Source organism: Perna viridis, chromosome 14 (assembly GCF_037379345.1).
Source record: "Perna viridis isolate PV_CMFRI_1.1 ecotype Kerala chromosome 14, ASM3737934v1, whole genome shotgun sequence".
In the NCBI taxonomy this organism is placed as follows: domain Eukaryota; kingdom Metazoa; phylum Mollusca; class Bivalvia; order Mytilida; family Mytilidae; genus Perna; species Perna viridis.
The window spans coordinates 34,538,023-34,659,918 of record NC_142458.1 but is presented as its reverse complement, the minus strand read 5'-3'; the positions used below and the strand labels follow the sequence as shown (position 1 = coordinate 34,659,918).

Sequence of the window (121,896 nt, the reverse complement as noted above, 5' to 3'; positions counted from 1 at the left end):
GCATATGCATAATTCTATTAAATATGCAATCGCATAATTATTTCTACATATGCGTAATTCTGTTTATGCAATCGCATAATTATTTCTACATATGCGTAATTCTGTTTATGCAATCGCGTAATTAATTCTGCATATGCATAAATCTATTCATGAAATCGGGTAATTAATTCTGCATATGAATTCATAAATAGAATTACGCATATGCACAATTAATGAATTGCATACATGTATCACTGGGCGCCGATTAACCACTTGCGATTAGCAGCAATCACCCTGAAAATTCCGTTAAATAGTAATCGATTCTGACGTTTTTTTGTATAATTTGAATATATCAGAATATATTGTCATACTAAAATGTGGATCTGTGTACAAAAAGTTGGATTAATTTCTCCATAGACTATCTGAACTTAACTGGACTACTTTTACTTTGCGTATTGCGTTTGGCTATTTAACCCATGACAGACACGGTCACGTGCATCTGTATGTCATTGGCTGTCTGTCAGAAAAAACAACGAAAACGGAAGAAATTATAAAATCGTAACTAGAGGCTCTAAAGAGCATGAATTCACTCCAGTAGTTTCTGAGGAGAAAATTAAGTAATAGCAAAAATACGTCGAAGAAGGGCAATAACTCCATCGATCATGGCTTGACAGATAAACACGAAAATTTTACCATAGATAGATCTCATCACGCTGAACACATTTCCCTGTCAGAATTAGTAAATGTTCTAAGTATTCCAAATTTTGGAGAAAAATTTCACTTTTTACATTTAAGAAAAAAAAATTCTATTTAACCCATGAAACAAGGCAGATTTTCCAATAAAAATATTGATTTCGGTTGCTACTGGAATAAAAAAATAGCCCTTGCTCGGGAAACTAGAGGCTCTAGAAAGCCTGCATCGATCACCTGCTCAGTAATATGCTTTTTAGTCTTCACAATGTGGTTATCTAATTATTTAAACCATAGAGAGCAACTTAGTTATCCACCTGGTTTTCGTATGATTTATACTCTTCAAGGGCAACAACTCCAATTTCTATCAACAGACCTTTATGAAAATTTTGTACTCATTTAAGTCCAAATTAGATAAGCCTACCCAATACAAATTTTCAAAACAGAATTTCAAAAAGAATTTGATTTTACTAATATTTTCGTAGATGAAACTTTAGTTAACGGACCGGGACGCCACTGGTGGCAAAGGCGACAGGGTGATATCATTATACGACGGAAACTCCATTTTATCATTATTTTTCCACGTACGGGCTGGTCAAGTGAAAAGTGTCGTATTTATCCCCCCGCTATCGTTCGGGGTAAAACAATGCCACATATATGGCTAGCCCGTGGTAAAACAATGGTAAAATAGAGTTTCCGTGATTTATTTCGATTCTATAATAGGACTAGTTTCTTCGTTGCAAGAATGATAGTCATGTGTTCATCACTTTTTTTCCGTGGCTGTGGTCTAAAAAAAGCACGTCACATTAGAATAACCATAAACATATATGATGCCTAATCCGTCTATAAAATTATATTGAGTGAGAGTGCTTACAAGATATGTGGATAGACATATGAATTTTACTTTCGGGGAGACAACGACAGGATGATACCATTATACGACCGAAAAACAAATGCGGTCGTACATGTATAACAACCATTAACATACATGATGCCTATTCCTTCTTTAAAATTTTATCATAATTTATGGAGTGAGAATGTTTACAAGATATGTGGATAGACATATGAACTTTATTTTCGGGGAGACAACGACAGGGTGATACCATTATACGACTGGAAAAAATTGCGGTTGTACATGTATAACAACGATTAACATATCATGCTTATAATTTTTCTATAGAATTTTATCGTAATTTATTGAGTATAGTGCTTACAACGCAAGATATTTGGATAGACATACGATCTTTATTTCCAGGGAGACATTTGATATCAGAATGCAATACTAATACTGGATTAATTACTAAAGTTTAAAAGTGTTATAGAATTTAGATGTTTTGGGTTCCAGTTAAAGAACAGTTGGACTCCAACATGCAATGCTCATGTATATATAATAAGCTATTTTCTGAATAGGTGCCATCCATTGGAGTATGGAGGGGTGGTCCCACCGGAGTAGATAGGACAGCTGGATAAAATAAGCTCTTTAATTATATAAATCTGCAGGCGATCTGTGACAGATATAATGATCTAGTTACTATGATGCAAGAGAAGACTACCCAAGTTATATACCATGCACGTGAACCTCCATTTTCTCACATCGTCCCCCTTCACATTTTGATATTATACAAACTTAGGTAAATCTGATTACTTTGAAGCTAATTAACAAGTTTACTGTTTTTTTATTACCTTTTAACATTTGTTCGGTATGCTAATGACGACAAGGGTGATTGAAAAACTAAGATAATTAAGAAAGTTGAATATTGCTACCAAACCCTAGCCCTTTGGCACAGAAAATATGTCGATTTATAACCTCCTTTTATGAATTCAAAACTCCCGACCCAAATTTCCAAATCTCCTGGTCAGTTATGATGTTTGTCACACGTATGATGTACAAATGAAATTGCTACATAATAAATCAAGTTAGGAAACCTAAGTTTATCAGTTCATGAATTTGTTTCAATTTTCTTTTAAAATATTTTGAATGGGTTTTGTTGTGAAAAATGTGTTTTATTTTTATTTATGTATTGTTATCAGAAGTCTATAAGAACTATAACTCCCAAGCATGCGCATTTGCTTTCCTTTCAATCTAGGGTGTCTTCATATTAGGTCAGGTATATACTCACTGTCTATTTGGTTACAAGGAAACAATAACAAATTTATGTCGAGCGCAGCATGATACGATCTCAGCCAGTTAAGCTCTGTTCACTGGAGGCAAGTGTGGACACAATATTAGTTTTTGACACACTAAACATAGGGCATACAGTTCGCTATGGACACAATATTGCATATTTTCAAATTCATTTTAAGTATAAAGGACTGATTCACGAAGCATTCATGGATCACTTTGTAAATGATAGGGTTAATTTGGAAAGCATGCTTCTTTGAGTGTGGCATTTTCATATGGAATCCAATATATTTTTTTTTCAAAATCACACCAAAAATTAAAAAGCCAAAATTTTGGGGACATGGTGTCCTTTGGCCCTTTTAAACTCTAACACGGTAAGAAATATCTGAAATTTGATTGAAAAATGCAGACTCCCAGGACCACTACAAGAAGTAGACAGAAATGGATCAGATTGTTCACAGGGATCACTATAGGCCCTCTACAAAGAAGTGGACAGATATGGATCAGACATAAGGATCACTATAGGGCCTTTACAAGAAGTGGAAGGATATGGATCAGACATAAGGATCACTATAGAGCCTCTACAAGAAGTGGAAGGATATGGATCATATCGTTCATGGACAATGGGTTCTCATTATAAGATCTTAAAATACAAAGATCAACCTTACAAAAATACCCTTGCTTCAAATAAAGCAATAATGTTAAATATAAAACCCTTAAGTTAAATGATCTCCCTCTGGAGTCTTTCAACAATAAACATATAGTTGGACTTTCTCCCTTTGGATTTTTATGAATATAATTATATTCCTCAGTACACATATACGTATGATGCATGGTTGTCTTATGAAATTTCAGTGGGTCAAGAGAAGTTGGACTAACAAGGAATGGGGACAGAAGAAAGAACAAACAGATGGACCAACAGACAGACCTAAACTTTGTTTTTTTTTTTTTTGAGGGGGGGTATAATAACAACATAACATTACAATGAAGGACAGATTTAATACAAAGATACAGACTATACTATTAAGGCTTATTTACAAAAATGTAAAATGAAAAGTTAAAAATTTGATGTTAAAAAATTGACATGATTCTTGTTCTGAGACAAAAAGCACTTAATATATTGATTTTATTGTCACGATTATCTCCCCATGGTACACTTCCAGTTTCTGTTTAAAATATATCTGAGTCATCAGGAGCATCCAAATCTCTGTATTCAATTACTCTTCTAGGATCTGACCTGAAAAATTCAGAGAAATAGTTGTGATGAAAAGAGAAATATAATTTATGGTACATTTTAAATATGTATTAATGACTCTTTTAGTTGCAATGGATCACAGCAAAATCACTATTTAAAATGAGATCTGCATTACATGCTTGTTACAAAAAACTTAATGGTTCAGAGCCTAAAAGGCAACTAATTGAAAAATATTAAATGATAAGACAAGGGTCAATAATTTTGTTTTGAGGTACTACCCGGTAAACTCATACATTAAAAGAGTAAACTAATTCTTGGTTAACTATGTGATTTGTATAACATCAGAGAAATGATATACTGTTTGTAACATCAAACTTATATCCTTCACTTTTCTTTCCATTTTTAAATTCTGCTTTGGATATTAACTTGCCACACGAAGCATTTAAATGGGACCAATTGATTCTCCTAGATTTCATAAAAAAACAATTTAGACCCTCCCTCAACTGTTGTGTGACTAGAGAGAGGAGATATTCATCAGGGAGAAAAATATTGACAATTCAGTTACCTTATATTTCATTTACTCCTCATATCACATCAATCTATCTTAATCATCACACTGCTAGACAAATATATATATGACCATTCGTTTTTTTTATAACTGATACAGAAACAAACTGTCTCAAGAAATGTTTTATCTGCTTATGAGAAATATGTTTTGTCTACCACAACCATAAAAAGCACTGTACGCCAGTCATTTTGGTCAATCTTAACAATTAATGTGTTTAGTTGGACAATAATTGGCTATATCAACACTTTTTAGTTGAGTAAGTAAACAAATGTCCATTACAACATTATTCATGTTGAAGAATACAAAATGTGTCTATCTAAACATTTTATTTGGCCATATTTTGTTCACCTCAATGCAAAACAATGCTGGTTTAGACATTTAATGTCCACGTCAACACTAGATATGCTTTGTTTAGAAATGCATTTTTAATCAGCTTTAAAGAAACAGAGTACTGGTAGTAAGATTTCAGTTCATATTTTCAAAGAAAAAAACTAGTAATGAAGAAAAAAATGAAAACCATAATCCTATACTGTCATTCTATTGTAGATAAACTCTTTTGAACTGGGGTGATAAAAACTTATAAAAAAATAACTTTCACAAGTGTTATTCATAATCTTATACCAGAATAACTGTAATGGGAGTGTTTAAACAATAGATTGTTAATGATTGGTGTTATATACTATCTTACCCATATCTTTATATATGAATGGAATTTTAATGCTAACCAAATATTTATGAGACCAAGTGAGTGAACATTGAGCTTTGCCTACATAAATATTGGAAAATAAAAATAATTCTTTTCTTTTTTTCTTTATTGTTACATGTAAATATAGGTAATAATAATTCCAAATCAAATGTCAAGGTCATATTAAGAACAGTGGAAAATAAATTTCAATACAGTAATGAGCATTTTGCAAAATTTTGCACAGTTCTGTCAATTATTATTTTTTGCCCAATTTTAGATTTCACTTTTTATGTAAAACTCAGATGTTATCAACTGTGACTCATAAAGCCATCAAAATGATACTACATTTATTTATGACCACCAAACTACAGTTTCACAGTAGACCAAGTTTACCTGTCAACTAGTGTTATGGTGCTTGAAAGTCTGAGAATATTCTTAACCAAAATTACAGCTCTATTTATAGATAAGATTTGATGATGTCACTACAGAATATGATTAGACTTGATATATGTGCTGGGACAGTTAAATGTGCAACAGATGATAAAATTTAACAAACAAAAAAATGAACTTCATTTCACCACCGGTCTTGCACAGAACCAAGTTTTTATGTCATAAAATTTTATTTTTGCCTATAGGCTATAACACATATATTGAATTAACCAAGCTAAAAGAATTAAAAAAAAAACATTTTTCCTTGATGTTGGAGATGAAGAATTTTTGATGTAGGTGAACATTGCAGATTTTACACAACAAGAAATCATCACTCATCTGGATAGTGACAGAAACAACTACATGTAGGATAGAAAATAAAACATCCCATCAATTCCTGATATAGATTACAAAATATCCCGCTAATCCCTGGGATAGAAATAAAAATGTCCCTCCAATCCAATCCCTGGGATAGAAATAAAAATATCCTTCCAATCCCACACTGGGATGGAAATGAAAGTATCCTGTCAATCGCATCAAGAGATGAAAATAAAATATCCTTCCAATTGCACCCTGAAATAGTAAAAACATCCCTTTAAACAAACTCTGGAAAGAATTCAAAACATCCCTCTGATTCCCATATTCAAATCAAAATACCAAAAATAATCCAAATATTCCCCCTTATCTAACATACTTTTATATCATTCAAATGTGAAAATATGCAGTATAATATAAAGGGGAGATAACCTAAAGCAAGCGACAATGACTGAGCTCTGACAGGAAAGCAGTACATCATCAATGATGCTACAGTCATTTGTAATTAATAATTTCTATGAAAAGGGACCAAGACAGTCTGCCTTTCCAAATGGGAAAAAGGGTCTCACCTAATCATCCCTATGAAAAGATCCATGTATTTTTAAAGAATGGCTGCAACTTGCAACACGGGGAAACAACAGACTTTGATTGTATTTGTTGTTGTTAGTAACAAAAATAAGAATCCCACCTTAGTCAATCTGAGAATACAACAAAGAAAGCCACAATTTCATTAGTTTTAAATTGTTTTGAAATGTAGAATAAATTATTAAAAAGTTGTATCAATCACTTCTAGCACTATCCAGATTATCACAAAGTTTTACTCAACTGATTTCGGCCAGGTCTGTTGGATCTACAAAGAATTAACAGGAGTTAATTCCCTTTATTATCCAACGATTCAATGATTTTTTTGGGTTTTTTTTAGATCCAAAAGTACAGAATTAACTCCCTTCATATTTTTAGAAATACAGTATTTTACCTGTATTATCAAAAGATATAATTTTTGGTATTAGCCAAATGAGTCTTTGTAAATAACAAATTCTTATGAACAAAATTAAGTAGCATTACACCACCAACATTTGTGGAGTAAAGAAAATAGAACTCAACTAAACTCTTCCTAACACATGTTTTGTAGAAGTGTTTCACAATTTGTTCATTGCTCAATGCAATTTCAATCTTTTGTAGAAAAAATTGTTTCATCACATGTGAATAATTTTGCTCAAGATTTGAAAAATTAATAGTCTTGAATGCTGAAATGCAATAATTATCTTCTCAAAAGACAGATCCCATAAAAATATTTAAAGCTACAATAATTTGTTTTGTAGTTGTAACTAAGTGTTCCATGTTTCCAGTATTATTTTTTTCAGAAGCATTTTAAATTGAAACCATATCAAATCAATTTCAAGATGTACGGCCCATCAGTTAAAGTTTAAGTTTAAGTGGTCAGTCAAATTTTCATTAGTTCATGTAATTTGTGAATTTTATCATAGAATTAAAGATCTGGTAAAAAATTAAAAGTCTGTTGTCATTCAGAGTTTTCCCATGGAAACCTATTATTTTAAAATATCCTAGAACACTGAACAATTCTTCCACAAGAGTATGTTATCCACTTGATTTGATATGGTCTCTACCATCTGTTAACCATTTGTTTCTGAGATAAGTTACCTGTATCTATTATATCCAGATCTGCCATATGGCCCTCGGTATGGCTCTCGTCCATGATACGATGGAGAGTGATATGACTGTGGTCCACCACCCCCTACAATTATATATTGCTACACTGTCAAAATAATAGAAGTATTATGAGATATTGCAGTGCCTTTTTTAACGTTTATTTTTTTCGTAAGTTTAATCACATCCTCAGGGTAATAAGAAATTTCTAAAAAACAAACAACGAAACCAGCTGGGTATCAAAAATATTTTTCAATACCCTAAGGACTTTTTAAAATATAAATCATATATTATGAGAAATTTCGACATTTTTTTTCACCAGTTTCATTCGGTTGTGGTCCTCCAGTGGATTTCACAAAAAAATGGTAAAATTTAAACATTCTTATTTCACTAAATCAGTGAACCTAGTATAAAACAGAAGGCCTCACTATTATATAATATGAGGACCACCTCTATAGAACCTCAAGCCTCATTAACACATAACATGAGGACCACCTCTATAAAACCTACCACCTCTTGAGTACATAACATGAGGACCTCCTCTATCAGAGTAACCCATGTGTGGCATACTCTGGTATCCACTTGGACTAGTGAACTGGTCCCCTCCACCTGTACTGGTTCTATTACTGGTTCCCTGTTTGTTACCAGGATGTTCCGGCAAGGCTGGTCTTTTAGAGTCCATCAGATAATTGTTAAAAAATGACACCTGACAAAAATGTAATAGAAAACCATTTAAAATGTATGTTAATATTCAAACAGAAAGACGCACAAAGCTATTTCTTACCACCTTTAAACTTTTTAAATTCTGGAGGAAATATCTGGTTAAAAACCTCGAAAAAGTAGTGGGATAGCTAACACATAAAACACTAAAATGATTGAAATAAATCAATCACTGTACCAAGACGGTATACAGTTTTCCTTCTGATCTATATAAACCCTGGAACTTTGAACTTTAACTTACCTCCATTTTAACCTCTTCAACTTTCTCGCCATGTTTGTTAAAGATATGTTTGCGTACAAACTCAGGACCTTTGAACTTTTTTCCACTAATAGGACACAACCATTTGTCTTTAGCTAACTCCTGTGTGTTGGCTGTCACAAACTTCTCCACTTCAGTAAACAGTAGTTAAGGACAATAAAGTGTCATTTGTCAACATCAACCAATCAATTAATGGCATTTGATACTAGATTTAAAGAACAAATTTATGATTTGAAAAAATCTAAAATTTAAGATTTGTATCAACCATTAATATGTTTAATTATTTCTAGTCCATACAGGACTTGTTTCTTTATGCCTATGAGTTGTGGGAAATGGTATCCACTGTGGAGCAAAATTCTACCATGACATTGGCAAAACTAGATAGAACTTGTTGATGACTTCGGAAATAAGACCTTCATACATCTGTGATGTTGCTATATGATTATCACTGTTTTACCATGGCTGTAGTTTAAAGACATTTGAAGCATGTCACATAAGAAATGACAATTCATTTTTGTTTTACCCAGATAGCACTTTATGGACACTTTGTTAAGTCACACCAGTAAAATGTTATAAAGGATATGCCTCAGGATCTTTCTTGCCCAGTTTAACAACTTCATCATCTGGTAAAGGATCATGGTGTTCTGTTAATGTCTTTATCTTGTTCTCAAAATTCTTTATCCATTCATTTACTACAATAAAACAAGTACATAAGTCAGTGGAGAGAAATACAAATAATATCCAAGACTTGTTAAGTAAACAATAAGGAACATATCAATTCCTTCTTTCTTAGTGTCTTATATCACTGTAGAGTCTTTGTAAGTATCATGCAAACTCTGTAATATGTGAAAAAAAAAGCTACACATTTTCATTTTCATTCAGTCACTGCATGTATAGGAGTTAACAACAATCAATTCTACTTTCTGTTCTGATGACCTTTCTGATCAACCAATAAGATTTCATATTTCAAGATTTTGAAAGCATCATTCAAAGGAAAAACCTGAGGATTGTGTAATGGTCATCACAATAGAAAGTAGAATGGTGTTGTTAGATCCTACATGTAGTGACTAAATGTGACAATTGATAGGTCTAATTTCAATTAGATTGTGGGGCCACAGCAAAAGTGTGTATGTGCTATTATTTTTTAAAATGAATTATCTATCTAATTATCAAATTAAACTGGAAATACTGTGTGCAAACTCAGAAATACCCCTCACCTCACTTGGACTTTAATCATGAAAATCACTAAAATATAAGATTAAGTTTCCTTATGAAAATCCATAATGTGTTTAAGGAGGAATTGTGCTTACAAGATATGAAAATGTAATGCCTTCAAGTTGAATTTACACCCAGTAAAGAATCTCCCATAAAATTTCATCAAAATCTCTCAAGGCATTTAGCAGGAGTTGTGCTTACAAGAGATGTCGATAGACAGATGGAATACAAACAAGCAGACAGACGGGCGAGTCCTTTATACCCCAAAACATGTTGGAGGGAGAGGTTAAAAAAATATAGGAAATTCATATGTGCATTGGTGAGGGGACACTTAAATAACCATTCAATGGTGTGGGGATACATAAATAACCATTCAATGATGAGGTGACACGTAAATAACCATTTAATGGTGAGGGAACACTTAAATAACCATTCAATGGTGAGGGAACACTTAAATAACCATTCAATGGTGAGGGAACACTTAAATAACCATTCAATGGTGAGGGGATACTTTAATAACCATTCAATGGTGAGAGAACACTTAAATAACCATTCAATGGTGAGGGGATACTTAAATAACCATTCAATGGTGAGGGAACACTTAAATAACCATTCAATGGTGAGGGGGATACTTTAATAACCATTCAATGGTGAGGGAACACTTAAATAACCATTCAATGGTGTTTTAAAATCCTCTATGTATAGTAACAGTTCATTAAATGTAATGGAAGCAGGAGGTTAAGTGAACTTATAAAACCTGATTTAATCAGAAATACCTGTACCAAGGACCATTACCATGGTTTCAAACTTTCCAGTTTTTGGCCTCGATATGGACTTTAATTTGGACAATATTTTTTATGAATGCCTGGAGTTTTTTCCAACACTTCACTCAGAGACATTTGTTTCTCTAACACTCAAGTCCTTTCTGAGTGAAACTCAGTGTTACACAGACATATTGAGTGTTTACCACCTAGATTCTACCTAACCAACACTTACTGTTTGTATATTGTAATAGTTGTAAAATTCAATGAGGCATAACCGGGGAATTCATTGTAAGATACTAGGTTTATTCAGTTTCTGGGGTAATTCGGAGACCTCCAGTTAAGATAAAAATTTAGTCATGTCATTAAAAGTTAAATTTTTTTTTTTATTTGAGCATGTCTATCATCTGTTGGTGTGTTATTTTTTAATTACAGCTATGTGCTATGAGTGGGAAATATGTATAAATATTACTTCGTATTTTTATCAAGTAATAATGCCATCTTTTGATATTTCAATTTTGCACTTTTAAATTGAAAACACTTTGAAAGTATTGATTGTTGTAATTTGATTTGAATGATGGACTTGTAAAAACAGTCTGGTGACTCTTTTAGTTTCTGATAATTGAATATTATATTGAATTTTAATAATTGAACAGTTTTTCCTAAAATAAAAGAAACTAATTACAAGTCCTACGACATCTGTATAATGTGTACATAAGAATTGTAAAGTAGAATCCCTTAATCAGGACTGCGAACAGTCAGTAATAATTATAAGTTACAATATGTTGTCCAAATGAGGACGAGATGGCAACCTCAGTCAGTCGTTTTCTACCGCTAAAAATGCTTCAAATTAACTCTGAGACATTCTTATTCAAAGCAAGTTTCAACACAACCTAAATATTTCTTTATTTTAATGATAGGTTTTGTTAAAGGATTCCAAACTTTCATTGATACCGACCAATGTTTACTCCCGTATTAAAATAATCCATTGACAAACCTCACACATATAAGAATTGTCTATTTTTAGAAATTAAATGAACACATTGTTTAGAATGTCTCCAGTGTGTGTCTGGTCATCACATGGACTGCAATTAATTATAACTTAATACAGGACAGTTATGAAGTATGTATCAATGATAAATGTCTTTTTTTTTTTTTTACGATTTTCACGTTATTTTTGTCAATCGTTAATACCATGGGCTAATCCTCTCAACCGCTGTTTTATTGTGCTGACGGCTTGGATTAAAACCGGACAAATCAACTACTGACTTGTGTTACTAGTATAGATTTCAGCGATTAGTGTAGATCATTTTGGTAATTTTGTTTATACCCTGTATTAACTAGTATCTAAACTTACTGTCATTTTGTGTGACTTTGGTAGTTGGAGGAACACATCTGGCATGCATGATACCACATCGATGGGGCATCTCATCTTCATTGGGATACTCATTACAACTATAGAAATCTATAGAATGTACAATCCTCAGATACAAGACCATACTGTCTAATGCCTGTTAAATAAAGAGAGATGAACAGAAATAAACAGCTGTCACACAATGCCTACTGTGTATAGCCCACACTTTTAGCTTGAAAGAGATGCAGATTATACACTAATATACATGTAATTCTGATAATAAGTGAAGATTTACCTTGAAATTAATAATTTCAAGTCTAGCTAAATTGGACAACAAATTCAGATCAGTCTGACCATGTATTAATGATCTGTCCACATAATTTTATTTAAAAGTAACACTCTTTTTTATTGGAAAAAGAAATTCCGTCCATCATCTCATGAAACAAATTTATTATGTAACTGTGTCATCATCAACCTTTATGATGATCCACTCCTTAAATTTTGATATTAAAATTAAGTTATAAAGAATGGTTTTTATATTTTTTTCATGCATTATAAATAACCTTGAAACCTGTGATGCACATCCTTAAAAACTTGTAGTCATCCCTTGAGTACATAAATATATCATATAAATGTACAGCGATTCAATTACTCAGCTTAGAACATAACTTATTTACTTTTATTAGTTTATTTATTACACAAAGAAACCAAAACAAACACAAACCCAAAAACACAACAAACATTACAAATATATAAAATATTTAAGGAAACAGAGATATCAAGATATGTTATAACATTTAGGAAAGCCAGCCGACCATGTAAAGAGAGATAACTCTATATATGTATAATTTAGATAATGATGTGTGTTTGTATTTCACCATGTAATGAAGTTTATATGGAGATGTTTTCTTACAACTGGCCAACAACTTGAATATATATATTTACCTTGATCATATTTTCATCCCTGTCCATCTTTATTTCATCTGTTTTGGTGTCCCCCTCTCCATCTTTCATTGACTGGCCTGTAAACAATGAGTAAAGCAGAATCTTGGAAATGATAGAATGATAAGTACAAAGGTGAAATTATTATTAATTTCATTATTACATGTATTAGAAAGTGCAATATAGCTTCATTCTAGCTGAATTGGACAACAAATTCACTTCCTCAAAAACTCCCAGATGAGGTGTTACCTAACTACTCCTCTCAAAGTCTCCCTCATCTTACCTAACTACTCCTCAACCTCAATCTCCCTCATCTTACATAATATCTCTTCTTCCTCAAAGTCTCCCTCATCTTACCTAATAACTCTTCTTCCTAAAAGTCTCCCTCATCTTACCTAATAACTCTTCTTCCTCAAAGTCTCCCTCATCTTACCTAATAACTCTTCTTCCTCAAAGTCTCCCTCGTCTATTAGAAAATCAGTAACATTCTTCAGAATTGGATTCTTCATCACAGATTCAAACCCTGTTTCCTTTTGTTCATCTTTCTTTTCATCACTGTCTTCCTCCCACATTCTCCATTTTACGTCAAGGTTCTGAATAATTTTGGCTGCTAGTTTGATGTCAGCTTTGACAATCTGTTTGTGGGCTGTGATGCCATTCACTGGTCGTATTCTTTGTTTTAGTTCCCTGTTAAGTGTGGCACCAAGTTCACAATCCCTTAACTAGATGAAATTAATATAAAAATAATAATAAAAATTGTATTTGTTGGCTAGAAAAAAATATTGTAAATTGGGAAATTTCCACACCTTCATGTGCAGTTTTGGTGATCAATTTAATTTTCCACAAGTTTGAATTCACAATCATTCCTCAGATAAAGTAATAATATTGAAGGAGGAAACCATTTATCACTGTTTGATTTTCCTATTATAGGTATTAATGAGAAAATGTCAAAAATTAAAATGCTACAAATATTTCATACCAAATTAAGAATCACATCAGGACCCACTTTCATAAAAAATCTTGACGTTCTTCTCAAATACACTCAAATTTTGACCAATCAGATTGTTTGAAAATGAATATTTGAGAATAACTCAAAAGAGTTTTTTTATAAATCCAGGCTAGTGTTGTTAATGCTCTCTGGCCAGATCTTCAGATCTAATGTTACGTTAATGCTCTCTGGCCAGATCTTCAGATCTAATGTTACGTTAATGCTCTCTGGCCAGATCTTCAGATCTAGTGTTGTTATGTTAATGCTCTCTGGCCAGATCTTCAGATCTAGTGTCGTTATGTTAATGCTCTCTGGCCAGATCTTCAGATCTAGTGTTGTTATGTTAATGCTCTCTGGCCAGATCTTCAGATCTAGTGTCGTTATGTTAATGCTCTCTGGCCAGATCTTCAGATCTAGTGTTATGTTAATGCTCTCTGGCTAGATCTTCAGATCTAGTGTCGTTATGTTAATGCTCTCTGGCCAGATCTTCAGATCTAGTGTTGTTATGTTAATGCTCTCTGGCCAGATCTTTAGATCTACTGTTGTTATGATAATGCTCTCTGGCCAGATCTTCAGATCTAGTGTTATGTTAATGCTCTCTGGCCAGATCTTTAGATCTAGTGTCGTTATATTTACTGAGTACTTGAAGTCAGTATATTGTTTTCAATGGAAGTCAATGGAAATGCTTAATAAAATGAAACCAATATCAGTGGTTAATATCACAAAAAGTGTAAATTGATGACAAATTCAGAAAAGCACCTTCTGCTGTGTCAGTATGATAAACTTTACCCTAATATTATTGAGATTCCAGCAGATTTCTTTAATATTGACATCTCTCTCAAATGTGACCCAACCTCGTCTGAAAAAACGTCTCTCTGGTTGTGGATCTTGTAATGCAACTCTAACAAATCCAGGGTATCTCTTACACATCTAAAAATAGAAAAAAAACAGGGAATTCCTCATCGATCTAAATACAGACAAATCCACTGGAAAAAATATTACACTGTTTGATACAATAATGATAGACAGAATATCAATTACAAACCATAAAAAAATAATCTTAACAATTTAATAAGAGCAACATTTATAATGTTATATATACAATGTTTGCTAAATTTCTTGTTCTGCAAGGCAAATTAGTGAAAATGAGCAAACAATAAGGATTGGTTGTCTCAAACAAGTTCTTCTCGTGTACTCACTGCTTCTACTTCCTGTTTGGTGATAGATGGTGCTAAGTTCCGTAGAAATATAGAACATGTTTTATGAAGGGCCCTGGGTTTAGGACTGTCCTGGGTTGTATCTATTTCTTTTTCATCCATTGCTTGATCTTCTTCCTTGGGTTTGGCTACAATGTACAGTCAATAAAAATCTTAAATTCTTCTTATATCGGTCAAATTTTTCTGTCTTGGATGGTTCCAAATAATATACGATATACATACGTGATGAAGGATATTAATATTTTATAAAAAAACTGAAGTTGTATATATTAACATGCTAGGTATATACCCACTTATACGGTAGTTTTATATAGGACACCACCCAAATTGCTTACAACGTGTGCCCCAACTATGTAAAGCCAAATACCAAATTTTAAATCAATCCATCCATTTGGAGCCAAGATTCTTGTGACAAAGATTTTCTTTCTCATTTCATATCATGAAAATGGCAAAGTCCCACAAAACAAGGAGATGATATTGGAGAGCATCCAAAATAGCTTACAATGCATGACTCATCCATATAAATCAACAACCCCATGTCAGAATTTAGTTAAACCTAATGATTTTGGAGTTATACATGTAAAAAACTGTTGTCTGACAGCTATGTTCTATTTTAAGTAAAGGCGGCCATGTTTTTTAACAAATCAAAAATCCAAACAGTTATTTTGTGCAGGAACAATCATATTTTAATAAAAGTTACATCCAAATCCATCCATTAGTTTCAGAGGAGAAGATTTTGAAGAATTGTTGATGACGACGGACACCAAGTGATGGCAATAGCACACATGGCCTACAGCCAGGTGAGCTAAAGAATATGTTATAGCCTAGCTGGCCGAGTGGTCTAGGTTGCTGGACTTAGTGCAGGCGGTGTTGCCATAGATGTCACAGTGGTACGAGTTCGAGTCCCGCGGAGGAAACGACCACAAATTTGCTTTGCAAATTTTTAGTAGTTTTTTGTCCACTGCAAAAATAGTGATAATTAGTACACCGTTAAAATTGATACATTTACAGTATAAAGAAATGAAATGTAGTGGAAATCAGAGAAATCACAAACACCTGAGGTAAAGATTTCAAGTTCTGTAACAATGAAATTTACCTGAAGGTGTCTGAAATATTTAGTTTTAATCAGCATTTGGCAGTTATATGATACAACTCAAATGATACCTGTGACATCATCAGTTGAGGAAACTCCAGGGATATTATCCTCCGATGCTTCTGTTCCTGGAGGAGGGGGCTCATCCTCCAGGCCTGGTGGGGCTGGTTCTGAGTCAGAGTCTGATCCTGATTCACTCTCAGAGTCTGACCCACTCTCATAGCTGTATTCTGTTTTATCTCTGTTTCTTTTCTTCTTTTTGCTCTTCTTTCCTTCCTGAAAAGAAAAAAAAAACAGAACAAATAAATACATGAATTGCCACTTAAGACCAATGTCCTGCAGTGAGATTATCGTTTGTGATAACAAATGTACTGACTAGCATTAATACTTACCACGAAATTAACTCGACCATCAGTGATACTACAATTATCTTCATTCATATGATGCCTAGCCTTCCTATAAAATTTCATTAAAAACCCCCAGTGAAAATTCAACATGTAAAAAATTAGGTATATTGTTCCTTTATGTAAAAATAGGACGATTATTACCTCTTTTCAAATTTCATAAAAATCCATTGTGCATTAAGGAGGAGATATTTGACAATAAAAGGCTTAAACATGTAAAACCATTTCCCTTCACAGGCATAGAGGAGTAATAATCTCCCTTCATGCATATCTACATCTATATAATGTCTGTGACATATCTTCAAAATATGATGAGTGGTATTTGAAGAGGTGCTAAATATTGTTTCTGTTTTATCAGCACTATGCAGCAGACAGCATGATTCTGAAGGAGGAGTGTTTATTCATAGTTAACCTAAAGCAAAAAATAGATTCAGAACACTAAATCAGACCAGGAAGTTGATTAATCATTAAGTTTACAATATGGCTGCCTCAAAGTCAGTCAGTCTGCCAAGAACCACAGGATAAAGGATATTAAAGAGGTAACAACTATGTTTACCTGGAAAATGACTGGATTTCAATTTCATAACTCATAAAACTTGACTATCACAAAAACATTGACTCGCTCTATTTAATTTTAACATCATAAACTCCCTGAGGGTAGCTTGTTAGTTGAAATTAATATTTTGCAATATTCAACTTTCACTCATTATAAAACCTACAAATATGTCCCATCTAGAAAGACAGGCATATGTACAAAATAGGAACAAATGGGAGACAAGACAATGTAAGAACGAGTACCAGTATATAAATAACATATAGCTAAGAGGGTGACAGAGCAGTTTGTTACCCCGAGAAAATAATTGTCACCCTGAAGCATAGCCGAGGTTGACCATGTATTTTCAAGGAGAAACCAACTCTCTAAATTATATGTTATTTATTTTATTACATTGAATGTTTCTTTGTCATTCTTTTTCAAAGGAAGCCCTGACAATCAGCTTTGTATGTTTGCCTTTTGTCTTTATTTTCTTCACTTAAATTGTTTTATTTTCTTTCAAGTTTGCATTCATTTGAAACTATAAACATCAACTGTGGATCACACTCCTTTTTGTGACTTTTATTCAATGTATCAGTGATGGACCTTTTCCCTGCTTACAAACAGAAATGTCATCAAGATGTTTTTTTTTCACTTTTTAATTTGAGAATACAATAAGAAATGTTTGGGTACATATTCATAGTAGATTTGGTGTTATAAGTTAACAAAATGTCTATTAATTGATGTTATATCAGTTATTGGTATGGATGTTGTGCATATTGATTCCTTCAAATGCAAGAACTGGTACTATATATATACTATATATATATATAAGTTTAGCTTTGCACAAGAGGGTAATAGACAAAACAACTATCATCCTCTGAGACATGTGATAGAGCAGAATATTACCCTTGTATTGAACAAATAAAATTCAGCAAATTGACATGAAGTATAACTAAAGGTTCAAAGAGCCTGAATCGCTCACTTGAATAACAATTTGTTTATTTGAAAAACTTGAGGAATGAAACAGGCTAAGTTAAAATTAACTGAACTGTCAAAGGAAATGCTTTGAATAGCATTTCTGGCCTAAATCAGAATTTTGCTAAAGGCAACAGTTTTTGAACTATTTTCAAAAAACTGTCTTCTGACCCCTATGTTCCATTTTTAGTATAGGCAGTCACAAGATTTTCAAAGTTGTATATGTGAAAAAAAAGTCCACAAAAATTGTCTCAGGGGCTGTAACTCCAACATCAGTCAACAAAAGGTTTTGAAAATTTCGACATTGGTCAGTCTTGTGATGCTGAATTATATAATCCCCGCCAGAATTGTGCTAAAGGCAATGGTTTTTGAGTTATTTGCAAAAAACTGCCTTTAGATCCCTATGTTCTATTTTTAGTAACGGTGGCCATGTTTTTTCACAGATCAAAAGTCCCAATGGTCTTTTAATGTGGGATACCCTAAGGAACAAATATGCCAACTTTCATTGAATTCTGTGCGATGGTTTCTGAGAAGATTTTCAGTTGTAGATGTGATAAATGCAAAAAAAATAAAAACTGTTTCAGGGGCCGTAACTTTTGAAAATTACGTCTTGGTCTGTCTCATGATGCTGAACAATATCACCCTCTACCAGAATTTTGCTTAAGGCAACGGTTTTTGAGTTATTTTTAAAAAACTGCCTTCAGACTCCTGTGTTCTATTTTTAGTAAAGGCGGCCATGTTTTTTAGGGAACAAAAATACCAACCATCATTTTGTGCAGAACACCCTAAGGAATAATCATGCCAAATTTGATGTGTGGTCTAGTAATTTTAGAGGAGAAGATTTTTGAAAATTTGCCCATGACAATGACAACGATGGACGCCAAGTGATGGCATAACCTGACTTGGCCTATGGCCAGGTCAGCTAATAATACGTACTATGCATATGTATAATTGTTCTTTTCTTTTTTAGGTTGGAGTTATTGATGCACCAAAAGGGCAGGAGATAGACTTTACCAACATCAAATGTAAGAAACACCCTTCTCAGGCCTGTTGTATATACTGTAACAAATGTGAAGAACTTCTCTGTCCGAGCTGTTTGTCTAAAGGTCATTCATTGAAATTAAAGACTGCTATGAAAGAAAAGTCAAAGACCTCCAAATGGGACTAGAGGAGGTAAATCTGGCTGGAGACTTGGATCAAATGGTGGCAACAGTAGAAGAAATGAAAACTAGAGAAAGCAAGAACTTTAAGCAGGTTTTGAAGGAGACAATTATGCTGAAATTATGAGGGCAAAGGCAAAAGTACACATGCATTCAATTTTGTTTTACTTATCAGTAGAAAGAAAGAAAATCACTGAAGCTAAACAGATGTCTGCAGCAAAACAACTTCTGACCACAAGAAATGGAAGTGATTTATTTGCTGGTGTAAATGAAGCCATGCAAGCACTGCAAAACAAAGGCAAATGGTCAAAGAACTAAAAGCCATCTACAATGACAAGATTTAACCCTATAGACTTGTCACCCAAAATGTTTGGGACTCTAGAAGTCAAAGCAGCACCGACTTCAGACTAGACTTGAGTTGAAGGTCAAACATCAACTTGAAACTCAAATTGGCCCCTGACATGACATCGAAAATAGCTCCGATAGAACCTTTTTCATCGCAACAAATAATAACAACAATTTAGAACTTCAAAAAGTAGGGAAACAAATTGAAAACAATCTTGTTTATAGGATGAAGGTTTTTCAAAACAGAGATATTTTGATTGTTGATAGAACATCTAATCTAAAAAATAATCAACGCAAAAAATAGATCAGTTTTAGAATCTAAATTCAATGTGGATCCGTTACTAATTCTAGGGTTACATATCAATATCTATCAAGAAATAATAATTTGTACACGCAGTATCACGAATGAAGTTCCACCATGAAAAAGTGAAGTCATAGAGCATGACAGTAACGGGCACCAAAAGGAGGTTTGGGATTGTAATAATCTTCAGACAGTATGTTACACAAACAAGTAACAAAAATTTCTTTCTTGGAGATAGTCTACTTTGAAACGAGAGATTTTTTGCTGAGCAACCTTGTTGTCTCTGTTTTAAGGCCAGCAAAAACATGTACATTGGATGCACAAGTAATGACTCAGGCAAACATGCAAAAGTATATGAACTGCTTTTCTCTAAGACACCATGAAGATATTCAAAGACAGGTCTCTAGCCATTAAAAACAAATGTACACACAGACAGCAGTGAATGTTTTAAATGCCATATAGTTAACCATAACATAATTGATATACTATTCAGCATTTATTTTCTTAGTACAATATGATCGGCAAAACTTCTTTCAAAAAAAATATTTTCCACTTTTCATACCACCAACTTGAGGCTCTAAAGAGCCTGACTCACTCACCTGAAGAATTTGAAATGTTGTTGTATCATAAACATTATAAAAGGGCAATTATTACAACACAGAATATGATTCTTAAACAGTTTAAGTCCCAACCCCTAAATAAATCACAGGCTTCTTTTTTGTGGTATGGCACCTTGTGGTATAATTTCATAAAAATATATATTTTTAATATCAACAGACATGAAGTGTCTACATACGATGACAGGAACAGATAGGGTGAAACATAAATGTATCAGTGTATAATCCAGATCGTCAACAACAGTGTATAACCCAAATCACCAACAACAGTGTATAACCCAAATCCAGATCACCAAAAACGGTGTATAACCCAAATCCAGATCACCAACAACGGTGTATAACCCAAATCCAGATCACCAACAATAGTGTATAACCCAAATCCAGATCACCAACAACAGTGTATCACCCAAATCACTAACAACAGTGTATAACCCAAATCCAGATCACCAACAACAGTGTATAACCCAAATCCAAATCACCAAAAACGGTGTATAACCCGAATCCAGATCACCAACAACAGTGTATAACCCAAATCACCAACAACAGTGTATAACCCAAAACCAGATTACCAACAGTGTATAACACAGATCCAGTTCACCAACTACAGTGTATAACCCAAATCCAGATCACCAACAACAGTGTATAACCCAAAGCCAGATCACCAACAAGCAGGGGTTTCATTCTTTTTATACAATGTAGGTACCTTTGGTTTTGTAGAAGGTACTTTTCATCATTTTGTTAAATAAAAATGTAAGAAATTTTTAAATTCTTTAGAAGGGTAAAGGTACCTGGTACTGCCTCTTAATGATAGGTCTGATCAAGTCTAGTAAGCCATAGAAGTAACTAGAAAAACTACAGCATTGTTCACTAACTAGATAACCCCCACTCCCCCATTTTGATAACATGTGCCTTTTAACCTCCACATTGATTCAGATCAAAATCTAATTTACATTTTTTACCCCCATATAATCCTGATATAATTGATTACGCTTGAAAGTACCAACCCCAACCATGACCTGAGTAAACATTGTCTAGTCAGCAAAGTTTCCTACCAACCTGACTTCCATTTTTAGCCTGTTGTTGTTTAGAGAATTCCTGTGCCTTCTTCATCAGTTCTTTCTGCTCAGCAGTGATGGGCAGCTTCAGTGGTTCCTGAAGATATAATGAGGCTTGTTAAAACAAAAAATCTGTGAGCAATGGCTCACTAGTGATAACCCCACTTTTAATCAAAATAAAAGGAAAATAAACAAAGTCCTTGGTAAACAGGAAGTCATTGTCAAATTTTCCCAAAAATAAATCCTACTATATGGAATACATACAGGAGGAATGTGTTAAAATTTCAAGCCACTGTGATGAATTGTTGTTGATAAAAATTTTGTCACAGGAGCCCCCCGTCATTTGTTAGTAGTGATTTTTTTTAGTAAATCAAAATGTGTCTGTAAGACACTAATGATGCCCCTGCTGGCAGGATTTGCAAAATTAAGAACATGTTTATTTTTGCATGAAGACATGGTTTGGAGATTCATAAATCCTTCCAAGACTTGCAATGACAAACTGTACCAGTACCATAACTCGAAAAATTTGGGGATCAACTTGGAGATCAAAATTTCCCAAATGTATACATATCTACATATTGTATCCTGGCCATATAATGTCATGAAATTCTTTTCAGTAGTGTCAGACTAGTTGTGATAAGAAAAGAGGACTGATGGATGGACTGAAGGACGCATAAAAATAACAAATCCCTATTTTTGCTGCTTGGGGTATACTTCTGACAAAAATTACTAAGTCCAATTATCACCCAGTTCCATAATATTCCAAAGTCCAACTTTCACACAGCTCCCTAATATTCCACAAAAATCAAGAGACTATGACATGCACACCATCATTATGTGTAAAAACATCCTGCAAAAAATATCTTAGATGTAGTTCAAAAACTACAGGAGGAGATAGCAGGACAAGCTATATAGTCCTACTTCTGATGAAAATGACTAAGTGTAACTATCACCAATTTCCGTAATATTTCATGAAAATCAAAATCCTTTGACCTATGCACACCTTCATCATGTGTAAAAATATCCTGAAAATATTTTAGATGTAGTTCAAAAACTGTATGAGGAGATAGCCGGACAAGCCATGATCATGTGTAATCCGGATGGACAGACGAACGAACGGACAAGGGTAAATTAATATGCCCCCCCCCCCTCCTGACAGTTTGTCGCCGGGGCATAAAAAGTGTTACAAAAACAAGAGTAAAACAGTATACATCCCTCTCCTTAGGTGCGGGAGTATAATAATTAAATATTATGACATCTACTTGGGTCCATAACTCCTGACTAGGTAAGGCATGTGTTAATTAAACATTATGACACCTACTTAGTTTCATAATTTCTGAACAATAAATTAACTGACCATAAGAATATTATAAATGATTGTGTATAGTTTTAACTTGCTTAATTCAGATTCCACTAGCTTACATAAAGTATTTCCTAACAAGCAACTACACTAAATGAACTAACATTGTAACTGGGTTCGGTTCTCAATGTTCATGTTCAGCTTGAGTTCATATTCTGTACACTACTGATATACAGCTTATTTTAGCAAGGACAAAAAATAACTGGAAGATAGATCACTATTAATAAGTAAATCTACCATGGAATACATGTTATTGGAAGCGTTAGTCACAAAAAAATTGAATAGCAATAAATTTAATTGACATCTTTAAACACTAAAATAAGTATTGATTTACAGTACAGTGGTAAATCAACTACTTGTAAATTTACCATGGAGTGTTGAGGTTTCTCCACAGAACTTGCTCAGTTATAAACATTTTCTATGACAGGGTGTATATTGACCATCAAATGTCTAATTTACCATGGAGTGTTGAGGTTTCTCCACAGAACTTGCTCAATTATAAACATTTTCTATGACAGGGTGTATATTGACCATCAAATGTCAAAATTTACATACATCTGGTTTCTTCTCTGATTCTTCCTTTTTTCTTTTCTTCTTCTCATCTGGACTGTAAAATATGTAGGATGAATTATAGTAATAACGGGGCCATCTGGACTGTAAAATATACAGGATTCATTATAGTAATAACGGGGCCATCTGGACAGTAAAATATGTAGGATGAATTATAGTAATAACTGGGCCATCTGGACTGTAAAATATGTAGGATGAATTATAGTAATAACGGGGCCATCTGGACTGCAAAATATGCAGGATTCATTATAGTAATAACGGGTCCATCTGGACAATAAAATATGCAGAATTCATTACTGTAATAACGGGTCCATCTGGACAGTAAAATAAGCAGGATTCATTATAGTAATAACAGGTCCATCTGGACAATAAAATGTGCAGAATTCATTATAGTAACAACGGGTCCATCGGGACAGTAAAATATGCAGGATTCATTATAGTAATAACAGGTCCATCTGGACAATAAAATGTGCAGAATTCATCATAGTAAGAACGGGTCCATCTGGACAGTAAAATAGATAGGATCCATTAAAATAAGAATGGGTCCATTTGGACAGTAAAATATGTAGGATTTATCACAGTAAGAACAGGTCCATCTGGACAGTAAAATATGTAGGATTCATTATAGTAAGAACAGGTCCATCTGGGCAGTAAAATATGTAGGATTTAACAATTCTTTGTTGTACGATCAGGAGTATGTGAATACTATAAAAGAAAAAATTGATGAAATTAAAAAACAATATGCAGTACTTGTATATAATTTTGATAATTTTGACAGTATAAGTAATTCTGAAATTCAATTTACAATAGATAGTCAGTTGTTTTTAGAAATCTTATTGGTTGAATTAAGAGGAAAAACTATTTCTTATTCAAGTTATAAAAAGAAGGAAAATGAAAAAAAGGAACAGCAGTTGAAAAATGATATTGTACAATAAGAAACTAATTTGGACGAAAATTCTTTAATTAATTTGGAGAATAAGAAGCAGGAACTAGAATCTTTAAGAAAAAATAAAATAAAGGTAAAATCATTAGATCAAGAGCTAAATGGATTGAGGAGGGCGAAAAGCCTACAAATTATTTCTGTGGTCTAGAATCCAGAAATTTTACAAGTAAAATTATACCCAAGGTAGAAAGAGATGATGGTAGTGTAGTAACAAATCAATTTGAAATACTAAATGAAGTTAAATTATTTTACGAAAATCTGTATAGACAAAGAGATATAAATGCTGAGGTCAACGTTCAAAATTTAAAAAATGATTTAAGAAATAATCATTATAATGTTTTAACTGATGAGGAACAGAATATATTAGAAGGTGAAATTACTTTACTAGAAGCTGGAGTAGCGCTAAAAAATATGAAAAACAATAAAACACCAGGGTCAGATGGTTTCTCTTCTGAATTTTTTAAATTTTTTTGGAAAAACTTGCAAGTTTTTGTAGTTAAATCTTTAAATCATGCTTTTACTATAGGCCAACTTTCTATAACTCAAAAACAAGGCATAATAACATGTTTGTCAAAAGGAAATAAACCACGCCACTTTTTAAAAAACTGGCGTCCAATTTCTTTATTAAACACAAGTTATAAAATAGGTTCTGCTGCAATTGCAAATAGATTAAAAAAAGTTTTGGATAAAATTATTGACTTAGATCAAACTGGTTTTATAAGTGGGAGATACATTAGAGAAAACTTGAGACTTATATACGATATTATGAAATATACAGAAGAACATGAAATTCCAGGGCTTTTGTTATTAATAGATTTTGAGAAGGCCTTTGATTCTATTTCCTGGGATTTTTTACAGACTGTTATGAAATTTTTCAATTTTGGGGACAGTATCATAAATTGGGTCAAAGTATTTTATTGTAATATTAAGTCAGCAGTAATACAGGGGGGACACTTATCAGATTTTTTTAATATAGAGCGGGGTTGTCGACAAGGTGATCCACTGTCTCCCTATCTTTTCATTTTATGCGCTGAAATTCTGGCAATAAAAATTAGAGGTAATAAAAACATTAATGGACTTCACATTACACAAATTGAACATAAACTGTCACAATTCGCAGATGACACTTCATTAATTTTAGACGGAACTGAAAAATCTTTACAAGAATCATTGTTAGAATTAGATTGGTTTGCTGGAATCTCAGCTTTGAATATTAATTTCTCCAAAACCCAAGTAATTTGGATTGGAAGTAAAAGATATTGTGAAGATATCTTGTGCAAAAACAAGAATCTTACTTGGGGTGAAACATCATTTAAGCTCCTTGGTCTGAATTTTGATGTTGATCTAGATAGAATGATTAAACTGAACTATGACGAAAGACTTGTACAAATTAAAAACTTAATAAATCAATGGTCAAAAAGAAACCTTACAGTCATTGGTAAAATAACAGTTGTAAAAACACTTATATTGCCTGTGTTAAATCATCTTATTATTTCATTACCTAACCAAAGCAGCGATATTATCAAAAAAATTAATGACATGATTTTTACATTCATATGGAATTCTCCTATCAGTAGAGTAAAGAAAGATGTGTTGCAAAAAGAGTATCAAGATGGGGGTCTTAAAATGATTAATCTGTTTTCATTCATTACAGCTTTAAAAACTACTTGGATAAGACGAGCTTTTCAAAATAATTCAAAGTGGCTAAGTATCTTTATGTCATCTTTAGATTCTGAAAAACTGTTTAATTGTGGGGATGGATATGTACAAAATGTTCAAAAAAACTTAAAAAATAAATTTTGGAAAGATGTTCTAAATTCCTGGGCAATGGTCTTGGAGAAAGAAAAACAAGTAGATTGGGAGTTCTTTCTTGCCAATCCAGTTTGGTATAATAAATTAATTAAGATTGGTGGTGAAACTGTTTTTTACAAAGATTGGTTTGTTAATGGTGTTCATTATATAAATGATTTAATAAATGATGATGGATCATATCTTTCTTTGGAACAGTTACAACACAAATATGGAATCAATATTAATTTTTTGAAGTATAATAGTATAATGTCGGCAGTAAAACATGCTGCTAAAGCTTTCTATGTAGGAAACTGTAAATTACAGCGTCCATTTATTCCATCTTTTTTGCAAACTATTTTAAGAAGCAAAAAGGGCTCAAGAGATATGTATAAAGTACTAAACCAAAATGATTCTACTCCAAAAGGACAACTTAAGTGGACTGAAGTACTTGATAATGATTCTTTGAATTGGAAAAAGATTTTTGTGCTACCATTTACAGTCACAAATAATACAAAATTGCAATGGTTACAATACAGAATAAACCATCGTATAATAGCCACAAACAAATTTTTATTTAAAATAAATGTTATCAATGATTCTGCTTGTACATTCTGCAATGTAGAACCAGAAACTATTGAGCATTTATTTTGGAATTGTGAGTTTGTACAAAATGTTATTAGTGAAATTGATAATTGGTTTTTGATACATGGCATAAGCATACCATTAACTAAGTTAAATTTCATTTTTGGAAACACATCATATACTTCCAAGGGAGAACCATATAATATTATAATTTTAAATATCAAACAATATATTTATAACACACGCTGTTTTAAACAAATGTTATCTTTAACTGCTCTGAAAGAAAAACTTAAATACATGTATAAAATAGAAAAAATGTTATCTGTAAAAAACAAAAGAGTTGAACTATTTAACAAGAAATGGCAACAATTCCAAAATGTTTTAACATAATTGTGTCAATATTGTAAACAGGACAACAACTTATTCATTTAATTTTTTTTTTCTCTTCTTTTCTAAATCTTTTCTATATGCTATCCCTAGTTCCTTTTTTATCTTTCTGTAGCTCATTCTTTTTCTATAAATTGAAAAACACCAATTTTTGAACATTTATATATACATATTGTGTTAAAAGATGATTATGATGTATAATTGTGTAATGTATTGTATGTATATTGTATGTTGAAAATTTTGGAAAAAAATAAAAAATTATAAAAAAAAAAAAAAAAAAAAAAAAAAAAAAAAAATATGTAGTATGAATTATAGTAATAAAGGGTCCATCTGGACAGTAAAATATACCGGATTCATTATAGTAATAACGGGGCCATCTGGAAAGTAAAATATGTAGGATTCATTATAGTAAGAACGGGTCCATCTGAACAGTAAATTAAGCAGGATTCATTATAGTAAGAACGGGTCCATCTGGACAGTACAATATGCAGGATTCATTACATTTTCTAGCTGACTAGCAAACAGACGGATCAACGCTCTGACTAGCAAACAGATGGATCAACGCTCTGACTAGCTAACAGACGGATCAAAGCTCTGACTAGCAAACAGATGCATCAATCAACGCTCCAACTAGCTAACAGACAGATCGATGGATCAATGCTCTGACTAGCAAACAGACGGATCAACTCTCCAACTAGCTAACAGACGGATCAACGCTCTGACTAGCTAACAGACAGATCAACGCTCTGACTAGCTAACAGACGGATCAACACTCTGACTAGCTAAGAGACGGATCAACGCTCTGACTAGCTAAGAGACAGATCAACGCTCTGACTAGCTGACAGATAGATCAATGCTCTGACTAGCTAACAGACGGATCAACGCTCTGACTAGCTAACAGATAGATCAACGCTCTGACTAGCTAACAGACAGATCAACGCTCTGACTAGCTAACAGACAAATCAATGCTCTGACTAGCTAACAGACAGATCAATGCTCTGACTAGCTAACAGAGGGATCAACGCTCCGACTAGCTAACAGACGGATCAACGCTCCGACTAGCTAACAGACGGATCAACACTCTGACAAGCTAACAGATGGATCAATGCTCTAACTAGCTAACAGACAGATCAAGGCTATAAATTGGCAAACTTTCCAAGTTACAACTTGAAGACATGTAACCGAAAAGAATTTTGATACAGAGTTAAAGTATCTGGATGGAAGCAAAAATTTGTAAAAAGGTATAGTAGACCTGATAATTTTTTCCAGTTTCAGCAATCAGTCTACAATCACAATTGTTTTTCAAATTAAATCATAATGTTTTAAAACATCTGTTGAAAATTTCATATTTTCTTCAAATCTTTTTATTCGGTCATATTCAAGTTTCCTTCCAGATCTTTTTAAATTACGTCCCGTGCAGGTCCGGGTGTAGGATAGGCCTGCAGCAGCACTAAGCTGGTCGTAAAAGGTGACTAAATAGTGCTCAGAACCCTAGCCAGGGGCTAGGGCACTCTGCCCACAGAGCAACTGGGATGTGTGCCCCAGGTGGTGGAATGGGGTACCCCTGGCGTGTTACATGCTGGGGTTGTCAGGCTATAATACAGAAAACCTGACCGCAAACCATAGTGGTGCACCGTGTTGGGAAAGATGCCATGTTTCTCGCACGTTAAAGAACCCTACTGTGGTATTCTCCCGGAGTAGGAACGACAGGCTCTGCCACAGGAGGCTAAATTTCCCTACCCTACCCACCTCTCCCTATTTCCAGTGGCAATCAAAATTTGTCGACCCCATTGCCCTTGTGTCCCATCCCTTTTTCATTTCATCATTATTTCATGTTCATATTATCATCAATTTCATGTTCATCGTCTGAATATAGTTGAAATATTGCTGCTCAGACGTTAAACCCCAACAAACAAACAAACTTTGTAAATTAAGTCCATAGTACTGCATGCTGTACACTTATTAACTTGTAAAATGATATCATTTGTATTTATACAATGACTTCAAGAGATCCAATAGCATATCTGTTAACCTTTGTACTTTCAAGAGATCCAACAGCATACCTGAGATTCTCCCACATTGACACTGTCTCATGTGGAAGATTTTTTTTTATGTAAAAGCAAATTTTAATGTAAAAATTCAAATATATGGTATTTTTCACAGAAAATTTAGTTATTGTAACAAAAAATCTACTACTTAAATCTTACATTTTTTGTGGGAGATTGTAAATTTTTCATTGATTTTGTGGAAGTCTCCCCTTTATGTAGGAGGATTAACTGGTATGCTAATAGTATGCATTTCTCCCCATCCACTTGCCAATCAACTATCCTACATTAATCTATAATGGTCGGTCAGCCCCAAATAACAAAGATAATGGTTCAGAAGGTACTTTCCACTGAAGTTTGATATAGTACAACAAATTCTGAATTTTTTACATTACTTCTGGTTCCCTGTCTTTATATACCTCTGATCTAAGGTAACAGATTCTGAATTGTTCCTGCTTCTGGTTCCCTGTTCTTCTGAATCTGGTTGTTCTAACACCGTTAGGTCAAAGTCCGTCCCTCCTTCCAATCTAATTACAACTGTAATGAAGACAGTGAAACACAGTTAAACAAATGTTGATCACTGAACAGTTATTAACTTGAAGCTTTTAATATACAGTCAATTCATTTAACAAGCACAAAGTACTAATACCGTATTCTGGTGTGTATAATGTGCATATTTTTATACAGAAATCATTTCCAGAGCATGGGGGTTGGTATTATGCATCAACATATAAATTGTGGCCAAAAAAGGTTTTTGTAAGAGAAAAGAGATTGTCTAATATAAACAAACAAACCGTAAGTGAAATGTTACTGAAAGAAAGTTTATCTGATCATCAAATACATCTTTAAGTATTGAATTTTAAATGGAATTTTCTTCAAATCATGTCCAGATGTCTTAAAAACATGTTTCAGACATTAGTTGAACAATATTTCTTTCTAATAAAACATGGTTAGTGATTAAAATGAAACAACTAAAAACCAAAATGTAACCACATTCATTTTTGTCAAACCCTCCAAAATGAATGATTTCACAGCTGAAAATGATTATTTTGAAACTAATGTTGATTCCGTCTAACAATTTTGTTCCTTAAAAGTATGTTTTAAAATGAAAAATCACAAAATTTTAGTTAAAACCTAAACTGGAAATGTCCGAATTTCCAAACTTTTGTGTTTTATAAGCCATTTTATACATCCTGTGTCAGTTTTATCATGCTTCAACTTAAAATTATCCAATTTATGAAGTTACTGATCTTTATATGATGTTTCAGTGTGAATATAACTTCTTTCCTTCACATTTTGTATGAAAAACTGGATCAAGGTATTAAAATAAATTGACTGATCAAGTGCAATATATTGATCTTTTGTCTTACAAAATTCTACTGCAATCTAAGTCTAAAAAACTGTTTTGACCTTCAAAATTGTACTGCATACAATATATAAATGCATATTATACACACCAAAAAATGATATGCATCTGCTGCACAAATATTTTTAAGTAAGCTTCTATTTTGCAAGTTTTTTTTCTCTGAAAAAAAAATCCATTTATGCAAACTAAACATACAGAAAATTATCATTAGCTGAGGGATGAACCTACTTTTTGTCCCCAAGTTTTTGTGAAAGTTAAGTTGCCAAATTGTACATAAATTACCTGCATCTAACAGTTTTACAAGCTCTTCATTCCTTTCAATGTCACATCCTACACTCGCGACACGACCAGATTCCATAAAGTCCATAAATACCTCACATCTCTTCTTCAGAGCTTTACGTACCTCATCCTTTCTCTTAGCACACTCCTCAGGATGGTACTTAGTCTTAAACCTGATTAAATAAGCAGGATTTATTACTGTATAAGATTATATAAAAGGTGTATGAAGGCCAGATTATAAAATATTAATGTTTGCCATAGGTCAAGTGCTAAATAAAAAGACTGGGTTGGTAGGTACATGTAGGTAAATAATTTTTCCTACATAATTCTAAGTCTGAAATTTTAATTGATGTGTATTATAGTTATACTGCCATTAGTAACAATTTTTGTTGCTTCTATTGTTACACTCATCAAAGAGGTCAAAACAGCTCTTGAAATGACAGAAAGAATAACTGGTAAAAAATCTGGCAATCAAAAGATTTTCCCCCTATACAAACTGTTCAGTAGTTTTGTTTTTGGGTTGGGTTGGTTGGGATATGGCAAACAATTATTTTTATATTTTTGGCCTTATTCGTATGAAAATTGAAAAACAATTTTGCCTGTAGGTGTTTCATACTGAATTTAATCCCAGATTATTTTTAAATCATTATCATTATACAGAAGAAATTTTGTTTCCGAACTGGTGGTAAAAGTAAACCACTATTGGTAAAACAACACTGTTTGTCGTGTAATAGGGCAATGTCCTACAATATTCTAACCCTATAAAGCAAAATGGCACTTGCTCATTTTCTAAGTCTTTCTTTTTGTCTAAATGGTTTATTGTTTAATTCTTTAAACAGACAATTGCAGAAAGATTTTGTAGAATTCAAAATGAACAAATGCTATTTCTTTAAAAATTGCCCATTGCCCACAAACCTGCCCACCAACATGTAAACAGAACATTAAACTTACGCTGAGACATTACCTGAATTTTACCTCATACCTTGCCGGCAAGGTGATATAACACTCCAAACAAGTAAATCCAGTTGCTTAGTAACAAATCAGTTGCTATGCAATACATAAATATCCACCAATGAAACGCGATACATGATAAATTGCCTAATAAAGACCCTACAACTTATATGAACTGAAACACTGCATTGTGCGCAGTGACCCTAACAAAGAGAAAACGCGTTCTTTTGTTGTTACTGCAACGTTGTTAACATCTCTGCTCCTTGAGGGAAAAAATTACATTAAATCACTAATATAGTACAGAAAACCAGAACAACTTACAGCCAAACCTTTTGTAAAGGTAGTCTTTTATAAGCAATCACCAGCATTATAAGGTGAACTCCCTCATTACATACAGTGTATATTTATATATTAATTGAACCAGGTTTTAGAGGTTATATGACTTAAAAAGTCATTTCTTGTTAGTCTAAAGGGTGACCTTCATATACAGGTTTGGCTGTAAGTATCAATCAATTTCTAATTATCTAATGTTTTCATTCTTTATATTTACTTCTTATGTGAAATGTAAGAATCTTTCAAAATTATACCTAGCATAAGGAATAGGTTATATTTTTGGCTACAGTTGCATTAGAAAATATATTTGATAATATCTCTACTTACCATTACAGCATTAATTATCACATCATTTTGGGAATCAATATTCAAAATGTTTTCAAACAAATTTTGAACCCTTCTGTTTCTTAGTACACAGTATTATACATGTAAATAAGAATTTATGATTGACAGAAAATGTTCGCAAAAGATTTTAAAAAAATTACACAAATATGATAATACATGTACAATAAAAAAATGAAGTAAAAATTAAATCTAGAAAGTTGGTCTATTATAGTATATTTATAAGATCCTAAGGGAGAGATTCAATAAATCATATTGTAGGCCTTGTTTCTTAAGAATTTCATCCTTTTTCTATGGGAAAATATTCTTTGTTTAAAACTGAGAAATGACTGTAAAAAAACTTTTAAGTCAAAGTGATAAATTTTATACAGGATTCAAGAAAAAGATACTGGTACACGTAAGTCATAAATAATTTATCAGTGTAATTTGGTAGAGGCCTTGTATCCTACTCTTGGACTAGTTAATCTCATTTGGGACTATTTTGAGCCATTGATTGGACAAATTGCAAAATTTCCATCAGGGAAAACTGCCTTATTTGGAAGGTAATCCAAGGTAAAAAATATCACTGGATTTCATTTAAAATGTCCACCAATGGTTATCAATAATTGATAAAATGTGCTGGTTTTCTATACAGTTCTGGTCTACTAATCTACATGCATCAGTCTGACAACATTGAGTACATTGTAAGCATAATATCTTCAAACAGATATGGAATCAATTTTACTCAGTGATGAACTAGTATAGTACTATAAATGGGGTTTAGGCCAAAATAAAAATTCAGAATTCCCCCAAACATATGCATGCAAATACCTTGAAGAACTAAGTCAGCAGGTAAGTTATTTTTGCCATTCTCTGCCATTTTCATAATACGGACATTCTGTCGGAAGTGATGTCGGCAGTAAAGAAGTGATAGAGTGAACTTTAAACACAGACACACATCACATCCATGGGATATAACAACATACTGGTGCATTATAAACAAAGTCGAAGTTTTTTGAACAACTAGGTCCCTCATAGGCCTAAAATCATATTTAAATCCTCCAACAGTAATAAAAAGGGGTGGCAGATCTGTTTTCTGTATTTTACACTTTAAAACAGCTGGTGTTCACAGTCAAACATGTCACATATGATAATCATATGATGCTCAATTCGATTTTGGTTGTGTAGACAGGGAAAATACAATTTAATAGTTTATTAGTTTATCACCAAAGTTTAAGCTTTACAGTGACAGTGGATCGAAGTCCCAATTAACCTATGTTTTATTATTTTGTCTGACATAATGGCATTTATTTATCTTTTATTTCACCCCAAAACTGATTTCATTCCAATCTGTCGTCCTATACTTGTTCATCACATAATTTATTTCATGAAAAAAAATAAACCTTAGCAAAAGCCTTAAATTAACCTTAAAATTTCTTGTTATAAACCATATCATTGCCTATGTAAAATATTGAATGAAACAAAAACTGAGGTGAATATTTATTAACATACCATTCCTCTTCTTTGTGTTGAAGGAAGAAATCGTTTATCTGTTGTTTTTTGAAGTCCATCTTGTACTCATTAAACTTTTTAATAGCATCTTGGTCACTGATATTGTCAGGTAAGGACTGTAGGAAAGCTTTGAATGTCATCATAGGTGGCTGGGTCTGTTGATCTTCTCTACAAATAATAAATTATTACACAGATAGCAAACAATTCAATATGGCCAACAAAATTAATAGTCTTGTTTCCTGCTACCTGCCAAAAAAAAACATATAGGGTAGGTATTGATGTATTTTATTTTTCAAAAACAAAATAAATGAAGTTAATGGGGAAACAATCTTGACTTTCAATGGTACTTGAGCCAAAATGGCAATAAAATGTTTAGGGTAGGCACAAAAAGAGGAGTAGCTAAGGAAGCAGGAAACAGACATTATTTTTGGGGCCTAATGCAGTTAATGGTTTTAGTACTTTTACCATAAAATGTTGAACAATTCTTTGTTGGCAGATTTATAGGTACATACACAAGTCCATGTTAAGATCTCGGAATTCTATCATTCAAATGATTGTGAGAAATTCCAACTTTTTCAAGAGTGGAGCAAAGCGAACATGTAGAAAGTTCTGTCAGAAGCTACACAGCCAGATGTGCCATACATGATAATCATATGATAATTATATAATAATTAACATATGATAGTCATGAGATTATCATATTATTCTAATATGTTGATTGGGAAAATATGATTATCATATTATGCTCCTTTTTTACGCAGCCAAATGTGCCACACATGAAAATATGGTTTGCAACATATGATAATCATAAGAAATGAGCATGATATGATAATCATAGGTTGCAAACCATATGATTCTCATGTGTTGCACATTTGGCTGTGTAAAAGACACTGAATTTTAAATGTATAGGCAGTATACATGTAGTAAGGAAGAATACTATCATTGTATTAATACACTGTCACGTCATTGGTACTCTGGTCAAAAGTTTACTTGTAAGTGGATTTCATCTCAGTGCACAACGAAGAAAGTAACTTTTCCCACAATATTTTTGTCTTGTCTTTTCATACATGTACAACCTGTAATCAATATGACTGAAGTAACTAAACACAGAAATTGGAACTGCATTGGTCATCATCCCCTTAAAGATGGCCTCCACATAATGTTTTTAGATCTTCTACAAGATACCATTGAAGTGGGATTGATGATATTTTACCTATTCTGACCTGGTCCATGGGCCCCATCAGGATCGTTACCAGACCATCCTGGAGGGTGACCTGACCCACCTCCTCCACCACTCGGGGGACCATTAAAAACATAGGGGTAACCTCCGCCACCACTTCCTCCTCCTCCTCCACCCTCCTCCCTACAACAAAGAGGGCAGCAGTCAGAATTTGTATCTCTATTGTTCATTTTCAAATTTCAGAAATTGCTTTGATAAGTGTGACAAGGTTAATTTCACCACAATTAAGGCTTTTTTTTTATAATTAACAGAAAAAATATGATATTCCAATAACACATATAATAAAATAAATCATTTTAATTAAATGGTGGTTTGAGGTTTTAGTCAACAGCAACTGGCAATAATCAGTCCACATTAATAGGTTTCAGTTAATAGCCAAGGAACTGGCAATAATTAGTCAACACTAATTTCAACCTCACTCTAAAATGCAAGAAATTCCAAAACAGAAGTTTATATACCAAGTATCTCTTCTCATGCGTTTTGCCTGTGGTGGACTCATGTCTCGTCTTCCTGGACTATAACCGCGATCTCTACGATGTGAGTCATAGTCTCTGTAGGGGTCTCGTCGATCCCTGGATCCTCCCCAGCTGGACCTACCATTAGACCTACAAAGGGTAAAGACTCTGGAGGTAAAATTTATTGATCAAAGCTTTGTTACTGAGACAGATGATATGTGATTACAGTTATCTAGTATATTCTATTTTTGAAGACATGGAACTGGTAGATGAAAGGCTTTGTCCTTAATTTTCAGCGATACTATTCACACAAATCAGGGCTCTTGGTTGCTGGCCAAATATCTTTACAATTCAACATACATGAACATTGGATATAATGTACAAGATTATAGCCAAAATCTAACTAACTCCACTCTCTGTAACAGACTTCAACTTTTTTCCAATTTTTAATGAAACTGTAACATATATTTTCAAGCCATTCCAAGGTTCATCAGACATTGGCAAAAGTACGATGAAAATAGCTTTGGTCTGGAAGAAAATGTGCCTTGCATAGGAACCAAATATCAGGTTGATAATTTTGTTGCACTTCAGTAGCAACTAGCGACTTTGTTGATAAAAGAGTAATCAAGGGAACCAAGGTTATAGTGGTAATCAAAAGAATGCAAAGACCAGACATGGAAAACAGACATACACAACAAAGAACATAAAGTAACTCAAATCATAAATACAAAGTAACAAAAGCAAATGAGCAACACAGACTCCACTAAAAACTGGAAGCATGGACCAGGCGCACCAGTAGGGTAAGTGTCCTCTGCTTTTCTAGAAACACCCGCCGAGTTGCTCATACAAAGTTACATGTAAGTCTGGGGTAGACGAAAGAGGAAAGGAAAACTATGACACATTGAGCAAATCAGTTTTCATAGCGCTGATGGATACATTGTAACGATCCACGAGTTCACGACCATAAAACTTTTGTAGTGATGACTTCAATCTTGTAGCAACATAACCCTGCCCCAGAAGCCTATTTGTTAGAATTCTAGCGTGATACAAAAAGTCTGCATAGTCTTGGCAAGCTTCGGCATAACATATGAGTTGTGATATGAACACTCCATACGCAGGTGCTGAAGGGATATCGCCACAGATGAAAGGAAAGTTGACAATTCTGAATGAATGTCATCACATTTGTCGTAAAGTTTGGTCAATAGTTTGATTTCTAAGAGTAGGTCAAGATATGAGGCTGACTTCACAGTGTCTGTAGTATCCTTATCTCAAGTTTTTTTGGGTAGATGTGATGTATCAAATCCCCAAAATTAGATTGTTTAAAGATAATACGTCATCTATATACATGTAGAGGAAACTGAGATTAAAGGATCTAGCTAAACGATATTCTTTCTTTCGGATTGGATCAGCTATAAAATCAGCCTCATAAGAGTGAAGGAATATGTCAGCATGTAGAGGAGCACAACTTATTCCCATTGGAATGCCAACTGTTGGTTGAAAAACATGTTCACCACACAGGACAAATACATATGTATGTTGTCAATTAAAAATTTCGGCATTTTGTAAACATCAAGTCAAATATGTAACAAATTCATGTAAAGCCCCTTAGCTATTTTCAACTTTTAAATAAACAATCCGAAAATAGATTTTTCAAAGCAGGATCTCCTTTTTCTGCTATACTGGGGTTTTCTAAACATTATCATTTGGATAGCAAGGCAAAAACACATTTAGCTTCAATCCCACTCTTTAACATCATTGAATTTTAACCTTGAGAACACAAACAATGTCGAGCCTTCATTATGTAGATGAGACAATCCCAGGAAAGCATCCCAAACGCATAAAGATGGCCACAGAGGAAGAAAACAAGGAAAAAAACCAGACACTTATCCAATAAAACAAAGTTCCCTCATTTTGAACGGCACTTGTTTTAAGATTTGATTGGATAGGACAGGTTTATTATTACGATCAATTATTAAAATAAAAGTTCACAAAAATTTTTTTTGTTTTGGTAATAAATGATTTTGTCCAGTAATTCCACTATCATTCCTGGACCAAATGTCCAGTAATGTCACAAAAACCTTTGGAATGACTGTAATTTACCTATCATGATCCCATTGTCGTGGGTCACGACGCCGATCATCTCTTCTTTCATAATCATTTCGCTCACGTCTGAATTTGTCCCGTCCCTTGCGACGATCATACTCTTCATCACTGTCTGCCATTCTGTATTAATCTGGTAAAATAAATAAAAAGTATGAAAATGCACAAAACGTTCTTTTAATAATCTATACGAAGTATACAAAACATTTTTTAGTAGAGAATTAGATTTACATGTTCAGTTATCCAGCTGCAGATCCAGAGTTTTAATTCTTCAGCTACCTTGCTGGTAAATTTGGCAAGTTTAATAACTGCTGACCACAGGTTCTTAAAAAATTATTCATTACTGGTAATTTCAATCTTGAAACAATGACTGTCAAATCCAAAAACAAATTCTATCATGTGTTATGAAACATACATATATCCTTACAGTGCAATTTTAGGACATCAACTTGGCCCAAAATTATTAACACCGGATAATTGGAAATTGGGTAATGTCAATTGATCAGTAAAATCATACAATCACAATGACCTGAGGTCAATTAAAATATGCAAAAAGTGGATGCAAGCAGAAACCCTGACTCTGAAAGAACCCAGGCTCCATGGCAGTGTTGATTCCTTAAAAAAACATTTGATATTGAAAGTGATTTTCCCATTTGACCACTCAGTGGCAGCAAAATCAGAAAAAAAACATGTACCTTCAGACATTGAATCCCAACACTGAAAGAGATTATTGGCAGTGAATAAGAAAAATTGACCTATCCACCCTATTTCTTTACAGCATGTGACAGTAAACGCACATATTTTTTTTTGGCCTACTACAGGCGTGACATTTGCTGAGGCATTTATTGCAGGGTAACAGCTAAGCAAAATACAAAATTGACACCAAGAGAGCAATTATTTGGACACAGAAAGGCTAACCAAATTGGAAATTCAAAATCTCAACAAGAGGAAGGAAGAGTAGGATCAAGACAAAGCATTTGTGATGTCATGTGAATTCAGACCAGAACTATGAATGGCTAAAAAATATTCTGACAGAAGTAGAAATTTGTCAACAGAGAAGTAAATGATTGCACAAGTGTGGAAGTGCTGTTTTGTCTTTTTATATGTGGATAGAAATGATTTTATATTTATTTATTTATATTTTGTACAATAATTTGGAAATTATTGGTTTTAAATGTAGAAATGTTTTAAAGTCTCATACATTCTCCGAACCGAATATGACTTCACCCATAGCAATATGTCGTGCACATTAAAAAAGGAAAGAGCTTCGTCCATCATGGGCATAGACCCTTTTGTGCTAATTGTACTTTGTAGGATAGTAGATGAGCATGCTCAATATACACTTCCGCGAGTAAAATTCTTTTGTTCTACCCAAGTCCTATTGCGGAAGTGTACATTAAGCAAATTAAGTGTAAATAAAATTATTGTTTCAAAGCCAAAGGGCAAGGTCATGAACATGCATAAAATGAAGGTGCCCATAGTATAAATTATAATGACATTTTTCTATTATAACTTTTGACGTCATGCTTTAATATCGAGAACGGTTGATAGTTAGCAATATCAGGTGGATTATAAATATAACATCTGCAAGATCAAACTGAATATAATCGTTCACAATTCAATAAAAATTAATTTTTAGCACTCACGCTTTCCTCGCGGCTTTTGTTATGGATGCATTAATATTAAAACGATTAACGGAAAGAAGACTGTTTTATTTCCGGATATTTTGTGTAACGTTTCCTTTACAAAAGGATTTAAATATAGCATATTTAACCCCTTGCTTGACACTCTTCACATTCATTGCTATCTTGAAAATTATTTTAAACATCGAAAACACCAAAAAAAAATGTTTCCGTAAAATTATGAAAATACCGTGGCAATACATTCGATTTACTTTTATAACACGGAATAAATAAATTTTCAACCGAAGTCGGAAAGGGTAAAGTAGTTTAGAACTAAATTCTTCGAAGTTATGTCGATGCTTTTTCTTAGACGATTTGAATACGGTGTACATAAAGAAAAACTGACATTGAGCAAAACAATAATTGGCTACGTGTGATAGCGAAAAACCTTAGAAATTCGTGGTTAATTCTGCTTGTCCAAAAAGCACATGAGAAACCGAAAGGAAATGGAGTCGGAAACATCAGACGACAGAAAGTCGCCTGATCCGAATCAGGAAAATGAAAAACACGATGACATATATTTGTTTGGTTGGCGATTTAGGAGAGCTGTGTTTGTAACACACTTAAACATATTGATGTATTCAACTTGCTTTTGGATTCAAACAGGCACACTACCGGTACTTACCGTTGTACTTTTCCCCGAAATCAGTTGCTTATTATGCACACCTGATATGCATAATTACCTTGATTGGCTTGAATAATAATGTTCTAGATTTTGACTTCAGCGTAACTTAACTCTTGGATAATTAACTTTCACATGAATATGTCTAGAAGGGCTTTGTGCCTTTTCATTTGATCAAGATGTAAATCAACTCTCAAACATTTGATACTAAATAAGTTTGAATCAGATGGTTTGGACATCATGACACCATGTTTCCTACTTCTTCTGTATCTTCTTCCTACATGTACATGTATATTAGGAGCACATCACATTTCTGATTTGAGCATTTTATTATAGAAAATATCTATATGTAGAACACACTATATTATTTAAGACAATTTAAACGACGGTAGGTGTCAATAAAGTCGCAGAAAATATTTTTATTCAAATTTTAACAGTATGTTATTTATTTGAAGCCGAGTATAATAATAGTTAAAGGAGATGTGACACAAAAATTTTTTTTAAATTTTTTGGTTTATTTGATTCATTACACTTTGTAGTCACTTATGTTGTTTAATTGCAGATAAATTGATTGAAAATCGACCATGACCCAAGCCATACAAATTTTACTTAGCCATGTGGTCACGTGACTGTGTTACGTCATTCGTTCTCATTCAGAGTTTGAGTGGTTGAAATGCGTGGGACTTCAGCAATTTTAGCACACCTGGCCTTTGCCATCACTTGGCGTCCGTTGCCGTCGTTAACAATTATACAAAACTTCTCCTCTGAAACTACTTGATCAATTAGAACTTAAACTTGGTGTGAATGTTCCCTGGTGTATCCTGCATAGAACTTTTGTGGGGGTTGTTGATTTGTCGAAAAAAAACCATGGTTGCCGTTACTAAAAATAGAACATAGGGGTCGGACAGTAGTTTTTCACATATATCTCCAAAACCATTAGGTTTAGCTAAATTCTGATGTGGTTGAAAGTTTTCAGCATGATGAGATCTATCAGCTGTCAAATTCATTTCAATTTGTTAAGCCATGTTGGAGTTGTTGTCTTTTTTCAACATTTTTTGCTACTTTTAATGTTATTTCTTTCAAAAATCTTCTCCTCTGAAACAACTTGACCAATTAGAACCATACTAGGTACGAATGTTCCTAGGAGTATCCTGCATAGAACTCAGATGTGGAGATTTTTGATTCGTCAAAAAACATGGCCGCCATTACTAAAAATAGAACATAGGGGGTCAAAACAGTAGTTTTTCGCACATACAAATGTATCTCCAAAACCGTTAAGTATAGCTAAATTCTTTCTATAGCTGAAATGATCCTTATTATTAGGACTACAAAAGTCTTCAGGGATAAAAGTTGTCAGATGACTCCTTGCAAGAGTTATTGTCGTTGAAAGGGGAAAATTGACAGGTTTTTTTCAGCCAATATCTTGAAAACTATGATAGATAGAAAGAAACTTTCATTTGCTGAAATGATCATTATGATGAGTCCTACCAAAGTCTTCTTGTGTCAAAATTGTTGGATAACTTCTTGTTAAATTTATTGCCCTTGAAAGGCAAAATTCAACCAGGTGAGCAATTCAGGCTCCTAGGAGCCTCTTGGCTACATGATTTCTACAACTGAGAGTGAAAATATTGAAAGTTTTGGTTTGCCAGCGAATAAGTACTTACAGTTGTATTAAATGTAATTTAACCCACTTCAAGAAGAAAATGATAAACAATGTCAGAAATTTTAATCTATTACATGTATGAAGATTACAACGGCGGCAACGGTGTCCACAAACATGGCGTTAAGTTTTCTGACAATATCATTTTAACATTAACCCCTTATGCTAGGTCAGTGATATTTGGTGTACATACATGTATGCATTATCATCATTGCATCACAAATTCATGCCAATTTTACGCATATACCCATGCAGTTATTGTCTGTTGACTTAAAAAAAATAATGTTAAAATTTAATGATAAGTTTTCTGATAAGTTCATTTCAACTTGAACCCCTTATGCTACATTGTAAGTCAATGTTATTTGGTGTACAGATGCATTACCATCATTGCATAACAAATTCATGCCAATTTTATGCATAAACCCTGCAGCCTTGGTTTGTTGACTTTAGAAAAATTTAATGTTAAAAGTTTAACATTAAGGTTTCTTATAGTTCATGTAGACATTTTTTTAAAATTCCATCTTTACTTTAATAAATTCCTACTATCTCAATGTAATGCAATAAAAAACAATTAACTTCCAGCTACTCACATTTTTGCCATTCATAATCATGTTATTTTAAAAAGAATTTTCCACTTGAAGTATTTCACATCTTTAATTTGTCAGATATTCCATTTCCTCAGTTCCAATTCCTATTTCATAATATTATATACATTTATTCATCAAACATGTTGTAATTATGTGACCACTTTTTATACCCTGCCATACGAAGTGGCGAGGCATTTTGTAATGGCCTCCAGAAAAGTTTTGTTGAGTGCACATCATATGTTGCGTAATGCATTTTGTAGTGGTAACACAAAAATGATTATTTTGTAATTTCATATTACTATACAAAATATGAAAGCAACAGAAAAAATAATATATAACAATCACACCATTAGTTTGACAGAACAGACAAGTCTTATCTCTGTGATAACAGTTTATTTAATGGATGTTTTTCTCACATCTTTGATTTATTATTTTGTTATTTTTTTAGAGAAGGAGATTTCTCATTAAAATTAAATTATTTTATTTCAGTATCTGACTAAGAAGTTAGGAGTAGATCCAGTTATGTTTGGGTATCTCCAGACAACCTTTGCTGTAGTACAGTTAGCAGGTGGACCACTATTTGGACAGTTTGGTGACAAGATGGGAGGACAAGCAGCTATGATATTAGCTTTCTTTTCAGCTAGTTTGACTTATTTACTGCTTGGATTGGCAGGATCATTCTTTATGCTGTTTATATCAAGGCTTCCATCAGTGTTTATGCACGCTATGCAAGGTACATATTTTTTGCTTTATACTATATTCTGTTGTTATCACATTATACTCCAACAAGTGGGTGGTATATTGGAATGTCCTTGTCTGTCTGTTAGTCTGCCCGACTGAATTTTGTAACAATTATCTCAGCTCCAAATTGGATGGACTGATTTCAAAATTTGTGTGTGGCTTCATACAAATGGGACAGATGTAGTAAAAATTTTTGGTTCTGTCCCATATCAAATACATGTAGCTGTATTTTAGAACTTTGCCATAATGATATCTACAAATTTTCATAAAAAAAAATCTCGGTTCCCAGATATATGCAAAAAAAACACCAAAGCATCAGCAGATGGATGACTGAAATACATCAAAATTAAAAAAAAACATGGCCACAACATGCACTGATCAAACAAAGACAACCTACATGTATACAATGTAGCAAACTGAATAAAATAGATTATACATGAAAATTGAAGATAACAGGAGCAAGACTTCACTCAAAAAAAATTGAGCACTGACAATAAAAACTCCCACAAAAACTGGAAGTGACATCAGGTGCGCAGGTAAGGTAAGCATGCCCTGCTCTGCCAGTGGCACCTGTTACCAAGTGGGGGTATGTCTAGTACGATAACAACTTCCTGTACAAGTGGGGGTATGCCTAGTACGATAACTTCTTGTACAGATGGGGGTATGTCTTCCATGACAACACATGCAGTGTTATGTATCTTTCACATAAGCAAATGTAAATCTTACAAATCTCCATAGTCAAAGTTAGCAAAATGCTGTTAAAGAAATTAAGTTGACACAGATTCTTGTATTTCATGTTTAAAACACAATTTTCTTTCTGGAGAACTAGGAAAATAAGGTACATGTATTTTGACAAGTTTCACTGCAGATTGTTGTACATGCAGTTTATATACATGTGTAGATATACAATGTTACACTTTTTTAAAGAAAGTTAAAGTTCAAAGTGTCATAGTTTTCCTTTCCTCTTTCGTCTATCCCGGACTTGACTTTTTATGAGCAACTTGATGGGTGTTTCTAGAAAAGCAGAGGACGCGTACCCAACGGTGCACCTGGTTCATGCTCCCAGTTTTTAGTGGAGTTCCAAGTTGCTCATTTGCTTTTGTTACCTTGAATGTATTATTTTGGTTATTTTATTTTCTTTGTTGTGTGTGTCTGTTTTACATGTCTGGTCTTTGTCCCTGGATTACATTCTTTTTATTACCTTTAGAACCTTGGTTCCCTTGATTACTCTTTCACTTGTAAAAATAAGGGAGCATAACAATCACCAAATAGACAGTTATTAACATTTATATTTTCTCTTTAGCTGGACAGATGATTGTAACTGATGTTAGTAGTGAGAATGAACGAGCCAGTGCTCTGGGCATGCTCGGTTTGTCTTACGGCGTTGGTATGGTGATTGGACCATTTATTGGAGGTCTTGTTACTAAATATTTCAGGTAACTTTAAGGGGTTCATCGAAATGATATTGAATGATCTGAACTATGTACAGATGAAATTTCATTTCTTTAATACCAGTGACAAAAAAAAGGTTTGAGTCTTTAATATTCAACACCAGGGTATTTAATTTTTCAGGAGAATGGTATCAGACATTTTGATGTAATTCTTTTGCATACCTAACTATTACATGTACAGAGCACTGTCCTAATATTACAGGTACAGAGCATTCTCCTAATATTACAGGTAGAGCATTCTCCTAATATTACAGGTACAGAGCACTCTCCTAATGTTATTGCATTTTAAACAACAGATGATTTCATTGAAGTGAAGCAGTGAAATTTGCTTGCTACCTCCTGTTCAAAACCCTGTCATGGGGATCAATTTTTGTAGTATAAAAAATGATAAGCTTTATATAGGGTAAAAAATCACTTTCGCAGGGTACTATTTTTTGTGTTTTTCCATCTACCACAAAAATACAGAAAACTAGTACACCATGAAAATGAGTATGTTTTCAGTGTTACTGCATTTTGAACCTACAAATTGTCTATTTGAAGTACAATTCAATGTTTACTTTTCCATTAAGGTTACCACAAGATATCTGACATATTTTGTAATTATACGATGTACCCTTAATATCTATTATTCAGTGAACAGTCTGCAGCATTTACAGCCTGTTTAGGATCTATATTCAGTGTTTATCTCACATGGTTGTTCATTCCAAAGAAGACAAAAAGAGTTATAGTTACATCAGAAGGTATTTTCAACTTTGATGATTAATTATGTCCAATATACAAGATATTTCTTCATCAAAATATTGTTTAAGACAGTGTGAATTTATAATTTAAAAAAAATCTTTTTTGCATACTTCCAACAATTTAATTAAAAAATACTAATTTATAAACTTCAATTTTAAGAAAACCATTGAATAAGATTTGCTTAATTGATTGATTGATTGATTGATGTGGTTAAAAGTTATTTCCATATTCTCCAAGAATAATAATTTTTTTTTTGCCATAAAAGTATGATATTATATTGATGTTGACTATATTGTTAATGAGGCCATGATTCTTTATATCTACTAATTTATTTATCTATAAGTTAAATTGATGGAGAAGAGAGAAGATGAAAAATTCAGAATAACGGTGCAAAACTGTTATTGATATTTATTCAAGTTTAAATGATTTAGGTAATTGTTATGTTAAGTAAACTGCATGATTGACAAAAATATGTCTGATCATGGCTTCTTAAATATTGAAGTAAATAAACAAAACAAATTGTCTCCCTTGCTCAAAAAAGTAAAAGAATTTTTGTTAGATGTTATATTTTAATTGTGATGATGCAAAAGATTTAATGGCCTTTATAAAAAAAGAAAGCTGGTGTCCATTTTTATTTTTCATTGAAAGACCCACATAAAACAATCTGTAAAAATAATTTTAAAGTTTGCTAAGAAATATATACTGGTTTGAGACACTGGTTTGAGATACCTGTTTGAAATATCTGTTATCTACATGTATATTAATTGTAATAATTTCCCAGGTTGCTAATTTTCATGCATTCTGTCAAGTAAACATTTTTTCCTGGTATCGATTTTTGGGGTTATAAACAAATTTTGTGCAAATCAGTTTAAATACCTTTACAATACAAGATTTAACTTTTATTTTCAATTGTCCCCTTGTTATATTGATATATGCTGACATAAAGATAAGTAGTCACAAATGTAAGGCCTAAATTAAAATTGTGTTTGATTGCCATTTCACTTTCCTACAAGTAAAAAATAAGGCTGTACCCAAAACATTTTATTCTTGTTTTTGTTTTAAATAAAGTATTTTTTTATCGTTGGAAGGAAATTGAATATCTATGGTGATTGTTTATCACAAAGACCATATGTTTTCAATAAAAAAAGTAGAAGAAAATTCCAAACAACCTAGTGGCAATTTAAAATGTCAATCATGAGTGGGAAACAAACATTATTTTGATTTAAGCCTAATGTTTTAAAACAATTTACAGACTATTCAGGGAAATACAGTAAGTTATAGCTGCTAGAGATAAATGGTTAAAGGTGCCCACTGCATGCTTCTTGATTATCATAAAACAGTTGTTTAGAGACAACATAGGCCTACAATACTAAGGCATTTTGCCTTAATTATCTTGACATCATATGATTATTTACACACACTAGTCAGATAATCACATGATTATTTACACACACTAATCAGATAATCACATGATTATTTACATACACTAGTTAGATAATCATAATTATTTACATACACGAGTCAGATAATCATATAATTATTTACATACATTAGTCAGATAATCACATGATTATTTACATACACTTATCAGATAATCATATGATTATTTACACACATTAGTCAGATAATCATGTGATTATTTACTTACACTAGTCAGATGATTATATGATTAGCATATATTTGTGTGATGAATGTAGGATAAAATCATGTGACTATCATATATGAACTGAAGTATAAAAACTGCCAGAAAATATCTGTAACAATGCTCACACTTAGCCTTATACAATAGAATAAAAAAACAACCTTTATGTCCCAGCTACACCCACAATGCCATCATCCCTCCGTGAATAAATACAACCTTTATGTCCCAGCTACACTCCCAATGCCATCCCACTCTGTGAATAAAAACAACCTTTATATTCAAGCTAAACTCCCAAATGTGATCACCCCTCTGTGAATAAAAACAACCTTTATGTCCCAGCTACACTCCTAATGCCATCAACCCTCCCCAAATAAAAACTAAGACATGAAGCATTAACTATTTTATATTTTAATATATTCAAGATTTGATGTCACTTGTTAGTGTTTTTATTAACCAGACAAATAAATGAATAAACTCAAATGAAAAATATTGTAAAATCTAACATTGTGTATTCAACAAACTGTTAATTGACATAATCTGTTCCCAATGATAAGATATCTTATTCTTTATAATTATATAGATAGCAGTTAATTAACAAATGTTTCCTGTGTAAAAAAAAATCATTAGTTGACATGTAAAATAAAGTTTGTATTTTCATTCTTCAGCCTTCTCCCCCCTTTTCTCTTGTAATGTTAAGTTGATGTGACTGATCACTGATGACTTGGCATCACTTGTCACCAATGACTCACAATATCAACCTTCTGAGTTTAAAAGTTGATAAAATTTACTTTGAAGTAGCAATAAATCATTGAGAAATATATATAATAAAGTGTAATCTATAAGTTATTGTGAACAAGCAAAATATAATTGCATGTGCTAAGAACATTTGGAGATAGGAATTGTGCAAAGAACAAGTTTCGTGTACTAGGTAAATCTTTGGGTCCTGTAGTTTTCAGTAAAAGGTCAGTTATTTTTGATTCAATATTTAATTTCAGTGAAAAGCCAGTCAGTTTTGATTCAATGTTTAATTTCAGTGAAAGGCCATTCAGTTTTGAGTTTTAAGAAGATATTACAGTTAGCTCTGGCTCCCGGAGCATTGTTTTTACTTACAGTCAGGGCACTTGCAGGTAAATATTGATTATTATTATTCTGATGAAAATCACCTAAGTTAAAATAATTTGATTTCTAAAACCCAACAAAGGAATAAAGTAATAACTACTCAAAACAGGTACATTAGTAGGATTGTTGAATTTCAAGAAAACAAAACATTTGAGATTGGCAGTTGTTTGTAAAATAGCATAGGGAAAATAAAAAGGGAACTTCGCACCAAAATTTGGCTTCAATTTGAGTGAAGTATGAAAGATTTCTATAGCTTAGTTCACTTGTGTTATTTAAAAGCACAAAATGATTTACCTCCCTTAAAGCTGCTACAGGTGCTACATGTACCATGATTTTACATCAAGATTGTTCTATGCTTCAAGCAGTCCTATTGGCATATTCCAGAGTATGTTTTCTGTTTCAGGATTTCCTATTAGTGTTTTTCAGAGTATGTTTTCTATTTTAGGCATTCCTATTGGTGTTTTCCAAAGTATGTTTTCAGTAGTTGCAATGGAATCCTTTAAACTTCAGCCAGAACAAAATGGATATTTAATGTCATATATTGGTGTGTTAACAATGGTAGGTAATTTGCTACATAAAAGCCAATTGCTATAATAGAATGAATAATTAACTTCTGACAAACAGAGTCAGTGGTCAAGTATGGGAGGTTGTGGATTCAATCCTTTGACAAGTTGCTGAAAAGACATTAAAAGCTTCTCTGTCAAGCAGAATTCTACTACTTTTTACCTAACAGAGGAGATATGTTAACAAATCTGCAAAATTGTATTAAAAGTACCTCTTATTTGCTATAATACTTTTTTTTCTTCTATCACAGGTTGTGCAGGGTTTAGGCGTTAAAGTTTTGACAAAGAAGTTTTCAGAGAATGACATATTAAAATGGTCCAGTTTTCTACTGGTCTGGTCTTACTTAGCCCTGGTGAGTTTACTTATGGTTTAGTGGGAAATTTTTTGTGAGGTTCAACAGGTAATTTTTGATGTATTCACATGGTTTAAAAAAATTTGAAAATAAAAGCACAATAAATTTAAATCCAGATATTTCACAATTATCTACTGTAGTGAGTATCTTTGTGCACAATATTTAGATGACTGCGGAAATTTAATTGCCCTATTCATAAAGCAAATTACAAAGCACCCACTTTACTGCTTAACACTTACATATACCTTATACCAGAAAATGTTTCATTTCATTTATATTGTCGATGTATAACACAGGTATCTGAGTGGTAGCACCCTATATTTTTATCTCTGAAAGGTTATAAAGTCTGCTTTTTACACCTAAATTTCTGGAAAATGTGGAAAATTCTGCTCTTTCAAATATACTGAGCAACAAACTGAGCAACAAAAGAACAGACAGTTTTGAATAGACAGTTTTATTTCTTTTGATTTGTTAAAAGGTGTTCTTTTACAGACTGATAAACAGAAAAAAAAATGATATGAAATCATATTAGAAAATTCATATTTATTGTATGTTATTCTGAATGAGATTGTTGTTGAAATCTCAAAACATGCAAAAAAAATCTCTTCAAATGTAAGTTTTTACATCACCACAAGTTAACCATGGGATAGTCACTGTTTCTACATCACCTCGAGTTAACCATGGGGGTAATAACTGTTTCTCCACCAAACATTCAGCACCATGAGTTATCCATGGTAGTTACTGTTTCTACATCACCAGTAGTTAACCATGGGGTAGCCACTGTTTCTACATCACCACTAGTTAACATGGGTAGTCATTGTTTCTCCACCGAACATGCAGCACCATGAGTTATCCATGACGTAGTCACTACTTCTCCACCAAACATGGTGCACCATGAGTTATCCTTGTGGTATTCACTGTTTCTCCACCAAACATACAACACATAAGAGATAAATACAATTGATTGGGCAGTCAGAATAATGTATTCGAGTAGGATAACATGCCTACCTGTGTGCTAGCACATTAAACACCAGGCTCAGTATGTTGGACTAGTGGAAGAGAAATTATAACACCCAAACATTCCATAATTACACATTAAAATGTTAGCATATAGAATTCACCTGATTAAGCATGAAACTGTAACGAGAATTAGTTTTAAAAGATTATCAAACTCTAATTTAAAAAAAAATATATAAAAAATGTTTAATCACAAATTGACAATTTTAAAGTTTTCCTCAGCTTTTTTCAAATAACATCTTAGCCACTCAATATACACTACTGTGTAGGAAATTCATGAGTTTTCATGCCAATTTTTTTTAAAGTATTTTGAAGAAAAGCCATTAATCTACAATTTATATCTTTTTTCAGTCGTTTGTAACAGATATATTTCAGATGTGTTTAGTATTAACTCCTTTAGTGATGGGGTTGGCATCTTCTAACATTGTGATATCAAGTGCTTTGACACGAACAGTTTCAGAGTTAGACACAGGTATGATCTAGTACATGTTAATATTCATGGATATGATATAATGCATTATAATAGACACAGGTATGATATAGTTCATGTTAATAGACACAGATATCATGTAGTTCATTATAATAGACACAAGTATGATATAGTATGTGTTAATAGTCACAGATATCATGTAGTTCATTATAATAGACACAAGTATGATACAGTATGTGTTAATAGACACAGGTATGATGTAGTTCATTATAATAGACACAGGTATGATATAGTATGTGTTAATAGTCACAGATATCATGTAGTTCATTATAATAGACACAAGTATGATACAGTATGTGTTAATAGACACAGGTATGATGTAGTTCATTATAATAGACACAGGTATGATATAGTATGTGTTAATAGTCACAGATATGGTTAAGTTTATATTAATATTCATGGGTATGATGTAGTTAATTATAATAGACACAGGTATGATATAGTTCATTTTAAGTCACAGATATGATGTAGTTCATTATAATAGACACAGGTATTGTTAAGTTTATATTAATATTCATGGATATGATGTAGTTCTTTATGACATAGTTCTCGTTAATAGTCACAGATATCATGTAGTTCATTATGATATTCTTGCTGACTGTAATTCAAAATTATCTGTTTATTAGCACTCTTTGTAAGAATCATGCAAATTCTGAAATATATGATGCTCCACAAAAATGGCTGTTTATTTTTTATATTAAGTTGCTTTATGTGTCTATATGATAAAATGTATTATCACTATTTTGTTAAAACTCCCTTTGATCTTGCTATACGATAATTTTCAATCTCATGCCAGTCAAGTGAGAATGAAAATTGTCGCTAGTGTCTATGTCCTTGCGTGACATACAAGCAACAGCGTAGAAATATTTGATGACCCAAATGCCCGTTTGTTTATTGAAAAAAATATTAGACAATCTAATATAATTATTCTGTCCAGTCTGTTATAAGAATCAGACGATAAAGTTTTAAGTAAGTCAATGAATGCCAATACTATATCAGTTTTCAAAGACCCTGATGTAGCAAAAACATTGTCTACTATACATGACAAATATGTTGTTGTACCAGCAGACAAGCCCAAAATAACATTGTTTATGTCTGCAAGACATTTTACATCCAATGTTTATTATCAGAGGTAGACGTAGAAAGTAATAGTAGTGATGAGACCTATACTTCTACCACACTCTCCAAAGAAAGATTATGGAAAACCTGTGCTATCCTCATTTGGTCTTTGTACTGGATTCCTAAACTCTACAAGAATCCATACAAACAATGCTACATAGCGGGATCTGCAAAATGTTCCACCAAACCTCTTTCAAAACTTTAAATTCTATACTCACAGCTGTCAAAGAGAGTCTGCAGTCCTACCACAACACTTGTTACTCCCATGGTGGTATTAATTCAATGTAGATCCTGAAAAGTTTGAAAGATCTTTTGGTGACAATCAGTTCAAGACTATCTGAATATAATAGCATTAAAACCTATGATTTTTCAACACTGTATACTTCTATTCCCCTTACTCAGTTAAAATCCCGACTTAAAAAACATCATATGTCATTGTTTTTCCAGAAAAGATGGTACACCTAGATACAAATATATAGTTCTTGGTTGAGATTCCTCATACTTTGTAAGAAATAATTCAAAATCATCTTCCAAATATTCAGAAGAAGATATTTTCAAAATGCTGAAATTTTTAATTAACAACATATTTGGCCAGTGTGGTGGACACGTTTTTCAACAAACAGTTGGCATTCCAATGGGAACAAATTGTGCTCATCTACTTGCTGACCTATTCCTTCACTCTTATGAGGCTGACTTTATAGCTGATCTGATCTGTAAGAATGAACTTCGTTTACTGTAACTAGATCCTTTAATCTCAGTTTCCGCTATATAGATGGCATGTTATCTTTAAACAATCATAATTTTGGGGATTTAATACATCGCATCTACCCCAAAGAACTTGAGATTAAAAATACTATAGACACTATGAAGTCAGCCTCATATCTTGACCTACACTTAGAAATCGATGATAAAGGAAAACTATTGACCAAACTTTACAACAAAAGTGATAACTTCATTCAGAATTATCAACTTCCTTTCATTTGTGGCAACATCCTTCAGCACCTGCATATGGAGTGTTCATATCACAATTCATGTGTTATGCCAGAGCTTGCCTAAACTATGCAGAATTTTTGTATTGTGCTATAATTCTAACAAATAGGTATCTGGAACAGGTTCATGTTGCTACAAGATTGAAGTAATTACTACAGAAGTTTTATGGTCGTCATCATGAACTCGTGGATCGTTACGGTGTATCCATCTGCGCCATGAGAACTGGTTGTTCAGTGTATCATAGTTTTCCTTCATCTTTCGTCTGCCTCGGACTTGGCTTTGTATGAGCAACTCGGCAGATTTTTCCAGAAAAGCAGAGGATGCTTACCCTACTGGTGCACCTGGTCCATGCTCCAAGTTTTTAGTAGAGTCTGAGTTGCTCATTTGCTTTTGTTACTTTGTATGTATGATTTTAGTAACTTTATGTTCTTTGTTGTGTATGTTTGTCATGTCTGGTCTTGTTCTCTAGATTCTTTTGATTACCGCTATAACCTTGGTTCCGTTGATTACTCTTCTATATAATCTTTATTGCCTAAGACTAAGGCTTATATGAAAATCCCCATGTCAATTTCTGTTTACTATAATATTTTAAATAAAATATCAAAACAAAAAAAAAAAACAAAAAAATGTAGGCTTACCAACCATCTATCACATTTTGCATGATTTTTAGCTGGAGTACTACTTAAATTGTTTAATAGCCTTCTAAGATATTGGAGTGGATATTTTAGTTGGCTGTAACTTAAAGAATTACATGTATAAAGATTAGATACCTATTATAAGGAATTTATGGATATTTTGGTCCAAGTCAGTCACACAAATATGAATGTACCATGAAAGTCGTTTCAATTATCATTAGATTGTCATTGAATATTTAGTGAAGTAGTTTAGTTTATTCACTAGTAAATACCTTCAGAATGCACTTATTAGTGAACTGGTCCATAGTATTCACCATTAAATACCTTTAGAATGCTTTTATTAGTGAAATGGTCCATTGTACTCTCCAGTAAATACCTTCAGAATGCACTTATTAGTGAACTGGTCCTGTGTATTCACCAGTAATTACTTTCTGAAAGCACTTATAATTGAACTGGTCCAGTGAAATCACCAGATATACCTTTACAATAACCTAATTAGTGAACTGGTCGAGTGTATTCACTAGTGATACTGTTAAAATGGACTTATTAATGAACTGGTCCAGTGTATTCACTAGTGATACTGTTAAAATGGACTTATTAATGAACTGGTCCAGTGTATTCACTAGTGATAATGTTAAAATGGACTTATTGGTGAACTGGTCCAGTGTATTCACCAGTGCATTTAAATTTATAAAGAAGGTTATGAATAGTAGTAGATAAGTATAATTTGATGTATTTTTTTCAGGTGTGATGCTTGGACTAAACATGGCAGTGAATTCCTTGATACGAAGCTTATCTCCAACTATAGGAGGATATTTGTTACATTATTTTGGTTTCCCAGTTTTTGGATATCTAGGTTTTATCATGTTATCTTTTGTTACTGTGATGTTATTTATTAAGTTTAGACAATGAAATATGTATTTATATACTGTTTTTATATTGCTCATCTTTTGACATTATGGTATACCATTGTGTGTCTGTCCATCTGTCTGTCTCTTTACATGTCATACAATAAAAGCTTGGAGTAGATTGATTTTTTAACATGTTTATCTTTTTGGACGGACCCTTAAATCTGATTTTCATTGTTATAGGACTTTTTGTTTCAACCATGTAACTTTTGACATTGAATAATGAGGAGATGGGCGTGTCAGCTGTTTATCATTGAATAATGAGGAGATGGGCATGTCAGCTGTTTATCATTGAATAATGAGGAGATGATAAATTGAGAACAGATCAATAATTATTTTTTTAACTTTACACAGTTGTTTAGTATCATAAAATACAGTTTAAGTTTTACACAGTTGTTTAGTATCATAAAATACAGTTTAAATTTAATTTTCATCAAAATCCAAAATGCAGTTCTTCACTTAGACCTTTTTGAACAGTTTTCTATCCCCCTTTTTTCACCATTTCTTAACAATAATATCTTAAATCTAAAACAAGAACGAAGCTTGAAGGAAGTTTTGATACTGGACCTCAGTAGTATCACACACTGTACCGTTTGATACTGGACATCTGTAGTGTCACACAATGTACCATTTGATACTGGACCTCTGTAGTGTCACACAGTATACTGTTTGATACTAGACCTCTGTAGTGTCACACAGTGTACCGTTTGATACTGGACCTCTGTAGTATCACACAGTGTACCATTTCATTAATCATTCATTAACAGTCACCACCTTTATCAAACTATAAGATACAGTATAAATATAAAGTATAAGATTTATGACATTACTTGTTTAAGTTTATTGTAAGTTGTATGCACACTATATATCACATTTGATGATCATGATAATAAAGCCTTAAAATCAACATTTGATGAGGAAAAAAAGGTAAACATGTCCAATTACAATAAACATTTTCGGAAGGTATTCCAACGAACTCTAATTCTAATACATTTGCACACAGAATTATATTGAATGCAATTGAAATACAGATCAAATCATTTATAGAAATATACAAAGTTTTTAATTGATGTTTCAGAATAAAGAATATTAATAATATAGTTTGTATTCTTTGTATTCTCATACTATCCTGATACAAAGCCTAGATCTCCTTATATCCACGAAACTTGCAAGATCTAATCCCTCAACGTATGTAGTTGAAAATTTATAGAAATCATTGATTGATTGATTGATTGGTGTTTAATGCCCAAGCAGCAATATTTCACCTATATATGGGCGATGAACATTAAATGGATATGTTGAAATGAACATGAAATGAAAAAAATGGGATGGGACACAAGGATAATAGGATAATTATCACTGGAATTTGGGAGAGGTGGGTAGGATCGGACAATTTAACCTCCTGTAGCGAAGCCGAGGCTCCTTCTGTCGAATGCCATAGCAGGGTTCTTTAAGGTGCGAGGTACGTGGCGTTTTCCCCAACACGATGTACCACTATATATGGTTTGTGGTCATATTTTCCGTATTGTAGCCTGACAACTCCACTATGTAGCTTGCCATTGGTACTCCACTCAACCACCTGACGCACACAACCAAGTTGCTTTGTGGACTTTTAGGTTGCACTATACAGATGGGATTGAGGTGCACTGTTTCTTACACAAAATTGACCTGGTCTAATTTTGTAAAATTTAAAAATCAAAGGTGAAACTTGGTGGAAATATTGATTGTAAGCAGTAGAGCATTCGCACATAAATAAATGCAATACTTGTGAAGTGAAGAGGTGTAAAATGCATACCATAAGGTAACAGACCACCAATGGCATCATATATTCGGAATGTAGGCAAAAAAATGTCATACCCTAAGGGACAAAGTAGTCCCTTTAGCATGCCATTATAAAAAAGTTGACAATATTTTTAAATGAGTGAACTTTTTTAAAAAGGGAATTTTATGCACATAATTTTGAGCCCAAAGTATGCTGCCTCAAACTTAATTAACTAATTTGGTGGAACTATTAATGGTCTGAATAATATAACGATTTTTTTTAGGATTCCCCAGGCTATTATTGGGGTAGATGAGTTCTGAGTGTCAGTGCTGGTAAGAAAACCTCTTGTGAAATTTTGAGTGACAAAGCAGTACATGTGCACGTTTCAGGTGATATATGGTTTTGGTTAGGTTAAACTTAAGGTAAACTACTGAGGATCCCCTGAAAAATGAGCAAATTAACATAGAGAGTAATTGGAATCTGAATTAGTGATTTGTAACCTTGAGCTATCCGTAAAGATTTATGTTCTCGCCAGATTGGGTATCCTTCCCTGCACCAACTGGCGGTTTTTCATAAATGCAAAGTTTCGCACGAACTTTGGGAATTAAAATCATGAACAAATGAGCATAATAAGGTACACTTTTTATTTGTTTTTTACAATAATATGCCTGCTCACTTTTTAAACCTGTTTTTGACAATAATTTTTGGGAAGGCACCCAAAATTTATGAAATCTAATATATTTTTTTATTATGTTAGCATGGCTACATATTTTCATGACAAAATAGAAAAGGATATTTTTTTTTCATGGATCTTCATAATGTAAGTTTTGAAAAATATATACTTTTAACAGGAAAAAATTGTTGGATTTGCTTGATTAAGTGTCTCAGTATAGCTTTATTTCTACAAATTGCCATCAAGTTATCTGCAGTGACCTGTCTATATAGTGGAACCTGAAGTTGGCTTTTGCGACAAGCTTATCTTATTCTTTTGACACCCGGACCTGCACGGGGCTATAGAAAACCATTATTTGTTTTCTGATGTCTGCAAATGAAGGACAATAAAAATATAACCAACTGATAAACGCTAAACAATTAATCCGTGTAACAAATGGCAATATCAGGATAAAATCTGGAAAATTGGAAACCACCGCAATGTTCTTCACTTGGTAAATGTATCTGCAATGGGAATGGTGGGTTACACAAGGTTTTGTAGCGCGCTAAACATCCCGCTTCCATTATTAGCACAAACGGGCAGCATACAATTGCCACCTGCCAAAATAGGTAAAAGCTGTAATCAAAACAGTACAGAAGATAAAATACAATAAAAAGGTGAAAATAAAAAAAAAGAACTAAATAAAATCAAATTCAGTTAATCCAAAAGACGAGTTTAAAAAACACATCAAGTTCAAGATAGAAGTAATAATATAAAAGCGAAAACTACATAAAACCTGAAAAACTTCGAGCAATGCTACCCTCCCCCATTTTTGATAACACGCACATTTTAACCTCCATATTGATTTGGATCAAAATCTGATATATGAGGTGCACAATGGGAATATGTAATAAAGATTAAGTGACAGTTTCATTCAATTCCATTCAGTGGTGCATTATAGGAGGAGTTACGAATAAGAGATGGGTTTCCCTTGTGCCTATATTCACAACTGATAAAGTCTATGTTAAATATTTCGATATGTGAAACCCCAAAATCGATTCTAAAATCTAAAATAAGAGGTGCACAATGGAAGCATGTATATAGTAATGATTCTAAGTCAGTAGTGTAGGAGGTGTAACGGATAGCAGAGTGGGTATTCCCATGTCCACATATTCACAAATGACCATGTTTTGACATGTTAAACCCCCGAATTAATTTGGATCAAATCTAAAATACACGCAGGAGGTGCACAATTGGGACATGTAATTATGATTCTGTGAAAGTTTAATTGAATTCTACTTAGTGATGTAAAATGAGTAATAGATTAGATATGCAGTGTAATGGGGAAGGAAGGACGGATGAACACACCTATCATAATATACCCTAGTTTGCAAGTAGGGGTATAATTAGTTTCTTTACATTATGAAAATCCATCATCTAATCTGTTCGCCAGAAACAGAATATTTTTCAATAGGTTATGGATATCGGAAAAAAATCTTTTTAATGAGCGTATGAGACGTATTTTTGTTATAACATTAGCCTTAAAGCGTGCATCTAAGGCAATGATGTCGCATTCAGAAGTCAGAATAGTCGCTTTTAGCTCTGACCTTAATAACTGAGAAATATAAACACTTTATGCAGGGAAGCACAAGAAAGGAAAATTTATTATTGTCTCGTTTGTCATATAATTATGACTGACTACTGTTATCGAATTCGAATTTTAGGTCTAAAATAAAACTAAAGAAGTATGTTAGTAATCTCTAAAAGTTCTGGTGTTTGAATGAACGGAAGCCATATGCATTCTCCTCATTTAAGTTTATTCATCGAGAGAACATCGTTAATATATCGATTAGCATAATTAAAGGATATGCCCTCTTTAACTTTTTGTTTTTCACAAGATTTTAAAGGATTAACTATAATTTATATGAATAAAGAAATAGATTATCTAAAAGAAGGCACATTAGTGCACATTGGAATGCCGATATTTTGTTGAAAAGTGCTCTGCCAAAATTGTTGATCGATGCAGCAATTTTTGTCTTTTTGTTTCGTAGTGGAAACTAATGTAGAATGGTAGCCAACAACAGCAGATTTATAAGAATTGTCATTGTTTTGCAGTTGAATGTGGATGATTTCTTCAAGACAGGTTTTATCGTAGTCCCAGGCTTCCCTCCTTAGCCGATATATTGTCCTTTAAAAACACTGTGATTGGACGTGTTAGTCATAGTCTTGGCCTATTTAGGAAATATATTGGCTTAAACATTGTATATGGACATGCTTGTCCTTGTCATGGTTTCCTCAGCAGATACTAGTATATTGTCTAAAATATTTGTGTAAGGACGTGTTCACCCTAATCTTAGTCTCTTAGCAGATATATTTTCTCAGACATTTGTGATTGGACGTGTTAGTCCTAGTCTTGGCCTCTTTACAAATATATTGTCTTAAACATTTGTCTCGGGACGTGTTAGTCCTAGTCCTTAGCCGGTAGCTTGTCTTTACCACTCCTCAGCCTTTAGATTGACTACACCATTTGTAAAGGGACGTGCTATACCTTGTCTTGGCTTCATTTGCCCGTAGCCACTTATTGTTTATCACTTTGAAAGGATGTGATAGTCCTAGTCTTTGTCTCCTTTGCCGTTAGATTGTTTAAACCATTTGTAAAGGAACGTGTAGTACTTGTCTAGGTCTTTTTAGCCAACATTGTTTAAAAAGATTTGTGTAGGAATATGTCAGTCCTGGCCTCCTTATCTGGTAGCTTATCTACCATTTTTAGGGACGTGTTAGTCCCCGTCTTGGTCTTCTGAGCAGGTAGAATGTCGTCAACATTTGTGTGTAAGGAAATGTAAGTCATAATCTTGGCCTTCTTAGCCAGTAGCTTGTCTACCTTTTGTAGGGACGTGTAAGTCCAAGATTTTCTCTTCTTAGCCTGACTGTTGCCTTAATGATTGTGTATATGTAAGTTTAAGTAAGTCCTAGTCATGGTGCCCTTAGCAGATATATTGTCTTAAACATTTGTGTAGAGACGTGTTAGTTCTAATCTTGTCCTCATTAACAGATATATTGCATAAACATTTGAGTAGAGACGTGTTAGTCCTTGTCTTGTCCTCCAAGCCGATAGATTGTGTACCATTTTGCAGGGGGCATGTTAGTACTAAACATGGCCTCCTTAGCCAGTAGATTGTCTTTAATTTGTGTGTAAGGACGTGTTAGTCCTAGTGGCCTCCTTCGGCGTTAGATTGTCTAAACTATTTGTAGAGGGATCTTAAGTCCTAGTCCTGGTCTGCTTATATGGTAGCTAGTCTACCATTTTTAGGGGCGTGTTTGTGCTCTTTTGGTCTCCTAAGCTGATAAATTGTCTTAAACATTTATTGGAGACATGTCCTTGTCTTGGGCTCCTAAGCCACTAGCTTGTCTACCATTTTGTTGGGACTTGTTAGTTCTAGCCTTTCCCTCGTTAGTCGGAAGATTACCTTAAGCATTTGTATGTAGGGACGTGTTAGTCCTGGTTTTTCTCCCTCCTTAGCCGATAGCTTGTCTACCGTTTTACAGGCATGTGTTAGTCCTAATCCTGGCCTCCTTACCGGTAAATTGTTTTTACCACTTTTGTAAAGGGAATGCCTAGACTTGGTCTCCTTAGCCGATGGAAAGTCTTTAGACGTCACGCGCGCTGTTCGTACCGACAGTGGTAAGACAACGTTACGACTATTTTTCTTTGATAAAAAGTTGTCTGATAAATAACCACGAAAAAAGTATCAATTTTCTGTGACTAATGATCAACCACACCATGCAATCTAGAATAGCTTTGAAGAACTCAGTCTGATGTCTACAATGTATTATATATTATAAAATTGCTTTTATAAAGAAATAAACAAGATAGCAATACTATTATTAGTAATCCTCTTGAAATAAATTAACATTAAACGTTATTTTATTGTAAGTGAGTTTTGTATTTGTGTCATATTCCCATGTCCTTTCTTTTTCTAAAGACATATTTAAAATATTTGTGTTGGTGCCTCATTCAGTAATATTTTTGTTTGATTCTCAACTGTTGAAAGTTTTCATGGGGAGGAAACACACACAAAAAAAAATGTTCCTGCCATGGTTGATGTGCTGTGTAATTAATATAACATTTCCCCATATCCTGTCTTTATTTTTCACCAAACCGTGTATTAACGTTATCACTAGGAAAACTGATGTTAAAAATAAAAAAAAGGTTTTTATAGGCCTAGTTGCGAATATTTTTATAATCAAAAACTTTCAGCAACATGCATGTATATTTAATTTAATGGTTAAACTAGATGTGTGTCTTTTACTATAAGAATGACATTGTCGAAACCGCACGGGTGATCTTTTTCTTAAAAAATACGACAATATCGCATTTTAATTGTTGTTTTGAATAAAATTCTAACTTGATAATGCGAATTGCAGCTGTTAAGTGTAAACTTATGCGAAAAAATCGCCAACCACACTTACGGAACGTGGCTTTTACCGTTATTGAAAGAGTAATCAAGGGAACCAAGGTTATAGCGGTAATCAAAAGAATGTAATCCAGGGACAAAGACCAGACATGGAAAACAGACATACACAATAAAGAACATTAAGTAACTAAAATCATACATACAAAGTAACAAAAGCAAACGAGCAACTCGGACTCCACTAAAAACTGGGAGCATGGACCAGGTGCACCGGTAGGGCAAGCGTCCTCTGCTTTTCTAGAAACACCCGCCGAGTTGCTCATAAAAAGTCAAGTCCGGGGTAGACAAACGAGGAAAGGAAAACTATGAACCATTGATTAAATCAGTTTTCATGGTGCTGATGGATACACCATAACGATCCACGAGTTCATGATGAAAACGTGATTTTTATGTCGTTGTCACAATTTGTAAGATTTGTAAAATATGCTGTTGTAAGAGTAATAATAATAAGAAATTAAAAGTCGAGTACTTAATGAAAAGCTGAGTAAAATAACATTCAGAAAACAGTTGTTGGAAAACGGAATGTAGCAATAATATAAAAATAAGACGTGAACTTTGCATACATTTCCGTAATGCGAAAAAGAGCATGTGTGACATTTTGTAATACTCAATAAAAGTTGCCGTATTTCTTAAAACTCTGTTTTTCTTTTAAAATATGTTGAAATTTATGATTTTGAGTAAAATAATATCACTTAAATGTAAAAAGAATGTACATCTGTCCATATATGATACTCCTTTTCTTTGTTTGAATTGGTGTACTAGTTCTGTTTTGTTCTGTGGGACAGTTTTGTCCTTGGTATTTCTGAACAATTGCTGGGGAATGAGGTCACCATGACGTCAAAATAAAACAATATAAAAAACGTGGATATTTGCATTTAAAAAATCCTTTTATTATAAAAAACAAATTTTCTATGTCATTTTGAAATTATTCGTGCGACTAAAAATGTTACCTGGGACAGCTGAACAATTACAGATTTCAACATTTTTAGGATGTATATATATATATATGACTACGGAACTTTGTTTTGACATTTATCCAGTTAAATATATTGCTACACCCATATTCCTTAAGAATAATTCATCATTCGAAAGATTACTACAGGTTAATTAGTTTTATTGCATTTTTAATGGTCGATTACGCCGCTATTTTGAAACAAGTACGAACAGTGCGCGTTAAGTCTTAACATTTGTGTTTAGGGACATCTTAGTCCTAGTCTTGGCATCCTTAGCCAGTAGCTATAGATAGTCTACCATTTTGTAGGGACGTGTTAGCCCTAGTCTTGATCCTTAATATGCATGCAGATATATTGTCTTAAACATTTGTTTCGGGACATGTTAGTCCGAGTGTTGGCTTCCTTAGCCGGTAGCATAATTGTTACTTTGTAGGGCCATATAATCCTAGACCTCGTCTCCTTAGCACAATATATTGTGTGAACTACATCATTCTGATAGGGATATTTTCCCTTTCAGCCAAGGGCACTTGCAATGTGAGGATAAATTTGATATACCCTTAGGTTTTACTTTTGTACTTATCAAAGTGATTAAAACAATTGTAGAGAATTTTTGATAGCTCTTACACACATTTTTTCATTAAAATGATTAGACTTTTTTTACTTGTTGGTAATAAATTAACATTTTGTAATATCTTCACACACACACACAAAAAAAACAAAAAAAACAAAACAAAACAAAAAAAAAAAAAAAAAAACAAATACAAAATTTAGAAGCATTGAAAGAGTAATCAAGGGAACCAAGGTTATAGCGGTAATCAAAAGAATGTAATCCAGGGACAAAGACCAGACATGGAAAACAGACACGCACAACAAAGAACACAAAGCAACCAAAATCACACATACATAGTAACAAAATGATTGACAATCATTTTAGTCTTTTGTTTTTGTTGACACAATGCAATATCCATCAATACCATTTGAGGCTTTAATATTTCCATTGTAATCAGAAAGTAATCAAAATTACAGGGTGTTTTGAAAAGCAATTGATTAAATTCAAATACATGTAATCAGATTTTTTGCTGATTAATGATTACAATGATTACTTGAAGAAATGTAATTAATTACAGCCGATTAACGATTACAATTACCTAATCTCTAAACGTCAACAACATATCACAGCTAGCACTTATCTGTTTTTCATAGTACGTCCTGTGTCAATGTCTTTGGTTTTACCCACAATTCATATCTAACATCCGTTTTGTTTTTCTCAGGCGCTCACGACTAACCCACGCACTACAGTTCCCTTAATTACTCTTTCCTAGTCTTGTCTTCTTTAGCCAGTAAATTGTCTCAACCTTTTGTATTTAGGGAAGTATTAACCTAGTCTTCTCCTCTTTATCCAGTAAATTGTCTTAACCATTTGTATTCAGGGAAGTATTAGCCTAGTCTTGTCCTCTATAGCCAGTAAATTGTCTCAACCTTTTGTATTTAGGGAAGTATTAACCTAGTCTTCTCCTCTTTATCCAGTAAATTGTCTTAACCATTTGTATTCAGGGAAGTATTAGTCTAGTCTGGGATTCTTTAGCCGGGATGTTGTCTTCACTGTTTGTGTAGGGACGTGTCAGTCTTAGACTTGACCTCTTTAGCCAATAGAATGTCTATAAAATTGTGTAGGGACTTGTTTGTCCCAGTCTGGGATTCTTTAGCCACTAACAAAAGCATCGGCTACATAGATTACCATTCTTTTAGACAATGCTTGTGTAATTTGTTATGGTATGTCAAAATATATAAACATTGATGAATGTTTAATCTAACTGTCGCAGACATCTTGAACAAAAGTTTCAAATATATCGGAAGAAAATGAAGCGACCATTATTTTAAACCGACTAATTCACCATTTATTGCCTCATATAAACACATCATTTTAATAAATATTTTCTTTTTTATAATAATTATTTTTATAGATCGACCATGCTTACGGAAACTTAGTCACGTGGTCTTTCAAAGGAACAATGAGGGGGTTTGACGAAACAAATGTTTAGACCAATCATCACGGGAGACAGGTAATCATTGAAGTCAAGAAGGAAGGGAGCTACCAAACATTCCTTGAAGGTTTTAATAAGAAAGTGGTCACTAATAACAAAATTACCGAACTGATAGTCAAAATGAATATTGAAAAGGAAGTCCGTATAACAAATAGAAATATCAGGTAAAAAGCGGAACAACCAATATAGTCCTGATTTGTACAAGTGTTTAAAAATGAAAGATGGATTAAACCAGGTTTTATAGTGCGTTAAATCATGGCTTCCATTACGGTTCAGTATATCCGTTATATTTCAAAATAATTCTTGATCATATGATCACGGTAAGAATATCATATGGAACTCGGGCAACATATACTTATATGTGACACTTTTGTAGAGATCTATTAGAATATTAATTTAACGTATACTTATAGAAAATAAATATCATTTCTTACTGTATAATAAAGCAAGTTTTAGGGCCTAAAATTTGATATTTTTCAAGATTGTCTAAGCGGGCTGATATCAAAATATTATCACATGCTTCGGAATAATATTACATGGTTTTCCATCAGTGATATTACACCCCTTTCCATAAACGCTCGCAATTATCGTATTTGTTTACAATATGGCGTCTGGCGACGAAGCAGACGAACAGCTGGGTATGATGGAAATAGAGATCGACGACAGCATGGAATATATAGAGTCTATGAAGAATATTAATACAAAACGTAAAACTGTGAGAGATATGAAAGTGCTATCGCGTTGGCTGGAATAACATTCAGAACAACGACAAATTGAAGAAATTCCAGTTCCCGAACTGGATAAAATATTGGCCCTGTTCATCTATTACTAAATATCCCCAGATTAAAATTGATATATTTTTTCCAGTGAAAGTATTCTCGCAGGATACTATTGCATCGATGTTACATATCCCCCCAGTAAATATGCTTGCTGGGACACAAGTGACCGGAAACATAAAATTAACTTGTCAAGTTGAATTCATGACCATATATATCTATATATACATGGTATATACGTATATATATATAAACATTAAAAGTTTCAACATCAAATATCTGTTATTATCCCGTTATTATTATATTGTTGAAAAGTAAATATCATGTTTTTTGGTGTTTTCAAAATGTTTGATTAAATAGCCTTATTTTGCAGTCCTATTGTGAAGCATATGATAAAAAGAACATCACGTAACATTTAAGATATGACATGTATTATTAGCCCTTGGTTGATATTGGCCCCCGAGCCTGCGGCTGCCTTGATGTATGTCCAACAAATACTTTTCTCAATTAAGTTAAAACAATTTATTAAACATGTTTTATTTTATAACAATTGAATTTATTGAAACTTAGGACAGGCTATCCAGCTCACATCAGCACTGTATACGCGTGATGGGCCCCAAGTTCCTATTTGAATTTTAAAACCAGTTTTTGTCAGGTGTGTTATGCTGGTATAGAGTCTGGTGTTTTCGTTTTTATCCAAATCTAGTCCCTTGAACCCATACGATAATACAGGTGTGTCTAGGAAACTGTTCTATAACAGCATTTCCGCTTAGGCTTAAATGTGGTGATAGATAAAAAGAGCATGAAGCATAAACATTAAAATCTAGAATATTGTAAAACTTTCTACCTATAACGAGAATGGATATGATTTATATGTCAAAGAAACAACCCCACTAAGATGAAAAATATCAGTGGAAGGCTGTTGATTTAAACAGTTTCTTACATATATTTGTGCAGCACATACGATTTAGGTGTTTGGTTGAAAATGATGTACCCTTGAATCAAGTACAGTTTTATTAATTTGCATTTTATCAATCAATTATTTACATTATTTGTTTAACCAAATATTTTTACATTTGAAAGAGTGATCAAGGGAAACAAGATCCTAGAAAAAATCAAACGAATGTAATCCAAGGACAAAGGCCAGACATGTAAAACAGACATACACAACAGAGAAAATAAAATAACCAAAATAATACATACAAACATGTGACAAAGTAAAAAATGTGAATGAGCGAGCAACTCGGACTCCATTAAAACTGGAAGCATGGATCAGGTGCTCCCGTAGGGTAAGCCGAGCTGCTCATAAAACGTCAAGTCCAGGGTAGGAGATGAAAGGAAAACTATGACACGTTGAACAAATCAGTTTTCATGAAGCAGATGGATACACCCTAACGATCCACGAGTTCATGATGACGACCACAAAACTTCTGTCGTGATGACTTCAATCCTAATTGTAAGAAATCTAGCGCAATACAAAAAGTCCGCGTTGTTAAGGCACGCTCTGGCATAACGTATGAGTTGTGATATGAAAACTCAATACACAGGGATGTTGCCACAGATGAAAGGAAAGTTGACAATACGGAATGAAAAGTAAACGCGTTTGTCATATAGTTTGGTCAATAGTTCTCCTTTACCATTGATCTCTAGGAGTAGGTCAAGATTTGAGGCTGACTTCACAGTGTATGTAAGTTCCTTTATCTTAAGTTCTTTGGGTAGATGCAATGTATCAAATCTCCGAAACTATGTATGTAAGTTCCTTTCTCTTAAGTTCTTTGGGGTATATGCGATGTGTCAAATCCCCAAAACTAGGATTGTTTAAAGATAACACGTTATCAATATAGCGGAAACTGAGATTAAAGGATCTAGCTAAACGATGTACGTTCTTTTGAAAATATCTTCTTCGGTGTATTTGGAAGATGATTTGGAATCATTTTATGCAAAGTATGAGGAATCTCTACTATAAACTACATATTTGTATCAAGGTGTACCGACTCTTTTGCAGTAACAACGATGTATAATTTTATTGAGTCGGGGTTTTTACTGTTGAAAAAAATCATAGGTTTTAATGCTATTGTATTTTGATAATAATCTTGAAGGGAGGATCTTCCGGAATTGTCAGGATCCAGATTGAATTAATACTACTACGTGAGTAATAAGTGTCGTGGTAGGACTTGAGACCCTCTTTGACAATTGTGAGTGTAGAAGTTAAAAGTTTTGAAAGAGGTTTGGTGGCACACTTTGCAGATCCCGCTATGTAGCATTGTTTGTATGGATTCTTGTGGACTTTAGGAATCCAGACATAGACATTGATTACAATCATCGTCTTTGGTAGAGAGATCAAAAAAGGATGACACAGATTATGGTTTTCGACTATCTCTTCTTTGAATAGTGTGGTAGCAGTATAAGTCTTATTGTTGCTATTGTTTTCTAGGCCTACCTCAAATAATAAACATTGGATGTAATACTTTTGCAGAAAAAAAGTAGTTTTCGGCTTTGTGTGCTGGTACGACGACCTATTTATCATGTATAGTAGAAATTAATGTTTTTGCTACATCGTGGTCTTAGAAAACTAAAGTAGCATTGACACTCATTAACCTATTTAAAACTTTCATGAATAAACTTTTTAAATGGATGGATTTTGAAAGAACAGTCAGGTGGTATAATCTTGAAGTCCTCGATCTCGAGGTCCTGCAATAGCCTTTTATAATTGAAAATGTTGGATGCAATAGGGGAAGTAAAGGAATAAAAAAATAATCGGTATTTATTTGTCTTGAAATATGGGAGAATTTTCTTCGTGAAGTTTTTGTGATAGAGGATTTTATCCAAATTACTTGCATCTATAGCTTTGTTGACAAACGGTATTGGACGAAATAATCGTTTTCTTCATCTTCATCGTTTACACAAACTGGTTTAAAGAGTCTGTGGAAACCAATATCCAAATGATAGCCACAAGTCTGTATAATGAAGAGGTAGGTTCAGAAACTGGAGTGTCAAAACGTGTTTTGAAAAGGAAGTGTAGTAAAATGAGAGTTATAGAATAGAGTTTAGTTCGAATGTGATTAAGTCGAGGAGGTTTTCTTATGAAAGGAAGAAGACCATCCATGGAGACATCATGCATCTTAGGTGATTATAGTGGCGATGGCCATGACTCCTTATCCGTCTTGGATTTTTGTCAAAAAAGTAATTCATACATGTACATATGAAAAACTCTCACCAACTATATGTATAACATATGAAAATTTTGTTGAGGCAATCTACATATGAATGCATTTGACAACACAGTATTTTCATGTTTAGAAATTTTGACTTTGACATACAATTATATTGTTTAATAGACATTTTTACTTTGGTGGAACTCATTTATATTCCTGTTGCTTACATATGCTGAAGGATTATTGACTTCACAATGTAATGCTACTTTAATAATTTATATGACGCTCATAAAAAATTCCAAAATCGTAACAGGAAGTGCAAAATCAGCAAATATTGGTAATAAGCTGCTAACGAATAATTAAGTTTAAGCACTACTTACAGCCATGCTTAAGGTCTGAAAAAAACAACAAAAAATCAAAACAAAACATCAATTATGAATATGCATTTATTATATATTCTTTTAGGGTTTTATATAATAAATTTTGCGTGTTTCTTTCATTATCGTAACCAAATAAATCTGCGCTCTCTTGCGAAAACAAAAATCAAAAGACAAAACACAATAAAACAAAACAAAACAAACAATTAAATTGACATATAACATGCGAAGAATGAATCAATTATCTGGACAAAAATTTAATGATTATGTACTTTTAAAAACGTATGTATGTGCTAAATGTCTTAGGTAAACACGTGCTTACTGTCTTCGAGGTGTTATTATTTGAATACATTGAAAAAAAAAAACTATTATCCATAGATGAAGATAGCGTGGAATTCTATCGGAATGTGAAACTCGATGATGAAATAAGGTAAAACAAAATTTGAAATAAAAAAGTTCCATTATCAAGGCCAACAAAGGAATCCAGGTTTTCCTACAAAATGACTGAGGTTAGGTTAAACCCAGTCACATGACATCAAATTTCACAGTGATTAACGCATACCTTGTTTCAGATACAATACACTAATATTTGATAGCTTCCCACTAAAGACATCGAGGAGAACGAAAATAATCGAACGAATAACCAGAAACACAAACTTTCAGGGTAACTTACATTAACTATGCATATGAAGAGAATATATTACAAAGAAAATAGGACCTGCATAAAATTTACAACAAATGAAAATGAAAATGAAAATAACAAACTTTTTTTATTGTGGCTTTCATCGATGAATCTAAAATCTTATGAAATGAATAATAAAATTACCTTTAAGCTCGTTAACATCTTTTTCTATCGATTTAACATCAGCATTTTGTGTCTGAAATTGCGCCTGCATTGTCGCCTGTAAATCCGTAAACTCAGGGAACAATTCAAGAACTGATTTCGCTTCTGTTGTGTGGAACTCCCACAAAGCAGTACCAGTACAACAACAAATGCTGTTAACTTCATCTTTTCTGTGAAATTCCGTTAAAAGTGATAGTAATTTGTTTGTTTGTTTATTTTCTTTTTGTTTTTGTGTAATCCGTATTGTTTTGCTGCCTTTTGTCATGAAATATTATTTATATCAAGATGAGTGTTGTTTGATTTTCTTAACCATTCATTTATTTATTTACAAAAGCCATTGCATTTAGCATTTACATTTTAAGTATTTTAGAGTTATTCATATTGTATTGAGTAATCTACGCTGACGACTCATGTTCAGATTCTAAATTTGTATACCGAGTTACATCTAAAGCATGTTTTATTAAAAGTCCTTATCAATCATCGAAAGAAACACTCTACAAATTTGTAAAAAGATAGAAAAAACTAGGAATATTGAAAAAAAAACATGTTCACTTTGCGAGTCTTTGAACCTACCTTCTTCTAGCAATGACACGTCAAGCTCAGAACTGCTAATCCACATCAGAGCATCACCTTAATAAACATTTTTCATACACACATGTTGCCAAAAAAGTTTTTTCTAAACATTATTTACTCCTTTTAGGATAAACAATATAATTCTAAATTTAGAATGATATTACCCCCGTTGCATTATATTTTATACCTACTTACATAAATGTTTGGTTTAATTGGACATTTATTTTAATTTTTACACGTTTATTTTAATATCTTAATTTATGTATTTTTCTGTTTTTTTGATGATAAAATTCGTATTATTTTTTATTGAACACTAGGATATAAATATTTTAATACTTAAAAAACAATCGCTAAAGCGATCTTTAGTCATTCTCTTTTAGTGGATACAGAACAGAAGAAACAAATAGATGAGATGGAAGCATCTGTTGTTTTATTTGCTGAACAATCTATAGCTACCTTGATACAGAATATACAATTCATGTCTTCCGTTGCTGATACAGAACTAGCCCCAGCTAAACCTGAAACAGTTGAGAGGGAATTTACCCAGAAAAATAACGATACGAAAATCAGAGGAAAAACAAAAACAGAAATTAAAACAAAACAAAACGAAACGTAATACTTCAACTTAGACAATTGTTTTGCTTTAAAATGTTCAAGGAATGTAATATGAATTAAGGCTTTTCCTGTAAGGAATGAGGCAATTTGTACTCGTTACTAACGGGGATATGCAAGTCGTATACTCTGACACACGTTGTACATACGTTGTACAAAACAATAAACAATCAATTTTTAACTAAAATAATACGCCACTTCCGATAAAAAGATTTTGAGCCATTGATGTTTCTTTAGAACTTCACTGGCACTACATTCAAACTCTGTTACACAACAGATTTAAGAAGATTTTCAATGCAAAAATAAAAGTATAAAAAGTTTTTAAAAAAATTAACGAATGTTTAATACCCATATTTCAAACCCTAATGAAATGAAAAGGATCCTATTGAAAACTCCCCCTATTTTTGTTCATAAAAAATACGGATGTAACTTTATCATGATTTACTTTATCTTTTAAATAAAGTACAGTAGTAAAGTAAAGTAAAGTATATTAAACTTTTGAACCTTAACTTTAATGAAAGGATGTCTATATTGGTAGCTGAAATTGATTTTATTTACATTTTGTTTTAATTTACAGTTTAATCATGATGCTTAGCCTAATTATTTATAAGACAAATACCAGTAGAGTATAATAATTGTACAATATTCATAATTGTAGGATTTTGTAACCGAAACTAGACTACCCCAACAAGAACACATCTTTTCGGGCAATGTCTCAACGTATAAAGAAGTTACGAAAACATATTTAGTTGAATGGAAAAAAAAAACATTGATAATTCAAATTGTAACTGTTTGAAATGCTGTGCTTGAGATACTCCTTAATTTTTATTATGCATGTTCAACGCCGATGTATTAAGGTTTTGAAATGGGACAGATTAAAAAGAAGAAATATAACTTGCTTTTAACTAGTATATACTTTCAGGTTGTGGAGCTAAAACCTAGATTAATCTAGCAGATATCATACGACTGCTGTGTCTATTTGAAACCTTGAAACTTTGTTTAAATGCTTCAGAAGCGTACTCATTGATCATAATATTATGTAATATAAGGTACACAAAACTATTAAATAGCAACCCCCTGTCACCTTTATTATTGGTTTTATTATTGTACATGACTATAACAAACAAATGGATTGGAGATTAGACTTTTCGCTATGCAGTATTTCCAGGAGTATTTTGACTTCGTAGAAGAGAAAAGATATGTACGTATATAGTGTTTGTAAGTCTCGTTCTAGTTTCAGATTCCTTCCCGGACTTTCCGATGTAGAACGTAGTGGAATCCGAAGACCGATGTGCATTTTATTGTTTACTTCCAGAAAATCGAAACACTGGATCACAATACAAAATCGTTTTTATGCTTTCCTTAAAATTTTTGCCTTTAGAACTATATACTTGTCATTTTTTATTAGTATTTTTACACAAAATGATATGTTCCTTTTGACTCAATGTTGTGTTAATGATGAATCTTCATGCATTTGAATGGTAGACTATGACCTATATTTGTGAAGCAACGGAGTCAAATGACGAGACTTATATACCCTATTGACTTGTTATCTGTAAAACAAGCATTAATAATATATGTTTTATTAAGCAAATATATTCCTTACCCTACCGGTTCACCTGGTCCATGCTTTTTTAGTGGAGTCCGAGTTGCTCATTTGCTTTTGTTACTTTGTATGTATGATTTTTTTAGTTACTTTATGTTCTTTGTTGTGTATGTCTGTATTCCATGTCTGGTCTTTGTCCCTGGATTACATTCTTTTGATTACCGCTATAACCTTGGTTCCCTTGATTACTCTTATTTCACGAGTTACCTTTGTTCCTTGTTAGTTTGTTGTTTTGAATGTTATTTATTAACTTCTAATCTTATACTATGTAAAACTCTTTTAATGAATCTTGCAAAAACAGATAAGTGATTTGTGAACACCTTCCTACGATAATACATTCAGAAGGCTTTAAAGCCAACTTTTCCAACACTGATAGTGCAACTATTAGCTATATTTAAGCACAAAAAATTTCCTTTGGAAAGTGGGATTTAAATCATATATTATTCAGCAACTTTAGTAAGAATTTTATTTGAAAAATCATTGTATAGTCCATACAGGAGATAATATTAAATCATAACCTTTGTCCGTCGATGGCTGCATAAAAATAATTTTGCTAAAATATTATGAAAAACGGGAAGTCCCAAACCCTCCTTGACAAAATGGTTGGTTTATAATTAAAGATTTAGTGCATATCTCAATAAAAGTAGTTATAAATCTTATCTACTCTGGAAAAATTTCTTACCCCAATTAGTGTGTGATTCTGGCTAGGTAATATCCGCTATTAGTTATTGTTAATTGATTTGATCAGTATACGTGTGTTGCAGGCTTGGTATTAACTGCTTGTAGTTATTGTTAATTGATTTGGCCATTATAAGTGTGGTGCTGGCTTGGTATTAACTGCTAGTAGTCATTGTTAATTGATTTGGTCAGAATAAGCGTGATGGTGGCTTGGTAGTTATTGTTAATTGATTTTATTTGTGTTAGTGTGATGCTGGCTTGAGCTTTAATTTGTTATTTACCTGTCTTCAGATTTTAGTGGAGTCCTAGTTGCTCATTTGGTTTTGTTATTTCAAATTTATTATTTTAGTTAATTTATGTTCTTTGTAGTGTACATGTATGTCTGTTTTCCATATGTGGTCTTTGTCCCTGGATTGTATTCTTTTGATTACCGCTATAACCTTGATTCTCTTGATTCCTTTTTTACATTGTACCCTAAACTCTTTTCAATTCATTCGTATGTTTTTGTGCATATGACCTCGACATGTGCTAAAGGTAGGGGAGGGTTTTAATGTTTCTAACCTTGATATGCGCAAAAGGAAGGGGAGGGATTTTAGGTCTACCGAACTAGTTCACCCCACCCTCCCGCATCTTGTTGTTTCACATTTTTATGGGTCGATACACTTCCTGGTTTACGCTTTGTTGGGATCATTCAAAGAACTTGTGTTTGTTCAACATTTACAGTGACGGCTCTAGGTACAAAATCTCTGGATGAAGAGTGCCAAAGTATGAGAAAAAGTTCTACTTCCAGGATGTTGCTTTGTTTAACTAGCGCGTGCATGTACGTAATCCGAGTCAGCATGTCGGATTATTATGAAGCAGGGTTCTATTCGACTGACTATTTATTTTCACCCCACAAATCATATGATAATTAAGGATGTCAACTGTACTTGGGTATTCGAGCATCGTTCGATAGGTCCGAGTACCGAGTAGCAATTTAGCTACTTGATATTTTAGAGGTGAGTAAATTCAAACACTTGTAGGGTGAGCGATAACAATCCATTTTTCATGCTGCGTAAAACAAGCCATTTCTTTGATATTGAGTAATGCGAACTGTTTGGTTTTCAGGGGGTGTAATACTTACCATATTTCATTTCTATGATGAGTAACACCAAATATTTGGTTTTCAGGGTGTGCAATACCAACCATTTGTGTAGGTTGACTTACAACAACCATTTAGTTCTCATGGTGCGTAAGACCAACCCTTTCTTTTTGTGGTGAGTAACACGTACTGTTTGGCTTTTTAGGCGAAGTAATATCACCTATTTCTTTTATGTGATGGATAAAGCAACCATTTGGTCTATATGGTGAATAAGACCAACCATTTGGTTTTTTAGGATGGGTAATACCAAGCATCGAGTGCGAGGCTAACGATAGACGTTCAGTCAAACCGTAATAGGTACTAGACAGGTCCACAGAAATGGGCCAGGGAACTGAATTCAATGTGAAGGTAATTTAAAATTAAAACATATAGTTCATAAAAAAAGAATTATCATTTACAGTATCTTGATCCAGTACGCTTAATTATTTAAGAAAACAGACAACCGTTTTCCTATCTTGTACCTTTTATCTATCACCCTTTTTTTCAGAGACGCAAAAAACGTAAACAATGTTAGGTAAGAAGCTATGCCTAACTCATATTAATAGTCATTTGGATTTTAGGGAGTGTGAAATCAACTATTTTTTGTTTTAAAACAATTTTACTAACCGTTTAGTTGTTCAATAGTTAACGCAAACCACGTAGTTTTAAGGGTGAATCTATAAATACCAACCATTTGATTTTCGGTGAGTAACAAAACGATTGCATTTAGAGGGAGTTACATGTACACATGCACAATTATTTTACATGAATTGCACGTAAATTTTACGAATATAAAACTTGTGACGGATTTCACTAGAAATTCAAGTGAACTGAGTCTTTGTATAAAAGATTGGTGAATAAGATCACGTAGAACTGACTGTCGCCTGTCAAGTGGCAGTGTGGCGGACAAGGTAGAAAAAAACTCAAAAGTTAATTTACATTTACAAAAGGTTAGACTATTGGAAGAGAGACACTCTTGTATGTCTCTTGCATTCTTGATAATCCACATCTTATTCACGTAACTTGAAGGGTTTGCTTTATTACTGTTACTCTTTAAGTCCATCTTGTGCATTTGGGAGACCCAACAATATACCTGTATGTATAATGACACGTGTGAAGTTTTCGACATCCATAATATAGAAGAATATTAATATAAAGCACAGGCACGTGATGTTTTAATATGTCTTTTTTGTTATAGTACTAAGTGCTTATGTTAGGTTGCAAAGTAAAATGTCAAGACCAATTTCTTTCATCAGACAGTCCAAACAGTTTCACCAACACTATGATGTTAGGAGCTTTGTATAATGGTACGACGTAAAATCTGTCACGATAAGTCCTCTCCATTCGAGTTTCTGAGGTGCAGAATTCGAAAAAGTTTAAAACACTTATCCTTTTTCTTTTCTTTTCTAAACATTGTGTTGCATATTCCCCACCTACGTTCATAATTTGAATGTTTGTTATGTTTCCAGTTTATATGCTGGACAAAAATGTCAAAGTCTACGTACGTTATGCGTTACTTATCTAATGGTTTAATTTTGATTATGGTATAAACTTAAAGACATACACGTTATGTTGCCCCAACCCACACAGAAAGACTGTAGTTAATTTTACACAAAAAAGTGGAAAAATCATTACACTGCTATTGTATCCATCTGCACCATTAAAACTGATTTGTTCAACGTGTCATAGTTTTCCTTTCCTCTTTCGTCTATGCCGGACTTGACTTTTTATGAGCAACACGGCAGGTATTTCTAGAAAAGCAGAGGAAGCTTACCTATCTGGTCCATGCTCCCAGTTTTTAGTGGAGTCCGAGTTGCTCATTTATTTTTGTTACTTTGTATGTATTATTTGATTTTTTTTATGTTCTTTGTCGTGTTTGTCTGTTTTCCATGTCTGGTCTTTCTTCCTGGATAACATTCTTTCGATTTCCGCTTGAATCTTGGTTAACTTGATTACTCTTTCAATGAATTCGTTCAATTAGATCAACCTTTTCTCCTTTGACACTATGCATATTTTAAGTTATCGTTTTGTGGATTTGACAGTGGTAACCATGATCTAGTTGACCATTACGGCCTATATGTTTCAAGAATCACTAATGAACTACATTGTCATAGATTTTACTCTTCTTCTATTTTATCATAAAACACGTAGCTGTTTCACCTGCTTTTCACAACTGATTAAAAAGGAATGGTATCACAATTTTCAATTACCAGCATAGTGTTATTTTAAACTATATTCTCTCTGTCTTAAATAGAATAACACAATATTCCATATAAGTCACAAGATATATTTATTGACCATTTATATGATCTTTCGATAAACAGCGGTTCCTGATCTTTAATACCATCCGTCACTTTCATGCTTGACAAGGTCAAACATCTGGTACAGATCTTTTCACGATCATTTCACTTGTTTGATAATGTGATGGAGTACATATATCCATTGAAAGGAATTTTCAAAAGCTATGAATAAATTACTTCATGTGAGAATCCATTCAAAAGAATTTCCGATATATATAAATAATTTATTTACATGGAAAGAAGTGATCAGCTTTAGAGGGAGGAGAAACTATACAATTCCAATTGTGACAATGGTATTGAGAAGAAAATGAACGGAAGCACTGAAAGAGTAATCAAGGGAACCAAGGTTATAGCGGTAATCAAAAGAATGTAATCCAGGGACAACGACCAGACATGGAAAACAGACATACACAACACAGAGCATAGAGGAACTAAAATCATACATACAAAGTAAAAAAGCAAATGAGCAACTCGGTCTCCACTAAAAACTGGGAGCATGGACCAGGTGCACCGGTAGGGTAAGCGTCCTCTGCTTTTCTAGAAACACCCGCCGAGTTGCTCATAATAAGTCAAGTCTGGGGTAGACAAACGAGGAAAGGAAAACTATGAAGATGACAATTTTGATGAGAAGTCAACTGTTTTCTTTCAAAACCCATACCAAAAAATGAAATTTAGATCTAGAAAAAACTCAAAGATTTGATTCTGATGAATCTTATCTTACATGACACTGATTCTATAGTTTATATTATAATTATCTAGCTTCTTTCTTGACCAAATAAACGTCAGTGCGAAATCCATTACATTAACATATTAATTACATTTCAAATCGAAACCAGAACTATCCGGAACTTTTTTTTTACATAAATCTGTAAATCCTCTTAACAGATGATTGCAACATGATTTTCTAAGAATGTTGAATTACAATCGTATTTGCATCAAGCTATTGCTCTTGTGGCACAAAGGCATGCCTGAGCGTTTTCTGATCAATTTGTCTTGTCTTGTCTGGAAAATAATTATACCATGTTCTCTTAGTACATATGCCCCGTACCAGATCTTTACAAAAGATACAGTGACGATGTCTCTGAGGTGTCCTCCGATAAAGAACTTGATTTGATGTCTTTCATAAATTTTGTTTTTTCTTACCATCCAACCATCAATAAAACCTTCAACATCACATAGGAGAGCTTCCGTTACTTGACATCAATCGTAAAATCCATGATCCATGATGAGTTTTTTACAAACCCATGGACGCGCATTGTTACTTAAATTACCAGTCCATTTAATTCAATATGCAAAAATGCCATTCCTAAGTCACAATATCTGAGACTTCGCCATATTTTCAGCGATGACCAAGACTTCAGTGCTCTGTGACATGATGAAATATTGTATTTTTCGTCTAGACAGACTATCCAAACAAAGTTCTTGATCGAGCAATCACGTCAGTTTCTAACTTAGGAGATCTGAGTCTGTGGAAAAGAGGGTGAGAAACACCAGTAACCATATTCCTTTCGTCTTTACATATCATCCTCACAATTTTGTAATCCAGAATACATGTATCCTGATTTACAACTTTTAACCCATAGATCTCAAAGACGAATTTATGTCATCAGTATTCAACGATTCACTTCCAAGTATTGCATATATAAAAGGAAAGAATCTAAAAGCGCACCTTGGTATGAGTTCTTTCAAGAGTGCCACTGCAAGTCAAAGGTTTTCTTCTTCTTGGGACACTGACGAGGTCGCCGGGTCAGCTAACTTCTTTAAGTTAAAAGATGGTTTTACCTGTACCTCAGAAAATATCGTAAATACTGTATTTTGCAAACGCTGTAAAATAGGTTATGTGGGCAGGACCTATCGGAGGTTTGGTGATAGTGTCGTAGACTACAAACAAAGCGTCATCTATGGAAAGGATTGTCCAGTCAGTGAACATTTTCAGGGGCAAACCACAGTGTCAACGATATGAAAGTAACTGTCCTTTTGGAAACATGTTCAGGTGAAAAACAAAGAAAAGTTCCTCGAAGAACGTATCATCAACTTTCTTGGGACTGCCCACAACTTCGGAATGAATGTCAAAGCCACATTATTTAGCCACAATAACACAGTTATCAATTGCTTTTCGTCAGCCCACTTAAAACTTTAAAATCTTTCATCTTGAACTTGACTCATCTTGACAAAGATCAAGATCAATTTTGAAGGGCACATTGTCCCAGTTGTGTGGGTCGGCAGTTATCAGTTTTATTTTCATTACTTTTGGCCCTGGCGAAGACCGTAAGGCCGATAATTTGGGCCCATATATTTATTATTTTTTACATTGTATTCATATTTTATTTGTATGTAGTTCCTTTTTACCTTTTAAACGTAGATATTGTTAATTAATTTTCATTCTTATTTATGTTCAATTTGAGCCACTTCAAAACTTTTTTTATACTGAATTACCAGTTTGTCTGTCGCTTTTAATACTATAACAGAATGTTTTATTTAAAAAAAACCCCAAATTAGTCGAAATTAAAATAACATTAATGCTGAATCGGTGTTATAAATTATAAAATGGCTAAATCTATAATTTTTCAGTTATCGACGTGAATAATATTTCCAAAGTACAAAGTAAATAATGTTTTAGATCACATACTACATGATATATATATAAAGTGAATTCTAATTTATATGATCAATGATTCATAGCGATTTTCACAATTCTATCCTAAGCGGGTCCGGAGGTAGGGGAGGGATTTTATTCGATCCCCTAATGAAATTGAAAAGTTTAAAAATGTAACTAAGGGAACCAAGATTCAAGCTGAAATCATAAGAATGTATTATAAAGATAAAAAATGGACCAGTAAAATAGATACAGACAACAATGAACATCAAATTATTAAAATAATAAGTACAAAGAAACAAAAGGTAAATCCACCAAAAACTAGGTGCATGGATCCGGAAGGGTAATCGTCCTTTGCATAAAAAATAACTTATACATTTTATATTTTAACATTGCAAATAATATACTCCGAAAGCAATATAATTCAACAAAGAATCATGCAAATTCGTTATTAAGCATTTTTTTTTTCAAATACCAGTAACTATTATAACACATACTAAGCACGGTTGATTAGTCTTCATTATTTACATTGATTCATTTTTTTCAGTTCATGTCACTTTCAAGTATACTTTGCTTTGCTAAAATATATCCATAACCCTGCCCCCTCAAACGAAGGACCACTAATGAGTTGATTTAGTGAGACTGCCGTTACGCTTACTGCAATATGTCAATCCGTGTACATTTTAAGGCGGGTGTTTCTAGAAAAGCAAAGAACGCTTACCCTACCGGTGCACCTGGTCCATGCTCCCAGTTTATAGTGGAGTCCGAGTTGCTCACTTGCTTTTGTTACTTTGTATGTATGATTTTAGTTCCTCTATGCTCTTTGTTGTGTACGTCTGTTTTCGATGTCTGCTCTTTGTCCCTGGATTACATTCTTTTGATTACCTCTATTACCTTGGTTCCCTTGATTACTCTTTTAGAGAATGAAAGAGTAATCGAGGAAACCAAGATTCTAGGGGAAATCAAGAATGTAATCCAGGGACAAAGACCAGACATTGAAAACAGACACACACAACAAGGAAAATAAAATAACCAAAATAATACAAAATAGAAAAAGTAACTAAGGAACTTGGACTCCACTAAAAATGGGAGAATAAACCAGGTGTATCGGGAGTGTAAGCGTCCTCTGCTTGTCTAGAAACATCCGACGAGTTGCTCATAAAAAAGTCACGTCCGGGTAGAAGAAAGAGGAAAGGAAAACAATAATATATTGAACAAATTAGTGGTGCAAATTTGTACACCGTGGCGATCCACGAGTTCATGGTGGCGACCAATCTTGTAGCAACATAACCCTGTTCCAGAAGCCTAATTGTAAGAAGTCTAGTGCGATACAAAAATATTAAGTAGTTACGGCACGCTCTGCCATAATGTATGAGTTGTTATATGAAAACTTCATTCACAGGTGCTGAAGGGATGTTACCACACGTGAAAGGAAAGTTGACAATACGTAATGGAAAACCATTGCGTTTGTCGTATAGTTTGGTCAATAGTTTACTTTTACCATCGATTTCTAATTGTAGGTTTAGATATGAGGCTGACTACACAGTGCCTGTAGTATCCTTTATCGCAAGTTCTTTGGGGTAGATGCGATGTATCAAATCCCCGAAACTAGGATTGTTTAGCGATAATACATCATGATATAGCGGAATCTGAGATTAAAGGATCTAGCTAAACGATGCTTTGTCTTTTGGATCAGATCAGCTATAAAGCCAATCTATTAAGAGTGAAGGAATAGGTCAGCAAGTAAAAGATAACAATTTGTTGAAATTGAATAAAAAAAATTCCAGCTTTTTGAAAACATCTTCTTCGGTATATTTGGAATATAATTTTGAATTATTTTTTTACAAAGTATGAGGAATCTCTACCAAGAACTATGTATATTTGTATTTGTATCTAGGTATACCGTCTGTTTAGGAGTAACAACGATGTATAATCTTTTTGAATCGGGATTTTAACTGAGTATTGGGACGAGAAGTATAAACAGTTGAAAAAGTTTAAAATTCTTGAATTGAGGGTCTTAAGAAGATCTTTCGAACTTTTCAGGATCCATAATGAATTCAAACCACTATTGTTATAAGTATAGAAGTTAAAAAAAAATGGAAATAGTTTTGGTGGTACATTTTGCAGATCCAGCTATGTAGCTTATTGTATGGATTCTTGTGGAGTTTAGGAATCCATTACATAGACGGTATATCACAATCATCATCATTGATAGAAAGACCACAAGAGGATAGTACATATTTATGGCTTTCCACTATCTCATCTTTACTTGGAGAGTGTGCTTTCAGTATAGGTCTTATCACTGCTATTCTTTTCTGCATTTCCTCAGATAATAAACATTGGATGTAATACGGTTTGCAGGTAAAAACAATGTTGTTTTGGGCTTTATCTGCTGGTACGACGACATATTTGTCATGCATAGTAGACATTTATTTGCTACATCGGGGTCTTTGAAAACTGATGGAGCATTGACACTCATTGACCTACTTAAAAATTTTATACGTTTCAAAATTAAAGACCCCACAGCCTTTACCCACTCGAGCAGAGAATCACTGTCTTCTCGTTCTCGCTTTATCAATTTTCTTGCGTAGTTCTCCATGGCATCTATAAGAACTTTTAAGTTAAAATTCCTATTTAAGGAGCGTGGTTCACGGTACGTGGGACATTTACAAAGGACCTTACGGAGAGATTCGTTTTAGACACGGTTTATACCTCCCATAATGACGTGACCGAAAAGACCATATTTGAATGGAAAGCTCAACAAGAAACAAAACTTAGCGGAAACAAAGTTTTTTTAACGATTCTAGAATCGGTACTCTAACATATATTTTTTTTATTTAAAAGGTTAGTAAAATTAAAATGATTTACACAAATTGCATGAAGTGCATTTGATTTGGTAAATACGATGTATCATGTCCAATCTATCAGTTGTGTTAATTAAAACCAGACAGTTCATATAATAAATATAGCTTGGATCCACTTTTGTTTTAAATGTCTGTTAACCATCCACAGAACTTGAATTTTATAAATGTCTGGTTTCATCTCTATAGTATACTTGTTTGAAAAACTTAGAAAGGTTAATGATACACTGGAGACAAAAGTAATACACAATATGTTAAGACTCCTTCAGGGGCGGACCCATAGGTTTTGTAAGGTGGGGCATGATTAGAGGTCGGTTTCTGGCTATCATTTGCTATTTTTTACACACTTAACAACAAAGTTTTCTTAACAAAAGAGGGCAAACCCCGATACCGTTATTATTCAAACAAAATATTCGTTATAGACAAAGGAGTTCTTCCCTGACCCGACCTAGATGCTCCTCCGATACCATTTGCGTTGCTATTGCCTTTTGCTCCTTTTTAGAATCCTTCTTTATCCATACATTAATTAAACAGAGAAAATCACAACGTTTAATGCTATTTTATTCTAAATAATTCAACAAAAATAAGAATCGCTCTGTTCAGGGTAAATATGAATAAAAACTTATTTTGTATGATAATGACAATCGTTTTTCTTTCCTTTTTAGTGAGTTATTTAAAGCATATAACTGTTACCATATACTATATTCCCATTCGCATTAAACAATAGAGAGATAGCTAAAATTGAAAGTACTTCATTTTTTGTTTAACGCTTAAACAAGTAAAATTTGTTCCTCAAGTTTATTCTCTTGTGTAAGTTTTTCTACTATTTATAAAGGGGTTACGGATATTCCTGTTAGACTCAGTATTTTCAACGGTTATTTATAGATATGAGGATTTCCTGTTCATGAATTAGTCGGTTATTTGAGTTGTAAACATAATTTTCCTTTTGAATCAAAAGTAGACATTGTTACATTGTCATTATATTTATAGAATCAGTTTGTAAGTAAATACAATAAATACTAGAATATCGTATATCTGTTGTCACTTAGTAACATGAAACACCTTGATGTCTTATAGATTGATTCTTTGAATTTTGTAAGTGTATGTATTTGTAGGAATCATGCAAGATGGGAAATATCAGAAACCCAAAAACCCACCGATCTGACAATAACTTTTCACTCAACGATGCTTTCTCTATTTGAAAATAACACTATTTAATCGTTTTATCACTAGCTTTGCTCATCAATATTGCAAAAGAATGTTAGAAAATTGAGGTTTTTGACACAGTTATCTGTCCTTGAAATGTTCATTTTCAGTGCATTTCAATGAAATTACAACTCAATGCACCAACATGATATGGAAAATATTGTTTTTTCCTTTTTTTTCTGATGATGCAAATAGTCAAATTATATTATCAAAATGATGGTTTTTGTCATATAGTGTTTTACCCACTGCCTGATTCTTACAGAGACTGGCACTTCATGAGAGATTTGAAGTATTTAAATTGACCTGAAGATACGTTATCCCTAGCTGAATGTTATTCATATATACCTATTTATTTATCCTCTTTTAAAAATAATTAAGAACTAACTTTCATTAAGTTCGTATTCTGAAAAAAAATATACAATCTAACGACACCTTGTCCTAAGTTAAAGTTATTGTATGGAAAGAGAGTAATACTAGATACGCAGACTAGTTACTGCAATGCCTTACGGGTGCAATGACAACATCAAAAGTAAATGAAACATTTCAAGCCAATAAAATAATAACATAAATGTGATGAATTTATTTGACAAAAATCCAAGACGGATAAGGAGTCATGGCCATCGCCACTATACATCACCTAAGATACATGATGTCTCCATAGAAGATCTTCCTCCTTTCATACATAAACCTCTTGGACTTCATCACTTTCGAATTAAACTCTATTCTGTACCTCTCACTCTACTACACTTCCTTTACAAAACAAGACTTAACAATCCTGTTTCTCAACCTACTTCATCATTATACAGACTTGTGGCCATCATTTTGGATATTGGTTTTCAAAGACTCTTTAAACCAGTTTGTGTTCAAGATCAAGATGAAGAAAAACGATGATGTCAACAAATGTATGAATACAATTAATTTGGCTTATATCCTCCATCACTAAAACGTCAAGAACAAACTCCCCCCGTTTTTCAAAGACAAATCAATACTGATCATATCATATTCCTATACTAAACATATTGCTAGTCAAGTCTAACACTAAATAAAAGCAATGCAAACTTTGAAAGGTTTGGAAGGAGATGCTACTAAGCAGCTAAAAGCATTAAAAATAACATGCCAGCAAAATTTAAGTAATCAATGAAAAATTGTAAGGAGGTGACGTTGCATCTGTCAGTTGGGTAAGCCAAACTATTGACAAAACAAGCATGAACATCCCTCCCCCCTCCCAATTTTTTTTTATCAAACTTTTTAATTGATCGAGTCCCATGTCCCCTCTTAATTCATTTGGATGTTGGTTTCATAGTTTAGCTGCCCAATAACAGACAGAGTGCAGGCCAGACCTGGTTGTGTTTGCTCTTAGTATGTTCACTAGGTTTGTATACCTAAAAGAGTACTTTCTTTAACAGTTATAATATCATGTAAGTGTACATAAGTAAGCTTGTTTATTATTCTATATACATGTATAACTAAATATCTTAATCGTCTAACTCTTAAGGATGGCATCTCTTCATATGTAATTTTATCATCATTATAAATACAGCTTCAAGCTCGTAAAGTAACTTTATGTACAGCTCTCATTACGAAAAATGCCATACTAATGGACAATAGTTGAAATTTGCTAGTATAAAAGAATAATATATTGTAAAAATACCAAATTTACTGAGTTGATTAGCAATTCTTTTTAATACATTTAAGTGTTGTGATGTCTTTTTACGGGGATTTGATACATCGTTTCTACCCCAAAAAAACTTGAGATAAAGGATACTACAGACACTGTGAGGTCAGCTTTATGTCTTGATCTACACTTAGAAATCGATGGTAAAGGAAAACTATTGACCAAACTTTACGACAAACGTGATGACTTTTCATTCAGAATTGTCAACTTTCCTTTCATCTGTGGCAACATCCCTTCAGCACCTGCGTATGGAGTTTTCATATCCCAACTCATACGCAATACCAGAGCTTGCCATAACTATGTAGACTTTTTGTATCGTGCTAGACTTCTTACACTTAGGCATTTGGAACAGGTTTATGTTGCTACAAATGTGAAGTCGTCATTACAGAAGTTTTATGGTCGTCATCATGAACTCGTGGATCGTTACTGTGTATCCATCGGCAGCCTGTCATAGTTTTCCTTTCCTCTTTCGTCTACCCTGGACTTGAATATTTATGAGCAGCTTCGCGGGTGTTTCTAGAAAAGCAGAGGACGCTTACTCTACCGGTGCTCCCAGATTTTAGTGCAGGCCGAGTTGCTCATTTACTTTAGTTTCTTTGTATGTATCATTTTATTTACTTTATTCTCTTTGTTGTGTTTGTCTGTTTTCCGTGTCTGGTCTTTGTCCCTTGATTACATTCTTTTGATTTCCGTTCATTGGTTCCCATGATTACTCTTCAGCACATGCCTATGGAGTATTCATATCACAACTCATACGTTATGCTAGAGCTTGCCGAAACTACGCAGACTTGTTGTATCGCGCTAGACTTCTGATAATTAGGCTTCTGGAACAAGGTTATGTTGCTACAAGGGTGAAGTCATCACTACAGAAGTTTCATGGTCGTCGTCATGAACTCGTGGATCGTTACGGTGTATTCATCTGCGCTATGAAAACTGATTTATTCTACGTCTCATTGTTTTCCTTTCCTCTTTTGTATAACTTGGACTTGACTTTTATGAGCGACTTGGCGGGTGTTTCTAGACTAGCAGAGGATGATTACTCTACCGGAGCACCTGGTATATAACCAGCTTTTAGTGCAGTCCGATTTACTCATTTTGTTACTTTGTATGTATTATTTTGGTTATTTTATATTCTTTATTGTATATGTCTGTTTTCCCTGTCTGGTATTTGTCCCTAAATTACATTCTTATGATTTCCGCTAGAATCTTGATTCCCTCGATTACTATTTTTCCGAATATAGCAGAAAATCAAGAAAATATCATGACAATTATTGAAAAGAGAAATTCTTATGTCGCCTGTGTTTGATTTTTTACTGATTTAATTACTAATTTAAATTTCATGAAATGTAGAGAAGAGAATGAGCATTGATGTCACTCGAAATATTTATTTTGATTTACAATTGTATGTTTTGGATTGCCGCCCTTCTAATTAACACATCCTATGGATTGTACGTTATACATCGTATTCACCAAATTCATTTCAGTTAACTTTTTTTTACACATTTTCAATAAAAGTTAAGTTACATCTCTTATGGTTTTACTATGCTTGGATCTTCAATCATACTCTTGTCTTTTATGCTTGGAATCCATCCAACCCGCCGTTCCATTTTGGCCCTTATATTGCAATTGTCCTATTGTTCACATAGAAAACCAACTATTGGATTTTGGGACGAGTATATTGTACCTTTTAAAAGTTTATTTTTCACGGAACGAAGAAACGATCCAATTACAAATAGTTTAAATATAGAATGAATGGGGCATCAATGAAACCAGGATTCACAATATATGTAAACCAGGGATAACATGTAGACAAAGAAAGTACATCGATGTGCATACACAACAATACCACAACAAACAACTTAAATTAAAAAAACACACGTGAAGTAAACAAAAGTAAATCAGCACCGCAGTATTCATAACCTAAGACTTAACACTTGGGGAGAATCTGACGAACGTTGACATCTACAACATGTTAAAAATAATAATAATTATCTTGCTACAAGAGTGAAGTCATCACTACAGAAGTTTTATTTTTATTTATATAAATAATATAAGAACATTTTCAAAATCTAATGATATCAATTCATAACAACTATTTCATCTCCGTATATTTCTCTCAATGATATCATATCAACCATTTCTTACTGTAAAAGCTTTTTCAAAAACTGAAAATCCAGTTCACGGATGTAAAATTCTACTGCATGAATCATTGCTTAGATAATTGCTGCAATCCTCTTAAATCATAAAACTGTTTCGTTTTATTTTTTAAGTCCACATTTTCATTTTACGGACATAATAAATATTCAAAACTTAAAATCATCTGTGACACCTTTCATTTAACAAAGTTGTGCATTGAATAGTGGGAAATACCGAAAAAAATGCATAATTAAAATCCTTTGCATCGATTAATGAGTCTGTAGTGGTTGTCGCTATTCTACTATGGTTCAAAGGTGTGCTTGTTTTCGGCAGGTCACATTCTATATTTCTATGGCCATTCTTGTTGAAGGGGGGAATGAGTGGCTGGGCATTCAGTTGGTATGGAATATATATACAGAATTAAAAACACAAGCATGACCTCTTTTGGCAAATATTTTATAAAACCACAACAAAACTTAAAATTCATACAAGCGCAGTCCACTCAGGAAAGCGAAAGTGTCGTAAAAGATCCATGTACTCGTGTGCGTACTGTGATTTAGTAACCTGATGTATAGTATTTTGAAAATCGCGTTTTCTCTGTATCGTTCTTTATACTAAATAATTCTAAATTATTTTCTACAACACATTTTTATGGAAAATATATCTAATGCAAAAAGTAAAATGTAAAGGTAAAGTTACATGTATTACCAAAATATCACTCTAAAGCAACGTTTTCACGACATACAATTATGTAGCTGAATGATGGCAAATATTACAAATGTAACAACGAAACTGAATACTTATATTTGTAGCTTTGTTTAACGAAAAAGCACGTGACCAATATGTGACACATGACATATATGTCAAAGAAAATTATAATGGTGGAGAGGTTGAATAATGTCATATTTAACAAAGTGAAACTATCCCATTTTTCTTTCGACATAACCTACTTGTTTCCCCTCCAATTTTTCTTCCGTGTTTAAATGAATCATTCATAAATAGAACAACATCATCCTGTTCGGAATATAAAATTCTCAAGTTGTTGATCAATATTTAAATATATGACGAAAGAAAACGAGTCTAAGTAAAGCATTTCAGGTTACAGACCACCAATTCTACCAATGAGCATTTGGAACGTACGCAAAAATAGTCCTACGCAGAAATTACCCCAGTTCCTCATAGTGCTGTGAAAAAAGTTCTCATCTTATGTAAAAAAATTATACAGTTTCTGAAAGGAAAAACATTTCTGTACATTTTATAGGTGCATTTTGCTTCTTGTGATGTGAAGCCTAATCTCCATTATGATTTCTAAATATACCCCTATCTTGTGAAAACACTGAGATTTCCCATGCTATTTATAGACCCTTCACCTCCGGTGACCAGTACTGCACTGTCTGCTAACCCCGCATGTCATTCTGAGGATTGTGAGCTGATATTTTAATTACTTTTTAAATAGATATGTTTATCTGCAATACAAACAGATTTCAAGTTGTATTTGTATTGCATCACTTGATGGCCATTCTTAATCATTTACATATCGAACTAAAATCCATGTTCAGAATTTGTTCCCAAAGCAACAGTATATACTTTGCAATTGTCATTGTTATGGCATTGATAACATGCCTCTTTTCGAATTAGTAGTAGAAAACAGTTAAATGATTTGGAGCGGCTTTATGGTGCAGTTTTTATTAATTGCATGAAGATTATTTCATGTGAGCATGTACAAATAAACTTTTATAACAAACTGGCATTTTTTATGAATGCCTTTGAATTCTTATTGTTGGGACCAACTTTTGAAAGAATTAAAATTATTGCATTTTAAAGAAAGTTAACAAATGTTTGAATACATCGAAAAAACTGTAAACACATCCTAGCCTATAAAAATCATGTACTGCTGTACTACTTATTTAATTCAAAATTATGTATATTATTGTTCTTCAGCATAAAAAATATCCCATGGGAGAAAAAAAATCCCAATGGGAGAAAAAAATCCCATGGGACAAAAAAAATCCCATGGGAGCAAAATTTATCCCATGGGATTTTGTGAAAATCCCATGGGATAAAAAAAATCCCATGAATTTGAAATTGCAATAACTTTATTATTTAAAGACATATCAGCAAAAGATAAACATTTTATGAAATCCCATGTAAAGCCTGACACATTGGCTACCCACATGACCCAGTTGACTAAATAAAAAGCGGCGCAAGATTTGCAAATGATTGTTTTGCAAATTTAAATTGTACTGTGTTATATGTAGAATCATGCTGATATATAGTCCTCTGCAAGTTAAAGGTAAAGTCCAGAGAAGCCATTGAATATTGTGAAATTAGCATAGAAGCCTATGGGAAGTGGAATTAGTGGTTTCTAGCCTTTCAGTCATAGTAAGTGTTGAATAGGCAATCGTTTAGTTCTTAGAAGCGGTGTGTTTTATTAAACAAGTGTATTGGAATTCCTCCACTTAAGATTGATCTATACTTCACTTAGAACGTCAAAGGTTTATTCAGCGAATGGCGAATTCGCAAGTAATATTACCACACAAAATAATTAATGAAACGGAAATTCCCTAGCTATATATAACTGTTGGAAATAACTGAGTCTGGTCAGCGTAACTGTAACGGCCTGTATACATAGCGGGTACAACTTAGCTTAAAACATAAATTAGAGCAATTAGATAAACAAAAGGTAGACATCTTTTTATCAAGGCAATTTTCCTTTGTCTTCTTTTTTATGTGTTTTAAAAATGTTTACGCTATACGCACATGTACATATAGTATTATACATTATCACAACTTAATTACGAACAATAGACAATAACAAACAAAACTAAATTTTGATCACAGTTTTATTGTAGTGTATACCCCTGACAAATTTGTTCTTCCCTTTCGTCTCAAATCACAATGCATAAAATCGCAATTTTATTTATTTTGTGAATTAGGTGGAATGGATAAATTTGAAGGATTATTGAAAGGAGCAGAAAGCATTGCAAATAGCATTGGAGGAACATCTGGTTCTGGTCAGGTAATATGATTTCCTATAGGATTAGGGACGGTATCCTCGGTTTATGTAAACAATAAGGGTTACAAATGAAGATAACCTGTATGTAGGACTGTTTAAAATAAGAAATATTTTCCCTGTATTTAACATAGAAATATTGTCTACACACGGGGCAGAGCTAATTTAAGTCCAGGATTAAAGTAATCAGAAAATATATATTTCGATTATATTTCACAAATTTTCATGCCAGAGATAATTCAATAAATGGTACAGACCGTGAAAAATCTCTTATGTATTATTTGAGAGTATTTTACCATTGTTTACGGAATGTTTTTATGAAAGCATGGATTGTTTCCCTTTCCGTGTTGAGAAAAAACGGAATGTTTTACCTTGTTTTAAAAATTACACGACAGAATGCGTTACCTTGTTATACAAATTATATGACGGAATGCTTTCTTTGTTTTAAAAATTACTTTACCTAATGTTTTATCTTTGTTTTATAAATTACATGACGGAATGCTTTACATTGTTTTATAAATTACTTTATCGTATGCTATACATTTGTTTTATAAATAACATTACGATTTGTTTTACTTTTGTTTTATAAAATACATTATGGAATGGTTGACAATGTTTTATAAATCGAAGTACGGAATGGTTAAACTTGTTTTATTGATTACATGACTGAATGCTTCCCTTGTTTTATAAATTATATTCAGAATACTTTATCTTTGTTTTATAAACTACTTAACGGAATGTTTTATTTCTTTTTATAAATTACATGACGGAATGTTTTACCTTGTTTTATAAATTTATATTCAGAATGCATTACCTTTGTTTTATATATAAGATTACATGACTAAAGGCTGTACCTTTTTTTATAAACTACTTTATAGAATTTTTTATCTTTTTTATATATAACATGACGGAGTGACTTACCTTGTTCTACAAATTACATGACGCCTTTATTATATTGTTTTAAGTAAATGTTCATAATTATCAAAAAAAAAAGCTAAACAAAATAATAGTAATAAATAAATAAACGCATATATCTAACAGTCACACAGCTTGCAGAGACCTATGGAATTTTCAATATTCGAAGTGACCATTACTAGCCATTTACAACCCTTCAAATTTGGGCGATATGTTATTCATTTCCCTCATTAATAATTTTTTTTTATCTTTTATAGATTGACCGTGGTAATGGAAAAATAGTCACCTGGTCTTTTAAAGGACAATTGATGGGATTTGAATGGAAATATATTGGTATTTGTGTTGACAAGGCAACAGGGGAGACAACTACTGCTATAAAGACGAGCAGGGGAGGAGCAATAGAACATTCAATGAGGGATCTGATGGCAAAATTGGCCGCCAGGGGCGCCCTATAGAAAGGACTCAAAAGTGCAAAAACTCCTTATATAATTAGTCTATAACAAATATTCTGTCTAAATAATTATTGCTTCAACTTTTGGTACAAAGCTATCTTGTTTTTTGTCTTTACTCATGTTGCAGCTTGTTTTCGGCAGGTCACATTCTATATTTCTATGGCCATTCTTGTTGACCAAAAATTTGCACCGCAAATTTTAGAGTTCTAATATCGTTGGGAATTTTTTAGACCTTTATATATATTATATATATGTGTGTGTGTGTGTGCGCTGATACATGTTACGCTTTCCCTTTCAAAAGACTGGATGTTGATCAAGGGGCGGTTTCGGGATTTGCCCCCTATTGGTAGAAAACTGTTAGTTCCGTGGATTAGTAAAAATTAACAAAAAAATAGTCTGTAACTGACCTTTTGTTCTGCTCTACCTTACAAAACCTATTGCCCCTCATAAACTGATCTTTTGTAATGCTTTACCTTACAAAATCTATTGCCCCTCATAACCCATTCAAAGTTATTCAAATTAACATACTTCATAGATGAATCCATAAATATATAAGATGCAAGTAGGGGGGATGGTTATCCTTACATTATTTAAATAAAAAATGGATCCAGGCTATATTAATGGCATGAACTACATGTGTAACTCTATTTTTTTTTTTATTAACACAACTTATATAGGTTAGACATTATCCATCTTATTAACCTAATCAAATTCACTTCATGCAGTTGTGTAAAACATTTTCTTTTTAATTTTTTTTTCAATAAAAATAAATATGTTAAATATGGTATAGTACCGATTCTTGAATATTTTGTTTCTTCTAAGTTTTTTTTTATCTGCAATGTTACAAATGTAATAATAAGAACTTAAACATATAAAAAAAGGTGGGTGGGAAGGGGGGGGGGGTGATTGCAAAATGACTCCGATATACGTTGGATATTTCATTTCTCAGCCATATCCATCTCTCCTAGTATTTACAAAAAACTAACCTAAGACTCAAGCAAACAACAATAAGAGAATAAAAATTTAAAAGAAAAATAAAAACAACTCCTAAAATATATATGACGTATGGACCATGATGTGCAGTATTGCTTACTTATAAGTATATTTCATTGTTAGACTCATGTATTAGACATTTGTTCCGTCAGTTTCATGTTGAAGGTCATTTGCAGTATGTAACCAATGCAATTCCCGATGTCACTTTGTACATTAAGTACATATGCACTAGCTAATGGGTGTACTTGTATAACTGAATTTACATAAGCGCGGCCCTAATATTGACCTCAGTGAACTTCAATTGTTCTATTTTTAAGTGAATCAAATAAATGATTTTCTTAAGGAGATTACCCAGTAATGTTAAACAGCAATTTAAAAGGAAAGAAAATACCAACTAATGACTTCAAGACTGAAAAAGAAACAAGCAAAAACAAACAAACAAGCAAACAAACAAATAAAAAAAGAAAACACAAAATACACGATTGTACTTCATAAATCAATAACTGAGAAATCAAAAAGTTTAAAATCATCGCTTGTACCCAACAGTGTTGACAGAAAATAAAATTCAGATTATAGAAACATAAACAAAAAAAAAAAAAAAACAAAAAAAAAAAAACAAAAAACAAAAAAAATGATTAAGATAATTACATGTACTTTATAATTGAAAACAAGTACTATCTTTAAAAAAAGATTGCCGACGCTGTAAAATTTGTTCTTTTAACTTATAATTTTCGGCATTTCTTTAAGGAAATAACACATGGCATGCAATTTCATTTTTCGATACAGTTTTTTCGAACGCCACTAAGTTATCAGTATTTGGCCAATCGGGAAGCAGATTTGCGATCAGGTGACTTGTCTTTCCATGGAAGAGCGTCTTTAAGGTCAAAGGGTAAAAAGCGAACATATACCGACTGCGTCGGAAAAATGAAAAATCAAATTAAGAAAAACAAAGCACAAATGATTCACCAAACACTACTGCTAACGTTATTCTTTATTCAGGACGATCTTTTGGGGTGCAACCGTTTTAGTTTTTGATAGGAGGAAAGGAGGCTAAGTGGCAGATCCAGAGGTGGTGCGGGGGGAAGGGGGGGGGGGTGACACCCCTTTTTGTTGGCAAATTTGTCATTTTCAATTGTAAAACTGACATAAAATGGCAAATAATGTCCTTGCCCCCCTTTTCTGAGGATCCCTGGCTGGCACTCCTCCTTTTCGAAGTGTCTGGATCAGCCCCTGGGTCTAGGATGAAATTTTCTATCCTGCTTTGTACGTTATTGTGACTAAACAAATTCCGCCTTTTCATTTCTTGAACACTTCAATCCTACCTGTTTAATTCAAATTTCATCTTAGCCCTCTCTCCAATAAAAACATTAAAAATATTTTTCTGCAATTATATATTCTTTGGGTGTTGTCCTTAATGTCTGCACCGTCTTGTATTTACTTCTCTATTTATTACTTTTATTTGCATCTTTCGATTTAAGTTAAAAATTTATTACATCCTATTTTTCAGTGATGCTTTATCTTGTTTATTTCTTATACAAATTTACAGTTTACATGGGTAAAATAAAAAAAAAACATCCTAATAAAAAAATAAATAAAAAATAACATAACAAAAATAAAATAAAATAAAAAAAACAAAAAAAAACAAAAACAAAACAAAACAAAACAAAACAAAAACAAAGCGGTCTATATAAAACATAGATACAAATTTCTCTTGTTTGCAAACTTCAGAACAAATAGTCTCAATTTATTACGTAAGAATCCTTTTATCTGCCAATTGCGTGATTCACAAACTATCGACAACAAATAAATGATGCATGAATCAGAAGTTAGTCACAACCACTTCATTTGTCTGTACGCTAATCAACTTGGCAAACTAAATTGTTTTTCTGTTTTGAAATGCCAATGCTCTTTCAAAAGCTCCGGCCTGGAATATTTTATTTCAGTTTAAGATGACTTTTTATTTACAAAGTCGTACAAAATATCAGCTAGACTTTCTGAATACATGTATAAATAAAATGGTTTTATAAACTAGCAAATAATTCTTGCACCCAGCCAGTTTTACCCCGATTAACGATGTTTTCCCAGTGGGCCGGATAAAATGACATGCATGTATATACTAAGTAAAGTTTCATGGTAATTTGAATAAAACTTCGTTAAAAAAAAAGAAAAATACTCAGGCGACGAGACAATCAACGCCTACCTATACCTATACAGACCGAAATATATTGAATTCGGCACATAAAATCAATACTGTTTCACATATTTACGCAATCTCAAGTGAAAAGAAAAATTACCGAGGTGTTTGTTATCGTCTAGAAAATTTAGAGTTATCTTTCTTACGTGACAGGTGTTACAAAACTACACATTATATATATCTGTGAATTTCATAACGTAAATATACAGAAATTTGTAAAGGTCATGACCTTTGGTATGCCTGTCTGGCTGATGAAATGATACCATGAAATGGCATGAAACTTTAAGATGAGATATAGCCTCACGGAAAAGCCGTACAGAATCACTGATCAAATGTTTTGGCATGGAATGATATTGCTCTAATTAGGTATGACCATTTTTTTTCTAAAGTTACACAAGTGACCCTCTACCTACAAAAGATAATATTGTACAAGGCATGCAAAACTGTTGTTAGTTTTTGGATAATTAAGTTGCTTTAAATCATAACATGTTCGTCAACCTGATAATAGAGTTTGATATATATCGTCAATGTAACTGTAAACATTTTAAAATGTCTTCCATACAAATATGGCATGACACGAACATTTCTAAAATGACACATCCATGTGTTAACACACGCTCCATCAAAAGGATGATTCTAAGTGGGAACAGTTGTCGAGCTCTCCTTAAACTTGAACTGAGAATCACTGGAGAAGGGTACATCCTTAGACCAGTTGCCTCCTTTCAGAATGTCTGGATCCGCCATTGTCCATAACGTCGATCTGGACACACAAGACGCTTTTAGATCACTTTGTGGAGCGTTTGCTTAAGATCTAGTCGAAACCTTCAAAGCCTACTAACTTTCCTACAAAAAAAACAGGTTAAATTTCAAGCCATGGATTTCAATTTGACAGCGACAAAATCTTTATAATAGTTTATTACACTATTAAACGTGTAAGTTCTTAATAAAAGCAATCAATTTGATATTTAAAAACTTTATACACGATAACCACGGCACAATGTTCGGCGATATGGTTAATATGTCAAGGCTATCACCATTAATACAAAACGAACTAAAATATCGAAAGAACACACACCAAATTTTATTCTCATATGCACGTTAACATGAAAGTGATAGCTTCGTGTAATTGCGTTCCCATTAAAACATTTTAAATGATATTTTATTTTTTTGGGGGAAACACAATACAATATTTTTAGCAATTTATCTTTAAATTCTAGTCGCTTTTTCGTGCAATGAAAGAGAACTTCATAAATCTAAATATGCCCAATAATCCCTTTAAAAAGAAAACGTGTATTATTTGGAGATAGGAGACTTCGTGTCAACTATATAAATACATGTAACAATTTAAGCAAAGCTAGATACACGAAACTCACATGTAATTATGTGAAGTATATTCAAGCTCTTATTTTTGTGTCAACATTGAGTAGTTTAAAAATAAATTTTTTTTTAAAACCGAAGCAAAATCTCAATTCGGTTCGTCTTGAGAAAAATTGAGAACGCTTTCTTTACATATAAACCACGGTACAGAACTATATACAGTATCTAGATCCGGTACGCAGAATTGTTCTTAGTTTCATTTTGAAAAAAAAAATTAAGATATTTGCATATTATTTCCGGAAAATTCCAACCTTTCGTTAACGACAATATTTCATCAGAATGTATCCGCGCGATTATAATGGAAATATTTATCAATGAGTGAGTCATAGCTGTTTACACGCAACAAATAGCAATAATTGTTATTTATTGATACATGTTTGAAGTACAAGTAAATATATGTCGGTTATTGTAACCTAATGATAAATCTTAGGAAATTGATTTATTTATGACAAATTTAATCTGCGTCTATTTGGATTATATAAGATACAAATGTGACTTTCTATTACAAATTTTAACAATGTAATCAGAATAAGATTGTGACGTATGAAACTTATTATCCTTTTATACAATCGGGATTTTAAAAAGGTAAATAAAATAGGATGGTCGATAATTTATTGAGAACTTGAAGGTAACTATGACGAAAAGCCAACAATGTGTTGATTTTGATGCATGTGACGACATGATGACTCAGCATTTATCAAACATGAAAACGCATTTGACACTAATAAAGCTCCAAAAAAGGCAGAATATGTATTTTCTAAGTTTGAAATGTGTTTAGTGGCTGTGCAGCGACACATTTTGTTAATTCTCCTTTGTTTACCAGATAATGGTCTGGTAAAACTTAAATGGATATATAGCCCGACATACATGTACATGTATCAATATCCAGTTAGGTTGCATGGTTCACAGGAAATTCGGATTATATTTTTCAATATTTTACAAGGATCTGTTTTTTTTTGCTCAAGTTGTCTCGTTTCATGAATATCTTCAAGGCCTTATCTCATACAAAAATATAATAAAATGTATAAATACAAATATATGTTAATGTGAACATAGACTTGGAGACACCATCAGTGCGAGAAAACAGATATTAACGGTTGGATGTGCACTATGACTCAACCGGAACCTCACGATCATGTTAAAAGGACAACGGTGGATACATGTAGATCTGTACTACATGTATATCTGTGTAAGTCCATTGATTGTATAAATATATACATATAATTAAAAAATCAGTTGGCAATGGTCTATATTTATATTTGATATTTCATTGTGATCAATGATACATAGATTTTTTCTGAACTGATATGACCATATCGGGCAAAATGACAAATATAAGCAATCACTAATTTATGCGCTTGTTTTTTCACGTTCGAAATCATAAATAAGCGCACCTTATTTTTCTCAAACAACACGGAACGGTAGATAGACTCAGAAAATCGTGTGGAGTCGTAGTAAAAACGTACGACCTTGTGGTCTTCTGATGTAAACCGACCGTCTTGCCCTAGGGTCATTGTTTATTTAAAACATATCAACCATAATTAGTTTTACCTCAAAGTCACATAAAAATGACGTATTTATTAATAAATATGACGATAAATATCACGATTTTGACTTGTAGGGGGAGGAAAAATTAGTTACTATTGTCACTCCCCCTAGCTGGCAGTATTCAACGATGCTTCCCAAAATTCTTCATTTGATTTCCCGCTCTTTTCTATTACTTGTGTTGCTCTTTGTTCGTTTTTTTTTTCTGCCCTTATTACCCCCTTCTTTGTTGCTTACAGAGGTCTTGATATTGTTACATGAAAATTTTGAATTTAAAAATTCAAATGTTATTGAAATACAATATCACTTAGATATATAATCCATTTCCAGAAAAAATGAATTATCTCTAATGCCGATGATGATTTCTTTTCCAGATTGCTACACCCCAATAAAAACAAGAACGGTACTCAAAACTACTTTATTTACATATTTTCCCTGTCGCAATAGTCAAGATTGGGCTAACCATATTTGTTCTCAATTTTCCCTGAAGACAAATTTGAAACACGCATCATATTCATCTGGGTTAACAACAGAATGCTAAATACCTTTATGTTCAAACAAGAAACGGCTGCAGCACGCGAAACCGTTCGCCTGGATACATCGACGGAGTTCTGACATTTTAAACTTTTTTCAAAACATTAAAAATATCAATTTTATAAGGTGATCTGTGCCAGATCGCCCAACCCCTTTGTGAAAAATGGGACTTTCTAAACGAAAGAATTCATTGTAATTATGTCTGCTTCTCCAGGCAACTAAAATTTGAAGTTCAAAAATCACATAATTGCTAATTAATAGGTAGGGAAACACTAATAAGACAGAAGTTGATGCACTTTTAAGAAGTCAAAGTAGACTTTTAAATATAAATTATGAAAGACCGGCTCTGATAAGAATATCTACATGTACACGGGTCTGAATGGTATTGCCTCAAGTGTCATTCACCCAAACCTACATCAATCAACTGGAATTTATTACGGTGGTATTGAATAAAACTAGCCGACATCAAATATTTTCATTCTTGGGATCAAATCTGGAAAATTTTCCAACAAATATCTCGGTCACCCAAACCCAGTTCGTTTTGCGGCGGCGACTATTAATCACTGGATCAATTCCGGTGAAGATCATTCCTGACTGACAGTATTAGGGGCGGTACGAACTGGTTTGCGGTTGTTCTTGGCTCGTGGCCAACCGCAGTATATATAGACACGTGGTAATGTTGATCAACACAAACCTCTTCTGAACGTTGAAGAGTATACACTCCTAATTCTTGTGATTACCAAATATTAATCAAAGTTAAACTTCACATTAATTATTTATAGAGCGGATATAGCAGGAATAGAAAAGGTAAAATTATTTAATTTTATTAATTCACTTTTTGATTTTATAGGACTTTTCATCCGTTAACATTTACCTCCATTGGATGTTTCATTATTGTACATTTTCGCACAGAAAAGATTTGTATTAATGCCGTATTTTTGAAAAAAAAAGGCTTCCGGGATTGATAAATTTATAGTTTCGCAAATACTTATTGATGGGAGCCTCAGTAGGTTCCTCAACCTCATGTGAATCGAATTTCTTAAAACGTTATGATCCAAGTCTTTACCATCAACATCTCGTTGCTGGTTAGTTAATACGAGAACTTGATCACCGTACAAAGACTATAACGACAATGAACAATGCTGAATAATCAGAATTTTAAAACTGTTAAAGTAATGAACTAAAACATGCTATTCATTGGTAAGGTTTATTGATTGTATGTAAAAATAAATCGTCCGACTATTTTTCCTGCAACATCTGCATCGGCGACCGAGATGTAAAAAAAACTGACAATAGCATGACTCACTACATAATGAGGTCAACCGATTTGAGCTGTAGAAATCCCATGATCGGAAAATTTCTGTGTCAATCGATCTTTTCCTGGTGACTGATAACAAGTTGAAGGACAAATTAAAGAATTATTTGGTTCACTTCCCGCTCAAACAAAGCGGTCGTTCACATAACATACTTTTTTGAGCTACGAACATGTATTTATTGAAATATTGTGCAGCTCTTTAGCATTGAACAGAGAGTACATTTAACTTGGCCTTATTATATGTATATAGCTTGGAATAACATATCGATTGTTTTACTTGCTTGCACTTCAGGAATGTGGAAGGCACAGCTATAAATTGCATAATGTTTTTTTTGTAATACAGAATGAATTGATTTGGCAAATAGACAAAAATATATCAAAAGAAATCAGTCATTTCACCGCAATTTTACGTTATGGATACGATAACTATTATTAAAAGACATATAGATTTTAATTGATGGTATTTAAACTTGGTCGTTTGCCCGACTTGTACAATACTTATCAGTTGAAAAGACTGCCATAAAAAAAACTATAAAATCTTTCATGTTGCTCACGTTGGTCGTGTGCCATTATATACCTAATGTTGTTTTTTTTCTCTCTCCAAATTATCGACATAGAAATCTGGCACGAAAATAGGGCATCAATTATTAACAGAACACAATTTACATTGAAATTACATTGAAAGAGGAAGCATTGAAGATTGGATATAAGCCAAACTATTTTAGTACCCGATATTAATGATGCATTAAATTGGGTAAATGGTAAATAAGAAGTTTAGAATCAAGTAGCCAGAAATTTGCACATAGAAATAGTAGATATTGAAATGTATTTTCCATTAATATGAGTTAGTATCATTTAGATTTTTTATTTACAGTTGGTGGACATGCTTCTTGAAAGAGGCCAAGAAAAACTCTGCAGTCTCCCTATGGCTGAAAGACTTGAAACTGGACGTTACGTCATCATCGACGCCATGACGGACGTCCAGCTAGCCGAAACATATCGTATGATTCAAGATGCTGCGGCACACGGCAATGGATTTGGAATCGACGAATTTGTAAACGAGAAAAGCTTCCGACAGGAAATCCACGACAGTCATTGTTTTGCCATCATCTGCAAAGAAAGTTGTGAGCTGATTGGTGGAATAATTTTGGCGAACAGTAAGTTCTATCGTGGATCTACTACAATGGTTGATCCATTCATCATTATCAAAAGGACTGAACGGGGTCAAAGGTTAGGAGAATTTGCAATGAGAAAAGCAATCGAATTCTCTAGAAGACTGGGATACGTTGGGATGTATGTTGACACATTCTCAAATAACATTGGGATAATCAGAATCCTCCAGAAAATTGGAGGCTTTAATCAAGTCGGATTTTTACCTGTTGGCGGACGGTTGCAGAACGGCAAATTGATTGGATCTCTTATTTTCCACCGTGATCTCTCAGAGGACAGCATTGACATTACTTCCGAATATGGATCGGATGATTATGAAAACATTTCCGAGGAAGATGACAATCTTAGTCCTGGTGATTTGAACCTCACGTGATCAGTTCGTGAACTTGCCTTCGGTTCACAAATAAAATCACAGACAAAAGGTTAAAATGTCTGTTGACAAATACAGATTCGAAACCGTGTAACCATATAAAAGGTCCATGATCTGTAGGTGCAGATTCGAAATCGTATAATCATGTACAGAAAATATACGATTTGAAAATCGAACTGAATAGACTTGTTGACATCGTTCTCCATAACAATGAAATCAGCCAACCGTGTTGAAGATCGCCAATATCTTGATCACTTTATGTTGCTGGACAACGTAGGATTCGATTTAGCTGTAAATTAGCAGCTTTGTAAAATTGACTTCTTTTTAAGCTTTGAGTGATGTGATGTTTGACAATCGAATACAAGATGCAGTTATTAGCAATCGATGGTTATTATAAATAATGCGTCGACTTAATAGATTGTAGTCACAAAATGATATAGATCTGAAAATTAAATATAATCTCACTTATGATTTGTCTTTACGTTGTTATTTATCGCCCAAGTGCCATAAATCATTAAAAAATGCATTAGTCTGAAACTATTCTTAACTTCAATGGTAACTCCAACAATCAATGTAATTGAAATTGATGACGTCACATACAGTTAAGTAATTTTTCAAGTTTTTTTTTGTCGCTGGAGCCTGTCAAGTGAAGCTGAGATGAAATTAACTTATGCTAGACAAACAGAGAAACAAATTAACAAATCTTTTTGGTGATTTCTGTTAGGATTTACTATATTTAAAGGGGTTATACGATGTTGCATTTTACCATATCTCTTCTTTTTTTCTTTTAAACACGAGACTGAAACCTGTTTAAACAGAACCATGGAAAATCAGAAAAACTGACAACACTAGAAATCTTTGAATCATTTGACTACACTGAACCAGTCTTACTAGACCAATTAAAACCAATCTTGGTATGAATGTTCCTTAGTGCATTTTGCATACGAGAAATTCGCTTTAGACGCTGTAGTACCATTGACTACCTAATTCTGCACTGAAAGGCTAAGCGTGGTCTGATGTTAAAAAGACCCAAACAATATCGGCCTAAACATATCATTACTAATAGCATAAGAAGACCCTGACAAATTTAATACCTCGATTGTACAATTGGATTTATTTACCAGAATTTGCAGTGTACACTGTAAAATTGAACACACATGCAAGCGCAACACACACAAATGAATGTAACTAATGTATTCTTAATTAAAATTCTCAAGAACTATTAATTTACGTGTCTTCAATCTTTTCTGTGCTTGAATGGGTCTCACACAGTATATGATTATAAGCATTGTAGGTAAAAATTTTGAAAAAAAAAATAAATAAAAATAAAAATAAAAAACATCCCATAAATTAATCTTCTCCCATTATAAATATCTAGAAGTGAATAGAAAACAATTGAATGTCAAACAACCAAAGGTACTAAATATTACCGGGATGTCATTTACGAACCTTATTCCTCTGACGTCATAGGTATCAGTTTCAGTACACGGAAAAGTACTAAAGTGTCATGTGACATGAATAAAGAATGTTATTGTAAGATGTGATGGGCTATCGAATAACTTAGGTCTCGCTAAAATATTTGTGTTGGTTGAAAGCCGACCTGACCGATCCCGTGTTATTATAAATTATGGGGACAAGTGTCAAATAATACCGAAACATTTTGGCTGATATGAAAGCAAATAAGAACATGTTAAAAATTTAGTTCCTATTTTCATTAAGACTTATTTAAACATAACAAAGCGAAGATAAGCTAGAATAAAATCAGAACTATAACATTTTTTTCTCCAAAATCAAACTAAATGTTCTATAAATACAAAAGAAGCCTGATTTTCTTTCCTGTTCTCTGATATTTGGATAAACATTGTCTCCTGTAAGTGAGCTTTATTGGTAACAAACATTTCCACCAAAGAATGATCGTGTTGGCATCAACTTAATAGATTGAAGAACTGCTCAGAACGTGAGAGAGTTCACATTCATGTTTTTATAAATACCAAGGGTACCTGATAAGTTAGAATCACATATATCAATGTAATCAGATTTGTCGATCATGTATTGTGTGAAATATGATGCACAATGTTGCACATTGGCACGTAATTCATACCGATGTTACAACGGAAACGCACGAACTGTCACGAGTGCAACATATCCTGGCTTCGGAAATGGTTAACCACTTCGAAGAGTTTGTTGCCCTTCCTGGTTAGAGAAGCTAGCCAATTGATATACGAGATATGTAAAAAAAAACACAGGAGCGAAAACATTGACTTCTGTGTAATTAGAGGAATGGTACTTTAGAGGCATAAGATGGGAACAGGTGGGTAAGAACCGGGGGCTAGGACCGGTTCAAATAATCTCAGAAGCATTTATAAACAAATTGTCGAACAATATCGACAGTGTCTTGTAGTGTCATACGGCTTTCATACATGTAATGTAGTAGATATGGGTAATTTTAAGTGTTGTCTATGAGGGATGAGCTATATTTATTAATAACTTGATGATAATGCGCACCGACATGATGTCAATATGGTGATGTTTCGTCCAATGGGAATATGCGAGATGTGTGCCGACGTTAAATGTTCAAACAAACTCTTCCGAATTACACGTCATTCCTGAGATATATATGACGTCTATATACGATTAAATTGCACTTTTTAAATTGTGTACTTATCAGACGTTTAGTCTGTGTTGCCTCACAGAAAAGACAAGTTTGCGGTACTGTGAATGCACTGTATGGGGGAGGGGGGAGGCGACAGAATATAAAACCAGTAGACTGAACTCTTCTTCGTTCATATTATCCTCCCGCGTGCTCTTCATTTGTAGGTAAAAATTATACAAATGTGTTTGAATTTATAGTAAAGTTCTTGCATAATGTGTATAGCATTTAATATACAAAAGACAATAATTAAAAAAAAATCCTTGCTTGGGTAGCATGCATAGAAGTCTACATAAAGCAAGCCGATTAGCTCAGTGCAGTTATGAAAATTAATGTGCTACGCTTCTGGACATTAGTTGCACTGGTCAATAAACAATATTTATTCCGTAAGTACACACAGTTGAATGGTCAGATTCTGCCTTTTATATATGTAGGCGGGTATTTGGCAGGAAGATTAACCGAGATCTTATGGATCACATGGAAGAGATATTAACCTAGTAACATTCTTTTTCCTTAATAATACTAGTCAGTTATACTTTCAAATCCTTTTAAACTTTTGACCTGAATTGGTACGATCGAATTTACTCTTCACCAGACAACAACTCTTTTCAAGCAACACAGGGAGCTGAGGCCTAATGCTGGGTTTGATTTAAAGTTAATTTATTTTTATTTATTCTGTTTATACATGAATGTCTTTTAATTAAATTTAATCGTTAAACGTGCAAGTCCTGCCAAATTCTCGTGACAAAGACTCCTTTACTAGTTGAAATTATTTTAAATCGCCACTCGATTTACCCCAAATCGTATTTTTAGACTAAAAAAAGATAATCTCTTTGTTATTTACAGAGTTGATATTCAAGGACGGTCTCCGATCGTACCATATGATATTTCTAAAAAGCGATGTTTTTGTCGTAAACAAAATACGATCTCAAGGTAAAGTTTTAATAGAAACTTCAATGCTCAATTTAACATCTACTGGATCAATCGACTCCGCAGTTTCGTATTTCGACCTTTCCCCTTTATATAGTTCATGTAGAGGCGACTGGGTACTAGAAACTATGCTTGTTCAGTGGCAAAGTTTGTAAACAAATGCAATTTAGTAAGAGCCTATACCGAAGTTAGTGTCAGGGTGGCGTGCTCAAACACACTAAGTCATTGTGACATTCGATAAATGCTGTCCACTGCGTTAATGTTTAAATTGTCTTTCATTATGATAGTTTAAAAGGGGTCCAATGAACTAAGAGAACCACAATTTGACTTTTATGAGGGAAAGGGGTTGACTAGGATATAGGAAGGATCTTAATTTTCCTGAAACGGAACCACAGAACAGGCTATAAGGACAAAATAAAAAGATCTCTTATTGTCTTAAAATGAAGACAATATTAAAATTGAAATTAATTATATTTAAAAATTGTTTGGCAGGAAAAGTAATTTCATACTTGCCCCCTACCCCCTCCCCCCAAGAAAAAAAAATAAAATTAAAAATATCAAATCTAATTTTTACTCACTAAATAGAGAATGACTGTTTCCGTGAATTTTTGTTCCCGTTATCAAACTAGGCATCTTTTAATCAAAATAGTACTCCCTGCAACCTCAGACACAGTAGTACTCCCTACAGTCTCAGACACAATAGTACTCCCGACAATCTCAGAGACAAAAATACTCCCTACAATCTCAGACACAATAGTACTCCCTACAATTTCGAACACAATAATACTCCCTACAATCTCTGATATAATAGTACTCCCTACAAGCCCAGACACACACTACAAAAGCTTAGTCCCTACAATCTCAGACACGCTCTACAAATGCTTACTCCCTACAATCTCAGACACACACACTACAGATGATTACTCCCTACAATCTTCGACACACACACTACAAAAGATTTGTCCCTACAATCTCAGACACGATCTATAAAAGCGTTGTCCCTACAATCTAAGACACGCTCTACAAAAGCTTTCTCCCTACAATCTCAGACACACACTACAAAAGCTTACTTCCTACAAGCTCAGACACACTACAAAAGCTTAGTCCCTACAATCTCAGACACTCTACAAAAGCTTACTCCTTACAATCTCAGACACACACTACAAAAGCTTACTTCCTACAAGCTCAGACATACACTACAAAAGCTTACTCCCTACAATCTCAGACACACACTACAAAAACTTACTTCCTACAATCTCAGACACGCTCTACAAAAGCTTATTCCCTACAATCTCAGACACGCTCTACAAAAGCTTACTCCCTACAATCTCAGACACACACTACAAAAACTTACTTCCTACAATCTCAGACACGCTCTACAAAAGCTTATTCCCTACAATCTCAGACACGCTCTACAAAAGCTTACTCCCTACAATCTCAGACACACACAACAAAAATTTTTTCCCTATAACCTCAGACACGCTCTACAAATGTTTACTCCCTACAATCTCAGACACACGCTACAAAAGATTTGTCCCTACAATCTCAGAAACTCGCGAGGCGGTGCTTTACAACTTCTACTACGTGTAATAATGGAACAATGATTTTCATTGAAAGCGGGCGAAATCTTAGCAACATCAAACAACTTACATTTATTACATTACAACAAAAGTAATACCGGGGTTCAGTCAATGGAAGTGTTTTACTTTTGTATATATGCGCTATGAAGACTCAGATAGACGAACCGCTGCAGTTTAAATATGTGCTGAAAAGAAAATACTCTGCCTGCCTGCTCAACGAATTGCTCTTTTAAATACATTTTTGTTTGGATAAAGCAATTATTGTAGCCTACTGAGATTTGTGTTCGCATTTTGTGGCTCTTTAATTAATTCATGATTTCTTATTTTGTTCTTATTAATAGCATTTCAGTCAAAACAACATTATACACCACTACAAACAAACTCATATTGAAAAATCAATACTGCATACTTAGTTGAATATATCCCATATGTTACAATCATCAATACAGTACAATATACTTCTGTAGGTTTAGAATTATTATAAAGAAATATGTTAGCTGAACGTCAGTCATAATATATAACGAATGCAAAAGTATAAAATATGAAATGTCAGTCCATTTAAAATTCAGACAATAATTCTTGGACTAGAAAAAAAGCGGGCGAGATTCGATGAAGACAGCTTCAATTAACTTTTAAAAAAGGGCCCATCTCATTAACAAAGAGAACCCCATCTCCCTAACAAGAGCATATACACCTCCCTAAATTGGAGAAATATATCTCCAAACGAGGGCAGATCCAACTCTTAAAGCGGTATATATCCACATCCAACAAGGACAAATTCATACTTTCGTCATTATTTATATCATTGTGTGTTTCCAGTAAAGGATTGAGTAACTATGGGACGTCCTTAATGCTCGATTCGTCATTATTTATATCATTGTGTGTTTCCAGTAAAGGAGAAAGTGTTTATGGGACGTCCCTGGTGCTCGATTCGTCATTATTTATATCATTGGGTGTTTCCAGTAAAGGAGAGGGTGCTTATTTGACGTCCCTGGTGCTTGATTCGTCATTATTTATATCACTGGGTGTTTTCAGTAAAGGAGAGGGTGCTTATTTGACGTCCCTGATGCTCGATTCGTCATTATTTATATCATTGTGTGTTTCCAGTAAAGGAGAGGGTGCTTATTTGACGTCCCTGGTGCTCGATTCGTCATTATTTATATCACTGGGGGTTTCCAGTAAAGGAGAGGGTGCTTATTTGACTTCCCTGGTGCTCGGTTCGTCATTATTTATATCATTGTGTGTTTCCAGTAAAGGAGAGAGCGCTTATTTGACGTCCCTGATGCTCGATTCGTCATTATTTATATCATTGTGTGTTTCCAGTAAAGGAGAGGGTGCTTATTTGACGTCCATGGTGCTCGATTCGTCATTATTTATATCACTGGGCGTTTCCAGTAAAGGAGAGGGTGCTTATTTGATGCTCGGTTCTATTTGAGTGAGGTTTCACGACGTCTTTATACATATTGATAAGTATACTTCCTAATTCTTATTTAGTCCAATACTTGAAGTACTACTTTGTTAAGTGATATATCCTTTTAAGTTACTATTTATGATACTGATAAATTGCGTGTGTTGTCTGTTGTACTTTGATCAAGGATTCTGTGTCAATGAGTTATCTAGGGACCTGTGTCAATAAAAACGATATCTACCCACGTGTAAGTCATATAAACCTAAATAATTGTCATAAATAACAAATGCTTGATAAATAGTGTTTGCATTTACATATATCAATTTGTATTTTAAAGAGATTTCACTTTTGATTCTGAGTAGAAATTGACGCATGTATTTTTACTTATGTACAATAATTATTGATTGAGAAGCCAATCAAGCAAGTTTGAATAGTAAAATGTACAATTTTTTGTAATATTTAAAGGTTATTTGGATATAAGGTATAATTCCTTGTCAATAAAATCAACCTCAGGGACAGGAATATTGAATCATTGTCTGAAAAGAAAACTTTTTACACTTTGATAACTTGTCTGTGAAATCAAATTAAAATAAGAAGAATTAAAACAACTACCACATATTAATTATAAAAGAGAAATCAAAACCGTATAAAAAACTACAACGACAAGTGTACACTTCCTGTTTAGGAAACTAAAATGTTGATTGTAGTGTGGAGGAAAAATGACAAACATTTGTTTTTAAGTTAAGTGTTTCAAAACGTATTCCCTCAAAAACACCCACCGCACCAAAAAAAAAAAAAAAAATAAAAAAAATGATAATAATAAAATAAAATACCCCCCCGCCGAAAGGAAACACAACAATGCTAGAAAGTGGACAAAAAAGATACAGTCATGGACGGTTATTTAAGTAATGAGAAAAGTTTAAAGGGCAAATGAAGAAAATATGTAAATAATTTTCAGCACACCACTATAGGGCTTGATATTTAAGTTCATTCAAGTTTCTTTCAGCACAAACACTACAGGGCTTAATATTTAAGTACATCCAAGTTTCTTTCAGCACACCAATATAGGGCTTAATATTTAAGTACATCCAAGTTTCTTTCAGCACACCAATATAGGGCTTAATATTTAAGTACATCCAAGTTTCTATACAAGTAATTTAAAAGCATTGACATAATTTACAAATTACAAAGTGAAGAAAAAGCTAAAAGAACAGACAAGTTTAATTCCTTAATCTATATTTTATCATCGATCCCCTTAACACACATTTCATTAGTACAAGGACGATTAACCCATTCTTAGTCTCAGTCTATATATAGACGTTAAATTCATATCTGTTCAGTTTTATTCAAAAACATACAATGATCAAACTTAATTCTTCTTGGTGTGATATATATTTGTCATTGTAAATATTTACTCTGTATTCACCCTGTCGTTCGTACTTTTATCTTTTGTGTAGAATCAGTGTCAATATATTCAAAGTAACGCTGGGATCAATAGATCTTATAGAAAATTACTGAGCCATACATTCAATTTATTTTCTATATATAGCCATTTTAGTTGATAGCTGTCGACAAAGTTATAAGACAGCTCTTTAAATTCGTTCATCTTCACAAAAACAGACATTTTAAATGAAATATTTTATACAGCTACATTAAGCTTGTACAAATGTATTTACATTTTTGTCCACGTGAGAATGACAAAAAACAGAGTTCGTGAACATCCTGGTCTTTATCAGATTGAAATAAATTGACATGGTTATATTGATCCAAAACACTATTTCTAATTCAATTTTAAGACTTCACATCATTTCTGAGTACGGAGGATGTGTATTGACCATTTTTTGTTAATTGCAAGAAAATACAATATAACCCAACCATAAAGAAAAAAAGTATGTAAAACGAAAGGCCTTTATTGACGACAATGTTAAACAATTGTTATAGATGCAAGCTACTTAGATAAAATCATACTAAAGAAATGGGGATTTCCCTTCAAATACCCTGAAAACGATCAGGATATTTTATATTCTCACTGCATCTTTCGGTTTACACAATTATCACCACGGAAACATTTAATTCATTCAACTATGATTTTTATATCATTTGTCGGTTTTAACTTGTCTACTTAAAAAAAAAACAACATTGGCTTATCACAAACAAGATCACATATAATTATGCCGTAAAGATTTGGGAAAACCTGGGATAAATAAATAAAAGACAAAATAAAAATGGAAAATACCAAAAAATAACAATGCAGAATACAAGAAATAGCTTACATTGGAAATATTTTGATCGGGATCTGTAAATTTCATATTTTAAGGACTTTTCAGCTTACACTTCACTGGGTTCTTAGTACTTCATGTATGTGAAGACAGATTTTTTGAAATTGTGGTTATGTAAGGGGTAACAACAACATTAATAATAATAATAATAATAATAATAATAATAATAATAATAATAATAATAATTACGAAACAAACAAACACAACTAACAAGAAACAAAGCCATGTAAAACATGGCGTGCTTATATTGCTTGTGTACAAGAGATAAAGTCTGCCACTTTATATACAACACGAGACTTTTATATTATAGAAAAACTTTAGTATCTCAGTTCATTAAAGTTATAACCTATACAGGTTTTAAAAGATGAAATTTTACTAGAAGTTCCGAAATGAGATATTTAAAATGTTATTGAATAAATTGATATCGATTTAAAAAAAATCTTTATTTAAAGTATTACATAAACTTAAGACATTTTCCCTTGACATGTTTAACGACTTTCTACCTTTATATCATACTCTGTTTAATTGCTTGACGATGGAACCGGTTATATCTGGCTGTATGAACAAAGAAATGGATTCATCAAAACTAATACAAGGATAATCAGAACATGCATAGATCTAAGCATCGTAGAGAGTTTGATGGCACTTATTTAACACCATGAGATGTTATTTCATTCAACAAGGCAAATTTTATTCAATTAGTTTTGGATGCTACTGTAGGAGGAGGATGTATTTGATATGAAAACTATCGAAATATATTTGATAATCAGTTTAACTATCAAGATGTACATATTATCAGACAAACATTACAAAATTTATACTTGGCTATATCTATTTTGTTTAAATGATACATTCTTAAGGTTAGTTAATTGTGAAAAATGTTTTAGAAATGTCATAACGTATATGAACATCGACAGTAAATAACTAAGTTTTTACTTAAAGTTAGATATGAATTGAAGATTATAGTAGTGAACAATGTTTTATGTATAGTTATCACATACTTGGTTAATCTAATAAATGTCACTCAAATAAGAGTATAGCCTATATGAACATCGATTGATTGATTGATTGATTGTTGGGGTTTAACGCCCGACCAGCAATATTTCAGCTATATTCAGACGATGAACATGAAACAGATGATAAAATGAACATGAAATGATGATGAAATGAAAAACCGGATGGAACATAAGGACAGTAGGGTCGACAAATTTTGATTGCCACTAGAAAAAGGGGGGATGGGTAAAGTCGGGCAATTTAGCCTCCTGTGGCGGAGCGCAAAGGTTCCTACTCCTATCGAATACCACAGCAGGGTTCTTTTACGTGCGAGGAACGTGGCATCTTTCCCAACACGGTGCACCACTATGGTTTGCGGTCAGGTTTTCCGTATTATAGCCTGACAACCCCAGCATGTAACATGCCAGGGGTACCCCATTCCACCACCTGGGGCACACATCCCAGTTGCTCTGTGGGCAGAGCGCCTAGCTCCCGGCTAGGTTTCTGAGCACTATTTAGTCGCCTTTTACGACAAGCTTAGCGCTGCTGCAGGCCTATTCTTTTGACACCCAGACCTGCACGGGGCTATGAACATCGAAAGTAAACAAATAACTGGTACTCAAACAAGTATATAACCTATATGAACATCGTAATTAAATTGATATATAGACGAAGAGTGAAGAACAGAAAGAGAAACAACAAACAATATATAGAAACCAAACACACTATAGAAATGGAGCAAAATGAACAATCTATTCCATAAAAATGTACAATCATTGACATTATACACACATCTTTGTTCATGTAAAGACCTGTATAGGAGATGAAAAAGCGCTTAGGCGTTGCTAAATTAACACAATAAGTACTTTGTACCCCTATCAGACTAAAGTATGCTTTAAATACGTATTGAGAATACCCCATTTAAAATCCTGACAGAAAATAAATGACCTAGTCATTTTGTACTCCTATTTCACAATCGGTCTACAACAATCAATTTTAATACCTAAGAAGACATTTAAATTTAATCACTTATTAAAATTAAATAAAGATAGTTAAATATGTAGGCATGTAATCTTTGCTACGTTCCAAAAAGTGAATATTGATCTGCTAATTTAGTAAATGACGGCGATACGAGGAAAACCCTGGATCTATTAATAGACAGCAATTAAAATAATATCAATGCAGTATTTTTTTTTTAAATCAGCAAAATGATGCATTATAGTAAATAGCTAAGATAAAACTTGATGAATAGAATGAAAACGAAAATACTATATGCCACTGATGACTTGATAATTCGGCTTCAGACTTAAGTGTACATGGTACAAAACCAAAATGGGGATTTAAATTAACTTTCTTTTATATATATGATAGAGAAATTAAAGGGAACCCAGATTCTGGCGGAAATCAAAAGAATGTAATGCAGGAACAAAACCAGACAATTGGAACAGACAAACACAAATAGAAATGGTGTTTGTGTCAAAGAGACAACAATCTCACCGGGATGTAAAAGTCCGTTAATGGCCACTCATGGGTCTTTGATGAACCCCTCATATCACAGGGCATGATGCAGCCGTCCCAAAAACAACATAACAACATAAAACACAGGCGCAGCGAAATAGTCGCCCCTTTCTACTCCAGCAACTTAAAGTAAACTGAAAGTGAAAACGAAATAATACATACAGAGGCAAGAAAATGATATTTTGTACACTATTTTTCTATAATTGTTAGGCCTTGCAAATATCTAATATATATCTCGCCAGACAAATTTAAAAAAGAAACCTTACAAATGTTAATCTTGAAAAAAACTAAATTATTCATGCAGTTGTATGGAGTACTTGTGGCTATAAAATGCATATGTTAAATTCTACAAAAAATAATTCAAAGAGAGTATATTTGATTAAGTATTGTTAGGTATCTCACAATAATACCTCTACCTCTAGCAAACATGATTGATATATTCAGTCGACAAAGAAAAAACTAGGGCTTTTGTTTTTAAATTGGAACATGAAACTTTTAAATAAAGTCAACCGGTTGTCGAACACCAAGTGCCTAAGTTCCAAACAGCACCTGACGTTCGAAACTGGAGACAGTCCTCTTAGAAAAACCAAGAAAACTTGCATGTCATACCACATTTTATTTGAATAATTTGCCAGTTTTAGAGTGGGCTGTTATTAAAAAAGAACTACTATCGCTGCTATAACTTGACAACGTTTTTGTGGGATTTAGCAGACATTGAAGAAGTTATGAATTCAGAAAAAAAATTATCAACCAACCAAAATCGCTTTTAATTGCAAAAAGAAAATCTGTGTATGGTTGAATTCTTATTCCACTAACTAATCGACTTAAAGCTATCTATTATAAAAGGAAACAAAAATCGTATCAAATATAACGTCCCCTGCAATCAATTTATATTATTTTGGCGACATAACATGTAAACTATTGAATACATTATGGTGAAACCATAGGTGTTTGTCGTGAGCTAGGATTGGTGTTTTTTTGCATAAATTGCCATAATCAAATACAATTATACTGATATAATCACATACAATTTTACTTTGTGCAATATTAATACAATTATACTGATATAATTACATACAATATTACTTTGTGCAATATAAATCAATGTAATTAGATTATTAACTCGTCAATGAAACAGAACAAAGTATTTGAAAAGAGTTCAAAATTGCTTAATTAGTATAAGGTCCAGCTGGTTGATATAAAACCCTTTGCAATGCTTTTATTTTAGATCTAAATATTTTGATTTTGATTTGCATCAAAACACAGATTCTATTCAATAAAGTGCATGGTTTAAATAAATAAGAACCAAAAGGTGTTATTAGAGAGAGAGAGAGAGAGAGAGAGAGAGAGAGAGAGAGAGAGAGAGAGAGAGAGAGAGAGAGAGAGCCAAGTTTCTAGCGGAAATAAAAAATGTAATCTAGGAATAGACAAACACAACAAAGAACATAAAGTAACTAAAATAATATATACAAAGTAAAAAAAGTAAATGAGCAACTCTACTTCACTAAAAACTGGGAGCATGGACCTGGTGCACCGGTAGAGAAACCAAATAAAAGTAGCAGCAAAACACTATCCGAGCAGTCACAGTATCCGTAGCACGTGTATACCATTTTTGCATTTTCTCATTAACTGGTATAAAACTGGTTACAGGAAAGAACCGATCTGCTGATTTAGTGAAAGAAAAACCTAGGATATATTAAAAGATAACAATTAATTGTGCATTAAAACAACATCAATGAAATATCTTAGAAATAAAATTTATTGGCCTTAAAGTCGTGAAAAAAAAAAAAAATAAAAATGAAGCATATATTAGACATAATGATTGATTACTACTGATTGTTGTTCAGCATGCTTTCTGCTGAAACAAACATGGCACAAAGCCAAAAATAAATGGATTACACACTCTTTATTTGGTGGTGTTTTAATCGTTATATGTTATATGCATTTCATTCGACAGATCATTTAAGTATGGAAAGAGCAACCTCATATGTAAACCATATTTGTATTGTATGACACTTCAGAACATTTGTTGCTTATCACTTTAATGGCACTATTAATTCAATAAAAGCCTTAAAGTAGAACATAATAAAACGAATGAAGAGTAATAAAGAGAACCAAAATTTCAGCAGAAATCAAAAGAATGCAATTTAGGGACAAAGACCAGACATGGGAAACAGACAAACACAACAAAGAACACAAAAGAACCAACACATTAATTACAAAGTAAGAAAGGCAAATGAGCAACTCGGATTCCACTAAAAACTAGGAGCATGGACTAGTTGCACAGGTAGGATAAGCGTCGCCCTCTAGAAATAAATTTCTTTCGTGTAGATCTGTTATTGTTTATATATATTTTTTGTTGTGAATGTCAACTGTAAACCATTAGTGTTAAGCCTATTCTTGTTAAACTTAATTTGTTTTTCAATTAAATAAAGGAAAACCTGAAGAATCATGAATATTAGGGAAAAACCAAATTAATCAGACAAATCTGGGAAATAGGATTAGAATTCCTCCGGATTGAAAACATAACACTATTAAATAGGAGCAGTATAACAACCTTATGTACCAGTCAATGAAATGGAATAGCCAACAGCTCACACTGTATCAATAATATGCCTTAACACTTTTCTAACATACATGCACATGCTTATTCCCAACTGGCGGAAAGCAGTTAGAACTGATTATTTAAAAATACAAAGTGTGTTGAAGAGTAATAAAAGGAACCAAGAATCTATCGGAAATCAATGAACAATTTCAAAAAATTAAGAGCGCTTAAAAAACGCTAGTTTAACAATTTACAGTCTTTACAGTCCGGTATGGAAAGTGTCCCGACCAATTCAACATAAAGTACCCAATCACACGTTCAATCTGCAGACCATATATTCCAGTACAAATATTCTCACTATTTCAAAATTATCATTCCATGTTTCACTTTATATGATATATTTGATTACAACGATGACGAACCGCATTGTACCATATCAAATTAAAAATTGCAAAACATGCAAAATTCTTATAACCAACTCTTACTTCTCCAGTTCCCTTACAAACAACACAACCTTCCACACAAGAAGTCACGATGACTTAGGTTGCAAATCAACAAACTTAATATATGAATTAGAATACAACTGATGTGGTTCAGTATATGTCGAAGAAACGCAAGAACGATTAAACAAAAGAATGTGCGGTCATCGTTCGGGAATTAACACCACCGAATTCCCGACAGTTTATCAACACTTTAATCAACGAGATCATTCAATCCTCTCCATGAAAGTTCTTATTTTAGAAAAAAATTACAATCCTACGAACAGTATCTTTCTAAGTAAAAACTGTCGTGGGGAAAGAGAGGAGTACTGGATACGAAGACTAGGTACTTCAATACCTTACGGATGCAATGACAACATCAAAAGTATAGGAAACCTTTCAAGCCGATATAACAATAGCATAAATGTGATAAATTTATTTGACAAAAATCCAAGACGGGAAAGGAGTCATGACCATCGCCAATATACGTCACCTAAGTTACATGATGTCTTGATATATGGTCTCCTTCCTTTATTCTATACCTCTCACTGTACTACACTCCCTTTACAAAACAAGTCTTGACACTCCTGTTTCTAACCCCATCTCATCGTTATACAGACTTGTTGCCATCATTTTGGATATTGGTTTCCACAGACTCTTTCAACCAGTTTGTGTGAAAAGTCAAGATGACGAAAAACGATCATTTCTTCCACTACCGTTTGTCAACAAGGGTATGGATGCAATTAATTTGGCTAACATCCTACATCACAAAAAACGTCACCAACAAAATTCCCCCATATTTCAAAGACAAATCCATACCAATTATTTCATATTCCTATACTTCACCCATTGCATCCAAAATTTTCAATTATAAAAGGCTATTGCAGAAACTCGAGATTGTGGACTTGAAGGCTAAACCACATGACTGTTCTTGCAAAAACTCTCCATTCAAATATGGTCCTTCTGGTCACGTCGTTACGGGAGATTTAACCATAATCGAAAACGATTAATTATTATTAATTCAATGTGGATCCTAAAAAATTCGAAAGATCTTTTGGAGACAATCAGTTCAAGACTATTATCTGAATATAATAGCATTAAAACATATGATTTTTAAACACTGTATACTTCTATTCCCCATACTCAGTACAAATCCCGACTTAAAAATATTATACATCGTTGCTTTTCCAAAAAAGATGGTACATCTAGATACAAATATATAGTTCTTGGTAGAGATTCCTCATACTTAGTAAGAAATAATTCCAAATCATCTTCAAAATATAGAGAGGAAGATGTTTACAAAATGTTTTTTTAATCGACAACATATTTGTCCTGTGTGGTAGACGTGTTTTTCAACAAACAGTCGGCTCCTTTACTTGCTGACCTATTCCTTCACTCTTATTAGGCTAACTTTATAGCTGATTTGAACCGAAAGAAAGAATATCGTTTGCCTAGATCCTTTAATCTGAGTTTCCGCTATATAAATGACGTATTTTCTTTAAAAAACCTAATTTCGGGGATTTGATACGTTGCATCTACCCCAAAGAACTTGAGATAAAGGATACTACCGACACTGTAGAGTCAGCCTCATATTTTGACCTACACTTAGAAATCGATGGTAAAGGAAAACTATTGACCAAACTTTACGACAAACGTGACGACTTTTCATTCAGAATTGTCAACTTTCCTTTCATCTGTGGCAACATCCCTTCAGCACCTGCGTATGGAGTGTTCATATTACAACTCATACGTTATGCCAGAGCTTGCCGAAATTACACAGACTTCTAGTATCGCGCTAGAACTCTAACAAATAGGCTTCCAGAACAGGGTTATGTTGCTACAATATTGAAGTCTTCACTACTGAAATTTTATGGTCGTCTTCATGAAATCGTGGATAGTTATGGTGTATCCATCTGCACCATGAAAGCTGATTTATTCAACATTTCCTCGTTTGTATACACCGGACTTTTTGTGAGCAACTCGGCGGGTGTTTTTAGAAAAGCAGAGGACGCTTACCCTGCCGGTGCACGCACCTGGTCCATGCTCCCAGTTTTTAGTGGAGTCCGAGTTGCTCATTTGCTTTTGTTACTTTGTATGTATGATTTTAGTTACTTCATGTTCTTTGTTGTGCATGTCTGTTTTCCATGTCTGGTCTTTGTCCCTGGATTACATTCTTTTGATTACCGCTATAACCTTGGTTCCCTTGATTACTCTCTCTTACAATTGGTAAGTCAATGTCATCACTATGATCATGAAGTATGGATTTAAAACATCTAATCTCAAATATGTATAGGTTAAGTTCACTGTTTGAAGAAAATACCACAAATGATTCTTATATAGAAGAGTCAGCTTCATTTATGTGGGGAGTTTTGAAACAATTTAAAATTAGGGGGAATGCTGAAAATAATCCGGGAAACGAATGTGTCAGGGTTTTAGATAACTAAATGAAGATTACTAAGATAAAATACAACTGGAGTTGAACAAAAATATGTTCTACGTGAAACAGATATATTACATAATATAGATTTTGATATTTCATATCCAGAAACGTTAAAACTAGTGTTCTGTTATCAACGATAAATTAATGAATTATAGTTCACCTTTATCCGAAATAACATAGAAAGATTATTACAAGGCTGTTTATACCCTGTCCGAGTTCCTAAGAAAAGAGTTTCTTTTCTATTTTTTTAATTGATTTTAATGAAAATAAAATCGGTAAGATAATTGATGCGAATAGTAAAGTCTCGAATAAGTAGAACAAGTCTTGCAGTTTCATTCACGCCAATATAAAATCAAATTTCAGTCCATGTCATATAAATAATTCAGACTATATGTATAAAGTATATAAATAGAGAGTAAAAATACAGTTTTCACAGTAATAGTCTATCTTTAATTTGGTTATGAACACATAGTTCTGCTATTTGTACGGGTGCTTCCCGGGCATTAGTGCTTTCTATACGGATTAAAACACTTTAATAACTAAGCAGTTTTTCTAGAAGTTCAAGGTTATATGTTTAGACAAGTTACATTAAATTATCTTAATTGTGTACCTCAACTTATTACTTTGTTTATGATTAGATAACCGCAATTAATTTATGATTCATGTATTTATCAGTTTAAGTTATTGTTGCAACTGGTTTTTTGCTCCAATGATTTTATGGGTTTCTCATTTATTTTTCAGGTTTTGTGATTGTTCATTTGGTTACTATGTGTCATTATTGTGTTTATATTTTTCGTGGTCTAGTGTGTGTCCTTTGATTATGAATATTTCATTCCTCATTATAATAATGACTTCCTCGTTTTCCAATGATTCAAAAACTAACAAATACAAGGACAAAAAAAAAAAAAACACTCCTTTCAAAATAAATCTAAAATATTCTACATCTTTAAGCTTAGGGTTGAAAATGCATTCAGGTAGTGACAAAATCTTGCCAGGTATTTATAATATTGAGCTGAGAGTGAAATAAGCGATCAGATATTGTCAAAAGATTGCCATGCCTTTATTATATTGAGCTAAGAGTCCAAAAGCGTTCATATATTGTCAAATGTTTGTCAAGTCTTTATAACATAGAGCTAAGGAAAAAAAAAACAAACGGTGTGGCAGATAATGTCAAAAGTTTGCCAGGTCTTTATCGTCCCAAGGTTAATGGCGCTTGGGTGAGATTAGCGAAGTACGCGTACAGTGAATTATGTGTTTTATAAGTCAGGTTTGTATGTTTGTACTTTGAAAAGCCTTATTAAGATTACTTATCCGTCTATAAATCAGACAAAATATGAATAAGATGTGACACACGAAGGAAAATAAAACACAGAGATTTTATTGCATTAACCAAGTATTTATACCCGTTAACCTCCAGAAATAACCATCAAAGTGTTTGTAAAATTTGCCTTTTCAAGATCAAATTTAGCTGAAATGCTTTATGGAAAAATGGCGGGAAATATTTTGCCGCACGTTCCTTATATAAGCAGTCAAAAAATATCTACCTCACAGATGACTCAGGAAAAAAATGAGTACTTTTCAGTTGTTTTCTAGATGTATAGAATATATTTAAGGCAAAAAAGCCCAAATTTAGATATATGAATTGCCACTTATGGCCTGATTCTTACACAGAATGGTACTTAAGTAAAAGGTTTATCAGTCCTTTACTTATCACATTTACCTTAGGTTGTTAAGATATTCGTTACAGTTTGTCAAACCTTTATCAATGTGCGTGAAGTTTAGAAAAAGCATTAAGATATTCTTAAACTTTTACAAGATCACATTGAGCTTATAAAAGAAATTGTCAGGAGTTTAAGAGTTCTTTAATTGTTCAAATCTCATTTTGGTTTTGTTATTGTTTTAACATGTCAATCTATCAAAAGAAATATAATGTAAAAAAGTTACTTGAATGGTTTAAATGTACAGTTTTGTGAAAAATTTAAGCACTGAAATAAACTTGAACATTTATCTTTTTGCCAGTGATGTAATACATTTATGGCGTGCATGTTAGAATGACACATGACCGCATCTATTTCTGTTCATTTTTTCTAGAGCAATAAACCAGGTTATGACGTCATAGATGCACTTACATGGTAAATAATTGTCATTAAGTTTTACAAGTTGTAATAAATTTTGCATTGCATAATTTCTTTTTTTTTTAAATCATGTAATATTTCATGAAACAAAGTCACCTTTTCATATCATTAGAAGCATGTTTGTAGAAAATGTACATCTTATATTTTTATTAAAAGTTAAATAGATTAGAATTTGTGCAACAAATGGTGCATTTATATATGTTACAATGATATATCAGGTAATGTTGTAAATACTGAAAATCTTAACAAATAAACTGGAAGCAACACTGAGTAATACGAAGAAAAAACAACACTAAATAGAAATTTCTTTTGGGACCCTTTATTTTTTTTTAAAGTTGGTGTCAGTTTACAACAAAACACATAAAATAACCAAAATTAAACGTACAAGGAAACAGATGCGTTAAAACAACTCGGACACCACTAAAAAACTTTGAGCATGTACCTGATGAACCGGTACGGTAAGCATCTTCTTCCTTTCTAGAAACACCCGCTGAGTTTTTAATAAAAAAGTCAAGTCGAGGATAGACGAAAGAGGAAGTGAAAACTATGAAACGTCGAACACATCGGTTAACATGGTGCAGTTGGATATACTGAACAATCCACGAGTTCACGGCCATAAAACTTCTGTAGTGATGACTCAATCTTGTAGCAACATTACCCTATTCCGGAAGACTAATGTAAAACGTTTTGCGCTGTTTAAAATATCTATATGGTTACGGCAAGCTGTTGCATAGCGTATGAGTTCTGATATATGCGTGAATGTACTAAAGGGATATTGGCATAGATGAAAGAAAAGTTATCAATATCGAATAAAAAATCATTGCGATTGTCGTATTATTATTTGAAACTCATTGTTACATTGCTTTTGTGTGTCAGATACTAGAGTCATCAATTAAAAGTGAAAATGTTGTATGAAATGTTTTTAAAATACATATGAGAAGCTCATGTATAACGCGATTTCCAAAAAAAAAAAATTTCTACATTTGAGCAGAAATATGCTGGTGAATATGTCATAATAGTTTTATTTTGAAATCTAATGAGATCATTAAGTAGGTTAAAACGTAAATTGTTTCAATTACAGAGTCACAATCAATCTTAATTTAAGTATAAATTGACATTGACCCTTTGCCCCACATCTTAACTATATCGCTGATGAGAAAATCAGGATTTATTTTAACGAAATCATAACATTGTTTCCTGTACTGTGACATCGATTGTCACGTAATCGGAAACCATACAGCTTATATTGTGTGAAAACCTCTTTTGAAAAATCCATTTAAGAAAAGTACATCACGTGCAATAAAATGGCAACAGTAAGATTTCATGACTAAAATCAAATATACGAGATCATGTGGTATCATATTACAGACAAAAAGTAATACCCCCCAAGAAAAAAAAACAAAACAAAACAAAAAATACAAAACAAAACGAAAGAATAGAAGTAAGCAAAACAATGCAATAAATTTCTAAAACTTCCAGTTTTTGTTTGTGGATAGTGACTTCGTTTGTGTTCAGACGAGGATTGTTTTTGTTTTGCTATAACAGCGAGATAAGTCAAATCAACTGGCAAACAGCAGATTTCCGATTTTTTGGAAATGTCCTACCATTCATTGAAGACACATATAATGCTGTCATTTCTAAATTGTTATTTCCTGAAGTACCCTCCTTTAGTATTTACATTTTACAACTGGCCCGTTTTGATCGTATTTGGAATGAAATTTCAGACTTTAAGTAACATTACAGACTCCTCGCAGAAAAAAAAACTTTTGTACCGGAGGTATCGATATGAAAAAGTTCTGAAACCATTTACTAAGTGTTTTTCACCTGACCAAAGTTTGATACAAAAATACGCAGGTCATGAATTAAAAAAAGTGTTGCAAATACAGTATTTGTTCAAAAACCAAGTCTATAAAACACATTCATTCAAATAAATATGATAGGTTTATCAACTGACATTAATAAATTTATTCCTAAAGAATACGATTTTCAAATTAGTATCTTAAAACCTTGTTTTCGGAAATAAAGATATGCGACCCCTCATTTCTTCCCCCCCCCAAAAAAAACGCCTTAGTCATTTTTTAGTATTGCACTCTATCAAATTTAGCTAAGTAATGTATATAACTATTTCAAATCCAGTCCACTAAACTTGTTGTCTTCGATCATTTCTAATGCAGACAGTTTGATTGTTTTGACATTTTTGAATATGCTTTGAAATAAAAAAAAAATAAAACCAGAATTTGAGAAGTAATCAAAAGAATTTTGATCCCAGGATAACGACAAGACAGGAGAAAAGAAACACTCAACAAAGAAACAAAAGTTGATGAGCAACCCGGACTCCGCTAAATTCTGGAAGTATGAACAAGGCGCCCCAGTAGGCTTAGCTTCTTCTGCTTTTCTAGAAACACTCGATCACAGAATGTCAGGTCTGGTGTAGACGAAAGAAGAAAGAAAAAATAATGGCAAAATGAGTAAAGCGGATTACAAAACTAGCTCATAATAACGACCATTTAACTTT

At 33.0% G+C, this 121,896-nt stretch overlaps 4 protein-coding genes across 8 annotated transcripts; 3 read left to right on the top strand and 1 right to left on the bottom strand.

The window, feature by feature from the left end:
* Nucleotides 1–3,775: 3,775 nt before the first annotated feature.
* On the bottom strand, nucleotides 3,776–39,527 carry LOC148599106 (serrate RNA effector molecule homolog B-like). Of its 2 annotated transcripts, XM_088562608.1 has the most exons (21): nucleotides 39,474–39,527; nucleotides 37,828–37,960; nucleotides 35,731–35,877; nucleotides 35,246–35,395; nucleotides 34,033–34,200; nucleotides 30,919–31,088; nucleotides 29,690–29,807; nucleotides 23,508–23,559; nucleotides 21,594–21,689; nucleotides 16,272–16,476; nucleotides 15,090–15,235; nucleotides 14,680–14,820; nucleotides 13,336–13,624; nucleotides 12,906–12,982; nucleotides 11,964–12,117; nucleotides 9,215–9,322; nucleotides 8,613–8,767; nucleotides 8,162–8,357; nucleotides 7,646–7,739; nucleotides 6,810–6,833; nucleotides 3,776–4,028 (listed from the first exon to the last, which is right to left on the bottom strand). In XM_088562608.1, exons 2-21 carry the CDS (start codon nucleotides 37,947–37,949, stop codon nucleotides 3,962–3,964), a joined length of 2,679 nt encoding a protein of 892 aa, XP_088418734.1. In that variant the 5' UTR covers nucleotides 37,950–37,960; nucleotides 39,474–39,527; the 3' UTR covers nucleotides 3,776–3,961. The 2 variants fall into 2 exon arrangements, with proteins under 2 accessions (XP_088418734.1, XP_088418735.1); XM_088562609.1 differs by lacking the exon at nucleotides 6,810–6,833.
* Nucleotides 39,528–39,804: 277 nt separating this feature from the next.
* LOC148599105 (solute carrier family 22 member 18-like) lies at nucleotides 39,805–55,247 on the top strand. 2 transcript variants are annotated; one of them, XM_088562606.1, is made up of 10 exons: nucleotides 39,805–40,126; nucleotides 42,868–43,111; nucleotides 44,423–44,555; nucleotides 45,204–45,310; nucleotides 46,564–46,581; nucleotides 47,988–48,080; nucleotides 48,518–48,630; nucleotides 48,887–48,988; nucleotides 50,357–50,477; nucleotides 53,985–55,247. In XM_088562606.1, the coding sequence occupies exons 1-10, from the start codon at nucleotides 39,938–39,940 to the stop codon at nucleotides 54,149–54,151; spliced, it is 1,287 nt and encodes a 428-aa protein (XP_088418732.1). In that variant the 5' UTR covers nucleotides 39,805–39,937; the 3' UTR covers nucleotides 54,152–55,247. The 2 variants fall into 2 exon arrangements, with proteins under 2 accessions (XP_088418732.1, XP_088418733.1); XM_088562607.1 differs by lacking the exon at nucleotides 46,564–46,581.
* Nucleotides 55,248–88,798: 33,551 nt separating this feature from the next.
* Nucleotides 88,799–91,023, top strand: LOC148599104 (uncharacterized). Of its 2 annotated transcripts, none has more exons than XM_088560942.1 (3): nucleotides 88,799–88,928; nucleotides 89,483–89,565; nucleotides 90,732–91,023. In XM_088560942.1, the coding sequence occupies exons 2-3, from the start codon at nucleotides 89,488–89,490 to the stop codon at nucleotides 90,927–90,929; spliced, it is 276 nt and encodes a 91-aa protein (XP_088417068.1). In that variant the 5' UTR covers nucleotides 88,799–88,928; nucleotides 89,483–89,487; the 3' UTR covers nucleotides 90,930–91,023. The 2 variants fall into 2 exon arrangements, with proteins under 2 accessions (XP_088417068.1, XP_088417067.1); XM_088560941.1 differs by lacking the exon at nucleotides 88,799–88,928 and adding an exon at nucleotides 89,104–89,229.
* Nucleotides 91,024–94,359: 3,336 nt separating this feature from the next.
* LOC148599103 (uncharacterized) lies at nucleotides 94,360–100,892 on the top strand. Of its 2 annotated transcripts, none has more exons than XM_088560940.1 (2): nucleotides 94,360–94,479; nucleotides 99,759–100,892. In XM_088560940.1, the coding sequence occupies exon 2, from the start codon at nucleotides 99,768–99,770 to the stop codon at nucleotides 100,425–100,427; it is 660 nt and encodes a 219-aa protein (XP_088417066.1). In that variant the 5' UTR covers nucleotides 94,360–94,479; nucleotides 99,759–99,767; the 3' UTR covers nucleotides 100,428–100,892. The 2 variants fall into 2 exon arrangements, with proteins under 2 accessions (XP_088417066.1, XP_088417065.1); XM_088560939.1 differs by lacking the exon at nucleotides 94,360–94,479 and adding an exon at nucleotides 98,217–98,376.
* The last annotated feature ends 21,004 nt before the right edge of the window (nucleotides 100,893–121,896 follow it).

What these genes read in the sequence shown, in the direction of transcription:
- LOC148599106 (XM_088562608.1), bottom strand. Translation starts at nt 37,949, where the DNA reads ATGGCAGACAGTGATGAAGAGTATGATCGTCGCAAGGGACGGGACAAA. An exon ending in CGCATGAGAAGAGATACTTG is followed by an intron (nt 35,396 to 35,730) that starts GTATATAAACTT and finishes TCTTTGTTGTAG; the next exon opens with GGAGGAGGGTGGAGGAGGAG. An exon ending in CATGGACCAGGTCAGAATAG is followed by an intron (nt 34,201 to 35,245) that starts GTAAAATATCAT and finishes TATTATTTGTAG; the next exon opens with AGAAGATCAACAGACCCAGC.
- LOC148599105 (XM_088562606.1), top strand. Translation starts at nt 39,938, where the DNA reads ATGAGAAACCGAAAGGAAATGGAGTCGGAAACATCAGACGACAGAAAG. An exon ending in TACAGTCAGGGCACTTGCAG is followed by an intron (nt 48,081 to 48,517) that starts GTAAATATTGAT and finishes TTTCTATTTTAG; the next exon opens with GCATTCCTATTGGTGTTTTC. An exon ending in AGTTTCAGAGTTAGACACAG is followed by an intron (nt 50,478 to 53,984) that starts GTATGATCTAGT and finishes TATTTTTTTCAG; the next exon opens with GTGTGATGCTTGGACTAAAC.
- LOC148599104 (XM_088560942.1), top strand. Translation starts at nt 89,488, where the DNA reads ATGGATAAATTTGAAGGATTATTGAAAGGAGCAGAAAGCATTGCAAAT. An exon ending in GAACATCTGGTTCTGGTCAG is followed by an intron (nt 89,566 to 90,731) that starts GTAATATGATTT and finishes TATCTTTTATAG; the next exon opens with ATTGACCGTGGTAATGGAAA.
- LOC148599103 (XM_088560940.1), top strand. Translation starts at nt 99,768, where the DNA reads ATGCTTCTTGAAAGAGGCCAAGAAAAACTCTGCAGTCTCCCTATGGCT.